The sequence below is a fragment of the Pezoporus occidentalis genome, unplaced genomic scaffold, assembly GCF_034315485.1.
Source record: "Pezoporus occidentalis ecotype Australia unplaced genomic scaffold, CSIRO_AGI_Poc_V1 ctg38, whole genome shotgun sequence".
In the NCBI taxonomy this organism is placed as follows: Eukaryota; Metazoa; Chordata; class Aves; order Psittaciformes; family Psittacidae; genus Pezoporus; species Pezoporus occidentalis.
The window spans coordinates 1,197,226-1,338,800 of NW_026915702.1; the positions used below are offsets into that span (position 1 = coordinate 1,197,226).

Genomic DNA, 141,575 nt, shown 5'->3' on the forward strand with positions numbered 1-141,575 from the left:
AGCTCCTAGGGCTCTTGCTGTTCTGTATCACCCCCTGGTAAATAGTACTGGGGTGGGGGAAAGGCCATACAGCTCCTGGAGTGAGAAACACGTACCTGGTGACCCAAAAGCTTGAAAAATGTTAGGAGAAGATCTGATAGTGGGGAAAGCAAACTCACATGTACTGAAAACCCTGGAAATTCTTTAAGTGAAGTGTATTATCTGTATTATGGTCATGGAAGAGAATGATTTTGGTTCAGGATCCACCTTGCTTCATTTGAGGGGTTTGGTTCAGGGTCCACCTTGCTTCATTTGAGGGGTTTGGTTCAGGGTCCACCTTGCTTCATCAGCACCAATCTCAGTATTCCCCTTCAGCAAGTGCCAGGGGACAAAAGACTGGCTGTGCTGATATACAGCACCCTCCTCTTGCCTTGCACCCATCGGGGTGGACATGGATACTCTGGAAGTGGATCCATTGCAGATGGATCTGTTTTGAACCCACCTGAATGCCCTGCTCTTCTGCACAGCACCATGGGCGCCTGTCTGAAAGTTTTGGGCTCTGATTTTGGCAGCAGGTAGATAAAAGTTCAGGTGTTTCTTTTACCTCTTAACTTTTAAATCACTTCAGTTCTTTACTGGATTTGACCAGGGATGCTTCTTGCTCTCAATTTCTAACTTACTAAAGGTAGATAATAGTACTTGTTTGTCTCATGGATGTTAAAACATTGTGAGTTGTATCACAGCACTGGAAGCCTGACAGGATCAAACTCTCAGATCAGGGAACTTCAGAAGCAGAGGAAGCACCCACAACCCTGGGTATCCATTTGAGCCTTACAGACCCATTGAGGATGTCAGGCTGGATCTGTGTCACAAAACAAGCTTTCCCATGGGATTTCTGGTGCCTCCATTCAGTCTTGGGCCCAGCAGGACAACGGGCACAGGAGAAACTACTGAAATATTCAGATCCTTGGAAGAGGATCAATTTAAGTCTAGACATAAACAAAAGATTAGAGATTATCTTATTTCTTGTACAGCAAGTCCCCTCTAAGTACATTTCCCTTTACTAATCCTTAGGCTTCATAAAAATGCCTAATAAAAGGTGGTAAAACCCTCTAGGAGTTTCTTCTGTGTTACTCTCTAAACATAGCTTTGCATTTCTGAGTGTTTATATATTATCCCATGACTGGAGTAGATATCGTACTGCTTGGACATGTGATGTCCAAATGTTGATAAAGCCATTTCTCCATGACTGTATTAAACAAGGATGTTCAGGTGCTCTCAGCATGTCCAGAAGGTCATGGGCATTGATTACAAAAGGCTTTGTGGTCCACAGTGGCTGAGACTTCAGCAGCGGGCAGACACCAGGTACAGGGGCCTGAGCAGTATAGATGGCAGTGGGCACACACAGACAGGTTTGGTGGCTGTGAGAGGCAGCGCCAGACAGCCAAAGCAATAACTGCTTTCATGTGGGAACAGCATTCAGTGTTTAGATGGGAACAGCGTTTCAAAGTGATGCACAACTAAGACTTCAGGCAATATGACACATCTTTAATTACACAGGAAAGTGTCCTTGGAATTAAAATCATTATTTCAGCAAGTCAGTCAGTCAACAACCTACATTCAGTTCTTTCCAGGACTTCAGTTGGCCATGCCAGCATTTCTTCAGCTCTGTCTGAGATACTCGTGAGTTTATAGGGATGCAAAGAACAGCTTAAAGTCACTGTGCAGCACAGATGAACACCTGTGTGAAGAGGGGTTGTTCTGAAAATCAGGCGTCTGCTTGTATTATCTCTGAGGAGGGAGAACATTCAGTGATGCTTGCTGTGAGAGCCACAGAGAGAGGCTTTTTCAGTCAACAAGAAGAGATAAATTCTTCATTATAATTCCAAGAGAACTGATCAGGACAATGGCAATTAATCCATGAGTTTAAAGGAAAACATAAGAACTCTTCACAAGACCAGAATGTCCAAACTGAACTGGTGACATCTAAGAGGTGATAGCCATGAGCCCCAGCAGTTAGACCTGGGCCCAGCCTTATCACAGCTTGGGGCTGCCTTAAGCCCCATCATTCCAATTAACACTAAAGACACAATTCAAGGTTTCTCTCATTCAAGCAGATCTCCTTGCACCAATCACCCAAGCGTGCTGCCATATCTTTATGGGTGATGAGATGTTATAGCACAAGTGACAAGAGTCACCTTATTCTTCCTGAATTTGCTCATAAATTAACGATGAGCTGCAATGCACTGGCTTAATGCCTCAGCAAGCTGGACATGTTGAGTAAATGGAGAAGGTGAAGTTCAGCCAACTCTTGACCTGTCTTCAGCATTATTCCTTCAAGAGACATTTTTCCTTCACATGGTTGGTATTATACTCCCTTCTCAGCAGGAGACACAGGGTCAGATTTAGCTCAGGTGCCCTATGCTTACAGCAAGGACTAAGCCTAGCCGCTTATGTCACTGAGCAGGAACCAGTTTTACAGCATGTCATCCTGCTTTTGTGTTTCTGCGTTGTCCCTTCTTTCCTAACCACTGAGCCCCTACAGTAGCACTGACTCCCTAAACATCTCCCAAACTCATGTCTGCCTAATGGAGGTTGGCAATGCTCAGTATTCCCCAGCATCTACTCTTCCTCCTCCTGCCATAAGCCCCAGCCTGTTTCTGCTGCCTCTGTGCTTCCTGAAGAAGGAATATATTCATTGTACCAAAGTAGGTTGTAGATTAAATCTGAGAGGTTGATGATAAATAAAGCTTCACTGCCTTCAAGTTATGGAGGTCTGAAAGGGTGATCAGAGAAATTAAATCCAGTCTCTGGCTATCTCCTCTACCTCCCTTCAGGCTGCCCAAACTTCAGCTGAAAACCACCTGGGCTTCTGGCTTCCCCTACTTCACATATACTTTCTATATATACACACTATATATATGTTCTATGGAAAAAGGTGAGTAGAATGTAAAGAGAGTGTAACTAAACCATGAATAAGAGCTAGAAGCAACTTGGCACTACCTAGATGGAACTTAATAGAAGGGAGTTAAGAGAAGAGCAATGTGATGGCAGAGGGAGCAGCTCACGAGAGAAGGTTTAAAGAGCTCAACTGAACATGCAACAAGAAACCAGTAAGATAAGCAATAAGATAAGAGGCTCTGTGTTTATCTGAGAAGCATGAGGATTGAGGTTGAAAAAGAAGCTGATTATGGTAGACAAAGCATTCCCTAATAACTTCAAAGTTTCTTTCATCATCTGTTGTACCTGCTATTAGGCATCGCTGAGGGTAGCTGACTGGGTTACAGGAACCATTAGTCTCATACACTTACAGCAGAACCTGTCTTTCTAGTCACGAAAAATTTACACTTATTAGCAAAATAAATTATTTAATAGTAAACCAGTTTTAAAAATGCAAAGGAAACTCCTTCAGTTGTTTGGTTGGGGATTTTTTAACTCTTTTTCTGAAATTTCTTGGTGTTTTGACACTTTTAAGACATAATCACAATGTCTGATGTTTGAAGAATTCCAGCTAACTCCGCAGCTCAAGCATTCAAAAAAAATGCCCCTTTTTGTCAAAAAAACACCCCAACAAACCAAAACCAAACAAAATAAAAACCAACATTCCACTGGAAATCTGAATTCTGAAGGTCTTGAGCAGAACATGTTCAATAAGCTCCAAAATCTTGGTCTTGGGAGGCTGCAAAAACCTAATACCCAACAGGACTAACAATCAGCTGGAGGTAGATCCTGGTTGTAGCCCTATCTGTCTTCCCAGGAAAGGTGAAAATACTTATCCTATAAGGGATTCATGCTGGCCACTGAGTAGCTGGGTTAAAAACACAGGCAAAAAATAAACTCAGCTGGTGAGATTGCAGAAGGCTGGAAATGAAGGGCTAAACTAAAATCCTTTTCAATGGATTGTGTTATCCTACTGCAGAATTAAACACAGGACAATTCCCAAAGTTGGATGGATGCACACATAGAATCATAGAATCACAGAATGGTTTGGGTTGGAAAGGACCTTAAGATCAGCCACTTCCAACCCCCTGCAGTGGCACTCTTGAAGAAAGTCACTGTTCAGGTTTTCTAGTTTTGGCCATGTAAATTGTATTCATATCAAACCAAAGTCCTGGGAGCCAAAACCTTTTGTAAACCAAGACTTGATTCTGCTGCTGAAAGGGATACAACAAAGATGATGACATTTATTCAGACATTTCCTGCTGGGCATGAGTGGAAGCTGGGAAAATCTGAAGGCTGCTTAATAAATTAATTTTATTACAGCAAATGCTACCAGTTTCTGAGTTGGACTTAGAGCCTTGTTCTTATACCTGGAGTAACAGCAATGGAAATGAAACTTCTGTCTGAGCAGAAGTTGCCATAGAATCATAGAATAGTTACAGTAGGAAAGGACCTTAAGATCATTAATTTCCAACCCCCCTGCCATGGGCAGGGACACCTCACACTAAACCATGTTGCCCAAGGCTCTGTCCGACCTGGCCTTGAACACTGCCAGGGATGGAGCATTCACAACTTCCCTGGACAACCCATTCCAGTGCCTCACCACCCTTACAGTAAAGAACTTCTTCCTTATATCCAATCTAAACTTCCCCTGTTTAAGTTTTAACCCGTTACCCCTTGTCCTATCACTACAGTCCCTAATGAAAAGTCCCTCCCCAGCATCCCTATAGGCCCCTTCAGATACTGGAAGGCTGCTATGAGGTCTCCACGCAGCCTTCTCTTCTCCAGGCTGAACAGCCCCAACTTTCTCAGTTGTTTCAAGTTGCCCTTGAGACAGGAGGAGAATCTCTTCTGTTTGTAGTTTAAAAGATCCAATATTAAAATCATATTGCTGTTCTAAAATGTCCTTTCATACACTAACGACACTTGAAGCTTTTATCGACACTTGTGTAACCGATCAGCTTCATTTACTTTCTGCTCTTCTCTCAGTTACACAACCAGCCTTCCCAGCCTCAAACATTACAGCAATTTTCCATTTTTCACTCTCACCCACTGATGTTAACATGGTGTGACTGCAAGCGTTATGTAAAACAAAGGAGCAATGACAGGATACTTCCTCAGCTTCAGTGGTTTTACTTCATGGAAAGAATCCTTTTGAATTCCCAAATAAGCACTCTAGCCTCTGTGAAGCCCTTTTTAAATAACACAGACCTGCCCAATAGCCAATTTTTAGCAATCACCCCAAAAGACAGAAATAAAAGAAAGGGAACTATCTTGTTTGCAACTCGGAATCACAGAATGGTTTGGATTGGAAGGGACCTTTAAAGCTCATCCAGTTCCGACCCCCTGCCACAGACGGGGACACCTTCCACTAGAGCAGGTGGCTCCAAGCCCATGCCCAACCTGGCCTTGAACACTGCCAGGGATGGGGCAGCCACAGCTTCTCTGGGCACCCTGTGCCAGTGTCTCAGCACCCTCACAGGGAAGAACTTCTGCCTAAGATCTCATCTCAGTCTCCCCTCTGGCAGGTTAAAGCCATTCCCCTTGTCCTGTCCCTACAGGCCCTTGTCCAAAGCCCCTCTCCAGGTTTCCTGTAGCCCCTTTAGGCACTGGAGCTGCTCTAAGGTCTCTCCTTAAGGAGCCTTCTCTTCTTCAGGCTGAACCAGCCCAGCTCTCTCAGCCTGGCTCCAGAGCAGAGCTGCTCCAGCCCTTGGAGCATCTCCATGGCTTCCTCTGGACAGGCTCCAACCGGTCCATGTCTGTCTCATACTTAGTACCCGAGACCTGGACACAAGACTGCAGGTGGGGTCTCACAAGAGCAGAGTAGAGGGGGAGAATCCCCTCTCTTGACCTCCTGGACGCTCTTTAGCCTGGAAACATATCTTAGATTCAGCAAGCGCATCTCTGGACTCTCATGGCCAGATCCAGTGCCCTGGATCCATAGTCCCATCCCAGCCATTTGCTCTGCTGGCACAGGTTATCATATGGATGCAGCAAACTGCCAGATGCCCTTTTGGAAATGGGTGAGACAAAGGCCACTTTCCCAGTGGGGATTATCTCAAACAACTCTGATTCTTCCAGCTTCTGCATCACTGGCATTGGAAAGTGGGGGTCTCAGCCTTCCCTTTGCTGGTCTGTAGTTGTATTACTGCTCCCCAGTGAAACAGCCAGGCTCTGCTCTGGTATAAACTGAACTGCTGGCCAAGCCCAGACTGGGCGAATCATTCTCTGGCTGCCCCTTTCCTGCTCCGCTGGCTGAGCCAAGCCCCCTTCCAGTTGCACACCACAGATGGCTAATTAGGATCATGGAGAGAGGAAATCTGCTCTGTGGCCTTCTGTGCTGGGAATGCGCTCTTCGTTATGCAGATGAGATCCATCACTGTGTAATTTTGTCTCTACAGCATGAAATGCAGGCAAATGGAGGGAGCCCGCATGTTGCAGTGGGAGGACAGTATCCGAGGCTCTGGCACAGTCCTGCCCTCAGGGACCAGGAATATGGCCTCAGGTATGGATAAAGCAGAGAAATGGGGCATGCAAAAGAGGGAGCAATGTCTGGGAGAAGGAAAGCTGGGCTTCCAGGTTCTTTTAGTTCCCACTGATCTCTTCTTTGAACTCTCCAGGCATTCACCTAACCAATATCGTTAGTGCTATTTAACTTCAAGGCACCATCATTATCTCTCACCCTTAAAACTGCCTTTTTCTGTTTGAATATGACAACTACAATGCGACAACTAACTCTCAGTATAAACTCACCCAATTCCTTTGTCTCTGTGAGTCCTTAACTGACCAAGTCTCTGTGGCTAACAGAGTGATCTGCAGATTTGGGAGGAACTGTGCCAGGTACCCTGTGTCACATATGGGACACACAATCTCACTCTGAGACTTCTGATGCAGGGAGAAGTACTTATATTTCCTTCTCCCTTCACAGAGGCTTGAAAACACATCATCAGATACGGTTTCAGCCATATGTTGTTCTTCCTATTCTGTGTGCTCACTGAACAAAACCTGGTCTTCATCTCAGCACAGCAGTGATTTGAATTGACCAGAATCAATTTAAAAGGGCAGCACAGTGAGATATGTTAAAACTGCATAATTGCATTTTGGTTCATATTTCTCTGCAAACCTTTGGGTGTTCTGTAGAAACACTGCAAAAATGTTAATATTCCATTTACATGAAGAAAACCTCTTTTTTCTCTGAAATAAAGAAGTCATCTTTCTTGCTAAGAATGAAAAGAACCTACCAAAGCAATTACCATCTGACAAAATGATTACTTTGGTAAATGACCTTTCTTTTTTGGAAGCCTATTTTTAAAAGCTCTGACTAAAACCTGCACTTGTGATGGCCCTGAGCAGAGCTAAGTGATTAATTCAAACAGGGTCCTCAATCATTAGGCTACTTTCAATTTAATGTTGGCTATGTCTGCACACCACTTGGCTTTGTTTACTTTGCAGCATTCTTGCTTGATGCTTCAGAAAATGGATGGTCATGCCTATGGCCAAGATCCTATAGTTAATCAAGGAACAGGATCACAGGATTGCAGAAAGGTTGAGGTTGGAAGGGACCTCTGGAGGTCACCTCGTCCAACCCTCTGCTCAACCTACAGCCAGCTGCCCTGGACCATGTCCATACCGTATCTCCAAGGACGGAGACTCCAGAACCTCCCTGGGCAACCTGTGCCAGTGCTTGGTCACCCTGACAGTGACAAAGTGTTTCCTGATGTTCAGAGGGAACCTCCAGAGTTTCAGTTTGTGCCCACTTCAGGTTGGTCCTGTCACTGGGTACCACTGGAAAGTGCCTGGCTCCACCCCCTTTCTCCCTCCCTTCAGGTATCTATATACATCAACGAGACCCCCTGAGCCTTCTCTTCTCCTAGCTGCAGTACCAGCTCTCAGCGTTTCCTCATAGGAGAGATGCTCCAGATACTTGATCGTCATCATGGTCTTTCCCCGGACTCTCTCCAGTATGTCCATGTCTTTCTTCTACTGGAGAGCCTAGAGCCCAATGTCATGCTGCCTGCCTGCATATGCAATACAGGCAGTTTCTGACCAACAGGCTGAAATCCATGTGTGTGCTGATGCAGTGCACTTGCTTACTGTTTGCTTACAGTGCCTCAGCTAAACACAGATGGTAGGGTTTGCTACTGCCTCTGCACCAGGGCTCTGCAGGCATTTCACTGCCTCAGCTCCTTGCTGAACCACCACAGGCAACGATCCAAAGGCATGCCTGCAATATCCTTGTACCTCATTATCCAGAACTCCAGGCAGTGGGAATGGTGACCCTGCTACAGAAGTTTAAACTGAGGGCTGTCATTTTTACAGACATTGGGAAATGCTCCTAAGCACAGATGGCTCCTCACCATGATGCCACGAATCCTCTCTCAGCTGAGCCCGCAAGATGGTGTGTGATGGAGCTGCTGCCATTTAACCTCTGTACAGCTTCCACACTTCAGCTTTCATTTGTTTGATCGAGTCTTTAAACCTCTTTTCTTCTTCTTAGCCCCACAACAGGCACATACACAGCTCATTGGTGCAGCTTTCCATCACTTGACATGCCAGGGGTGGTTGTGCTGTCTGCCTCCAGCTGCCTGATTAAACAGGCAGGAATTCCCATCTCAGTGCCCACAGTGCATCTAACAGCTGCCCTGCTCTCAGGGACTGCTCTGATTTTAATGAATATGGTTTTAAATAGCCGCTTCCCCTTCACACCCACCCTTCGAGTTCATGGCAGTATAATCAGGTCACAATCAACCACAGCACAGGTGTGTTTGGCTCTACTTTCAAGAACAAGTACTTGGCAAGAACAACAGTCACAGGTGCATTCAAGGTGCTTCACACTGGGAAAATCTGGCCATTTAGTTCACATGCCTCAGATCTGTAACAGCCAAATTTAACGTGTGAGTGTTAAAACCTTACTGTAGGAAAATGTCTTCTGAGGACAGGAGGTAACAGCAATCCAGAGTGCGATTTAGGTGTGAAAGAGCTGAGTTGAGCAGTTGTAGGGCTGTTTAAGGCTGGATGAAGGAGTTGGTACTGCTGTGGTTGGAACTCCTGGTTCCCAAAGGCATGTGAAAATGCCAGAATTGCAGATTCCACTTCAAAAACACATCACTGAGCCGCTGGGCTTGTAAAAGAGCTTCTGAAGCCTTACCTTGGGAGTAATCAGTAATGCTATGGCTCTGAGCAGCTTCCAGCAGGGAGGAGACAGCAAGCACCCTTCGGCAGAGAGGGAACAAATCCTTCATTACCACACAGCAGCGTGCTATCAGAGCAGTGTTCCATACTGCACCCCTCTTCTGCTCTGCACCCACTGTAGCAGACACGGGATCACAGTATTGGTGTCCCACCAGATCTAGCTACATCGAGCATCCTGGGGAAAGGAGCAGCAGGGGCTGCTGGGCTCTGGAGGGGACCAATACAACACATCTCCTGTGCCCAAAGGCACCTCATCCTGCTGCTCTGACACTCCAGAGCTGATGTTGCACAAAGAAGACAGGCACAAGCAAAAACTGTTTAGAAGGTAAATTTTAGCAAATAGGAAAAGATGCCCAATTTGGCCAGCCTGAAAGCTGGTCAGTGCCCCCCTCCTCCAGGATGTTATTTCATCTGGGATAGCTACCGAGCTGCATTTTGAGAGCCATGGCAATTGCCCGAATGGCAGAAATCCCTCTGTAGAAGACTGAGGGGAAGCATTGTCCATGTTTCCAACATGGACCCAGATCTCTGCCCCAGCACTAACAGTGCTGTTGACTTCCAAGGAGTTCTTGGCTCCGTTCAGCACACAGACCACCTCCAGTGCCCCCTACAAGGCTTCACCTATATACACTGGCTATGAGCACTGAAAGGGAGGTCAGATCCCAGCCTGTGTCCTTTTGGCAGAACTCTCCCTTATGGCTCACTTGCCAGCAACAGTAACTGGTGTTTCACTACTTCCTTCTCCTCCACTAACTCTATTGTAGGCAGACAAAAGGCTTTCTCTTGGCATGTGATGTTGGGAGACAGAAGGCACCTCTTTTGCCAGAGCCTGTGAAACGGTGGTCTCAGCAGTAGGGAAAAAACAACTTTTCAGGCTGCTGAGTTTGCTGGCATCAGCAAATGTCGACTTACAGAACGAGACAGCTCCAGAGCGCTGTGGGCTGATGGCAGCTATTTCTGCATCAGTTGATTGGGTGCAGGAGTTCCACCTGGTACACACTCCCCTGTTTTGTCCAGAGGGAATATTTCCCTTCCTAATTGTACAACTGTTACTGAAGCATGTATGTGGCTTGAGTGCCCTTCCTGTAAATGATTTTGCACAGGAACCCCCACTGGCGGAAACTGTTTGGGCTCTGCTGAGCTCATTTGACTCATGGCAACTGCAGGTCTATCTTTATGTGCACACCTGGCTCCATGCTCACTTCACAGGCAAATAAGTCACAGCTGAGCAGACAACAGGTCTTGAACCAGGATCTGAACATCTGTATATATTTATATATAAGTATTTTTGTTACTGCTGAGCAATGCTTACACAGAGCCAAGGCCTCTTCTGCTGCTGTCCCTAGGAATGCAACACTCCTCTCCCTCGTACAAGAACTGTACCAGTGGGCAGATGGATTTAAGCCCTCCAATCAGCAAAGGATAAGCCAAGTGGTTTGTAATGAAAATAGAGTGCATTAGTGTAAAATGTATTGAGAGTCTTTATGGAGCACCTCTGATGTGAAGACTACTGCGTGGAAACCTCAGAGCAGCTTCCTGTGTCTGAAGGGGGGTACAAGGATGCTGGGGAGGGACTCTTCATCAGGGACTGTAGCGATAGGACAAGGGGTGATGTGTTCAAAGTTAAACAGGGGAAGTTCAGGTTAGATATAAGGAGGAAGTTCTTTGCTGTGAGGGTGGTGAGGCACTGACACAGGGTGCCCAGAGAAGTGGGGAATGCTCCATCCCTGGCAGTGTTGAAGGCCAGGTTGGAAGAGCCTTGGGCGACATGGTCTATTACGAGGTGTCCCTGCCCATGGCAGGGGGTTGGAACTGGATGAGCTAAAGATCCTTTCCAACCCAAACCATTTTGTGATTCTATGATTCTATGTGTTCATCAGAGCATTTCAACCACATTTGACAGATTAGCTTTAATGTAATCTCCACTTCCTTTTTTTAAAACAGATGTACCCAAATAACTTACAAATACACAATATATGTAGTTATCCATCTATCTGTCTACCTATGTTTGTGGCAGGAAATAGTGAAAATTCACTGCAAACCCAAATAAGACAGGCTCAATTCAGTGACCTCAACACATGTATCTAGAGCCATTTCAAGCTCTCTCAACTGAGACAGGCACCCACTACATGACAGAGGAGGCACATCCATTCAGCCCAGCTCAGCATCCCAAATGGCACTAGAGATGTATGCTCAGCCGAGCGATTCAAGTCCATGTTTTCTAGACAAGACAAGGCTGCCATGGTTTAGCTGTGAACTTTTAGGCATTTATTAATTTGTATCATATTAAAAGTTTGCTTTTCACCATTTTTTCCATTACATTTCAGCAACTGTGATCTGAGTCCTTTTTCTACTGGTGTTTGACATGTCACTGAGCTACAGGAATAATAGCATATTTTAAGGTCTTTCTATGCATGAACTAACTTCTTTCCTAAGTCCTTGTTTTATTTTGCTCCTCCAGCAAGTAGGAAGTAGGTCTTGTGTCTTCCAGAATGGGTCTAGTTGCCAGAGGAAGGTTTCTTCCTGCCATTAAGGGACCTGCTGCCAGTCTCAGGCTTGGGGACCAGCTCAGATCCTCCTGTCAAGGCTGAAGCTGTTCATTCAGGACTCAGTAGGTCATAACCTGTCCTGCTTCCTCCAACACCTTTCATGGTATGAGGTTGCCTGGACAGCGCAACACAGGCTGGGAGACAGCACACTCCTATCTGGTGGGGTTGGAAGGAATTCTGCTCACTCTCACAGGCACACAGGGTCTTTTTGAGGTAGAAACACAATGAACAAGCCCTCTGCTTTCTTTTTACGAGTTGTACCATGGCCATCTGCTGATCTTCCTGTCTCTTTATTTTCTGTACTTAAAACTAAGCTCACAGACTCTGTCAAATATTCCTTTAAATTAGCAGAATGTCCTGGGGTAGTAGGATTTTCTGTTTGTGCTGTTATCTATTGTATAAATCCCTGGGATTTAAAGAACACCAAAATAAGAATAAGAGAGTTGAGAGCTCAAATTCTATCGAAATCCTCTAAAAACTTCAGTTCAGTAGCGTAAAATGAGGTGGGAAAGCCCTTGGATATCTATAGATTTTGGCAAAGTATAATACACCATGGTGGGAAGAGATGTATTTAGAGTAGGTCTCTATAACTGCCTAAAAGGAGGTTGTAACGAGGTGGGGCTTGGTCTCTTCTCCCAAGTAAAAAGTGATAGGACAAGAGAAAATGGCCTCAAGCTGTGCCAGGTATTTAGACTGGGTATTAGGAAACACATCTTCACTAAAAGGATAGACAGACACTGGAACAGGCTTCCCAAAAACATACTGAAAAAAGCACAAACCCCATGATTGTTGCTAAACTTCAATTTTCTAATAGAACTCCATTGGGAATCACAGAATGGTTTGGATTGGAAGGGACCTTAAAGCTCATCCAGTTGGGAACCTAGTTGCTCATCCCATGGGCAGGAACACCTTCCACTAGAGCAGATTGCTCCAAGCCCCTGTGCTCAACCTGTCCTTGAACACTGCCAGCGATGGGGCAGCCACAGCTTCTCTGGGCACCCCATGCCAGTGCCTCAGCACTCTCATAGTGAAGTTCTTCCTAATGTCTAATCTGAATCTCCCCTCTGGCAGGTTAAAGCCATTCCCCTTGTCCTGTCACTGCAGGTCCTTGTAAAAAGCCTCTATCCAGGTTTCTTGTAGCTCCTTTAAGCACTGGAGCTGCTCTAAGTTCTTCCTGGAGCCTTCTATTCTCCAGGCTGAACCAGCTCTCTCAGCCTATCTCCACAGCAGAGCTACTACAGCCCTCGCAGCATCTTCATGACCTCCTCCAGACTCGCTTGAACAGGTCCACATCCTTCTCAAGTTGGGGGCCCCAGAGCTGGACACAGTCACATTTGGTCAGGAGACCTCAGCAACCATCAGCAGACTGCGAATGCATCACTGTAACCCCTCCCACTCCCAGCCTAAATCCTAGCAGAGCTTGGATGCATCTCTTGCAACGTGGCCAGAGAGATTTAAAGCTGCCCATATCGATACATCTTGTGCTTGTGAATTACAAATGCCACCAGTGTCAGGCAAGCTTAAAATCAATGGGGAACCTCATATCTGCTCCAGTTGGGTATTGATTTAACTGCATTGACTTAAATTCAAATACAGTAAATCAACACACCTTCCTAGCATTGACATAAAAACACAGGTTAAGGGTATTTCTATCAGTGTAGCTTGTCCTAAGAAAATGATTTTAGCAGGATTCATTTTTTTTGCCCAGGTTTCCCTCTGGATATGGTTGGATGGTCACAAGCAGGCAGGTGAGTTCCTAAAGATATATAAGAGGCAACAGCATCGCTGAAAGGAAGAAACCTCCAAGAGAGGCTGGAAAACTGGAATTACACATGGCTACGTAAAGCTCAGCTGTCCTGTCTGCATATCCCCTTGTGCATAAATAGGAATGTGAATTCTGTCAGTTTTTTCTGCCAAAACGAAGTAACTGAAGCCACTTGCAGCAGTCTGAGGTTAAATTAAACCATCGCTGGACCTGGAGAGGACTGGACTCTGTGCCAACCTGTAGTGGAAATTCCTTATTGGGTCTGAGACAAAGAATATGAATAAGAAAGTCAGAAGAGTGGATGCATACAAATGGCAGCAGGGCATAGGAAGAGGTAGGGTGTTTCCTAGCAACACCAGCTTGAGGCTGCTTAGTTTTGGTTAGCATTTTGTGACTAATAGCTGTGATTTTTATCTGTGCTGCTTCTCACTCGCCTACCTGTGCTGAAAGAGAGAGAAAAAGCAATAGAGAGCATAGGATAGGCTCCATCTGTGCTAGACCACATGTCTGAAGTGAGACCTCTGTGTGTGAGGGACCTGCCAGCACTCTGAAAGCCGATGGGCTGAGAGCGTCTCTTGAGATGCTCATTTCTGCCATGGGTGAAGAAGCTCAGACACGGACCTTGTGCTTCAAGCAGCTAAGCCAGAGCACATGAGTTTCTCCACTGTGTTTTGGCACTTCCTTCCTTCCCTATCTCCATTCCATGTGCTCCAGGAATAACCCATGATTAATTCTGCTCTCAGCGTCATCAGTGAGAGACCCTTGACTTCACTGGTAATAGAGCAGAGCCCTTTTATTTATTTATGGATTTTGTCTATGGCTTTATTTACACCATGTCCCCAAAGAATCATATAGGAAACCAGCTTCTGTGTGTATGTACAGGTCTTGGCATATCAGGACCTCTGTTCATCTATTGCAAGGTAAATAATTGATGATTTTATGTCTGTTGGTAACCTTTTGGAAAATGCCTTCTACTGCTTGGGTGCTACAAAAGCAACTCCTAATGAAAACTCCAGACATCCCTTTAGACTGTACTATGACCAATACGGGCTTGATGCCAGCATCAGCTAAAGGTCTGACCTGTGGTTTCTGCACAGACACCTCAGGACCATGCCTTTAATCAGGAGCTCAAGCTCTGCTTTCCCCGTACAGACCGTGCTCACTTCTCTCCAGCCTGTCAGTACTTCCAGAGCTCAGCCTCTCTCATCCTCCTGGAGAGTTCCATGTGTTTTAAGTCCAGTTTCCTTTCTGCAAGAGGAAAGAATGTGAGAGATGCTTTAGAGAGCACATAAGTTTTCACATTGTCCTTAACTCCTCTATGCTGCCAGAGAGGAAGAAATCCCACACTTCATGCATACGCTGTAACACAGGGGGTGATGGAGTCAGGGGGAGCAGCTGTGCCCCAAATAACATGGGTTTGCACTACTGTCCCTCCAGTGATCTGTTTGGAGAGGATTTAAAGCCAAGGAACAGGGCTTTGCCAGTCTATGGCATCTCTAGAGGTGATGGCACCAGCTCCTCTGTTTAATTCTTTCCCCACAGTTTGGGATCTTCACAGCCTTCCCCTCCCCAAGAGAGAGGCTGTAGAATAAATCTCAGTAGACACTAGAGAAATCAGGCAGGAGAATGAATTGCAAGTGCCCAGCCATGAGAAAAGCTCATGCCAGCCCTTGCACTTCACTAGGACAAGAAGCCACTGGAAATGAGGTTTCATTCAGTCCATGGGATCGTCTGTTTCTGTCCTACATTCAGTTTTTCTCTGCCATGAAAAACTGCTCGGGTAAGAGGAAAGCAAGCAGGGTTTTGACGTATAAAGAAAGCAGGACCTGATTAAGTGAAGAAGGAAAAGAGGCTGCATTTATCCAGGTTATTTAAGACTCGGCAGCCTTTGTTAACAGCTGCTCAACTTGAACAAGCAACCTCTCTCTGATGGAGTCAGCGCTGCTCCTCCTGCACTGCAGAGCTGGGAAGGTGCCATTGCAGCTGTGAGTCACCTGCACAGGCCTTCAGCAAAGAGGCTCTAGCTGGGAGGAAACCATCAGACCTAACACTCTACGTTCCTGGCCTAAGCTGTAAGTAGATGAGAAGAAAGAGTAAAGAATTATTTATTTCCCTTTCTGCTTAGGTTTAGAAAGGCTAAAGAACAGAAAGAGTCTGCGGGCAGGGACCCAGAGGAATGAACAAACATGACTAGACAATGAGACCGCAAAGGGCAGCAATTTGCTCTAAAACCTCACCCTACTCTATCTGAGCTCACCAAGATGGATATCTGCTGTCTTAAACTTTTTGCAGATGTATTGAGTTTGCATGGCAAGCTTTTGGTAGTGGGGGGTTACAAAGGTGGCTTCTGTTGGAAGATTCCCCTATGTCCAATAGAGCCAGCAGCTCCAAGATGGACCCACTGCTGGCCAAAGCTGAGTCCATCAGCAATGGTGGTGGTACCTCTGGGATAACATAGTAAAGAAAGGGGGGAAATGTACAGCTGCAGCTGGAAAAGGATTGAGAATATGTGAGAGAAACAGCTCTCCAGACCCCAAGGTCCATGCAGAAAGAGGGTAGGAGGTGCTCCTGGCATTGGAGCAGAGATTCCCCTGCAGCTGGTAGTGGAGACCATGGCGAGCCAAGATATGCCCTGCAGCCCATGGAGGTCCATGTGGAGCAGATCTCCACCTGCAGCCCATGGAGGAACCCACGCCAGAGCAGGGGGATGCTCAAAGGAGGTGTGAGTTTGTGGGAAACACTCACTGGAGCAGCTCATGAAGAACTGCAGTCCCTGGGAAGGCCTCGCGTTGGAGATGTCCATGGAGAACTGTCTGCCATGGGAGGACACCACACTGCAGTAGTGTTCTTAAGATTTAGTTTTATTTCTCTTTACCCTACTCTGATTTGATAGGCAATAAATTAAACTGATCTCCTCAAGTTGAGTCTGGTTTGCCCCCCTTCATGGTAAATTACCTTGACCCACAAGCCTTTTGCTGTATTTTCTCTCCCCGGTCCTCCTGCTGAGGAGAGCAGAGACAGAGCAGCTTTGGGGGGCACTTGGCCTTGACCCAGGGTCAATGCACCACAACAGATCTTTATCAGAGGCACGTGGGCACCCACCATGCAATGATTTTTATGGGTATGTTACTGGCAGCTCCACAGTAACAGAACTGAAAAACACAGGACAGGGAGTTAATGCCAAGACAAAAGACAGGGGATGCTACAACGTGGGGAATGCTTTCACACTCCTAGAAGCCCATGGAAATAGAAGGCACTCAAAAATCAGGGATGATGACTGCCATAAGCCACTTGCCAAGATCATGGCACTCCTTCCATGGGATAAAACACATGGTAAAGTGGAGGGCAGAGCAGTGCCAGATCTGCTCATAAAGGATGTTGATAATGTGCACATAATGGATTTTCAAGGTGATATTGGATAATATTATTACAATTTGGCAACATTTTGTTTAATTTTGTACCTATAATAAATCCTAAAGGTATTGTGTCACTCTGCCACATGAGAAAACATAACAAATGTACAATTAACTGAATTAATGAGTAAGGTGATACACCAATGAAGCACTCCTCTTCATGGTAGAATGCATCCCATACTTTTACAACCTATGGGAGGCAAACCGATCACTTGTGGCAGTAAATCAAGGAGTCATAGAATCACAGAATACCAGATTGGAAAGGACCTCAAGGATCATCTGGTCCAACCCTTCTTGGCAAAGCATGACCTAGATGTCCAAGCACCCTTCCCAGCCAAATCTTGGAAGTGTCCAACACTGCGGCATCCAACACTTCCCTGGGGAGATTATACCAATATCTTCTTCCACCTCTACCCATCTAATCTGCTCCACCAGGAGCCACAGTGAATAAACCCTCTTCAACACAGGGGGAGGAAGCTGCACCTTGCCTGGCCAGACTGATGCACTGTTTCTCTGCACCCCAAGGAATTCTTGATGGTTTGGCTCTTCCTTCACTTTCCACTTCTATTATGACTGTAAGTTCTTTGAGTAGATCTTGTCTTTTTGCTCTGTGGTTGAACAGCACTCCGAGGAATAACCTCTGGGCATGAGAACAGGCCGGGAAAATCCCCAAATGATAACCTGGGAAAATCCAGAGCTGAAAATGCAGTGTGTGCCTTTCTTCAAAGGGCAGGCCTGTGGAAGAGATTGGTGCTGCAGATATGTCTGCTGAGGATGTCCTAAAACTGCTTCTCAGTGCAGTGACACTTGTCCCTTCTGCGTTATCAGAAAGCACCTTGCCTTCTGTAGCAGCTCTTCTGCAAACACCTTGGGATTCTCCTCCCACTTCCCAAGAAGTGAGGAGTCCTTGCAGCATGACTGGTTAATATCAGAGCGTGGAGAGACTTTACAACATGATGTAATGTGTCCCAAGTGCTTAGGCCCCAGGTCTGTGCTGGACAAGAAGTCCTTCAGTCTCTGTAAACACATGTAGCTTTCCAAAGGAGTGACAGCTTTTCTTGTAGAGGCAGCTCTCTGGAGCTGCTTCCTTTGAAGCAAAATTCGATCGACACCAGTGAACAGGGAGGATGATGGTAGCTCCTCATTCTGGAAAGTCAGACATCCCAATCTAGTTGGCCTACTTGTATGCCTACCCAATGTAATTTCCTTTCAACTCCATTGTAACACTGGTGGCAAAGGCATAAAGTATGGCTGTTGAGTCCCACCACTGCTGGGCGGATTTCTCCTTCTCATTAGAGTGTCTTTTTTTTCTCCACCTTCCTAATCACACTTGGACATTCATGAGGGAGAGCATGCAATTGGGGAACTGGTGAGGAAGCACTGAGCAGCCAGGTGGTCTGAGCACAGAGGTGTATCAGAGCTGGGTAGCTACCAAGGAAGTTTTGCTTTGTGGCCCTGTTTTCTTCCCTTTTGTGAATTGCCTTGGGTAGACTCCACTGATCATAGAGCTTTTTATCTTCATTAAAATAGTAATCGACAACAGTATTGGTCAGTATCTACCTTGATACGAGGCACTGGAACAGATTGCCCAGGGAAGTTATGAATGTTCCATCCCGGGTGTCGTGGTTTAAACCCAGTCAGGCAACTTGTTCACTCCCCCCCCGGCTTCTTTCCCTCCCCCTACTCCCGGAGGGACGGAGAGGAGAATCGAAAAGAATGCAAGTCCCACGGGTTGAGATAAGAACAGTTTAGTAACTAAGGTATAACACAAATCACTACTGCTACCACCAATGATAATAATGATAAAGGAAATAACAAGGGAAGAGAATACAACACCTCAGCACCAGCTGACCAATAACTCGCCCCCCAAGCCCGACCAAGCTCCGACCGATACCTCCTCCAACCCTGCAGTCCCCCAGCCCTTCCGGCTAACTCCCAGTTACATCCTGGGCATGACGTGCTATGGTATGGAATACCTCTTTGGTCAGTTTGGGTCAGGTGTCCTGTCTCTGCTTCCTCCTGGCCTCCCCTCCTCCCTGGCAGAGCATGAGGCTCACAAAGTCCTTGGCCAAACCAAAACATCGCTATCAGCTCTGTTCCCAGGCCGAAAGTCAAAACACTGCACTGCACCAGCTACCAAGAAGGAGAAACATGACTGCTACTGCTGAACCCAGGACACCGGGCGGTGTTCAAGGCCAGGATGGACAGAGCCTTGGGTGACATGGTTTAGTGTGAGGTGTTGGAACTTGATCTTAAGGTTCTTTCCAGCCCTAACTATTCTATGATTCTGCGATCACACAATACAAAATATTGTGTGCCTGCAATATTCGTGAAGCCCTGAAGTTGTCACCAAGGAAGAACAGTGCAGCTGCTGGCACCACATCCTCCCTCCTCTCACCCCTGGAAAGGTGGAAGGGGACTTCAGTGCATCTATTCGGTCATCTGCTGATGAGCTGCCAACAGCTATGTTAATTTTCCTCTGTTGTAATAGGCCGTTTAGGGCCCCAGCCAATGACCAGGGAAGCTGCTGGAAAGAGTCCCATTGATTTCAGTGGCTATTCAACAGCTTGCAGCCATATACGCTGAAAATTAAACACAGCTCCTCCAAACTCACTTCACACAGGCCACAGGCCTGCCCTCTGTTACTCATAATTATCATTATTATTGTCATTACTGGATTGGAATTAATGTCCATGAGCACAAATGGACAGAGATTTTTATTGAACACAAATTGTGCCATTTAACTGGGACTTGCTCAGAACTTGAAACAAAGGAGAACGGTTCCAGATGCTGTTCTTTTCCCTCTGCACCCCACAGCTGCTGACCAGTTTATGGGGTCCGCAGCAAAATCTGAATTTAAGTGAATTGTAAAATCTGTCCAAAGATTCTTTACATACTGCAACAAGCACATAAAAACCTTAAGCTGACCAGCAGAAACTAATAAAGCTGCCAAAGGAATGTTAACAAGTTATAGTTTGGACAGTGATCTTTTAACACTCAAAACCAAAAATGTGACTGCTCTGTAGTTTAAAAAGAACTCTGATTTCATCTTTCATCTTTATAGATAATGGTGGGTTTGTGGGAAAGGAAATTGTTCTATCAGCTCTGCATGTATCCCATTAACACTTCCTTAACAAAAGGAGCTCAGAATCTATCGCCACTTTGATCTCAGTCCTATAAAGCTAATCTTAGCCTTGGTTTTAACATGGACATTTAATTGTGTTTAATCACCTTCTGAGAAAATCAATTTAATTGACATGATACTGACCAGGACTGGTCAGCAGAGATAAGGAAGAGCTATGCTCCAGCTACTCCATCCTATCGCACACACCTCTAAGTAGGCAACTAGTTAATGTGATTATCCTCATAACACTCTTGGGAGCAAAGGAAAATGTTACTCTTGCTTATTGGGGATGGCAAACTCAAGAAACAGTAAAAAGACTTCCTCAACATCACACAGTAAATCTCCAGCAGTGCATAGAAGGAACATCTTGTTTCAAGCTGGTACCCTCATGCCTAAATCATAGAATCATAGAATGGTTAAGGTTGGAAAGGACCTCTACGCCTAAAATTTAAGACATCTATTACTACCTAACCTGATGCTGATCACAACTTGGTTTGGTAGTTGTCTCTCCTCAAACTGCTAGTATAAACACCACTCAGTTCTGTATTGAACTCTTGCCCTGCAGAGTATAAACTGCACTCCGGTGTTCAATGAACACAAGGTTTTCCACCCAGAGCACAAACATGAATTTCAGGCATATTTTATCATGGAGTTTGCCTGGAAAGCTCTAGGATTGCCTCACAGCACCCTTTGTAGTTCATGTCATAACATAGGTCTGTATTATTAACCATAACATTTTGTATTTCCAGAGCATCCTCCACCCAAGGATCTCAGTACAGTTCCCATCTATTATTAAAACCTTTCAACTTTCCTGCAAAATGAATTTGACATCATTTAGGAGATGGAAAAACTGGGACATGGAGAGGAAAAGGGCCAAAAATGTAAAACAAAGTAATTTGAAGATTTTCATATTATTTTCCTTTGGGGAAAAAAAAAAAAAAAGATGTTTGTATGTGTAAAGTTCTCAGACTTGACAAGAATAATAAAGTTATTCATCCAGCTGTGACCACCAGAGATGTGCCTAGAGATGACAGAGCCTGATACAGTCTACTGCAGTTCTCAAAACATCAATGAGAATATCACGCATTTCTTGATTTATTAGCTCAGACTGCCCATAGAACTATCTGTGGTATGTTTTGTTCTTACTGTAAAGACCATTATATATGTTTGATTTTCACAATAGACAACAAAGCCTTGTCAAAGATGACGTGTGCTGGTTCTCTGTTCTAGCTATGAAGGAGGTTTGCTATGTTTCATTAGCTTTTAGCGCCTCCTTACTCCTGTCAGGAATAATCTGCAATGGGCTGAATGGCAGCAAAGAAGAACCAAACTGGATCCGCTTGGATGAGGTTCGTATCGTCAGTGACACATTGCTGTTAGAGAAAGCTGGGTTCCCTGGCTAACTCCCTTGGGATACTTCAGCATAGGGCAGCAGCTCCTCCAGTGAACACTGATCAATGTCCCAGGGACAGGCTGGAGGTTTGGTTGTTTGGGGTTGTAAGAAATCCAGACTTTCTGATTCAAGTTTGTGAGGTGGAGTGCAATAAAGAATGCTTTATTTAGCAGGCACTCAAAGGTTCATAAGGAAAAGAGAAAGGAAATTAACATTCTGTATGTACAAGCAAAACCAAATAGATGCTTAATATACTTTATGTCTTCCAAGGGTTTTTTATAAAACGATTGGATGTTCTCTAATAAGCACTCTGGTGTAAGTAAAAAAAAGAAATCTGGCTTCAACTTCCCTGCAAACCTCCCGAGCTGCCAAACAGACTAAATGCTTCGCCTGAGTTGTAGCGCTGCAATTACATGCTGCATTTATGCCACCTACAGGCACTCCAGATTTCCAACAGTTCTGCCTGTCAGGCTTGCTGTGTGTTTCTTTTGTGGACTGCTTCGAGAAGACTCCATAGCAGTGAGCCCTGACCCATGCAAACATCCTGGTATTAAAAACTAACACAAGTCTTTAATTAATCTGATCAGCTGAATTTGCCTCCCCACATCATTTAGGTACTGAAATTACGAAGTAATGACAATACTGACATCAACTTATCAAGTACCTTTTGCAGCAGGTGGCAAGTGTTAGAGAAAACCTAGGAATCACATCCAGCAAGTCTGGGGGCAATACACAGACAAACCCCCCAGCAGTGGGCACTCCTGTGTACAAAATAAGCAATGCAATGAGTAATTATGGTGTCGTCACTTTAAGGGACTTAGGCAATGAGTTTGAAGCATTTTTCTTTTTTTTTTTTAATGCAAAAAAAAAACCCTTATATATGCTTTTATGAAGGCAAGTGATGCTACAGAAGTTTTCCAACATAGACATCAGCATCTCCTCAGGGACTGTAGTGACAGGACAAGGGGTAATGGGTTTAAACTTAAACAGGAGAAGTTTAGATTGGATATAAGGAGGAAGTTCTTTACTGTAAGGGTGGTGAGGCACTGGAATGGGTTGCCCAGGGAAGCTGTGAATGCTCCATCCCTGGCGGTGTTCAAGGCCAGGTTGGACAGAGCCTTGGGTGACATGGTTTAGTGTGAGGTGTCCCTGCCCATGGCAGGGGGTTGGAACTGGATGATCTTAAGGTCCTTTCCAACCCAAACCAGCCTGTGATTCTATAGTTCTATTTTCAAAGCTGGGGAAGTGCCCCATGGGGGACCACTGTCCAGGTCCCTTCGCTGCTGGGGTCCTCCACAGCTCTGCTGAGTATTGACTCCACTGACTCCGTACACATCCCCAGGCTGGAGACAATGACAGGTCTGGTCTTGCTGCTATCATCTCAGACTCCTCAAAGCTTAATTTCCTAAGATTTAAGTCAGAACACACACAGGATAATGAAAAGAAGTTCTCTCATCCTTCTTTCCTCACCCCAGGAAACATTTTAGAGTATATACTACTCTAAAACAGCAAACAGACTGTTGTTCAATACAGGTACTTGCTTCTACTTTAAATATGATGCTATTTAAAGTTATGTTTAAAGGTGTTATTGCCCTTCTGTTGTAATCGCTGTGATATCCCTACAGTCAGCAGCTACAGCGCTGGGGGATCCATATCTGTATTCAGACTTCTCAGGGTGCCTGCAAGCAGCTCTTGGTACAGAATGAGCTTGTGCAAGCTCAATTGTACCAGGTCTGATGTTGGCTGCCCTGGTTTTAATGGCTGAGATGTGCCACAAATGACTAGAGAAGGGGCAGCTGTGATGCTGTGAAGATTTGCGCCATTGCTTTGTCAGCTGGGAACAATGCTAAGATGTTTCAGCAGAGCATATGGCTAACCCAGAGGTGAGTGTTGCAGGGGGGAGTATGGCAGGATTGTTTGATGAAGAGCTGGGCTTGTTCAGCCTGGAGACAAGAAGGCTCCAGGGAGACCTTAGAGCAGCCCCCAGTTCCTAAAGGGGGCCTGCAAGACATCTGGAGGGGTACTTTTTACAAGGGCCTGTAGGGACAGTATAAGGGGGAATAGTTTTAAGCCAAAAGATGGTAGATTTAGATTGAGTATTTGGAAGAAGCTTTTCCCTGTGAGGGTGCTGAGGCGCTGGCACAGGGTGCCCAGAGAGGCTGTGGCTGCCCCATCCCTGGCAGTGTTCAAGGCCAGGTTGGACAGGGCTTGGAGCAACCTGCTCTAGTGGAAGGTGCCCCTGCTTGTGGCAGGGGGTTGGGACTGGATGAGCTTTAAGGTCCCTTCCAACCCAAACCAATCTGGGACAAGTTAAAACTTTACTTTGGAATGACGCAGTGAGGTGGTATTGTAGGGTGTTTGGATTCCCTGTAGAAGTGAGAGGCAAACAAGCACCACACGTGCAGCACCACTGTCATCTTTACCATGAGAGGCCATGAATACAAGGTGACCAGCTCCCCATTAAGGCACAGAGAGCTGCTGTGCACCCATGACATGACACGAAATCTGAGGAGCCCAGATGGGCAGGATGAAGTTAATTCTGTATGGATGATGTTAAATTCCCCCAGGATTGATTAAATTTCCTTCTTTTCTATTTACATGGTCGCCGTGTGCTTCATTGCCCAGAGCTGAATCATAAGAGATGCTACAGACATAAAACATACATCCCCAGCACAGGCTCCATTTGCCATTCTCCATCTTAACCCATTTCCTATGCCCAACTAGCCAAGGACATCCAGCCAGCGCCAGCAGGACTAAGGCAGTGATCATTCCCTGCACTGGGCACTGGTGAGGCTGCACCTTGAACCCTGTGTTCTGCTCAGGGCCCCTCACTACAAGAGAGACATTGAGGTGCTGGAGCGGGGCCAGAGAAGGGCAACGGAGTTGGTGCAGGGCCTGGAGCACAAGTGTGATGGGGAACGGCTGAGGGACCTGGGGGGTTCAGTCTAGAGAAGAGAAGGCTCGGGGGGGACCTCATCGCTCCCTACAACTGCCTGACAGGAGGATGGAGCCAGGAGGGGCTGGGCTCTTCTTCCGAGTAACAAGGGATGGGACAAAAGGCGACGACCCCGACCCCGACCCCGACCCCGACCCCGACCCCGACCCCGGTCCCGGTCCCGGTCCCGGCCCCTGCCCCTGCCCCTGCCCCTGCCCCTGCCCCTGCCCCTGCCCCTGCCCCTGCCCCTGCCCCTGCCGCGGCCATCCACCCCCTCGGAGTCTCCCCCATTGCCATGCATGATGACGCCCCCCCCAATTTTTCTCATTGGCTGTTCCGTCCCGATGACGACACTTCTAAGCGCTCCTCTCCGTGATTGGTTGAGGATTGAGCGCGGCGCGGGCTTTGATTGGAGGCGAGGGAGAAGAGGGGAGTGGATTGGTTGGGCGCGCGGTGCACTGTGGGGCGGCCGGTTGTGGGGAGAGGGAGGTGCTCATGGCGGCCATTGGCGTACACCTGGGCGCCACCTGTGCCTGTGCTGCCGTATACAAGGTGAGGGGACCCGGGGGGAGCAGGTGGTCTGCGGTCACTTTTAGTTCTTTGGGGCGCTGCTGGCTCATGGGTGGTGCCTGTGTCCGCAGGATGGTCGCGCCGACGTGGTTGCCAACGACGCCGGGGACAGGGTCACTCCTGCGGTGGTTGCGTTCTCGGAGAGCGAGGAGGTGAGGCTTTCCTTGTGTGTGGTGGGTTGGGGAGGGAGAGGGGGAGCTCGGTGCTGCCTGGTGCTCACTTCTGTTTTCCCTTCTTTTCCATGCAGGTTGTTGGCTTAGCTGCAAAGCAAAGTAGAATAAGAAATATTTCAAACACTGTAGTGAAAGTGAAGCAGATCCTGGGGCGGAGGTAAGAGAACGGGTGTGAAAGGGAAGGTGATAACGGTGGCTTTCCCTGTTAAAGCTGGTCTGTGAAATGTAGTCTCAGCACTGGTGTTGAAGGCATCTTATTCTGGTGTGTGAGTAATAACAGGAGGGTAAGTCATATCTTGAAGATTTCTTATATTATGAACTTCTCATCCTATATTTCACTATAGGAGTACAGAGATGTAGGATTTTGTGTCTGAATTTGCAAAAATAAAAGGGTGAAATTTAGTAATGAGTTGCATATGTTCTTTTGATATACACTTAAGTTTCTTAACTAAACCGCCTTGTTCTTACTTGCGTGATTTCCTGTGGCTAAAACCCATTGCAGTTTTACTCGCATGAAACTTTGTATTGCTTTTATTACAACTGTGAAACACACTGATGTAATGCCTGTTGTGATTCTTCAGTTAGTGGAGCTGTGACAGTTTGTGCTCGCAGGTACGGTGATACTGGAACGGAGCCTGTTGATTCAGGTCTAACATCAGAAACATGACAAAACTCGGTGATAACCTGGCTGTGTGGTAGAGCCCATTCACTGAAAGGAGTTGAGAAGATGATGTTCATTCTGATGTATTTCTTAGCACTTTCTGTATGTGTAACTTCATACAGGTCATAGATGATTAAGGATGGTCAGTTTATTGCTGTGACGTTATTTCAGGGAAGGCAACAAAAGTGCCACTAAAGCGATTGTTTGGGATAGCAGCTTAGAACAATGTGTTGGAGTTTGTTTTTCCTTTTCACTATTTTTTCCGTCATTGGTTTGGGGAAAGGAGTTTAAAAGATACCAGCAGTCAGAACTGTTAGTTTTTCTTCTCATACATGAATGTGTTCATACACTGAAAATGGGAATTTTGTTTGAAGTAGATCTTCATCTGCTGTAGATGTTACAAAGAACATCAGCAAGATGAATTACCCTTGAGCATATGATTGATTTTGTTATTTTCAATTTGTTTGAACAGCTCTGGTGATCCACAGGCAGAGAAATACATTGCAGAAAGCAAATGTTCAGTGAGTATGATCTATTTTTTCTGTTTTTCCCAGAATAACTTGTATCATCTAATACTTCTAGTGTTGTTATTCGTGCCGTGCCATGCCATGTTTGCGTTCTGCAGTGAGGTTCATTTTCTGATACATAGGATATTCGTCTTTATAAAATGGAGAACTTAGCCATGGTCTGAGATCTGCCACTATAACCTAGTCCAACAGAAAAAATAGAGCTCTCTTTGCCATTCCCAAAAGAGACAATTCTTAGTATATCTGGGTAGTAGCATTGTGGTGCTTCTTAGCAGGCAAGTACATTTTGTTCTAAATGTTGGCTTTGTACTGAGGAAAACTTAATAGGAAAAGGAAGTCTGGGGTCAAATGTAGTTCATATGAATGTCACTGTCATGTGTGGTGGGTAAGGCAGTTTATTTTGTGCATCATTGATAGCATCTTGGAAGCATTTATTCTGTCATCCTAGAGTTTGAACACGGTATTTACACAGAACAGAAGCTAAATTAAACATTACTTTTTGTTGGAAAGCAGGTTATGTGTCTAACAAAGGTTTGTTGGTTTTGCTTACAGGTAATTGAGAAGAATGGAAAACTTCAATATGAAATAGATAATAAATTTATTACCCCAGAAGATGTGGCAAAATTAATTTTCAGTAAAATGAAAGGTAAGTATAAGTAAAATCATAACATGTTTTAGTTAAAGCTGTCCTCATATTTTTAAGATGTGGTATACTGTTTCTTTTGCTTTTAATCAATATGTTCTGCCTGTGTTTATAAACAGAAACTGCTCAGTCTGCACTGGGCTCAGATGTGAATGACGTTGTTATCACCGTACCGTTTGATTTTGGAGAGAATCAGAAGAATGCCCTTGGGTAAGGGGATTAAGATTTTCCTGTTATTTAATATGCCTAAAGCAGACCAGCCGGCAGCTCAGCAGTGGGAATTATCCTTCTGGACTCCTGTCAAAACATTGGGATATTATTTGAATTGGGAAAATTTGAAAACAGGAGATTAAATCCTGACTTTAGAAACTTTTCAAGGAATTCACTGTTGTAATGAAAATGAGATTCTGAGTCAGCTGAAGTGAAAGGGAATATTGGTATCATCCAGGATAGAATGTCATTTCAGATATGGATTTTCAGTGTCTCCTGGGATATGCAAATTGTTTCTGAGCCGCCTTCCATAATTTTCCATCCCTTCATAGAACACCAAACCAAGTGGTGTTCCATGGCTGTTGAGGACTGTTTTGTCAGAGAGTAGACAACTGAATACACAACTAGTATCCCACTTGGAAGCTCTGTTTGGAAGAAGTTCTGCTGTAAAAGTCCCTCCATATGAAAACATAAGTAGACTTGCTTAACTGTCAGGAGGTATTTAAAATGTGTTTGAATTTGGTCATAAAACCTTGGTGAGCTAGGAGTTTGCAGGATGTATAATGAAACTTATGAAACATCCTGTTGCTTTGGTGTACAAGTTTAAAAATAGCTTCAAAATGGAGAAGAAAACTTGCAAGAAAACATGTAAGGAAAATGTTACAAGTGAGGTGTGGTGACTTGATTTGGAAGTAAAACCAATTTTCATAGCATGATACCTGTTGAAATAATGTTCCAGGAACTTTTAGAACAACATCTAAAGATAAGTTACCAAGTTTGATTGAGGGTGGGTTTTCTCATCCTGTAGTTGAGCAGGGTTGCTGTTTATATGGGGTAGGTAGACTGATACATCAGTGTTTCCTTTGACGATGAGCATGCAGCAGATCCAGCTACCTGAAGAACATGGTAGCAACTGAACATCTTGATACCTTTCTTTTCCAGTCACTTAGCTTTGTTAATACCATGCTGTAAACAAGGTCTGAATCAGTGACATATGTAGTTAGATGAAAACTTAATACCATGCATGACTATAGCGGAATCATTAAAATAAAATGAACTGTTCCCTTATCACAGGGAAGCAGCTGCAGCTGCTGGATTTAACATTATGAGATTAATTCATGAGCCATCTGCAGCTCTTCTGGCTTACGGAATTGGCCAAGATTCACCCACTGGGAAAAGGTAAAATCCTGGTATTTTACTTCTTAGATTTAAGCAGCTGTACTTAAGTCCTGAGAAATCTCAAATGAGGGAATGCAGTGCTGCCTTAGGAGTCAACACACAATTAATGATTAGAGGCTTGGTTTTCTCTTCTCTCAGTAAAGCCAATAACAATTTAGAACCTGTAAATCCAGAGTGGTTTAAATACCTTTGTTTTGGATTTTATTTTGTCTTTAAAGATTTGTCCCCAGATTCTGTCTTGCTCTTTAATGAGCTGATTGGCTTGAAGAAAAATCCATCCCGTCTTAAACAGATTTGGGCATAGCTGGTTTTTAAGTGAGGGAAATGGGGTCATTTACATACACTAGCAGAAATGAAGTGTTGTTCCTGGGTTCAGAGGTTCATTGGATTTCCTTTATGAATATTTAGATAATTCACATAATTTTCAAATACCAAAGACTGCTGTCAGTTCAAACAGATGGGTTTTGTCTTGGTATTTTTTTTACCCTTCTCATACAATTCTTGCCTATAACCTTGAATGTAATGTTCAATTCTCAATTGTATTACAGGAAAAATGTTGACTGCTCTAGCTGTTTTTCAGGGAACATTGTCAAGTAGTCTGTAGTACTAAGATGCATTAAATACAAACACCCCAAGTCAAAGTCACTTGACAAAACTGGTTAAAACCTGCAATACATGATATGTCAGTAATGTTTTTAGACAGTGTATCAAAGTTAATATAATTTTTGATGGCTTATTAATGCTAATTTCTTTTTTTTTTTTTTAATGGCAGCAATGTGTTGGTTTATAAACTTGGTGGAACATCACTTTCTATCACAGTCATAGAAGTGAACAGTGGGATATATCGTGTGCTTGCTACGAACACAGATGATACCATTGGTGGCGTGTGCTTTACAGAAGCTCTAGCACAACACTTAGCTTCTGAATTTCAGAGGTAGGTACCGAGTACCAAGCATGTTGCTGTTAGTACAGGAACTTCATTATCTCATGCTAGCTTTAAAAAAGATGGTGTCAGATGTAGCAGGTTGTCTGTGAGTGAAGTGGCTCAAAGATATTAGAGGAACAGTCAATTGTTGGGGACCAAGGAGGAAGACTGGGAAATACTTGGGTTTGGGTTGGTGTTGCCTGAAGTTGGTGTTGAACTATAAGGGCTCAGCTAGGAACCACTCTGTTTCAAGTGATGTATGTGACTGCAGGCTGCTTATGTCCTTTCAGTCACAAGCTTTTGGGATGGCAGGCAGTTCACCTGTGTGGGTTTTGTTTGGTTTTCTTGTTGGCTTGGGGGACTGTGAAGGGGCTTAGGTTCTCAGACTGAAGTCTGTGTGGCACATCATCCTGTGATGAACATATATGAACAGATGCATTACCATTAACTTCAGTGAGCTTGAGGTGGTCAGTTGCATTAATTCCACAGGAAGAGACTGTTTGCATGAAACATACTACTTTGTGAAGTGCCTCATTTTTAGTGTTTTATTTCTTCTTATCTGTGGTTAAAATGGGTTAACTTGCAGCCCTTGTCTAGCTTTTCTTTACAGTTATGGGATTTGTTCAGCTGAGAATCTGTTCGAAAAGACTCTCATCTGTCTGAGCAACACTAAAGCCCAAGGTCAGGGTGTCTCTGCACAGAGTTCTTTGGTTGAAATTGAAAGGCACTATTTTTTGTGACCTTTAAATAGTGGCATTGTAAATAATACTAGCTTGTCTACAGAAAAACAAGTTCAATAGCTTTAACCTGGTTTTCCTTTCAGAAAGTTAGCCGGATCACAGAAATTCCTGCATTTCTAAACTAATATCTCTTCTTTTTTTGTAATCTAGGTCTTGTAAACATGATATTAGAGGAAATCCCAGAGCCATGATGAAGTTAATGAACAGTGCTGATATTGCAAAACACTCTTTGTCAACCCTGGGAAGTGCAAACTGTTTTGTGGATTCATTGTATGATGGATTGGATTTTGATTGTAACGTGTCCAGGTAAAGCGAATTTTGAAGCTGTTGCCTTAATATAAATTGAATGTTGTGGTTTAACCAGGACAACTATGCTTGAAATCCTTCTAGGTGGTATCTAGTATATTCAACAGGATTTTGTTTTGGTGGCATTAATTTTAGAAATGAGATAGAAGACCAACTTGCTTTCTTTCAGCTTTGTTTCATGTTGATGGTTCTGTAGTGGTTAGGGTAGTAACGCTAACAATATTGCCATAACGGTTAGAAAGTAAAGTACAAAAAGGCACAAGGAGGCCTTTGGGGTCTGGATGTTGATGAAAGGGAAGTAGATACTGTCATTACTCAAGGTAGTTCCACCCCCTGACTGGTTTTGTTATCATAGAATGGTTTGGGTTGGAAAGGACCTTAAGATCATCTGTTTCCAACCCCCTGCCATGGGCAGGGACGCCTCACACTAGACCTATGTCACACAAGGCTCTGTCCAGCCTGGCCTTGAACACTCTTGCTGTTGGGTTTTCCTTCAAGAAGTCCAAAAGCCTTCCCTGTTAATCTAAGTGAGCTCCAGAGTGACAGGAGTCACGGGTGTTTTGATGTTGCCTCTTTTTGGCAGCTCGAGTAAAAGATGTTCTGTGTCTTTTTGCTCATACTGCTGTGTCCTCTGAGCTTCTTCTCTCTTGAGATGATCTCTCATTGAGTGAGATGTTCAGCTAATTTTGATTGCTCTTCCAGCCAGCAGCAGCTTTGGCAAAATAAACCACTGTTCAATTCCAGAAGTGTGCATCCACTGCTGCAGCAGTTGGAGCTGGTAAAATAAGGCATAGTGTATTTACAAGTGTGAGAAGCAATACTGTGTAACTTGTTTTGGCTCAGTGTTGGGCGAGGATGCCAGTCCTGTGGATTGGAATTTGACTGTTATTTTCACGCAGGGTAAAACTTCCTTGTCAGGCTTGAAAGAGCCTGAAACAAGCACGAATTTGCTTTTCAAGTTGCTTGAGTGCAAATCAGGACATGGCTCGATTTGCCTCTGGAAATTCAAAAGGCACATTTGCATTTTTGTGTCTCCATTTTAAAGGGAACAGAAGTAGTTCCAGGATTGTTGCTTTTTTTTCAGATGTGGATCAAGACAACAGTACTGGGTTTTGTCAAGACAACAGTATTGGGTTTTCTTTACAGTACACTGAAGAAGAATAAATGTTCCGTTAGGTGTTAATAGTGGAATCAATAGCTCAGATATTTTCACAACAAAAATCACTTTGTCAAGATTAATAATTGGGAAATGGGGATTTAAAAAACAAACAAAAAAAAACAAAACAAAAACCCCAACTCTTTAGTACCAGATATAACTAGAAAATCAAAGTATATTCTATGTATTAATCATAGAATGGTTTGTGGTGGAAGGGACCTTAAAAGTCATCTACTTACAGCCCCCTGCCACAGGCAGGGACACCTTCCACTAGAGCAGGTAGCTCCAAGCCCCATCTAATCTGGCCTGGAATACTGCCAGGGATGGATCATTTACCACCTCTTTGGCCAACCTGTTCAGTGCCTCACCACTCTCAGTAAAGAACTTCTTCCTTGTATCTAATCTGAACTTCCCCTGTTTCAGTTTAAACCCATCACCTCTTGTCCTGTTGCTAAAGTCCCTGATGAAGATATATTCTTTCATTTCAGGTATTTGTCTTTAATGGATGAGATGACACTGACTTACTGTTTTTATTTTTCTTCATTGTAGGGCCAGGTTTGAACTTATCTGTTCTCCACTTTTTAGTAAATGTGTAGAAGCAATTAAAAAGCTCTTGCAGCAAGTTGGATTTACAGCAGATGATATTAATAAGGTAATAATAGAAATCACTTGGCTGTAGTATGCTTTATAACTCCACAAGAAGAATATTTATGGGGGCCTGTTTTCTTTGCAGACAGAGATTATTTCATTACATACTTAAGCATTTTTTGCTTAGATCCAACAAAGTATATAGACTCAAGATCTTTAGAACTCCTCTCTTTGCTTTGATTATAGGTGCCTGAAGCTAAGTTTAAGGTAGAGTCAGAGTCATAGAATCAGAGAATGGTTTGGGTTGGAAGGGGCCTTAAAGCTCATCTGGTTCCCAACCCCTGTCATGGGCAGGGACATCTTCCGCTAGAGCGGGTTGCTCCAAGCCCCTATGTCCAACCTGGCCCTGAACACTGCCAGGGATGGGGCAGCCACAGCTTCTCTGGGCACCCTGTGCCAGCGTCTCAGCACCCTCACAGGAAAGAATTTGTTCCAAATATCCAATCTAAATCTACCATCTTTCACTTTTTAGCTTCTCTCCAGATTTCTTGCAGCCCCTTTAGGCACTGGAGCTGCTCTAAGGTCTCCACGTAAGGAGCCTTCTCCAGGCTGAAGAACTCTCTCAGCCTGGCTCCAGAGCAGAGCTGCTCCAGACCTTGCAGCATCTCCATGGCCTCCTCTGGCCTCAATCCAACAGCTCCACATCCTTATGTTGGTGGCCCCAGAGCTGGATGCCTGTAGGAGGAGGCTTGGTGGAGACTATTGTTGCTTACAGCTACAAAGTAGGAAGGTGTACACAAGACACAAACTGACTTACGTGACAGATGGGTGAGTGGCAAGCAGCCCAAGTGACAACACAGGAAAATTTTGGATACCTAGAAGAGAATTTGTAGTGTAAGGGTAATCAGGCACTGAAATAAAGGCCTTCAGAGTCTCTGGAGTCTGTATCCATGGAGGTATGGTCCTGAGCAGGCTCTAGTAACTGCTCTTGGTCTGGACAGAAGGTTGGACTAGATGACTTCTAGAGGTCCCTCCCAGCTTAATGTTATTTTGTGATTAACTCCTTAAGTTTTAAAAATGGAGCTTACTTCAGTAAGCTGATGCTTACTGTAAGCAACACTTTTTTCAAGACACCATTCAAACTTGCAAGCTCTTTCTTTTCATTTCAAATACAGAAGTAACAGAAGTCAGGCAAAGATGGCATCAGTTTTATTTCTAACACCTGCAGATGGTAAAATACCCCAGAGCTGTTTGCATTTCTGTATTGCAAGTTATGATCTGTCTCTTATCTGTCAGAAGAAAGACTTGAAATGATTAAGGTATGTTTTCCAGGTAGTCCTGTGTGGTGGGTCTGCTCGAATCCCAAAGCTACAGCAGCTGATCAAAGACATTTTCCCAACTGTAGAATTACTGAATTCAATTCCTCCAGATGAAGTTATTCCTATTGGCGCAGCCACAGAGGCAGGAATCCTGCTAGGGAAAGAGAATCCTTTGTTAGAAGAAGAAGCACTTATTGAGTGTTCTGCCAGAGATATTCTTCTTAAGGTAAGGCTAAAATGATTTATCATAGAAAGCTTTACTGCTGCAGTGAACGTAGAGCACTACTTACGCATGACTGATGTTAGAAGAACAGTATTGTTTTGTTATTAATAATTCTACAGATTTGCTGGAGATCAGCAGTGAGTCATAATTTCTGTTTATTGACCAAAAATTGACAGGAAAAGCTGCCTGATTTTAAGGGGACATAGATTTGAGTCTTTGCTGTATTGTAATAGCTGGGCTTTTACATTTATTTATGTCAGTTGCATTTCTTTATGTCAATTTTCTTTACTTGCTGTGATGATAAATGTGGTAGAGAGAACCAACCTGCCATTTCTTCTCTCATGGAGCACTGTTGTAACACCTCCAACTCAGTCAAGTACTTAAAAAAAGGCATGAATTATCTTTGTTTTCTTTTTTAAAGGGAGTGGACGAGTCAGGGGCTGACAAATTCACAGTGCTGTTTCCATCAGGGACACCACTGCCAGCTCGAAGGCAGCACACCCTACATGCTCCTGGAAACAGTTCCTCTGTGTGCCTTGAACTGTACGAGTCACTGGGGAAAAGCCCCCTGGGTAAAGAAGGTAAATTTGCACAGGTGAGTATATGCATGTTCACATGCAACTTTAGTATCAACCACTTTGAAATCAAGTAGATCTGAAAAGAACCTGAACCTTACCACATCCCTACCGAAGCTTCTGGTTACAAAATTAGAATGAGACGTGTCTCATTGGAAATGGTCTTTAAGCATTCTTATGTAAAGGTGTTATGAAATATTGAAGCTCTTTCCAACAACATTGAAGCTTCCCTTTTGCAGTTCTGAATGTCTGTGTTTGATGTTTAGCACCACTGTAGTAAGCTCACCTGGGATGACTGATTGTAACCAGTCATTCCAGTAGCACACTAGAAGTTCAGTAGCATTCTAGAAATACAGCTGCTGGAGGTGATGATTTAGCAGGTGTCTGTACTGCTGGTCACTTCATCCTTTCAATCCAGTCTTCATCCTTCCAGTCTTCCTAGATTGGACAAGATCTTGGTATTAAAGACTACATTTGATATTTTTTTTTTTTATTTTTTTTTTTCCCTACAATGGTAAGATGATTAAATCCTCACCCAGTATAAAGATAATTACACAGGAGACAACCCGTTGGGAGAATATGGTTTGTTTGAAATGGTGACAATGGGCTCACCTTGGCTTCAGGACCCTTAAAGCAGTGAGGAGGTTGCAGATGGGGCTGAAATGGATGGAATACTTGAGAAAATTGTTATTCCACCTCAGTCCTGGCCAAAGATCTTCAAGGGGGTAGGGAAAGGATGTTCCCTAATAACTACAGAACTGATCCTAAGTAAAAGAACATGCTCAGCTTGTGATGTAGTCTGTGGGAGTTGCAGGTTGTATTTCCAGTTGTATTCCAGTTATCCTGGTGATAGATCCTGAAAGAAGTCCGCTGAAATAGTAGTGGAAGTAGCTAAAAATAGAGATTTGCACTACAGATGAACATAGTCCAGCAGGGCATGCTTTGATGTTGAATTACTAGTATGAGTACTAGTATTGATTACCTTGGCTATTGTGTGATTTCCATTAAATTGCTGTGCAAGGATTGAGTTAAATTCTAATCAAGTTCTTTTTTGGTTTGTTTTTAAATAGATTGTACTCCAGGATTTGGATAAAAAGGAGGATGGCCTACATGATATACTGACTGTCCTCACTATGAAAAGGTACCCTAAACATTTGTTGTTCTGCTGCTTAACTTGCTGTTTCATACTTGTGACAAGCAGTCTTTTCTCCTGTTACAAAGTGCTTAATTTTGTGTTGAGATTTCAGGATCTCATTGCTTACAGTGTCCTGTGTCTTAGCGGGGTAAATTTTGCAGGTACTTTCTGCACATTCATTGGCGGATTCCTGAAGAGATAAAACTTAACACAATTTTAAGGCTGATCTTAGTAGCTTTTGAGGTGTGGATCAGTTTAACCGTGCTTGAGAGCAGTCATGATCTCAAATTCCCTGTGGAAGGGGGACAGGTAGTTCTGAATGCCCACACGCTGAGATAAAAGTGAAGTAGAATCTGTGTTAGTTGTTAATGGATCCACAAAGGACCTCTCATGCAGCACTCATCTGTGATGAGAACCTGTGGCTCTGTCCTTTCATAGGCAGGGTTGTTAAGCGTGAGAAACAATGCTACAGGAAATCAGGCATCATAAATCTTACTTTTTACAGAATTAGCTGTATATTACAGGGAAAATACGAAGTATTTCATGTCAGGGTGGGATAACATTAAAGTTCAGAAAAATTTCTTCAGGCCTTAATGGGACTGCTTGTACTCATTTGAAATAGTCTAAATAGTTTATATGGATACCAGAAAGTGGAATTTGGAGTACTCAGAGCATGTTTGCCTTCTAAGGACTGCCCTGAAGTTTATATTGCTTTTGTAAATCACATGAAAGTTGTCTGGATGTTGCTAAAAAACTAAATCCCTACTTTCTATTTGAGTTCATAACACTTAATTTCCATATGGTAACTATCAGGTGTATTAATGCTCTATTGAAGGACTTCACCTAAAATACCTTGTTGGTCATGCAGAGATCTGCACTTAGCATTGGTAAGAACAACACCTTACGGATTGTATGTGCAACTGTGTAGTGCAGGAAACCTCCATTATTTTAAATGGGGGTGTTAGTATTTGTTAGTATTTAGTTTTTAGGTTTTAGTAATATTTAAATGAAAAAGATGGAAAAGTTCACTAGAACACATCTATTTCTATCTAAGTATGATGTGTGATGTCTAGATGAAGTAGGATTCAGTGTTGTCTCTAGTTCTTGGATTTTGAAAACAAACGTTTTCCCTGTGAAGTTGACCCTTGGTATGTAAAGACTACTGCATCTTAAAAGTCAAGTTCTGGTGCTTTGTGAAGATGTGCTTATCTGTTGATTGTTGCTACAGTTCTCAAGATGAATATTTTGAATGATAATGTTGCATATTCTATTTACAAACCTGTGCTAAATAAACTTGGTTACAATATTTAAGCGTGTTTCCAAATCTGTCTTCTGTGCCGATGTTGGAACATGCTTTAATGGAGGGCAAGAACTGCACATCTAAGTACTCAATAAACTCAATTCAATTTATTGAAACATGTTCTTCTCTGGATATTCTGAAAAATAATTGTTCTTCCTTCTGCCTGTAGGAAAACTGTTGTTTATCTTCTCTGGAACACGCAGTAACATACTATGTGTTGTGTTGGGGTAGACCTAAACATACCTTTCTCTTTTATCTAGGGATGGCTCCTTACATGTTACCTGCATGGATCAAGGTACTGGAAAGTGTGAAATTATCACTGTTGAAGTGGCAGCATAGTCTTTTTGGGAAAGAAGTTGATTTTTTGTCTTTTGTTGGCTGTTCTGCCAAACCACTGACCCCAAGATGTCATTCATGAGTCTTACAGGACTGTAATAAACTGAAATAGTAATTTGCTACAATGTCTGTTTGGAGTGGAAAGTGTGGTGCAAACTGTTAACCAAGACATGCAGACAGTGAGCATTGAATTACAGCACCCAGTTTCAAAAAGGCAGAGGGCAAATCCTTGTGCTTGTTACCAAACCACAGGTAAGTTACATAGTCTAAAGATTTTTTTTTTTCTTGGACTAATTGGGTCATGTACCTGTTGAACCAGAATACCTGTGACTTTAACAGCACAGCATTGAAGCGCTGAGAGCTGGGCTGGGGAGAATGCACTGTAGCTGTACCAAATGCTACTGACATCCTGTGTAGTTTTGATGCTGGCCTCTTGAGCGGGATGTGGGGTTTTTGTTTTGTTTGTATTTCTGGAATTACTGTAAGATGCTTTCGTGGTGTGACCTGGACAATGTGTGTAAGGGTTATATGTGCTTATTTATGTTACTAATAAAATACATTTTCTTATGCAGCTCCTGGCATCCTCCATTCTGTATGGTGCTGTTCTAGTCCATATGCTGCATATATTGGTTTGGATATAAGTTGGCAGCTTTTCTAATTTTAGGTAGGAGGGTTATAAGGAGATGGAGCAGGCAAGTGAAGTTACGGGAATCGAGGGTCTCAGCCTAATGTGCAGTCAATGGGCAATAGCTCAGCCCTGAAAGTGGGATGTTAGAAGGGCAGGGACCTGCACAAGAGAGTCCAGAGGAGGCCATAAAGATGCTGCAAGGGCTGAAGCAGCTCTGCTCTGGAGCCAGGCTGAGAGAGCTGGGCTGGTTCAGCCTGGAGAAGAGAAGGCTCCTTAAGGGGAGACCTTAGAGCAGCTCCAGTGCCTAAAGGGGCTACAGGAAACCTGGAGAGGGGCTTTGGACAAGGGCCTGCAGGGACAGGACAAGGGGAATGGCTTTAACCTCCCAGAGGGGAGACTGAGATGAGCTCTTAGGCAGAAGTTCTTCCCTGTGGGTGCTGAGGCGCTAGCACAGGATGCCCAGAGAAGCTGTGGCTGCCCCATCCCTGGCAGTGTTCAAGGCTAGGTTGGATGCAGGGGCTTGGAGCAACCTGCTCTAGTGGAAGGTGTCCCTGCCTATGGCAGGAGGCTGGTGCTGATTCGGAGAGAACTCCAGGAACTCGCCAACAAAGTTTAAGTTGACAAGCAGGTATTCTTTATTGCGGCGCTGGGAGATCACAGGGGATAGCTCCTCTAAGCATGTCTCCCCCAGGCATCAACCAGACTGCAATTATATTGTCCTTAAACATACATATTCATTAGATCACATACATCATACTTCTTAGACAATGCCTCCTGTATGCATACAAAAATGGGGTAGTGGGCTTTTGGACACCCGGTGGTTATTTCTTCATCACTTTGTTTTAGGATCATTGTCATATCAGTAACCACCAGGTCTTTCTGGCAGAGCTTATCTTAGCAACAATAGAGAAAACAAAATTACTAACAAAGCCTAACGTTCTTGAGGTTACTTATTTACAACCCTGTTCTTCAATCAACCCCATTTTTCAATCAACCCCACTCGTCAGTGCTTTAAGATCTCTTCCAACCCAAGCCAGTCCATGATTCTACATTATCTTGTATAAAACTCAGACGCATAACACAGCAAAGGACGCCTGTCTGGAGCTGAAGAGACTAATGTTCAATTATCTGTTTCTCTACAGCCTTCCTAAACTGTCTTATATTTGCAGAACGTGTATTTCAATATTCTTCAACAGATGCTGCATAGCATAGATCTAACCTTACTGCAGATGCCTATACTGCATGTCTTACGAGGCTGGGCATGGAGATTGAACGTGTGAGGCTTCCCAAAGCAGAGGCAGTGCTGGGAAGGTCCTCCCTCCTTTACCCTACGGCCTTTGATGTCTGCACAGTAAGCGGATACCTCACTCGTTCCTGTGTGAAAACAAAGGGCTCCTGTGACCCCCCAGAGCCGTCCTCCGCGCCGCTCCGCGAGCCCTCTGATACCGTTGCCGCCAACGCCTTTTGCGTGACCCGGGGGGCGGAGCCGCGCAGGCGCGCAGACGCTCTCTGCCCCCTTCCGGAGCGGGGCGGAGCGGCGGGGGTGTCCTTCCCTCCCCCTCCGCAGGATGGAGGGCTGGCGAGGAGGTGAGGGAGCGGCGGTGTGCGCGGGGGGCGGCCCGGCCCGACCCGGCCCGGCCGGTCCGGTGTGACTGCCTCCCGCTTTCCTTCCCTCGGTGCTGGGCGGGGAGGTCTCTCCTTCTCTGTCGGTTGGTGGGGGCCTGCTGCAGGTTCCCCTCCCCTTTCACCCAGCTCGGGACCATTGCCGCTTCCCTCCCTTTCCCCGTCCCGCTCTTAGCCACCCGGCCGCGCCTTCGGGGGACTCTACCCTGAGGGAAGGCCGGGGGGCGCCTGAGGTAAATATGGGGGGCGGGAGGACGGGAGAGGCGTTAGGGCCGCGGGAGAGGCGTTAGGGCCGCGGGAGAGGCGCCCGGCGCCCCCTGAACCCGGAGGTGAGCGGCGGGGGGCGGGGCGCTGAGGCGGGAAAGCCCCGGGGTGGAAGTCACGGCGCTGCCGCACCGCAGCTCCCGGGTCCCGTTCCGCTCTTCCCTCCCCCTTCCGTCCGTTCCCTCCCAGCGCTGTTCTCCGGGCTCTGGCCGGGAGCTGGCACGATCTCCGTCGCGTCCCTTTAAACCCGCCGAGCTGACCAGGCAGCCGGATCCTTCTGGAAGAGCGCTGTGGATCCCTTCTTTTCCTCGTCCGGTCACCATGGTTGCATCGCAAGTGCTTGATTCCACTTGAGTAACTGCAGATATTTGGCGGGTTTACTGAAGAATGTGGCCATAGTTCAGTTACGGGATGCTGTAATGGCAGGGAAGTGGTTTCTTAGTGCAGCTTTCACCCATGGAAGTCTGTGCCTTCCAAAATGTTTGTTGTTCTTTGTAAATGTAAGTACTGAACAGAATGAAGGTGCAGGGAGGGAGCCGCTGACATGCTCTTCTTCACCCGTTAGAGAAGGGCTGAGTTTGACGCTGTAGTTGTACAAGAGACTCGCGCTATCGCCAGTGACAATGTGGGGGCTCTGGGGTAAGGCGTAATGATTTCGATTCAGCCGAGACATTAAATAGGATTCTCTACCAATTTTCTTATTGTAGCTTGGTATGTGCCATGTCTAGCTTCACTTGAGACCCTCCAAGAATTATGTAGGAAGGAAAATCTCACATGTAAATCCATTGGAATCACCAACAGGAGTCTAAAGAGTTATGAGGTGGAATATTTGTGTGACTACAAGGTAGAAGAGGTAAGAGAAACACAGACCGATTTGATCACTCTTTCAGCTGGAATTCAGAAGCGAGCCGAAGGTAGTTTTGCTCTTAACATAAAGCTGCAGGCTTGTGAGGACAAGGCTTTTGCTGACGTTGAATTGAAGTATCAAACTTTGAACTGTAAACAGAAAGTGGTACAACTGCTGCTCTGGGCATGTTGAGGAAAAGGACTTTGTGTTTTCTGAACCTACAGAGATGTTAGAGTATGAAATGCTTCACCTTTGCATATCTAGAAGTTAAGCAAGATGCTGATGGTTTTAGGTTGTAGCTTGGTATGTATCAAGATGCTTCTTTATTTGCAGGTAACACACTGTTTTCCTCCCTTGCCTGTTGTAGTGTGTTTAATGAGGAGTTAGGGCCATGTGCTGCAACTGGATTCCTATGGCTTCATCTTGCCAGTGAAATTCAGTCTCAGGATTTGGCCTTGTAACAGTTATTTAGCCTGCTTTAAAACAAGTATTAAATGTATTATATACACAATATTATGTGTTTTGAACAGATTACTCTTTTGGGAGGACAGTTAATATGGCAAGGAGTGATTTTAGAGATTTTTTTCTAAGTTTACAATTATTTCTGTGTGTGATACCACTATGTCCTACTTGTGCATATGAGTTATACAACTAAGTTGGCATAACTGCCTTAACAAATGAGCTTCCTCCAGGTATGCTGTTTGCAGTCAGAGTTCATCTCAGCTGTTTATTTCTTTCCCCTTAGAGATGATACGTAAAGTGTCCAAAGTTGTGCTATAAGTTAATGTGCAAATAGAAAAGTTGATTTTCTTTTCTTTTTCTCCCCAAATCTAATTGCTATGGGGACATCAAGGCCTTCTGCACTGCATGCTGCTGCTTAACTCCAGAGCTCTTGTGTTTGTGTACTCTCTGATGCTGGATTGTGGCAAAATGAAATGTGGCTAAACCTGTATCTGTTTCTGTATTTCAAGGGCACAGAATACTATCTTGTGAAATGGAAAGGATGGCCAGAATCTTCAAATACATGGGAACCTCAGAAAAATCTGAAATGCTCATTGCTTTTACAGAACTTTCTTAGTGACAAGAATGAATACTTGTCTCGGGTGAGAGAAGGCAAAGCACTGAAAGTGAGAAACCATGTTAAAGCTTTGAATCCTGCGGTCGCAGATTACATTGTAAAGAAGGCTAAGCAAAGAATAGCACTTCAGAGGTGGAAAGAAGAACTCAACAGGAAAAAGAATCATAAAGCAATGATCCTGGTAGAAAATACTGTGGATCTCGAAGGCCCTCCTTTAGACTTCTACTACATTAATGAGTATAAACCTGCTCCAGGAATAAATGTGATAAATGGAATAACGACTGGCTGTGAATGCACTGACTGCCCCGCTGAGAAGTGCTGTCCAAAAGAGGCTGGATTTATTTTGGCTTACAATAAACAAAAGAAGTTGAAAATCCAGCCTGGCTTGCCCATCTATGAATGCAATTCCTTTTGTAGGTGTGGGCCCGACTGCCCTAATAGGATAGTACAGAAAGGTACACCTTATTCTCTTTGCATCTTCAGAACTAGCAATGGCCGTGGTTGGGGAGTAAAAACCCTCCAGAAAATTAAAACCAACAGTTTTGTGATGGAGTATGTTGGAGAGGTATGTATTTATCTCATCTAGATGAGTTATTTACAGTAAAGGAAATGTTGGGAAAAAATCTTGATGAGCTTTCTCTCAGTTTTAACACTTCTTGACTTCTACTATATGATAGGTAAGTCTACTTTTAGGTAGAGAAATAGAGTAAGTAGGCATTCAAGATGACTGTCCAGAGTGTTCCTCCGTTCCAGAGCAGCTGTAAAAGGTTCAGTGTAAAGAGAATACTTACCCCATATATGACTACAGAATTATTTTAGGCACATGTTCTAATAGTATTTCTAAAAACAAGTCCTCTTCTTTCACAGTAGTCATAGTCTTTATCCTTCCCTGATCATCCTTATTACTGTAGTTTTTGCTGTCCTCGGGCACCATCATTGCCATACTCCCCACCCAGTGTGTCGGTCCCTTCCTGTTTTGTCTGAACTTTTAAGGTAGTATATACAAACATACTGCTTTTGATGAGCAACAAGAATAAGACTTGTAGTGTGGACATCGCTTGTTTACTCAATATCCTCCTAGTTCAAACAGAACTGTAATGTTATAAAAGACTGATCTCAAGTTACTCTTGAGATTCTGTACTGCCTTACGTTCATCTGGTCCAACCTCTGCTCAGCTTCAGGGCTCCTTGCAGCCTCTCTGATCCAGTCTGGTGGGATTTCTGCCACAGATTTGCTTTGCTACCAGGTTGACTCAGGAATTCCTTCTGTCCCTTCATATAAATGTTCGTGGTGTTAAACTGGCCTCCCTCCTCCCCCAGATCTCACTTCTCATGTTCATACCTTGCAAAGATGCAAGAGGTCAGAGTATCTCTGAGGGCTTAGTGCAGAAAGATGGTATAATTTTGGTGCTTAAAGGAAAGTGTGTATTTACGCTTTCACCTAAATTTACTTACTCCCTACTTCTAAATTCTCAAATCTGATCTGTCAGAAAGATTTTTGGGGGGATTTTTGTCCAATTCCACCACATTTTGTATCTGTCTGGCTGCCAAATTGCAGTTTCTTTGCTGAACAACAGTGCATGTCGCTTCACGACACAATGAATGTAACAGGTTGTAGATGAAGTTTTTTAAGTTGTTGCTTTTTCAGAGGTGACTAGTTCTCTGGGGATTTTGTGGATTTCCACCTTGTGTTAGTCTGATAGCATAGCTTCAGCTTTGTCTGTCAGAATTGCCATGAACAGGATCTTTCATTGCAGCCAAAAATAGCAGAAAGATGCTTCTAGGGAGGGAGGAGATGAAAAGTGGGCTGTAAATGTGACTGGGTTAAAGACAGATACATGTTGGTCTTTGTTCAAAGGGAGAAAGTTAAAGCTTTATTTTACATGAAGCAAACAAGGCTTTCTGGGTCTAATGGCAAAATTGTACTTACAGAAACTTCCAAGCAAAAAAAAAAAAAATAGGTTACATCTGTCATCATCAAAACTCTGAATAGAAGGTGCTGGTATCTTTTTCTCCCTAGACAAGGTAGTGCTTTGCATCAGCTGGAGATAAATTACATCCAGAGGAGCCTCAGTCATGGATCAGTTTAGCTGCATGTGTGTATTCTTTATTTGTAGAATAGTTCGGGATGGTAAGGGACCAACCCCCCTGCAATGAGGGGCATCTTCACTGAGATCAGGTTGGAGATAGAATTCTGTTTCAGCATCAAAAAGTGACTGTGGAATTCTTTTACCAAGTAAAAACTTTTCTAACTTGACTGTGATACTTGTTTTAATTTAGTAATAGTTAATAATATGATGCAGGTTTTGGTTTTTGTCTCTTTTTTTTCTTTTTAAGGTGATTACAAGTGAGGAAGCAGAGAGACGAGGCCAGCTGTATGACAACCAGGGAAATACATACTTGTTTGATTTGGACTATGACTCAGATGAATTTACAGTAGATGCAGCTCGCTATGGAAATGTGTCCCACTTTGTGAATCACAGCGTAAGACCATGTTTTGTATACTAAGAATCTGGTGAATTACCCTGATTGTGCCAGAAATATCTTCTCCTGCTTTAAGCATATTCTTACCATAGGCACAGTGTTTCTGAAGTAGTTTGTTTCATACCAGCACAGTCTGGTCAGGTAGGTGACATGATAAATAGAAAGGAATATTTAGCCTTAGAGGGCAGTAAGACTACCGACAAAAGTCTGGGAATGAGATGCTGCTTGAAGAGGGCACCTGGTAGGACAGGGGTTGTCACTGAAGACAACCAAAATGGGGTTGGTCTGGCTGTGTTTTCTTCCAAGTAACTAAAAGAACTTAATAAAAGTACTTAATAGAAGAATCAAAGATGCTAGGAATGGATGCATTATTCTGTAGCAGGGAGGAGAAGGGGGTTATGCTGAATTTCATCCTTCAGATATTGGTAGAGGAGGAAAAAGAAAATTCATATGCTTTCATAATCAGGCATTAGAACAGGCTTCCCAGGGAAGGGGTGGAATAACCATTCCTGGAGGTGTTCAGAAAGCCATGTAGATGAGGCCCTTAGTGACATGGTTTAGTGGTGTACTTGGCAGTGTGGAGGTAATGGTTGGACTTGATGATCTTAAAGGTCCTTTCCAACTTAGTGATTCTATGATTCATTGATATTTCTTCTCTGTAGGTACCTTTTTTCCACCTAGATCTAAACTTGCCAGAGAACTCTAAAGTAAATTTTAAACAGGGCATTTTTGTAGCGTTTTATTTTGTGTTTAACTGAAGTACCTAAAGCAAGAAGGCTCAGCTGCATTTGTAAAGATACCTGAACTGAAAAATGTATTATTTCTCACCAGTATAATGTTTGTGAGCTATGCAGTCAATGTTCTACAAATACAGTAAATTCACGTCTTCAAAACTGTGAGCTAATGGTGTTTGTATTTTATGCAGGGAATTGCCAGGGAGAAGGGTGAAGAAAAGTTTTAGGTACAGACAGTTGCTTGTCACTTTTGGAAATGGGAGTGAAGTGTTCTCAGTCTAATTGTAAAATGTCATACTTCACTTCTGATTCTTTAATGTGAGGTATATTTTACTGTTAAAGAAGCATGCAGGGTTTAACAGACTGTCTCAGTGACTACTGATTTCTGACACTTACTCCAGAGAAAATGATGAAGTGGTTTCTAGTTCCTGCTTAGTGTCCTTTATCCTTCTCTTGCCATGTAGCCCATGGCACATAATTCAGAAGCCAAGCAATTGAAGGTAGAAATTCATGCATGAAAATATTATTTATGGCCTGGAAGCAATGTTTAAAGCGAAATACAGATGGGGAGTGTGTGGTGCTTGAAACAAGAGGTTGGGTTTTCTGCCAACTTTAATCCTTTTTATGGGTTTTGTGGGTAAATACTGATCTCTAAATGGAGCTTTAATTGTTTTCTTTGTCACCGTTTTTATTTTTTGTCATCTTTTGAAGGTATCTTCATTTGGGCTTTTTTTAATAAGCTGTTGCATGTAGTCTACATGCTGTGTAAGGGCCTTCTTGAAAGGATTTGCCTCTCAGCTGTGAGTGTTCTCCTTAAATGCTATTTCAAGAATGTGATTTGTTGATTTCAGAACATAACTTACTTCAGACTTCTGTTGCTGAGAGCAGAACAAGTCCTTACTTTCCCGTGACCATGGTTTACTTAAGCACTTGATTGAAACCCGATCTGTGTTTTTCCTAACAGAAACCACATTAATTTTTGCCTTACAGTGTGACCCAAACCTTCAAGTCTTCAATGTGTTCATCGATAACCTCGACTTGCGTCTTCCTCGAATAGCACTGTTTTCTACACGAACTATCAAGGCTGGAGAAGAGTTAACCTTTGACTACCAGATGAAAGGTCTGCAGGCTTTAATGCTGTTCTTGCAGGAGGTTTGGAGCAGTGGTGGCCTTTGTTGCAGCTTGACTGATGATAGTATTTTAGTGCATCTCCCTAAGATTGTAGAGCAGCCATCATATGTCATTGTATGTAGATTGTCTGCATACAGTCTGACATGCAGACAAGATTGTACCCAGGAGCTTTAGCTTTTGGCTCCTTCAGCACTGCTAGCTCACAGCAAGGGGCTGTGGTCAGGATGTCTGCCAAGGCAAATTATAGGAATGCTCAAAGCAATGGTTAGGCTACCATTAAAAAACGCTTTCCTTTATTTACATTGATATTTCACTTAAACTATTAAATAATCTGCTAGTTACAGAGACAGTAGGAACAGCTGGGTTGTCTAAGGCACCATTCTCTCTGGATTCTGGTGTCTGTAGGCCTGGGCTGGGGATGTAGGTCTTATGATGCAGTTCAGGCTGGAAGAAGTACAGTCCGAAGCTGACTTCAGTCTGTCTTTCAGAACTTCCTGACTTGTGTTTATCTGTGTTGCAGGTTCAATAGATCTGACTTCAGACTCTGCTGATGGTCTTAGCCCATCCAGAAAGAGGATCAGAACTGTGTGTAAATGTGGAGCTGTGTGTTGTAGAGGATATCTCAACTGAGTTCGGGTATCCAAAGTCACAGATACTTTGTTCTTTTTACAATGTGTTCTAAGAAGACTCTTCTTTCACACATATATTCAAGTATTCTTACATCCAGTGTAAATAAGTACAGTGAATGAAAGGCATTATGTTTGTAATTGAAATGTCATTGGCCAAAAAGAGATGCAGTGTTTCAGGCAAATAGAAAACTGATAATGGGGATTAAAATTTGACTTTTCTAGCACTGCTCTTTAGGAAGCAGGAACATGTGTGCTGAGAAACCTCTTGAAAATATACCTTGATTGGAATACTAGAGTGTGAGCTCACAGCTGTAGGCCAATGGGGAGCTGATGTCAGCAGGATGAAGTGACATTACTGTGAGAAGTCTGGAGACATTTGACTTGAATCGTAACTCATAGCTGACACTTGTTTTGCTGCTTTTGTTGCATAAGGAAAAGCTTCATGAGATCAGCAATAACATTTGTTGTACTGACATGGAGGATTAAGGGCAGCAGCCATCAGACTGTGTCTGAGTGAAGCTTCACAGGAGCACAAACTGTAAAGTGCCATTGAACTCAGTGCAAGTCAGGCGGTTGGTCTGAGCAGATTCCAGATATAAGATGAAGGTCCTGAATGTTTTTTAGGTGACATTCTGTTATTTAGAATTTTTACACGTAGGAGTTTCTTCAGTTGTTACATTCTGATGTTTAGGTAGGATGCTGTAGGAGCTCTGCAGTTCTACAGGGAGTTTGTGAGCACTGGACTATGGGTAGTAACACAAGCTGGCTGTTAGCAGTCCTTGTCGAAACAAATTACTGGCTATGGTTTGGCAATAGATAACACAATAGGGAGAGAAACCCATTGCCTAACAAAGCTGATGTGCTCAGTTATCCCTTAGGTGCACAAATACCCTGGGAGCTGATTTGTATCCACAACTGGTTTTGATTAAATTTTTACATACTGTGACTATTTTTTATCTAGTGACAGACTTCTAAGATACTAGGCCTGTATTTGTTGCAAAAATGTTAACTTCAGTGAAGTTAGACTAGGGGTGAGTTTACCCATTTTCTGTAGACATTTGTAAGATGTTCTTGAATGTAAAGGCTGAGAAATGTACTGTTCTTCAGCTATATGAGTTGTATGGGGTTTTTTTCCTGATCATCTTAAAGTTGTCTCGATCTATTCATAATGTATGCAAAGTTTTGTTTGGCTTCATGAACACAAAGAGCAGTTGAGGTAGGTTATGAGGGCAGTTAAAGCCAGGGATGATCTAAGTGCTTTATTCTCATGGATTAAAAGCTTGTCAAACTTGCACATTGCTTACAAATCATGTTGATAGTGTAAGGGAGAATAACGTTGCTCCATCAATGGATGCTATGTATCATAGGTCAGCTCATCACCTTTATAAGGTGCATGGCTGTTGGCTCAGGTGAATGAAGTCAAGTACCCAGCATAGAACTGTTTACTTCATTTGTTAGAAAATGCCTTAAATGCCTCATTAGTTACTAGCACTCCAAAACAAAAAGCACGTTGGTTGTTCACTAAGAAGCACAGTTGATCCGGCTCTTTGGCAGACAGTGGAATTTTATACACTACTGGCCAAAGTTAGCTTTGGTTGGGGTGAAGAGTGTGGGCCACTGAAGTGCTGTGTCAGCACTGTCTCACAAAGAGATGTGTGTTGAAATAGAAACTTTATCTGTTTAATGACTAGGAGAAATTTGGCTTAGAAATGAGAAGGATTTGATGGCACCAGGCTCACCTGTATCCACGCACTTGGATCAGTGCTGAACGCAGTCAGTTTTTATCATGCCACATCCCTAACCATTTCATTTTATATATATATATATATATATATATATATATATATAAAGTTTAAGTGAAATGTGGAGCTTTAATGTCAGCAAACTCGAGATGATCTTATATCATTTGGAGTTGTTACTGTTTTCTCTTGCATGTAGCCCAGTGGAGTGACGCATTCCACATGGATGGAGTCTGCAGTCTCCAGCTCCTTAATCCGCTGCTGTCTGCAGCCTTCCCTGTTGGAACAGGATGGAGATAAACTTCGTAGTAGTTGTACATGAGTTCAGTGGCTGCCTTGTCCAAGGAAAGTGCGTTACCATCAGCGCTGGATTATTGCTGCTGTTCCCTGAGGTTCTGTTACCTCTTGTGTGATAAATAAAAGCTTCTTAATTTATATCCAGGAGGTAACAGCAGTTTGTATTTATTTGCAGTAAGACCACATACCCAGTTTCCAGTTTAGAGCCTTGAACAGTATTTTGTACTCAGATATTCCCAGAGCATTCAGATTGCGATCAGTGAATGAGCTTAACAGGACACTGTGTCGCTTTTAAAATTCCTCCTACTGTTGTTAGGAGTTTTGGGGGGGGGGGGGGAATTGCCAAATTGGAAAAGAAGAAAAAGCTATTTTCAGTTTTTTAAGGAGCTTAAACCAGCTGAGCTTCTGTTCTTGTTCTGCTTTGTGGTCTGCAAGCATCAGCAGGGCTACCAGCTCAGGTGTGTAGATGTACCTCTTGGAGGCTGGTCACCTGTGAGCTCACCTCTCACTGCTCTTCTGTTGGCTTTCATTTTAATTTTGGTGGGGTTTTGGTAGCAAATCTAAAGCTGCCAGATCACCATAAGAAAAGCTCTTGTCTATTTATTTAATCTCAAAAGTTAAGTCAATCTTTTGGTTCTTTCTAATGTATGGTTTAGGACTGTGTGCATTAGAATATGCAGTTTGTAAGCTCAGGAACATTTTCTTTTCAGGATGTGTAATCTCTAGTATTGCTATCTTCCTTTAGGTTTTGATAAAATAAATTAAATTTAGTTTTTCTCTTGTTGTTGTCATTCTTAACCACAAAAAAAAAGAATAATCTTAACCTGCCACAATGAGCTGGAGCAGCAGGATTTAAGACTACAACCTCTTAATTCCTGTACCCAAGTCATCTAGCACTGTAAGGACTGTAGAAGAGCAATGGTGAGGAAGTGATGTGTTTCCTATTCAGTTTATGGCAGGTAAGAACTGGTATAAATTTACACAATTGACTTGTTATTCTACATTTAAGCACACTGTAAATGCAGCCCTGAACTTCCATACAGAGAGAAGCCAGTGGAAGAAGTTCTGCTCTGTAGGACTTTATTCCTGGAGGTTATTATAACAGCAGGTTCACTCACTTAACCTTGATAATAAAAATGATTGATAGACTGTTTGGAAATGAATGTTAACAAATCCCAGGATGGAGTGGGTGATGGGCCAGTGGAGAAGCACGTGGACTGGAATGTCCGTAAGACAATATAGACATGATAGCAATTTTTCTTGGGTTGCTTTTCCCCATATCAGAGCACTGCTGGTGAGACTGAAGACAGGGAAGAGCTGTCATACTAAAAGTCTGCTTAATTCTTTGGGACTTAAGACCACATGGATAGGAAACCTCATGGCTTTAATTTAGGTGACTTTTGCTGTTCTGGCACTGTTGTTGGGCCTGCAGTTTAACACAAACCTGAATGACATTTCCATTTCAGATGCTAAGAATTCCAGCAGAGTTGGTTACAATGGCACTCATGCATGGAGAGATTTGATTGTCTTGATTTAAAAACCAAACCTGAACATGTCTTAATTCAGTGAAATCAGCAGAATGTTGTAGAGGAGGTGAAATCTGGTGACACAAGAGCCTGAAGTAACCCAACAGCCTGGCCAGGATGACGGGTTACCTGCTATTGCTGTGGATTGGCCTTGGAGCAGGCTGCTGCCAGTGGCTGTGAAACCACCCAGGTTTATTTGTAAGTCATTCTGAACAATTCAGAACAACCTAACACATGGAGGAATGGTGGACAAGGTGTTTGCAATAAGTTAGGTTTAAACCAGTGTGTATCAGTCATCTCATTCAGGAGTTCAAGGGGATGACAAGGCTGCTCAGTGTAAACAAGACTGCTGGAAAAGAACTATTTGATTTATTAAAAAACCCACTTCTCAGTAATTCTGCTACGTTTTGCAACCAAGTTAAAAACAGTTGCAGTGAAAACTCAGATTAAATTACAAGTGCAACTATTGCATAGTTTGTATGGTCATACCTGAAAGATGATGTATTCCTACAGTTAAAAATGTGACATTTCATGAAAACCTGAGATCACTTCTATCTCAAAGGCAAACTCTTAGAGCTCATGATAAAGAGAAACACTGAACTTCATCCAGTGTTTAACCCTTAGTTTTGTCTGGTTCGTCTTTTGTCTGCTTGCAGCTCCCAAGAGCTGAAGCTCAGGAGATGGAAGGCTTTCTGGTTCCTCTTGGGAATACCACCTTCTCAGTAGTTCATGGAAGGAACAACAGAGTTACACAGGATGCAGCTTCTGAGTTCTGACAGTAAGAGATTCCTGAAAGCATTGCCTAAACCAGCACAGCTGCAGACAGTAACCAGTATGAAAAACAAGTCAGGGTTTAATAAACTTCAGCATTTGTTACCATGATGTGATCAGTTCCACATGTCTTCAGGAGACTCTCTTCTCACAGACTATGTTTTCACCTGCTGCCAGCTTCTTATACAAACAGCGCAGTTTTTCTGGCTGAGGCACTTCAGCATCAGGAGTCAAGGGAATTTCAAAGTCGGAGGAGCTCTGGGAGTCCCTCCTCAGCTCCAGATCCATTGTCCTGGAGTTGTCACTTACTTCCACCACCCCATCTCCAACATGAGTGGTGCTAGCATCTCCATCTTTCTCAGTGTCTTTGCTTTTCAAGTCACAGGCAACATCATGGGCACAAGATCTATTCTGACTCAGTGGCTTGCATGGGCTGTTGTCAAGTGAAGTGTATTTGGTGGTGTCCTGTGATACAGGAACTGTCCTGCTCCCACCTCTGCTCATGTCCAAGGCATTCCTCTCTTGGGTGGTAATGAGCACTGTGTCCATTTGGCTGTCCCAGCCCTGGCTGCCTTGCTCTGATATGTGTGTTGACTGGGAAGAGTTTTGGGAGGAGATGTGTGTTGAGTCACTGACACCATCTGAATCACTGAAGAGTGACTGGGAGCCACCGGCATCTGCTGAGGAGGGGAAGTTGTCCTCGACATCAGAGGTTTCTTCTGGTCTGTCACACTTAAAGAACATGTCCCAGCGAGGGACATCACTGCTGGACTCCTGTTGGTCACTGGTTACCCCATTGAAGTTTGATGTGGAAGTGGCATCTGGCTCCTGGGAAAGAACTTCAGCTGTACTGTTTTCAGATTCTTCATCATCTTCATCATCATCATTTGATTCCTCGCAGTCCATGAAGTCTACCTTGAGCGAGGTGTAAGTTGCAGTCGTTCTGTAACTTTCTGTGCTCTCATCGTTGTTTCCTCCAGTGTTTTCAGACCGTGCTGTGCTGGAGGGCCTGCTCTCTCCTCTCTGCTGTTTCAGAATCTTAGGCCTTGCAGCAGTTAGTTCTGAATCAAAGAGATCATCTTCATCTGCCAAGGAACAAACGGGAAGAAAAACACTAAAACTTTGTTGAGACCAGAGTTTTAACAAAAATTCATTTAGTATAAAGAGGAGAAAGTTATTTTCTTTGTCCCAGATAAAGACCCAGCAGGACATGACTGACAGTGTTTGCTTTGCCATGTCTTGCCCAGCACCTTAAGAGAAAGCTGCTCATTGCCAGCAGCAGCTCACATGTCACCCTGGCAGACACATTTATTCAGGCCTCTGATGTGTTTTGCCATGACAACATCACCCCTGCAGGGTGCTCAGTGCTTGGTGCTTCATCAATAGCCAGAGAACCCAGCAGACCCAAAGCTGCCTTCTGGTTCCCAAGTGACTTCTCCAGAGGCCATGTACAGCATCCACTGACCATCATAAGTTAAAAAAGCTACTAGGTGCTAAAAAGCAGTGTGAGAGAATGAGGAAGAGCAATTCCAGTGATACACCACTGTCTTCCATGACAAGTTGGAAGAAGCTTTACTAAGGCTGGTCTAGGACTGTGGATCTCTTTCAGCAAAAAAGGGGCTGTTGAGCATTAAGTACACCTTAGGATGGCAAACAAGTGTGTTTCTACACAGCTATGCCCTCTCTCACCCTCCTAAAACCTAGGTTAATTTATGTTTCTCCTTTCTAGCTTTACTCTGGACAGACCATGATGAACACCACAGCTTGTACCACCTCTGCTTAATTTCAGACTTTCATTTAAGGCACAGCAGCACCAGCAGAAGCTTTACCTGTATCAGATAAGTCTCTCTTGCAGGCTCTCTTCAGTGTTCCTAAGGGCTTGTAGCTGGGTTCTGCGTTTCTCCAGTATGACCTGCATAATGGCTTTAGCCTGAGGTGAACGAGAACAGCAATGAGATTCAGCAGATACTTTCAGGAGCAAAAGTTAAATCTTTAAACTTGATCTGAGTATCTCCTTTTTCATTAAGGAGGAAAAGGACCATCTTCATTTTGCTTCAAACTGAACAACACCACTGCTCCTCTGCTCTGTACGAGCGCTTTCTAAGCTGCCAACATGTAGCAGCACAAGAGAACAGGCATCTGTGACACCATACAGGGGACAGGAGTGCAAGACCCAAGAGAAACCCTCTTTAAAGGAAACTTCTGAAAAGTAGCAAGGACAAACAGAAACAGGTCACAGGATACGCTGAGATGAACGTGCATTCAGATTCCACCCAAATGCAGTTTAACAGCAGGAAAGCCTCTACATGGATATGAGTAGTGCATGGAACACAGACTCTCAGACTTAGCACAACATGCAAGTGTTCTTCACATAATATCTGAACTATCAGACAAGCAAAAGGCTCTGGCCTGCAGAAAAGGCTGGGACTCAGGAGAGCTGTCCTTACAAGAACAGAGATCAGTCACCTCTATCCAGCAGCCACTTGTCACTTACAGTTCCATAACTTTCTCTTCTGTCCCACCCACTGGCAGCACATTGGGATACACATTCACAGGCTGGATATAGCTCAGGAAATCCTTAATCTAAATTCCAGAAAAGAAGCAGAAGTTTAATAATTTAACATGTAACATCAACAGTTGTAATTGCACTTTATGGCAGCACGGATCAAAGCACACTCAAAACATGACCAACAAGTACATTGGTCATGTAAAGACCAATATGACCCATGAGCCAAACTCTATCCAAGCAGATAGCTCCATAACAAGAAGACAGGTCTGAAAGGAACATACATCATCAACAGCTACACAGACCATCACTATCTCTGAAAGAAAAGGCTGGACAGACCTGCTCCTAGGGAATGTGGTCCTTGCTGCTGGATCTTTTCAGGCCTGCATTTTTCTTACTGGATTTCAAGTCCCTACTTGTGTGGATCAGGTACTCTCTTCTTCAAAGACTTCTGGAAAAGTTTCCCTTCAGTTCGCTATAAAAGCTCATCATGACAAAACCCATCACTTTTTCTAAGCCTTACTCTGTTGTCTTCTAGGTTCTCTCCAGATAGCGAATTCCTTAAGGAATTGTGTCAGTTTTGGAGCACTCCCCATGAGCTGAGGCTTTATCAGTGCTGTGCACTGAAAACACTTGCAGGTTACACTCCTATCTATAGACAAGTAGGACTCATCTGGTTTTGCTCATGGAGGTAGGAGTTTGTTACAATACACTACCCCCATATGCTGCCATGTTGTATGTACTACAGGATCTTAAAACCAGCACTGCCTTTCTGGTTTCCAGGGCTCTGAATTATCTCCATTTTGGATGTGCAAGGCTTTGTGACAGATCAATTGTCCAGATTCAATTCAGCTTCTTAGGAGAGAGAAGTATTTTAAGAACTGGACCAAGTCAGGTCAAATGAATGTTTGATGCTGGAGAGGATGCTGCCATGACCAGTCTCCTTTTAGTGTTTAACACAGAAAGAGGACTAACAGGGGCAACTATGATGTCAGAAAATGTGTGGGCAGGGAAAAGAAGGAAAAAGCATCCAAAACTGAGTCACAGCAGATAAACAATGTATTGTAAAGCAAAATTCCAAGCTTCAAGCATTGCATAGTTATGCAATAATCTATCATAGAAAGAGTTAAAACAGTTGTAGCAGTAACCTATACTTCAAGAGAGAAAAAAAAAAAAACATAGGCTTATAATCATGCCCTACCTCATCCTGTTCTTCTGCAGCTATACTGAAACAAACTTGTGTCTTCAGTATACAGAACTTCCTATCCCCTTATGTCTCATGACTGAAAAGATGCTTTGTTGTTGATGTCATGTCATCTACTCCAAAACAATCCAAACTCCTTGAATTGTTTTAACCAGTGTGTACTCAACACAACAAATATACAAACCTCACTGTATGAAGAGTGAAAAGAGAAACAAGCTCTGTAGGTACTCTCCCCAGTCCTAAAAAACAGAGGAGGCACAAAAATTAGGTGACTGCTCTTCACCCTCAGTCAACAGGCAAACATTACCTACTCTTATAAAGTCATTTTTAGATTCAGTTACACAAGCCTCTGGCAATATATGCACCTGAAACAACAGGTTTCTCTATGGCCCAAATGCTCACCTCACTATTACACTGGTTTTCTTGATCCTTTCTCCAAACCACATAGTGGAGGGTTTGATGACGATTAAGTGCAAGGGGGTTCCATTTTGGCATGTCATCCCACAAGGCAGCCTATTCCATCGAAAGCAGTCATCATCCTGTAGAATGCCATACTAGATTAAGTGTAATCCTACATTTTTCCTCCAGAAATTGAAGAAATTTAGTATCCAGCCAGACCAAATTTGCATCTCACTTCCAACTCCTTTGAAACACTGCTGTTGCATCGTACTTCAACAGCTGGAATCAGAGCACCCCTTGGGAAAAGGACCTGGGGTTGTTGCTCAATGAGAAACTCAAAATGAGCCAGCAGTGTGTGCTTCAGTCCAGAAACCAATGGTATCCTGGGCTGCATCCCCAGCAGCATGAGCAGCAGGTCAAGGGAGGGGATTCTCCCCCATCTGCTGTGCTCTGGTGAGACCCATCCTGCAGTCCTGATCCAGCTCTGGGGCAAAACCACAAGAGGGACGTGGAGCTGCTGGAGCAAGTCCAGAGGAGGCCATGGAGATGCTCTGAGGGCTGGAGCAGCTCTGCTCTGGAGCCAGGCTGAGAGAGCTGGGTTGGTTCAGCCTGGAGAAGAGAAGGCTCCTTAAGGGGAGATCTTAGAGTAGCTCCAGTGCCTAAAGGGGCTACAAGAAAGCTGGAGAGGGGCTTTTTACAATAGCCTGTAGGGACAGGACAAGGGAGAATGGCTTTAACCTGCCAGAGGGGAGATTGAGATTGGATATTAGGAAGAAATGCTTCCCTGTGAGGGTGCTGAGGCGCTGGCACAGCACGCCCAGAGAAGCTGTGGCTGCCTCATCCCTGGCAGTGCTCAAGGCCAGGCTGGACACAGGGGCTTGGAGCAACCTGCTCTAGTGGAAGGTGTCTCTGCCTGTGGCAGGGGTTGGAACTGGATGAGCTTTAAGGTCCCTACCAATCCAAACTATTCTGTGGTCCTAAAGTGCAGCCAACAAAGTAAATCAATCAGAAACACCAGTGCCCTAAAGTGCCATCTCTAGTTCTACCTGCATTCCTCCTAGCTGGAGCCTTCAGCTTGACAGCCATCCTGCAAAGGAAAGGCTGCACACTTCAAGCACATTACGTGGCTGCAGGAAGCACCATCTAAACTGCTTTTAATATATTTAAATGGGATCTAATCTGCCACTTGTCTTACTTCATTTAAAAATACAACTTTTAAGTTTCAAATACAATTCTAGCACCAGCTAATATATCCTCCCCCGCCTTTTTTAAAGTGCTTACTGTTCTTTACATTAAGCCACCACTAACTCTTCAAAAGCACCAAAACATCAGCACCCATGGCCTGTCTTTCACAGAAAAGGTAGCAGAGGATCTGTATAACAATACCCACCCGGGGATGTCGGCAGGCGTGAATCTGAGTGTGTTGATCTGTAGTAACGTGGTAGAGGATTTCTGGCATGTTTCTGAACATATCAAGTTTGTTCATGTGCACCTAGAGAAAGGCAGAGTTTACTCTTAGTTAGCTCAGTGTGTTTGCCAGGCTGCAGCTGGAGTAACTGTACAGAGGTGGTTCTGCTCCCAACAAATGATGGCAGGCATTTAAGCAACTACTACCTACTATAACATCCAAGCAGAGAGGTGTCAGCCCAAAGTAATTTGGACATCTAGACCAAGCAGAACATTTGTCCCCTCCTCAAGAGGGATGAATATGCATCAAAGTCAGAATATATCTGCCAACTATTAATGTCATATGTAAATGAGAAGGCTTTTATCATTCACAAGATAAAAGAGGGAGATAGAAACACTAAGCTTGAAAACTGGGAATTAACTTCTCCCTGGAGACTCCAGATGTTCCAGACTGAATCAAGCAGTTAACTCATTTTGAGCACAACTGTAGCTTATGTGAAGTTAACAAAAGTAGGAGCATCTTTCACAGGCAGCAGTCCTCTGAACAGCCACTTCCAGCTCACGACTGGCCACTGAAGATCTGTTCTAAAGCAACAATGATAGAAAAGTTACCTTGACCCCAAGTTCCTCACTGAGGTTTATGAATAAATATTCATATCCATAAGCAGCTTTGCAGTTCAGCCAAACAACATGGTTGCGAGTCAGGGAAATCCAGCTTCGCACTAACTCCAAGATCCCCTTTAAACATTCCTCCTGAAGGGTTTAAAAAAGGTTGTGAATCATCTTTGAAGATACTCTGGTGATGGAAAATAGCATTGCCTTGCAGGACTTGGCTATCAAAGGGATGGGTAATGAAATTAGCAGTTTTAAAGACCTTTCCTCTCACAGCTTATTTATACTTACCCGGCTTGGTATATGATAAAACTTGGGATCACAGAAAGTAGTGTCCAAATACACACTCTGGATGTCTTTTACTCTGAAAGAGAGAAATGCGATACCAGAGTGAGCGTTGTATCACAGGACTAAGACATACCACTTGCCTCCCTCTTCAAAAGGAGGCAATTCTTCCTCTTTGTTACAAAGAACAAGTCAAAAGGGGCTTGTAAGTGCACTGCAAATATATTAAATTGATAATTAAAAAAAATGAGGGAAAGCAAGTCCGTTATTCCTGAATAGTCCATGCCTGTGTGATCTTTTATTCTCCCTAAATCCCATTAATAGTTGAAGTCTCACCTGGTCCCTGAATGCAAAAGCTCCATCCTGGCTGCTTCTCCTTTGGCCAGCCTGAAATCCCCTGTGTACAGCACAGTGCCATTTTCACCTTCAAACAAAAACCTGCACACACAAACGCTCTGGTCAAACTCAACAACATAAGGCATGAAGTGCCACATGTTCATTTGTTACCTTGCTTAGGGCAGCCTACATGGCTCATGTGTGATACAACAGAAATACTGGGCTCAATTTGGTCCTAGAGTGATTTCAGATAAATCTAATCATTCAGACTCTGTGTCTGGGAAATAATCTGGAAAATAAGACCAAAGCCTCACAGATTCCATGAGGGCAACCCAGCTGCTTGTTGTAGCCAAAGGAATCTACCCCAGGGATCTGCATCAGGAAACCTAACACCTGCTTTTTAGGACAAATTTCTCAGCAGAGATATTTAGAGTATTGAAAGGACGTACATGACTGATCCTGGACAGTGCCCAGCTGGTAGGAGTGTCACCTCTACATCTTCTTTCTGGAACAGATGGATTGGCATTACTTTCACACTGTAATAAATACTATGAGTACTTTCACTGACACAGTGAAAGCAATGCATTACTGCCCACAGCTGCTTGTAGCACTGCTTTTGAATGAAGAGTCGAGTCTCTTCACATTCCAGCAACTCCTGAAGAGCAACAACCATCCTGTCGTGCCAGGAGAGATGACTGAGTATGGCATGATACTCATAAAAGCAAGACAGGAAAAAGACCTAACTCCTTGGTTCATGAATCACAGAACAGTTTGGGTTGGAAGGGATCTTTGAAAATCATCTAATCTGGCCCCCCTGAGATGAGCAAAGACATTTCCAGGTTGTTCAGAGAGCCATCGAACCTGACCTTGAACACTTCCAGTGACAGGGCATCTACCACCTCTCTGAGCAACCTGTGTCAGTGTTTCACCACCCTCCTCATAGAAACATATCTTCCTTTTCCCTAGTCTAGATCTCCCCTCTTTTAGGTTAAAGCCATTCCCCCTAGTCTACCACAACAAACTCTGTTAAAACAATTGTTCCCATCGTTTTTGTCAGCCCCTTTAGGCACTGGAGCTGCTCTAAGTTCTCCCATTAAGGAGCCTTCTCCAGGCTGAACCAGCCCAGCTCTCTCAGCCCAGCTCCAGAGCAGAGCTGCTCCAGCCCTCGCAGTAGCTTTGTGGCCTCCTCTGGACTCACTCCAACAGCTCCACATCCCTCTCATGCTGTTGTCCCCAGAGCTGGACACAGGACTGCAGAGGAATCTCATGGGAGAGGAGTAGAGGGGGAGAATCATCTCCCTCAACCTGCTGCTCATGCTGTTAGGGATGCAGCCCAGCACACAGCTGGCTTTCTGGGCTGTGAGTGCACATTGTCATACATGTCCAGCTTGTCATTCACCAGTATCATGGAGATATCTTAGGATACACTTTGCCCGGAGATGCTCTAGGAGACCTTTAAGTCCTGTGCTTAAAGCTTGTTAAAATAAGCCAGGAAATACAAAGTGAAAATATTACAAGAGTAATAGAATCATAGAATGGTTTGGGTTGGAAGGGACCTTAAAGCTCATCCAGTTCCAACCCCCTGCCATGGGCAGGGACACCTTCCACTAGGCCACATCACCAAAGGCTCTGTCAACCTGGCCTTGAACACTGCCAGGGATAACAATTACATTACAACAGGTAATTTGGTAATCACTAATACCCTGGGAAGGCACTACCCCAAGAAATGCTATGATAGTAAGAAGAAAGCAGGCAAGAAGAATTCATGAGGCTGCACATCTTGGAGAGAAGGGGAACATACACTTCAAAACAACTTGTCCATTTGGGATGTGACAGTGAGATCTGTTTCCAATGCTCATGTGAACAGTATTACTGCCCATTACAAATACATGAATCTGCTTTTTGTGTGACGTACCTCACCAGTTGCTTCATCTACCAAAGAAATCTGAGTTGGGGTTTCAACTTCCAGTGCAACCTGTAACAAAAGGGAAAAATTCATTACAGCATTTACTGAACATTTAGTTTCATGCTTATGGCTTTATAGTCATTATGTAGACATCTTTAGCATGCACTGCAGCTAAAGCTAAGCCTGTAAAATTGAGCACATTTTCCTGCAGTAAGTCATGAATATCCATTTCCAGTGGAAAACAGTAAGTTTCCTAAAAGTTTTCTAAAAATGAAATGAAGAAACCTCAGTCAAGGTGTGCAAGCTAAAATGTTAGTGTGTTGGACTTCTAACAGCAACAGCTCTCATTTCTTGTAAGCCTTATTTTTGGGTGACTACAAAACCCAGTCCCAGAGCTCACCGGCAGATCTCACCAGGACCCGTGTCTGTGCTGCAGCACTTCCCCTCACTGTTCCCTATCCCCAGAAGCAGAGCCCACAAATCACATGCAGCACGTATTCTGTGTTTGCATACGGGTGACTGATCTGTAGACCACAACTGATCCCCTGTTTTGCCATATCCTCTGCTGAGTCCTGCACCCTACGTGCTCTGTGGCCCTCTGCAACGTTAGTGCTGCTATGAAGGCTCCTCCCCCATCAGAAGCCAAAGTGAACGGAAAGTCTCCTGTCATTACCCTCCTTTGGTGTAACCTCTTGCCTGAGCAGTCTCTTCAGCACCTGGGGTTTCACTGCACTAGCTGGAGTCACAAAACACCAGACACCATGTTCCAAACTTCTGGGAAGCTCCACCAGATCCATTACAAAGGTGGTAACATTTGGCTTCTCCAGCAGAAACCACATCACCAATCAAACTCAGAGCTTGCTCCAAAGCAATTATGTGTCCCCAAAAATATTTTATCCTAAGAATGCAAGCCACTGGCAATACTTGATTTGTTTAAACATCAATACTGATTTTATTATCTACAGTTTCTGAAGCTGACTGAACTCCAGAGGCTGATCTAAATTCTGCATGCTCAGTATTGCTCAGCAATTCTCAAAGTTCTTACTGCAGTGAAACAATTGGCAAGTCTCCTTCAACCATCAAACATGCCCAAGAGATGCTCAGAGTCCTTTTTACAGAGCCCCAAATCATGTTCACTCCCTCCCTAAGTCATTAAATCTTTCAGTTTCTCAAGGTTCCATAATAGCAAGTTATTGCCTCCCTCTGCTTCACAATTATACTATGACCTACAACAGAAAACATATTTTTCTTACCCAGGCTTACCTCCCAGGTCCCACTCATATGAGTTTCTTTGGACATGGCCCTTAAGACCCAGACTTACAACCTATTCAAGGAAACTCCAAGCCATAACTCCCCCAAGAAAACAAGTTTCAGCTTGCCTGAAGTCCTTCTTGACCTTCCACTTGACTAGAAAACCCTCCTGTCCTTGCTTGGGGGATACAGCAAAATCCTTACATTATGTGATGATGTGAAAAGTGAGATGTGAAAAGAAACATGTTCAGTTTCAAAGCCCGCATCTGCAAAGGGAAGGAAATCACTACAAGTCACACCCAGAATGACCACTGAAGTTTGGCTTCAAACAGTGGAAATAGAAGAAACTAATCAAGTTCTTTAGTGATTTTACATCACTAAAACATTTTCATGTTTGAAATAGTCTATTTTCCAAAAATCAACAGGAAAATAATAGAACTAAAAGGTTATAAATAGTCCAAGTAATATGAGACTTTAAATGAAGCAAAAGAGAAATTAAGGACAGGAGCAAAGAGACATGAGCAAGATAAGAAAATGAGGGAGTGATATAAAGACCAATGGAAAACAGTTAAAGCTGAAGTTGAGAGAAAAGGATAAATTCTGTGAAGGGAAAATTAAGATTAAATAATAATCCAATAAACCAATCCCACATTGTATCAACACCAACATTTAGACATTCCTGAGGAGGGGAAGCTCCCTCTTTCCTAGAAGCACTCCTTAGAAAGCCTTCATTTAAAAACAAACAACAACTCACAATGTGATTCTCCCAAAATCTGTACTTCCAGTTAGTCAACAGCAATTCCTTGGTTACCGGGGAGCAGTACAATTTAACTTTCAAACTGCAAGGAGAGAAAAAAACACAGATGAGAGGGAACAATCTAACGACACATCAACACCTGGCACCTACAACATCAAACACAGTGCTCAGACAGTGGCCTCATCTAAAGAGACCTACAGATGTAAGCCTGCAAGAGCTGTTCTGTTCCAACCTGAAGTGGGATGGGGTTCCTCCACCTCACTGGTCTCCCCTGGAACAGGCATTTGGGACAGTTAGCATTCAGCAGAACACAGAAACTTCCTTTTGCACAGTGCATAAAGAGACCTGATGAGCAAAGACAGACTCTGCTTGCATTTGAAGATATGCAATATCTACACTAAGAAACCAAACAGTGCCTAAGAATTGGTCCACAACCTCTCTGGGCCCATTGCCATGTTTGACCATGCTCATGATGAAAACAAAAAGGTGTCTCTTCTGTTATACACTCCAAGAAGAGTATGGCTCCATCTTCTCTACCCCTGCCTGCACACACTGATTGTCTACTACTCTTACAGCTGAAGACACCTAGCTCTCAGCCCCTCCTCACACATCAAATGCTCCAGCCACAGATCAGTGTGGTGGACCTGCTCTAAAACATCAACGCTGTTTTTTTGTCCAGGACTGGACTCTTACTCTAAAGTCTCACAAGTGCTGACCAAAGGGGAATAACTGTCTTCCTCAAAACTGCTGGCTGTGTGCTTGCGCATACACTGCTGGTCTCCTCTGTGCACAGCACAAACATGGTGCTATCTCCACAGACTGACCCACTTCCAGAAAATAATAGCAGGGATCCTCATGAAGTTCAACATGACCCAGGGCAGTGACAGGTATCAACAGAGGCTGGGGGATGAATGGATTGAGAGCAACCCTGAGGAGAAGGACTTGGGAGTTCTGATGGATGAAAAATTAGGCATGAGGCAACAGCATGCATTTCCAGCCCAGAAAGCCAACTGTATCCTGGGCTGCATCTTCAGCAGCATGAGCAGCAGGTCAAGGGAAGGGATTCTCTCCCTCTGTTCCACTCGTGTGAGACCCACCCTGCAGTCCTGATCCAGCTCTGGGGGCAACAACACAAGAGGGATGTATGTGGAGCTGCTGGAGCAAGTCTAGAGGAGGCCATGGAGATGCTCTGAGGGCTGGAGCAGCTCTGCTCTGAGGGCTGGAGCAGCTCTGCTCTGGAGCCAGGCTGAGAGAGCTGGGCTGGTTCAGCCTGGAGAAGAGAAGGCTCCTTAAGGAGAGAGCTTAGAGCAGCTCCAGTGCCTAAAGGGGCTGCAGGAAACCTGGAGAGGGGCTTTGGACAAAGGCCTGTAGGGACAGGACAAGGGGAATGGCTTTAACCTGCCAGAGGGGAGATTGAGATTGGATATTAGGAAGAAATTCTTCCCTGTGAGGGTGCTGAGGCGTTGGCACAGGGTGCCCAGAGAAGCTGTGGCTGCTCCATCCCTGGCAGTGTTCAAGGCCAGGTTGGACACAGGGGCTTGGAGCAACCTGCTCTAGTGGAAGGTCCCTGCCCGTGACAGGGGGGTTGGAAATGGATGAGCTTTAAGGTCCCTTCAACAGAAACCACTCTGACTCCATGCCTTTATGATTCACAACAGTTCCCTTCTCTTATTTTGATCACATTTTGATTTCACCCACCCACCTCCCCTCAGGGTCTCACCCTGCCGGGCCGGGCCGGCAGCCACTGAGGCTGCGGCAGTGCAAGTCAGCCCTGCGGGTCCCGTCCTCCCCTCATCCCCCGGAGTCCCCCCGTACCTGCTCTCCATCCTCCTCCTCAGGGCGGGCGCCCGCAGCCCCTTCATGTGGTCTGTGGAGAGAGGGCACAGCCATCAGTACGTGTGCGGGAGGGGTGGGGGGTTGCCATGGTGACGGGCGATGCTCACCCTTGTGGCAGTGCGACAGGAAGTAGGCGCGCGCCAGCAGGTTGTCGTGATCGAAGCGGTCAATGGACACGGACGGGTACTCACGCACGCGACCCCCGAACCGGCTCATGGCGCCCAAACCCGCTTCCGCGTCGAAGCCCCGCCTCTCCCTGCCTCCAGCCAATCACGAAGAGGCTCCGCCTCCTGACAACCTATCAGAGAGCGCGGCGGGAGAGGAAGAGCCGGCTTCTTAAAGAGGCAACGGCGGGCGGTTGCTTGGCAACAGCGGGCGGCGGCGGCCGTTGGCGCTGTGAGGGGAGTGCGCCGCCATCGCGCTTCAGCGGCCGTTCCGCGCCGCCGGACTCGGGCATAGTCCCCGTTCTGCGGCTCTTACCCGAGGTGGGTCGGTTCCAGTCCTGGGCAGCCGGGGTGTGGAGTGGGGCTGTGGTCACCTGGTGACTCAGGCTTAGACATCTGGCTGAGCACCCTGGCAAGTGCAAGGAGCTCTCACGTAGTCTGTGGAAGTCATTGAAAACCTCTTATTGGTTCTTATAGGATCTCAGATAGGTATTGTGTGTGCTTACTTGTGTTAAGTGGTTGGAGAAGCACGGGCATCTCCTAGTGCATGGCATCTGCTTTGGGATGCCTGGGGCCTCTGCCTGGGCCCAGGGATGGAGCTGATGATTTCTTGTTTGCAGGCTCAACCCGTAACACAGCTGAGCATGTGTTACAGACAGGGCTGGTCACACAGGCTGTTGCAGATGAGGTGTTGCCTTCACCAGAAAGTACAGGACTCACATAAAACAAGGCATAAGACAAGTCCCTTCCTCCTCTTCAGCTGCTACCCATAAAAGTTCAGCAGTTCAGGTATACACACACCACTCAAGGTTCTCATGCAAGTGCATATTTGTGGATCCTCTGAGGACCAGCACACCTCCTCTGTCTGCCAAGCACCCCTCCACAGATCCTAGGCCCCCCAGCCTGGTTCCTGTGTTCCCTGCTTACCTGTTAGACCAGTTGATGATCACAACTGGATGATCAGTTGCACTCACGCATTCCTCACGTACTCCATGTTCACAAGTCCCTCTGGGTGTACCAGCATGGCTCTGCTGCTCACTTGATACCCTGGCCTGGACCTGAGGTTGCCCCTCCTCGCCAGCTAGTCCAGCTTAAAGTTTCCTAGCTAATATGGATATGCACCCCATGTGTACCTGGATTGGAGAAGATACAGATGATACACAGATAGACTCCACAAGTCATTAGAGTTGTAAAGTAGGTATGCTTTTATTCAGCGCTGAGGCACATGGGGATTGCTCCTCCAAAAGCATGCACACCTTTCCTTCGCCACTCAGTTCTTTTATATTACATATAATGATTACCTAAACATGAGATTGCTTCACGCCTAATACATATGCAAAACCTATTCCTGTCTAGTATTATAATTAGTTTTCTGGCATTTGTCCCATTGGTGCACCTGCGCAGTGCCTCCTGGTGGTGGTCGTTAGGGGGTCGTGAGGATGAAGGCCTGTAGTTCCTCTTCATCACCGCAAGTAACCTCTTGCTTTCACGCAGACTCAACAGGGTTTCAGCTCCTATCCAAACCTCATGTTCGGTACAAGCCGGTTTTATGTATCTTAGAGCAGAAACTTGTCAAGTTTGCAAATTTTGTTACTCTGGCTATCTTTTGTTCCTTTTTTTTCTAAAGATACTATTTAAACAAGAATGTCTTAAATGTTGAGTTATGAATCTTATCTACTACAATTCTGTCTAGCAGCTGTAACTCTTACAATTCTGCTTCACCGTTCTAGCAACTTTGACTCTGAGGGCTGCTTCACCAAGCACAGCAACTGCTTAAGCAAGCAGGCACAATGTTAACCCTTTATTTCCCAGTACACTCCTCCTCCCCAGCACAAGCTGTGATCCACAGTCATGCTTCTGTTCCTGGCATAGAGCCCCTCATTCAGCCAGCATTCCCTCAACAGCGGACTTGTTTAGGACACATACTGCTCCTGCTGCAGTAGCTGGAGTTGAAAACCCCTGCTCTCTCCAGCAGCTGACATCTCAAGATGTCATACCCAGGAGCTGGCACCAGTTTTTCACTTACACAGGTCACACTAGTAGCTGGTATTTAGTCCTTGCAGCACATATATGCTCATGGGACATAGAGCAAGATTACTCAGAGAGATAATTAAGAAAATATTTAATATGAAGATATAAGAAGGTAGGACAAACTGTAATGATCAGGTGCAGCCAGGCAAGTGTACTGACTGGCCCTCTTTTGTACTCCTTCCTGTCTATTGCCATCTTTGTTCCTCCCTGCTCCTCTCCCCCTGCTCATCCCTCCCTTTTTTATACAGCTCTTAACTATCGCTGCACCCCTCTGATTCTGGGCTTCCCCAGGTTTATAGTCTTACCAGTTGGAAAGTCCAGGCTGATCTTCCTGGGGGTGATGCTTGTGGTTTCTTGATAGCCCATTGGTTAGTGTGAGTGGTGAGCTTCGGGTTTGTTTTTTTTTTTTTATGGTCTCTATGTTTGTTTTTTCAGGTGTGTGTCTCTGTATACATTTTGGTTTGAGTTTCCCCTTTTCCCCTTGGTTTTCCAACTGATAAGGTCCCTGATCAGATAACCTTGCTGGAATAAACACTCTCACACTCCCACATCCCCCCATCAGTTACTGTGACTGACCTGGTTTGGTACTCATCACCACCTCCCTCATTTGCTGCTCAGGTTCGTGTCTCCGTATGTTCCTGTTTTATGGCTTCCTCCCTTTCTTATTATCCCTTGTTGCATTGAAAGAAGTCCTTGACCAGAAGCTCTTAAAGGAGCAGACACTTTCCTCCCACGTACCCTTACAACCTGTGTGAGCATTAAGGAAACTGCCATCTGCCAGGCAGGCTAATTAGGATTCCATGGAAATTATGCTGGGATTAGCATTAAAAGATGTTTTCCCAAAGCTAAAACAGAGGTGTATGAAATCTTAGTATTTCCCTTAAGGCAAACGTTGTCTTAGCAAAGTCCACTTCAACAATTCCCTTTCAATGGGTAGTGTTAGTATCATGCTGAATGTTTTCTTACCACTCTCTGGCATTCTTTCATTTGCCTGTATATGGCTGCTGCCTTTGCCACTTCCCTGAATTGCAGGGAAGGCTGTCTGGTATACAGCTTGTTTCCTTGTACAATGAAACCAGTTCTATACCTGGAACTCAAGACACACTACCATAGACAAACAGCTGCAGTTTTAAAGAGCTTAAATAGCAGACTGCAAATATCAGGATGGCACTTTTATTATCTGAAGTCACACTTTAAATGTGTGACCTTTGTGTATGTATATGTATGTGTGTGTATATATATATATATATATATATATATGTACTGAGCAGGAACACCTGTGAACAGACCATCTGAATTCATGGTGACCCAGGAAGGGCCACACATAGCTAGCTGTCTGGAAGAAGCACACTCATTACAAGAATTCAGCACATTCCATAAGGAACTACTTAACACTTATGTTACCATAAGACACTTAAATTCATTATAACTTAGCATTTATTAAGAACTAATTGCTCTTGCTAATAATATTGACTGGCTAAAGTCCCAGATTGACAGTACTTCTCATCAAACATCAAAGATCACATACAAGGCATGAAAAAATTCTGTAATGGATACAAAAGAGCCCTTTGCAGCAGGAGACAAAGAAAATTATATTGAGATAGATATCTCAAAGTCCATGCTATGGATTTAAAACAAGGATATCTGTTCATCATATTGATTTATATGTGACACCTCATAAATGGAGGGTAAACTTTTTTTTCTTTTTCTTTTTTATAGTAAATGGTTGCCTTCAATTACGAAGTGCTGCAGAGCCTGGTAAAAGAATGTTTGGAGTGCTGAGCTGCCCTGAAGTAGTTTAGTATTGCCAGAAAAGAGCCCTTGTGTGTTTTTTATTGATCTTTAAAAAAGTGTATGCAGTAAGTGATGAAAGGCCTTTTCTTTGTGTGCTAATGGTTCTCATACAGTTAGAAGACAGAGATGCAGGCATCTCCTATTTCTACAGTATGATTACAGTCATTCTTGATAGACTTTTCCCAATGATTTGTATGCTATGGTGAGATTTTTTATTCTCCTTTTCTGCCTTTCTAACAGACTAAGGGCATTTGTGTGTTTGACAGGATATCAGCATTCAGCTTCTTGAGCTTTCAGTTGATATAGGAACTTACTAAGTAAGAAAAAAAAACTGTGTGTGCAGGATTTGGAGGCAGCACCCTACCCCCAGGGAGTGAGACTCTGTTCATCCTCTCACTACAAAACCCATAAGCACATCCCTGGTGAGCTGTCACTGACTTTTCAATGTTTTCTTTTTATTTTTTGATCATTTTATTCCTTTTTATTGGTTTGTTGGTTTTTTTTTGTTTTTGATTTTTTTTGCAGTTTGACTTTCATCTTGTCCCAGTTCTGCTCTGTTGAGGTTTAGCAGTTGATGAACCTACATACTATTTCTCAGCAAATTGAAAAAGTGGGTTTTGCGTGAAGAGGGAGTCAGTGCCGATTTCATTGGAAAAGTGTAAAACAGGATGAATTTGGGGAGGTTCTGTGCCTTTCCCCCTTGTCCAGTTTATTTAGTAAGACTTCTGTGTTATCTCTGCTGTGGCCATGTGACTGGCACTGCATTTCTCCTTTCCCCTCCTCTCCCACCCTGAGTGTTTGCTATTCTTCAGGAACAGCCCAGCTCTTCATTTTGTAGTTCCCACTTTGATGTACCTTCATACTGAAGCAAGAAAAACCTGAAAAGCTGCCTGCCCCAAAGGGATAGCAACTGTGAAGCTGTGAATAATAATAATAAAAATATACTGTATTTTGTGTATTTTTAATTGATTAACACACACAAATACATTTTAGGTACATGAAGTCAAGCTGTATATAGTATTTAGATGAGTTGGGTTAGCTGGAGATCAAGTAGTGCATTTAATTTGATCCCAACTGCTTACAATGTGTTTTAACCTCAGACTTTGAGGGGAAGATAATATTGTCCTGTCTGTAATTCCTTTACTTAAAAATTTTTCTCTACCCACTCCTGTATGTCCCCAACAAAATCATTTGCTTCCATCGTCTCTAATTTGTAAACATCTGATTTCAGGAAAATGTCTGAAGTTCCTGGAGTCATTGCTAACGCTGACATTGAACCAAAATCTATACATCGTGCCGAGAAATGGTCGGGTGATGTAGAGAACTTATACAGATTCCAGCAAGCTGGATACAGAGATGAGATTGAGTATAAACAAGTGAAACAAGTAGATACGGTAAGATTTATAACTTTGCAAGGGTTATTTCTTTAAAATTCTGTGTCAATTAAATGATTAAATAAAGATGGAGGTGCTGAGTCTTTCCTGTCATTTAGGATTCCATTCATTCCTTTCATTCCTATCTTTTCTGATGCAGTTTTTTCTCCAAGGTTTGACTTAAATTCTTGAGCTATTATTTGCTGTGTAGAATAACTTATGTCACAGAAGTGAAACAGAAACATTGTGTGGCCTGTGCTTTTGTTCCCCTTCTCTTATGAATTTGGAAGCATTATCAATTTCTCTGAACAGATGTAGCTGCTATCTAAAAGAATAATTCAGTTTTGAGAAAAGGAGTGTAACAAAGTGAGTTATCTGTGAAGTTTCCCCATAACTCTGGCAGTAGAGCCGACAGGAAGCTCACTTGCTGTCCAGGGAGTCAGTCCTGTGCCATTGCTACCCACTGCAGTTTTACGGTTGCATTGTGTGGTGGCATAATCAGACTTTGTGCACACTCAAAACTTGGCTGCTATTGAAACCATCCACAAAAGAAATATTTGATGCCAACTGTAGTAAAGGGAGCTGTGACACAAGCTTTTATCAATGGAGAACATCAGTGCTCTGCTCACTACATTTGGTGACAATTCTCCCTAGCACTTCAAATGAACTAATGGATAATGGCTACTATAGATATTCAGTGGCTACTTGAGATTTAAAATAGCAACCAAGAGCTTAATATGGCAAACAACATATTTTCTTTATTGGAGCTCTGGAATTTATCTTCCAAAGCAGCATATGTAGTATGAAAAATCCACTTTTAGGAGACCTTAAAGTCACTAACATGTTACTCCTTATCCGGTTAACTGAAAACACAGCAAAAAATTGATGCGCATAATAAGATGCAGTTCTTTATTTGGTTGTGGGCTGGGATACCACTGTAAAGGCTGTGGTGTAAATTCCCTTAACTGTGCAAAAGGAAATACTGTAATTAGTGTCGTAGTATCAGTCTGTTTGAAGTTTATGGCAGGTCATAACCATAGACAATTAAACCCTGATGAAAGTTAAAGAACACCACTTAGCCAGTGTAAAATGAGCATGCATGCTGCTCAAAATTGCCAGGATCTGGTAGTTCTTCTCTTTCAACTTATGCATCTTGAAATGTCTTTGTTTACTCCACATTATGTTTCCATAATGCAGGTGTTACTAATGGTGCAATTATAATATAGATGGAATTAATATTGAGGCTGTTACATTTAGGTGGAGAATGCAAATAGCTTGGCTATATGCCTAAAGTAATAAGGTTAAGTGTTGAAACTACCACTTCTAGCACTCTACAATTAGAGAATGCTCTAGGATGACATCCTCTCATCAACTCTGCCTGGAAGAGAGATAAGATTCTCATTACCTGATTTTTAAGGTTCAGTTGGACCAGAAATAGTCATAGGTGTTCAAGCTGCAGACAGCTACTCAGCTGTTGAATGAACAAGCCTGTTGAATGCTCACGCCTTAAAGTTTCACACTGTGGAACACTGAAGAGCACCAGGATGGTTCTGGTTTCCTGCAGGACTGATCCTTCTATCTGTGAGACTAAGATACATATCACTCATTTTATTTGTATAAAACTGCTAAGGAAAAGCACATTTTTCATGGTCAGAAGGATCCCAAAGGAACCATTAAGTGTTTTCAGTCTTCCAGACGTGGAATCTTTCAGCCTCTCCGGTTACTGAATAACTGAATAGTACCAATGTTCTATTCCTAAAGGAGGTATTTTAAAAGCTTTGACTAGTATACTTATTTAAATTACTCTTATCAAATATTCTTAGATCCTTCTTTCTAGACATTTCTGAGCATATAATTCTTGATCATATAATTCTTAATCATATAATTCTGATCTATAATTCTATAATTCAGACCAGAAAACTAGTTTTGACATCTTGTTCTTCATCATCTTTTTAAAGTTAAGCAAATGAATAGCAAAGTAGTGGTTAGATGCAAATGGAATTATACCCTGTATCCCTTGCAATATAATGCACAAACATTTAATGTGAGCACGTTCTGGTGAATGTGTACCCTTTTCATTCTATTCTTAGGTAGAGTACTGGCCAGAAACTGGATTTGTTAAGAAACTTCAGAGAAGGGACAATACATTCTATTACTACAATAAGCAAAGAGAATGCGAAGACAAAGAAGTCAACAAAGTGAAAGTTTATGTGTATTAGTTTTGGGTTTGTTCTGATTTGCTTGTAGTTTTTGTGATAAATCTGCTTGTTAGAATCAGAAAGTGAATGAGATTAAACAATCTGATTTACCTGAAGTGTTGGTGTCATTCTTAGGTAGAAGAGGGAATACTGGAAATGCAGGAAAGCCTGGAACTTTAGACATAGGAATTTCATATTTTTTCCTGCTATAACCAAGTCTTCTTATCCCTCTTTTTTTCTAGTTGCAAATATTTTGACATAAAGGTAAAAAGCTGGTAAATGAGCATCATATATTTGGTTTAACTGCGTGTAAAGTCCATTTTAAGTACAGGCACCAATCTTCATTCAAAACAACATAATCTTACTGACAGTGGCTAATGTCAGCCATAGTCTCTTGGTATAGATGAGGGTTATGAGACTAGAAAGGACTGAAGCAAAGCCCAAATGCTAATTGAAGTTCCCTTGGAGAATAGGAATAACAAGGAAAGAGATTAGTGAAGGACACCAGACAATCAAGCAGCGAGGACCAAGGATGAGCTGCTGATTTAAGAACTGGCTATTGTGATAGAAACAGTCACAACGAAGATGTCTTTTCGAGCAATAGGTAAGGGATCCCCAAAGTATTTTTGTCATGTGAAAGTGCTAATTACTGGAGGAGGAAATATTAATTGACATGGTAGCTATACATTTTGGGGGGGGGGGGATTTACAGATGGTGGGAGCAGTGGGAGCAGTGGGATCAGACAGTGTAAAACTGCAAGGAGAACATGAAATCCATAGTGTGTAATATATAAGGTTAGATAACGTACACAGATGGTATGCGGAGAATTCACCTCTCTAACTTCAGAAGTCACATTGTGAACATCTACACCTCATCTTGTCTTTTGGAAAACCTTTTTTTCTGAATGGGGAAACACTGGCTCTGCTGGGCACAATTAATTTCTTCATTTCTTCTAAATGTGGGTGTGTAACATTTGCTTTGGAAACATTGCAGTGACATTAGCCCTGCAGAAGCTGTCTATGTGCGTGCTACGCTGAGACAGTGAACACAACGTACCCTACTTACCTTCACTCCTTAGGGTCAAAACTCTGGGTAACTGACCATCAGTAGTATGGGTGCAGTATTCAAAACATCTCATTGGTAATATGTGAGGATGATCTAGTCACTTTATTTAGACTGCCTGGAAAGTCTTCACTTAAATTTGTTTGAGCTCTGTTAGAGGAATGACTGAAAAGTACTCAGAAGCAACTGTGAAGCTTTTTTTTTATTCCAGGCAGGTTTTAATGGCATATAAATAGTGACTGCAATGACAGAAATAAAACATTGCTTCAATAAATGTCACATTACATTTTCATGATGATTTCTTATTTGGATTGCTCTTGAGGTGCTTTTTAAGAGAGGACTTTTTGCATACTTTGCCCATTAAATAGAGGGAACAGAACAATTATTGGGATAACCCATCTATTTTCTCACTTTTACAGAGCAGATTGTACTTTGTTAACTTCATAGATTCCTAAGAAAGAAACTTTCCAGTGGGCATGAAAAAAGGCCTTTAAGAAATTCGCAAGAATGGATGTGTTTTATACCCAACTCAATTGTACTGACAGAAATCACAGCTGTTGGCACACACACAGTAACTGAGGAGGTTAGGTACAGCCATTTTCTCAGTCTGTAGAAAAGACATAGTTGCACATTCAAGAACAGGAATTAAAACTGCAGGTAACTTGTTTACAGCTTAACTTTCTTTTACAGGAAGACTTTAAAATCCTGAAACAAATGTAAAAGATTAGTCTGGGCTTCCCTCATTTCACCTGACTGCGTCTCAGTGATTCTGCAATACTGCTGGATAATTTCTCTCTTGTATTATGTTTTAAAACAATAAGTCTACATTTCATAAAGCCCATGGAGATTTCATTTCAAAGCAGCAGCATGGAAATCCATGTTCCACTTCAGAAATGCTGATTCTCTGTGAGTTGGCAGATTCTTCTCACTTTAAGAGAGTGAATTACCTAGATTTTATTATTCGTATTTTTCAGCATTGTCACTGTCCTAAAAGCTTGAATCTGACTGTAATATTTAAAAGATTAATGGAGTGAAAAGGAAAAAAAAGCATCATGATTAGTGCTGGAGACCTGTTTACAGACACAGCCTTTGTCAGGACTAATGCTGTATTCTGGAGTTCACTCTATTAGCAAAACAGCAGGTTTTGTATTGGCAGTCACAGTTTTGGTCTGGAATTGTCCATTGACATTCAGTTTATATCTATATTTCACTCCAGTTCATGCTATATTTCAGGTTACTTAAAACCACTCCCTTTTTCTAAAGACTGCAACTGTGTAATGGCTTTAGCTACAAAGCCAAAGAGGTTCCTCTCTTTAAAGAGAAGCAGGTACAGGGGTTCTTGCCTGAGTTCAAGCTTGTTTGTGATCCCAAGATAAAATTAATGAAGTATAAGGATGTTTGCTTGAGTTAATTCTTAGAATCACAGAGTGGTTTGGGTTGGATCTACTTATTCTAATTCACTTAATGCCTTTGTAAAAGACAAGAATAAATGCTTTCTGTGTCAGTTGAAGCTCATAAAAGGAGGTAAAACAAACTTTTCCGAGACCTACTTTTCAGGCTTTGTGTTTGACAGCCCCAAGTGAAATGGCAAGGCTGCAACCTCTCTGAATTCACCCCCTTACGCTGTGGGAATAAAGGCCGCTTTAGTGTGTTCCAGGCAGATTTTCCACGTTTTCTGCCTTAACTCGAATTCATTATGGAGCAGTGTTTTCTGTAAGTGATAACTGTAGCTATCTGATTGTTTTGCAGCCACACAGATAGTTCAAGCATTTTAATTTTCACTGTGGTACCTCAGTTGTCTCTCCAACTCTGCAGACAGCTGGACCTCAGCCCTTTGGCTGGTTCACAAACACAGTGTCCTTGTTTTAAGGTGTTGAAAATGATTGAATGGCTTCAGACTCCCTAAAGACAATTTTCTAACTCACAAGTTCTTGGTGCCACTGTTCTCATGGTGTCTGATACAAGTGAAGTCTGACTGGAAACAGCTCAAATGGAATTGCCTTATGGTCTCTGCAGGATCTCTCATGTTAGCCCAGTCCCACTGGGTTTATATTTATTTGTAGGAGCTGCTTTCCTAGTATCCTGCCTGTGCTGCGCACCTCTTGACAAGCTGTAATTACTTAGTAAAACACATTTTCTTTCTTGTTGCAGTTGAGAATTTGCATTTACCTCAAGTCTGAAGCACAGCGTGCTCTCGAGCAGCGCTTGTGAGGGTGACTGGTGAATGTCTGCTGTCAGGAGAGTTCCAGGTTGGCACCAAAAAAACCCTGCAGTGTAACTTTGAAAAAACATCACCATTTGTATGGATACGCTGTTCAGCCAGTGTTTTACATGTCTCAATGCTGGGATTGTCCGACGCCCTGTACCCAGCTTTGGCTCAGACTTTGAGTCTTCTGCTCACCAGCTAGTGCAGCTTGATGTTTCCTAGCACATTGCATACACATGGGACTACATTCACTAAGGAAATACAAACACAGCCCAGTTGCTGTGGGTGCTGGCACTTACACCCTCAGATAGGCATATACATCACCATCCCTCTAGTGATGGCACACAGACGCGCAGTCCCTGTCACGCATGGCCTCTTCTTCAGGCTCACAGGATAGATAGTGAGATGACACTGAAGAGGTAGCTCAGAGTGGGGTTTAGCAAGAAGACAGCCCAGACTTGCAGGTGAACATCCTGCCTGACAGCCTGCTCATTTATATTTCAGCCCTCCAACCTTCCTCCTAGCTGTCTGCCCATACTCCTTCCACCCTGGTCCTTCTCCTAAACATCCCATTGTAAATTTTACTCAGTCCCCTAAGATCCTCACACTTCATATTCACACTAATTATGTTCTTATGAGCTACAAAATCCAGGCTGACCCTCTCCAAGGCCAGAGTAGTTCTTTTAATGGCCCATCACTCGGTGCCTGAGGAGCTCTGGCCTCTGGTGTTCTCTCTTTCATCACCTGCTCACTGATGTTTGAGTGTCTCTGTGTTTAATTTAGTGGTTTCCTCATTATTTGTTATTTTTATGATATTGGGTAATCCTCAACCAAATAACTTTCTGAACCAGATGCTCTCATATCTCACATGTTCCTGTGCCACCCTCCCTGAGGCAGGCACCGTGGCTTCAGTGTGAAGGATGATGCTGTGTGGAGGCACCTACACAGCAGGATCTCTGCAGTGCTGCTGCACCAAGTGTCCAGGCAGCTCTAAGGACATGGAGACAGAGGGAAAGGAATGCCTAAAAACAGGAATAGGAGGGGGATGGGGGAAAAAGGGCACAAATTCAGGGGGGGATAAGTGTATGTAAGAAGTCAGCCACAAATGCATCAACATTTTGCCAGTGATCTGGTACCCGCAGAAGCTTCCTCCCTTGCTGGCAGTGGCTCAGCTCTTGCTGGCTGGAGAAGCAGCACATGCTGCAGATGCTCATCCTGCCTTGGCAGGAACACCCGAATGCCTCAGCCAAGGGGAAGGTGTCCTGCTCGGGTGGGTAAGCTGTGTGGGTTTGCAAGAGGGATGGAGCAGATAGGAGGAGGACTGGACCTGGGGCAGGTTGTTTGCCCAGGGTGTGCAAAGGATGTGAGCTGTGCTGAAATGTAAAGGGGAGCATCCTTGTGCCAAATACATGTTTTTGAGGAACAGCCAGTGCTGGGATGTGAGTAGGGAAAGGCCAGCACATGGGCTGTGAGTGCTAGGAGCCAGGATGCTGTGCATGGAGAGATGGGCTGGAGCCAGGCATGTTTGATGTAGGGATGTGTTGTGCAGTGTTTCTGGAGGAAAGGACCTGCAGATCTGCCTCCTTCCATGGCTCTGCTCTCCAGAAGCTACTACAGAGAGCAGAACTCTTCCTCTATAGCCCTATTCTGCACCTGCAGTAGGAAGAGCTTCCAGCTCCCATCCTAACCTCCCTGAGGGATCCATCTTCATCTTGTTCAGCAGGAAGTTGAGTTGCAGCCCAGGGGATCCCTGCTTTTCTCCATCAACCCCTGAAAAAGGAGCAGGTCTGTGTACCAAGGGCTGAAAGTCACTCGTGTGAGGAGACGCTAATTAAAAACATGAAATATCTCTGTGGTACCCTATCCCTTACAGCTTTGGTCTCAACCAGTGAGGAAGATATACTTAGAACAATGAAGACAGAAATTTATTTTGAATGTCATTGGATTAATATTTTGTCAGAGCTGTATTTCAACACAGAAGAAAAATGTATGTATTTGAAGGATGAGTTCAGAAGAGGTGTTTAGATAAGATATTCATTGGATATTGCAAGCAGATTATTGAGAATGCAAGTCAAGAGAAATAGAAGAAGTCTAAAAGCTTAAGTATGCTGCAGACAGCAAGAAGACATTAAAATGCTGTTGAGTATCTAAGTTTAGGAACAGCTTAATTTTACCATTTGTATCTATCAGATAGGAAAAATCCCACAGCAAATGTTCGTAATTCCTTATTTACTATATCAGAGCACAGCAGCAGGATCCATCTACAGATGAGCTCATTCACCATCTGTAACTGAGGAGGATGTGCGGCACCACCTACTAAACTGCAAACACTTTCAGTTCAGAAGCCTGGCATCATGTACACTCCCAGTCTTTAGAGCCATAGCTCAGGACCCAGTACTGGCTGGTGATACTAGACTGGATAAGCAGCCTCTAATCAGGGATAAATTAATGAAGTGGTTACATGGGGACTCTTCCAATAAGGAAAGGTTATTGGGAGTATTTTCCTCTGTGCACAGCTGACCAGATGCATCTTGTCTGATATGAACTATGATCAGCAAGCCACAAGAAAGAGGAAGAAATAGGCATTATGGAGGTTTTGTTTCTGAAACATCTCATATTTTCCTCCCTGAGGACCAGCACAGTTCCTCACCACTATCATCAGTCTCAACCCATAGTTACCTAACTATGAGCAGTGTCTGTTGCTGTGAGGTCCCACCTCTGGTGGGAAGCAGCTCTCTCCCTCAGATCCATGAAATGTGTAAAATTCCATAAAATACCAGCTCTGCTGTGCAAGCAGGATTAAATTCCTATATTAGCTCACTCAGAGGCTGTACATGTGCAGGTCTTGCATTGCACAGCCCACGGTAAGGAGAAGGCTTGTGGCTGCTAACAGTGCCAGCTGGAAACAGCACAGGTGGCAGCAGGCTGGGTTTTGTGCAGGTGTTTTAGTCACCCTGAGGCTAACCACCAATTAATGCAGCCTGTGCCTTAGGGATCTGAGCTTTGGGAAGGAAGCCTCCTTCTCCTGGATGCACTTTGGGAAACACAAAAGTCACACAGACCCTTGCTGTGGTGGGATCGCCTCTCCTGGCACAGCAATGCATACTTGCTACAGACAGGGAATGTCTTTCACATCACCTCTGCAGAGATCATCACAAAGCGCCTTGTTTCAACGATGTGGCTGTGCCAAGGTGACCATATGTACATAGTGAAGAAGGAGATTTTTCTTTCCTGTTCATCCCACTGTGGAAAGCTTTAATGACAAGATAGAAAATGTGCAAAATCAGGAGGTTGTACTGCTGCTCTATGCCCTTTTGGCTTTAAACAGAGAGAGGGGAGATTGAGATGAGCTCTTAGGCAGAAGTTCTTCCCTGTGAGGGTGCTGAGGCGCTGGCACAGGGTGCCCATAGAAGCTGTGGCTGCCCCATCCCTGGCAGTGCTCAAGGCCAGGTTGGACACAGGGGCTTGGAGCAACCTGCTCTAGTGGAAGGTGTGACTGCCCATGGCAGGGGTTGGAACTGGATGAGCTTTTAAGGTCCCTTCAACCCCAACCAGTCTGGGATGCTATGATTTCCTCTTGAAAATACAGCCACAAACCAGATTTCCGTGTGATGTTAGTGCCACCCCCCCCACCACCACCCCCAGTTGACAGGGGATGCTGTTCACAGATATAGGAGGGGAGAGGCTGGTTTCACTGCTCAGGCTCCAAACAGAAGCCACCAGTGTCAGTTCGAGTGTCTTTGCTCTGCTCTTCGAAGAGGCCTTCTGAAGCAGGCCCACAGGTGCTGCCCGCTTACAGGCTGTCTCCAACCCGAAAGAAGAGCTGCATGTTGGTAAATCGCTTATATGCATATCAGAAGGGAAATTTTCACAATATATGTATATACATATAGATATAAATTAAGCATTTATCTAATTTAAGAGATATTTTCCCTAAACCAAAAAATCTTGAAAATGTTTTTCTCTAAATCTTCTGCTATCAAACACTGACTTTCAGGTGAGATTTTGGGGCATGAAGGAGCAGATGAGAAAGCTTCAGTGATACATGAAATAATGTAAAAGAGAGAGAACCCACAAAAGAATGGTTAGGGTCGGATCCTCCTGAAACTCAGACTGCTGGAAAACCCAAAGGAAAGCGAATACTGTAGTGAGTAATTCAGGCAGCACATCCCTGGCTGAGTGTTTCAGCTTCCTCATTTGTTCAGTCTCTCCCATGATCCCCAAGAGCTGACCATCAATGTGAACACAGTAAAACAAAATGGTTCTGCAGCACCATTTAGAGCCATCTGCCTTGTATTTCCTAACACGGAGGGCTGAGGCTCGCACTGAATCTGTGAGCTCCTGCCTCCCTCTGCTGACAGCATCCCACAAACCTCCCCTTGACTGCAAGTGATAAAAGGCTGGGATTGCTTTTCCTGTTCCTAATGTTCCTCCGCATGTCCCCAGCAATGAACAGAGCATCCCTGGAGCTGGTGGATATGTGCTGCCCACATCAGACTCAGCCCTGTGGTGTCGCATTGCCCCACATGGCATCTGCCCCTCAGGTCCCACGGGAGCTCTCCATTAACACCAAAGTGATCCAGAAACCCTTGTTTAAGGGAAAACCTCCAAAAGCTGGAAGGCAGAGCCTTAAAGATGGTTGCTATAAGCTGAGAGAAGCAAGCAAGGGCCTCTGGCTGGCTCCCTACATGGCAGCTGGTGAGCGGCAGAATATTTTTGTTGAATTTTGATTTTTTTACATGTGTTTCAGTTTGAACATGTCTGTAACACGTGGCACAGCCTTCAAATCATCCTTAGAGACAGCTACTAAGTAAAACTGACCATGGGAGCTGTGAAACATGAAGGGTTTAGGTTTCTCTTCTCTTTTCACATGCAATTTTCAGGAACCCCGTGTACTTGCAGCAGAGCACATCCCCTTTGTACATGCAAAGGCAAGAAAAGTCCAGTGTCAGCTTTGCAGGATTAAACTGGAATAAATCATGGCTCTTCCTCTGGGATGGAGGAGCAATGCTGGAAGTCCTCGAGCTGGTTTCCCTGTCATGGTCTGCAAGAGCCAGGTGACCCTTCCTATAGAGGGAGACAAACACAACTCTTGTGGGACAGCAGAGCGGGGTCTCAGTGTCATGAACATCCACTTTTTCCTCTCCCAGGGCATTTCCTTGGGTTGGGGGCTGACAGAGATGCGTTTAAAGTCCATTGTCGTGCAGAAGGTTTGTTAACCAGGACTTGCCAACCAGGTGAAAACAGTTCCTGGGTCCTCCAGGAATTCTGGCTTTCTTTGAAAGCCAAATCACATCCTTTCATAATAAAACATGCCAAATAGAACAGCCAAAGGGCCATTGCGGTGGGAACTGGAGGCTGATTTAATGGTGCAAAACCCAATTACCACCCTGTAATAACTAACGGCTCTGTTGGGAAGCTGAAACCACCACAGGGAAGAAGACAAGAGAGTGGTGGCTGCTGGAGCTGTGACCAGGATAAACAGCAACAGAAAGCCAGTGCTAACAAAGAGTTACAGGATACATTGGTGCATTGGGGAACAGGCAATCACTTGAAATGACACAGAGCATCAGCAAGCTGGATTTATGAGGAGCTGAAGACAGCGTTGCCTGCACAGATGAGTTACAGACTCCACCTTGGGCCTCCTACAGCCAGCTGATGGGGGACGGAGGCAGCAGCATCAGTTGCAATGATGTATAATTAGCTTTGGGATGTGTTACAGTTCTCATGTATGTGCTGAATTGAATCCTTGCCCAGAGAACCCTCATGATGGCCTTTAGGATAAATAAACTACCAGACAGGAGAGAGTTTTTTTATGAGTCTGTGGTGCTGGTGTTCTGAAAAGGCTCCAAAGCTCTCTGCAATTTATGGGCCAGATGCACTTCTTGGAAGCAATGCCAGGACTGTTTCTCAGAGCTGGAGCTCAGCTTGTAAACCTTGGAACTGCTCTCAGAGCTGTGACAAATGTGAAGCTCCATAAACAAGAACAAGGGAAAAGCACATTGTGTCCACCCTGAGCAGAACAAACCTCTGCAATGCACACACGAGATTCATGTGATTTCCTCTATTAAAAAGCAGGTCGGCTTTTATTTCCAACTTGATTTCACTGAAGATTTATATACCTCAAATTACAGAGGGAAGTGAGCCAGTGTTATGGGGCATCAACACTGTGGAAGTCATGGATGCACTTGTTTTGAACCGGGTATCAGCAGCTTGTCTTTATGCTCAGACAATACAACTTGATTCAATTTTTGCATCACCAAGCAAATGGAGCACACGTCCTTTCAACTGTCCAATTCCACAGGGTAGTAAAGAGGGAAGGGAGGATCCCCAAAGCAAGCACACCAAATGCACCCTATTCAACGGATGGAGTAGGATCTGCTGTCAAACTGATTTATCCCTGAGTTTGTGCTTGTGTAAAGAGGGCTTCAGGCTGAGAAGGATGTTTAGTTTCCAATTCCAATCCCCTTTCCCTACTTTATGCTATTTTTCACAAGTCAAAGAAACTCCATCTTTAAAGCAATGGGATTTTCTGCTCCCCACAACTCTGCCTGGAAGGATGTCCTAGAGCTGCTTCTACTGAAACCCCCCAGTCTGAACACCACACTGCAAGTGCATCCTTCACAGGCATTTGCTCTTGTGCCAACATAACCCAGTAGCTTAAACATTTACCTCCCTCTCTGCCATTTACTCCTCCCTGTGCTGCATGTAAAAACCACAGCGTCCCTTTTGCAGGGCTAACCAAGCCAAGCTTTTCAGTCCTCCCCTGGAAGACAGGCCCTTGTGCCTAGCACTGAGTTCCTCCCAATGCCTGTTTCAGAACAAAACAGCCGCTCCTGAGCTTGAGTGGCCAAATGGATGAGCCCATTCCAGGTGGGATCTCACTGGTACCTGTTGCCATGGCAGAAATCACTCCCTCATAACATCATAGAATGGTTTTGGTTGAAGGGACCTTAAAGATCATCCAGTTCCAATCCCCTGCCACAGGCAGGGACACCTTCCACTAGAGCAGGTTGCTCCAAGCCCCTGTGTCAAACCTGGCCTTGAACACTGCCAGGGATGGAGCAGCCACAGCTTCTCTGGGCACCCTGTGCCAGCACCTCAGCACCCTCACAGGGAAGAGCTTCTTCCCCATGTCCAATCAAACCCTCTTTCACTTTAAAATCATTGCCCCTTGCCCTGTTACTACAGTTGGCAAGTAAGGAGTAAGGAGGGGAGTAGTTGGAAGGGAGGTTTAGTAAGTTTGCATCCTAAAGAGGTTGAGTCAAGCACAACCCTCCTGCCTTGGCCAGAAATGTGAAAAGAATCTTGAAATGCCCTAAACAAGAGAGAAATGATTTTGTCTCATGGAACCCTCCTCCTGTAAACTGTGTTTCTCAGTGCCACCAGCTGACACCTTCACCTCATCTATTAACTGTTTATTGATGCCGCTTATGTCCACATAAGAGTTTGTGTTTTTCACCACAGTTCATATGTATTTTGGATTTGTTCTCAATGACGGGTAATTAGTGAACAGATGTTGGAAGAACACTGTGTCCCTGTCACACAGAGCTGTACCTCCAAGCATAGACACAGTCACAACGTGAGGAACTCCCACAGCCACTCCCTTCCAATGCCTCATTACATCACTGACCCTCAGCCTTTAATCCCATCAGAGCCAGGGGCTGCTCACGAATAAACCAGTGCTGAATCACGAGTGCACAAGCACCCATAAGGTCCCTATGTGTCAAGAGCACTTGGCTGTCAGGAAGCCACATGGGATTTGTGCTCCTGAGTGGCTCAAGATGACATGGAGAGCCTCTCCACTGAACCCTGAGACCCTCCAAACCAAACACTGAGCGTGGGAGCAAATGCTGGAGCGGCACGGGGGGACTTTGTGACTTCCCACCCGGTCCTTCAGCTCAGGATGGAGTCAAGCTCTTGAGGATCTTCCAGCATTGCTCCAGTTTAATACCTTCTACCACTGAAGTCAAAGTGGCACTTTGGTCTTCCAAGTGTGTTGACTGCCAGGGGATGAGTGGGGATGGAGTACACAGGATGTGCCCTGAGGCCAAGCACCTAAACCACTTCACATTCAAACCACTGAGAGGTTTTGTAAGGACAAGTGACTGTGTGGCCAGGATGGGAGTTCCATCCTGCCATGGGCAGAGCCCCATGGGGACCTGGGTGACAGGGGCAGCTGTATCTCAAAACAGGACAACTGTGGATACCTGTGACTGGTTTTCTCCTTTCCGGTCATTTTACCTGCAGGTCCAGCTTCTGCATCTTTTATACCCAGCAGGAAGGAAACCTCGCTGGTTGTGCCTACTGAATTACACTGATGTGCCAGGCTGGACGGGGCTTGGAGCAACCTGCTCCAGTGGAAGGTGTCCTTGTCCGTGGCAGAGGGCTTGGAACTAGATGAGCTTTAAGGCCCCTTTCAACCCAAACCAGGCTGGGATTCCATTTCATCTTCTGAACAAGGAGCGCCCTGCAGAGAGGTGTGAGTTAGGTGAGGACAGGGTCAGAGCAGGAACACCCTTGCACTGCTGTGGCCCAGCACAGGGACAGTTGCTCCCATGTACCCAGTTTATGGAGGGAACACCGAGCAAGTCCAGTTTCAGCTCTGCCACCAGTGACTGCTTGTAAAATAAAGTGAAAAAATTAGAGGGAAAAAAAAAGGGTAAATAAATAAATAAAGAAATAATCATTAAACCAAACTAAAATAAAAAATGTATTAATTTTTATTTTAAATTTAAAAACACAAAAAAGGGAAAAGTAAGAACAGAAGAGAGTAAAATAAAATAGAACAAAATAAAGTAGAATAAAAGAAAAATTAAATGAAATAGAATAGAATACAATAAATCAGAACAGAATACAGCACAATAAAATCTTAATTTCCCCGAGTATCACCCCCAATGGTGAGATTCGCTTAAATTACACAGCTCTTCTGAGCTACACCCCACCCCACCCCACCCCACCCCATCCTACCCTATCCTATCCTATCCTATCCTATCCTGTCCTGTCCCGTCCCGTTCCGCCCCGCCCCGTCCCGTCCCGTCCCGTCCCGTCCCGCCCCGTCCCGCCCCGCCCCGCCCCCAGGGCAGCAGTTCCCGCGGATAGCTCCGCGTGACCGCGCGTAAACCCCGCTCTCCCCGCCCCCGCCGCAGCTCTCCCCTCCCCTCCCCTCCCCTCCCGGCGGCGCGCGGGTCGGGGGCGTGTCCGTGCGCGGCGGGGACGCGCGGAGCGGCGCGGGGACGCGCGGAGGGCGTTGAGGCGCAGCATGAGGGAGCAACCGTCGCCGCGGCGGCATGGAGGGGTTCACCGGCCGCGGGTACGGCACGGACGGGCTCAACAACCGCCCGCTGTTCGGGGAGACCTCGGCCAGGGTGAGCGGCGAGCGCGGGCACGGCGGGGCCCACCGGGACACAGCGGGACCCCAGCACAGCCCCGGGACCCCCGGAGACAGCGCCGGGACTCCCAACACAGCCCCAGAACCCCCAATGAGAGCACCGGGACCCCCCAGACAGAGTCCCACAACCCCCAAGACAAGCCTCGGGACCCCAAACACAGCCCCAGCATCCCAAACACGGCCCCAGAACTACCAGTACAGCCCCGGGACCCCCAGATAGATCCCGGGACACTCCAATAGAGCCCTGGGATCCCAAACACAGCCCCAGGACCCTCCAATAGAGCCCCGGGACCCCAAACACAGCCCCGGGACCCCCAAAGGGAGCACCGGGACCCCCCAGACAGAGTCCCGCAACCCCCAAGACAAGCCTCGGGACCCCAGACACAGCCCCAGAACAACCAGTACAGCCCCAGGACCCCCAGATAGGTCCCGGGACACTCCAATAGAGCCCTGGGATCCCAAACACAGCCCCAGGACCCTCCAATAGAGCCCCGGGACCTCAAACACAGCCCCAGGACCCCCAGTACAGCCCCGGGACCCCCAAACAGAGCCCAGGGACTCCAACACATGGACCCTGGCAGATGTCTTTTTACAGACCTCCCCCCACAGCCCTGGTGAGGAGCAGGGCCTTGGGGTGCAGAGAGCGCCAGGTGTGGGGGACCCCCGGGAGGGGCTAGGGTCACCCCAGGCTGTGGCCCCCCCATAGCAGGGCTGGGGGCTGCAGCACCCTCGGTTGTGTGTGCCTGGGTCTGGGGCCATTGCTTTGATATGGGCATGGGGTGCAATGGGATGGGGGCTGTTTGGACTTTCCAAGTACTTGGAACTGCTGCTACAACGCTAATGTTTAGTAGAAATACAAGTACAGTGATTCCAGCTGAATTTAGGGGTGAAACAGGAATGGTGTGGGATGGGAGGAGGACAGGCAGGACATATGAGAGGATCAGTGGAGTGGGGATGGCTCTGATGGGGAGTGCTGGTGCTAAGACGACCTTTGCTGGAGCAGTGCCCTGTGCTGGGGCTGTGGTGGCTAGTTCTTGGTCAGGAATCTGGGGAAGTTTCCAGGGATGGGGACTTCAGGGACCGGGATGTGCCATTGGAGCTGGCAGTGATTCCAGCAGCAGAGACCCCAAACTCTCCAGCCCAGGTCAGGCCTTTGATCCCTGATCCCTGTCTCTATCAGCTCACAAAGTAAGTAATAAACATGGGGTGCAAATTCCAGATCCTAGGCTGGAATGGGGATCCGATGTCCTACATGTCATCCGCTCCTGCGGCTGCTTTTGGAACCCATTGCATAGGCCCAGTGGTGGCCATTCCTGTGTCCAGTGGACATGGGCTCACTGTGCTGGCTGGGGTGGTTTCATCCCAGACTCTCTTGGTTATAGATGGATACTGGTGATGTCCAGAGCTGGAAATGTTCCATCTCGGGAATGGCAACACTGAACTTTGCTGTGAAGCAGGAGCAGATTTGCTGGGAGAAGTGTGTCTGCCCATGACTGGCTCTGCTTATGCCTGCAGGCGATGGCTGGTGCTGGCACACCAGGACCCTCTGCTTGGGCTGGCCATGAGGCCACGGGGATGGGCAGGGGCAGTGTGTGTGCCCCAGGCACCCAAAGCAGGGGTCTTGCACCCTGGCTGGCATTTGGACATGGATGTAGAGATGGGGATGCCCTGTTCTTCCCACCCTGTGTCCTCCTGGTGTCCATGCTGGTGGCTTTGGGGCTATAGTGGGAGCTGTGCAGTAGCCCTGGCTTCCTTCCCTTGCCATGGTCCGGGTGCTTCACCCTCCCATACTGGCTGCTGAGGCACTGGGGACAAGCTGGTACCGAAGGAGTCTGGTGGGATGCAGGAGAGTAGCAGCAGCGCGGTGCTGATGGGTGCCAAGCACTGTGGATTCAGCTGTGGTTACAAGAGATGCAGCGCTGGCAGTAAGCAGGTATAAGGTGATGCAAAGCAAAGGCACAAGCAGTGTAAGGTGGCAGAGATGGAGCGTTGCAGATGCAGGACTTAGGAAAGGAGTTGGAAGCGGGAACTGCTTGGGCTCCTCTGTGATGGGAGCCTGTAAATGTAGGTGGGTGGGTGTTAATTGCTGTGGGTTGGATGCAGAAAGCAACGGGAAGAGGCTGAGCAGCTCGAGATGGGAATGAGGAGCCTTCGAGGGCACAGCAGCGTGGCCCTGAGCACAGCTCTTTGCACAGGGAGCATACGCTGTCTGCTCTTCCATGTCGTTTGGCATGGGATCACGGTGTTCCCTGTGGCTGGGATTGCTGCTGCCCATCTGCACTTGCTCAAGTAAGTCATAAAAATGGCTTCTCCATCATGCCTGCAGAGTACCACCAGGTACCTGCCCTCCAGAACCAGCCTGCACCCTTCACCAGGCTTCTGCCAGGGCCTTGTTCCCCACGGGAACAGTGCCCACAGGACACTAACCTGGAGGATGCAAGGTGCTGAGCTGGAATGGGGTGAAAAGCAACTCTGTTGCTCTGTCAAAGCCTGTACAGCGGGCACAGTGGTGCAGATACACCCTCAGTTTTCCTGTTGCAGCCATGACCCAGATCCCAAAGGATCCTGGCTTGTGCCCTCCTGCTTTGTGAGGATGCTTCCTGGCCTGCCTCCCTTTCCCAGAGGCAGCTGGAGGGAATCTCTGCCCCGGGACAAGCCTGATGCCTCCAGCCACTGCAACACCCTCCCTGGAGCAGGAGGAGAGGCAGAAAACCTCCCGTGTCGAAATGCAGCTTGTGCAATGCTGGAATTCATCGCCTGTGGGGAGCAGCTTTGTCCCAGCTGAACTGGGACCCCCATCAGCTGCAGGGCTGGGTCAGGAATCAGCATCCATGTGTGACCTGCGTCCTCACTTCTCCTGTGCATGCTGCTTTAGTCTTTTCTCTATAGCAGCTACCATAACACAAGAGATGGAGAACAAACCCTCCCTGGATGGGAGGACACTCAGCTCCTCACAGCCTGTTCCTGCTACCCACAAGTGTCTGCCTGGGCTGTCGGACACAGCATGGAGGTGAAAGGCTCCGTCATCCCCAATCCCTTTAGCTGCCTTGGCCTCTGCTTGTGTATTTTTAACCTTTTTGCTGTGCTAAGCTGCCTGGGGCTGAAGTGTCACTGGGCACTGAGGAATACAGCCACTGGCTGCTCTGCCAAGCCTGGGATTTCAGGATCAGTGGCTCTAATCCTTGGAGCCTGAAATACCTTCTTCTGCTGGTGGAACGTTGTAGTGACCACAGGTGTAAGCATGGGGAAGGGGATGCTCTGACCTGCAGGGGCTGGTTGCCACTGAGGGCATCTATTACTTGGTGGTGTGGGATAAAGGGTTGCTGTGCTGGGGGGATGCTCTCATTGAACACCACATAAAATAGGTCACCTCTGGGTCACCTCTGTGGTCACCTCTGGGTCCAAACCCCTCATTTTCTCTTGTCAGACCAGTCTCTGTCATGGTAAACAGGTTGAATTCTCCCCATATTAAAATTGTCACCATCCAAGTCTGTAGTTAATTAGGAGAAACTTAATCATGGCTGAGTGTCTGGTGGTGTATCCTGTCCATAGGTATGTGACCATGTGTCCATCCCTCTATGGCGACCTGGTTGTGATTCTGCTCGCTGGCTTAGCCGTAGTGGATGGTGACCCACTGCTGCTCTGCAGCTGGCTCCTTGGCTTTCCTGCCCCTTCCTCTGCTGTTCAAACACCATGGTACAAAGGGAGAAGGGACCCAGCTGCTCACCTCCTGCCACCCCTTGTGTTCCTGACATGCTGAACCAGAATGCAATCTCTGGGCCCCTTCCATAAAGCCGCCTTGCTGGGCTCCACTGGGTCTGCAGAGCAAACCCGCTGTCCTCTCCTGATACCAGAGTCGGTTTTGGGGGTAAGGACTCCTCCATGTCTAGATTTAGTGACATGGTTTAGTGGTGGCCTTGGCAGCCCTGGGGTGTTTGAGGATCTCAAAGGTCTTTTCCAGTCCCGTTGATTCTATGATTCTATGAATGTATTTCAGTTCAGGTGGAGGAGCTCAGCTGAGCTGTCGTGACACGCTCCCATGGAGGTAGGGTACTTGCATTCCCCTGGGTTTATTTCTCTTGGCTTGTTTTTGGGGTGGTGGGTACCTTGTACATGGCTCCACGGGGCTGTTGTGCTATTGCCAACACTGTGTATGCAGATACTGGTGAGGAAAAGGTGTTTGTGCCTGGCTGGTGAGGACCTCGCACAGGGGATGCTGGTGATGGAGTCACTGCTGCAGACACCACTGTACCCCCATGGCTTGGGGCTGTAGGAGCACAAATGGGCTGGTTTTATGCTGGGGTCTAACAGAAGAGGTTTTATAGGGTCTGCTGCTGGCTGTGGTCCTTTACTATGGGGATGAACACAGCATCTGCCTGTCACTGAACCGCAGGCTCAGGTACCTGAGCTCCACCGAGCCTTAGGTCAGGTCTGCAAGAACATCTCTGCTCTCTGCCTCATCCTCTTTGCTCTCTGCTTTCTTCTCCTGCCATGTGGTACTTCATAACCTGGGGCTTCTACAACTCTTCTTCCAAAATGCAGTGCTAGGAGGGAATATGGATGCAGGACCACAAGGAGGGAAACCTGGGCTGCCCTCCCTGCCGGCTGGGATGTCTTGGGCAAGATGCTGTCACTGCTTGAACTCTTTTCTCCCTTTCCTTTAACCATACCCAGCTAATGATATAACTAAAGATACAATCTCAGTATAATTAATTGAAATTCTGGGGGTTTATTCTCTGCACATCTTTCCTGCTGTAGCTGCTTTTCTAGTGTTTTATTTGGGGTGTTACACCTGAGTGTAACCCGCTCTGACTTTGGCCATAGATGTTTATCCTCAGAGCAACACCAAGAAGAAAGGGAGGAGGAGGTATCCCAGCAGGGGTGGGAATGTTCTCCTCTTGCATCAAGGCATTTTTTACTCCAGTGAATGCATCACTATGGGGTCCTGCCCTGGGCACTCACACAGCTGAGTGTCACTGCCAAACCTGATGCCATCTGGGGTGGGATCGTGATGCTGACACCGAGGGATACCTCTTCCCAAAAGGTTGTCTCTTCCTAGCCAAGTGTTCTATGCTCATGGAGAACCACAGAAAGAAGTAGGGGGGAATACATGTCCATCCTAGCAGGGCCCCCTGAGGTGTGTTCAGGTCTGGTGGTGTTGGGGGGGATGTTTGAGGTGCAGGGAACATTCCACCTCCTTGCCACAGCCCAAGAATTCCCACCTTAGACAATATCAAGCTATTAGTTCTGAGGCTAAAATAAGCTTTTTTGACAACCTCCATCTGTCCATTCCCACTTTTTAAGAAGGATTTGCATAACTGTAATTATTTGGATGCAGCAATGAATCCAGTTGCCAGTGAGCAAACCTGCTGCACAAGGACTTGGTCCCTACAATCTCCCTGAGCTCCATGGAGTCAGAGGGAGGGAAACCCTCCTGCGTGGCACAGCTGAGCAGGGAGCCTCAATGGTGCTGCTGGGTGTGCTGGGTTTCACATGGGTCCTGGCTGATGCTGTGCTCTCAGTGTGGTTGGTTACCAGTCTGTCCTATATGGGGGTTTTTGGCACGACAAGTGTAACCATCCTTTCTTCTCTTCAGGACAGAATCATCAATCTAGTTGTTGGCGGCTTAACGTCCTTGCTGCTTGTTGTGAGTATCCCCCATCCCATCCTGTGTTTCGTGCCTCCCTTAGGGGATGGGCTAAAACCCAGAGTTCCTCCCCAGAATGGGTGGTAACACTTCACTGACCCAACAGGCTGTAGTCTGGGGCCCAGGCTGTCCCTTTGAGGCACATCTGTATTTTGAAACTCTTTGATAACAGGAGAAGGACAGTACCTTACTTCAAGCCATGTTTTAAGATCTGTCTGCACAATAAAAGCCCCAAGTCCATGGGCAGATTGTCCTTCCCCAGCTGGATCTGAGGCTGGGCAAGTGCTTATGACCCAGCAGAACATGTTTACTTCTCTTTACTTCCTTCTGCTTGTAATTTATTGCCCTCTATTTATGGCTTATAGAATTTTTTCCAACTTGTCACACTCCTGAACTCTGCATTCCCCAAGCTTTAAAGACATTTAAAGACAAACCCAGGGCCATTGTGACTGGAGAGCACCAGTTCTGTGGTCCATGGTGGCACCATCGTTTGAGAGACGGCATGCCAGTGGAAAGCTTGGCTAAGCGATGCTCCTACATGGGCAGCATACACCCCCGTGCCTGCTGGCTTGCTGGGTGCTTGGAGGATGTATCCAGCAACAAGCCAGAGTAGCAAACCAAAGCTTTCAGTGTTGTTTTCCACCGCTCTGAAGTCTGTAGTTGTGCAAAGTGGTTTACCTCCCGAATTTTACATCTGCTTCCAGCTCTTCACGGGTGGGAGTTAAAAAGCAGGGAGGGAGGTAAGGATGCGAGCGCTGTGGTACACCAGCATCCTCACTGAGAGTCTTCATCTGTGTTTGCCTCCACACAGGTAACTCTAATCAGTGCTTTTGTCTTCCCGCAACTACCTCCAAAGCCTGTGAATGTATTTCTTGCTTTCTGCATCTCCTTGTGTTGCATCTCTGCTGGCATACTTGTGAGTACCACCAAGTTGGCTGTGTGAGCTTTTGAGTTGGTGAGAGGGGATGAATCTGAGTAAGATCTGCTCGATGTGGTGCCACCTTTTCCACACTCTCCTAGAAAGCCTTCCTGCCTCCATAAAACAAGCTGACAAAACTGTGGTAACAGTTTTGCATTGAGTGCAGAGTAAACGTGTGGACTAAGCCAACTTCTGCAGAGCAGCAGTGATGCAAGACTTGTCACCTCTGTGACAGTGCCATCTGTAGCTGCCAGTGGGTACATGAAGTAAGAAGCCAGGGAGCAGAGCAGTGGATTGGGAACAAAGGTGGATTATGCTGCAGAATACCCAGGGTGGAGCAAAACACTTGAACTTGAAGTGGTGGGGCCAGCCAGGCACTTGCAGAAGTCAGGCACAGGGCATGAGTTGCACTGGTAGGAAGCTACAGATGGTGGCTTTTCATCAGGGTGGTAGCAGAGGTTCCTCTACTCAGCAGTTGTGGCATCCCAAGAGAGTTGGTCCTAGGCGCTGGCAAAGGGAACTGGCAGGCCAGAGTTCATAGAACAGTGTGGGATGGAAGGGACCTTCAAAGACGTAGTCCAGCCCCCCTGCCATGGGCAGGGACATCAGTGGCTCCCTCTGCTGTAGCATTCACACTGGGAGCATTCTCCTCACCCTGCTGTGACCTAGAACAGTCACAGCCCCGAGCCTCTGCCCCTCATTGAAGGATAAGCTGGGAAGTTGCTCTGTGGTGCCTGGTAGGTGCTGGGTTCTGGTTCACTGTAGCCATGCCTCTGCCCAAGATAAGACAGTGCAGTGCAAAACCTGATGTTTGTCCTTATCCACCAGCGTGTAGCCAGTTTTGAGTGTTTTAAAAAAAACAACCTGCCCACCTGCAACAGAGCTGACAACACAACCCATGTCTTCATAGCTAACCTGGCACCCTGGTTTAGCAAAGAGCCTGTTTTGGGGAGAAACACCTTGCCAAATCCTTCTTTATGTGTTCCTCAAGCATGCTAAGAAAACAGGTGGTATTTTTTCATTTAATTGTTAAGAGAAGTAGCAGGATTCTACACCTGGTCCTCTCTAGGCAGGTGAAGCTCAGTTGTTTTAAAAGGCAAAGAAAGGTCTTTAAGTTGCCAGTTCAGTTACCACAGAAGGTTTCCTCAGGAGTACCTGGCCTTTTAAAGTAATACAGACTCCTCTCTTCTAGATCTACTGGTATCGACAAGGAGACCTGGAACCTAAATTCAGGAACCTGATATACTATATATTGTTTTCTATTGTCATGTTATGTATATGTGCCAACCTGTACTTCCATGAAGTGGGTAAATGATGGACATCGGGAAGCCCCAGCAGTGATGCTGGGGCCGTGTCAGACTGCTTTTAGCTTGGCTCTCAGCTCTGCTGGAGATGTTGAAGTGAGGACGATCAGCCTGAAAGGCAAGAAGTGGGTTGTGCAAGGATAAATCAGTACATGATTTTCATGTAAATGTATATGTAATGTCCCTCTTGGTCGGGAGAACTACTGCCGTAAGATGTGACATTCTGCTTTCTTTTGAAGAGCTCTTGTTGCGCTTGATGAACATTCCAGTTGTGCTGATGGTTCAGAATGGCACAAGCTTTTTCATTTTGGAAAAACAAAACCCCCTTCATTTTTTATGACTGTACAAACTGCAGCACTGCAGAGGATCTGTAGCAGTACAAATAAATGGCATCTTACAGTTCTGTAAGACAAATACTCTTTATTTCGTTGAAACTGAATATACAGTTATTTCTGTTCCCTAGGCAACCATTTGAAACTACAGCTTATTTTTCCTCATGTTAACAAAACCACAGACTGAAAAAAAAGACCCACTTTGGATTATGAAGAACTAATTACGGAAATAAATAAAATAATTTATACAGGAGTCTTTAGTTTCTGTAGCTTTTTCTCTCGATTCCCTAGCTAAAAGGCTGCTGCTCAGCCTAGTGTCTGTTTCAAAACCTTGAATTACTTGGCTTCCTCTGCCTTGGGGCCCTATGCCCAGCTCCTCACAGAGCTGTTTCTCCAAGACACCCTGACACCACCCCCCATCCACTAACTTGCTGCAGAGGTGACTGGTAGTGTCATGTAAACAGCGAGAGAGAAACTGTTCCAGCCTACTCACTACAACCTTCAAAGGAGTTACAAACTTGTGGGGGAGGCTGGTGGGTCCCGGTAGCTTCCCTTTCACACAGCCTTTCCTTTTGATTGAGCTTGCTGTAGTGATGAAGGAAAATTAAAAGCAAAGAAGAAGGAGATTTTTTACGAGTGGTCTTTCTGAGCTCTGCCTGTTGCCAGCAACGGGCTCCTCAGGAACAAGCAGACCTGGCAAGTCCCATAAGCTTCTGTGTCTTCTTCCTAAGCCGTAGGTGCACTGAGCCAGGTGAGATGGGAATACAAACCATTTTTCTTCATGATGCTGCCCATGCTCCCTGAAGTCTCTGATGGAATATATTTCTTCCTGAAATGTAACAGTCTCTCACTCCATGTATCACAAGAGTCAGTAAGTGCAGAAATCCTCACCCATTCTTCATGAAACGTGTGCAAACTAATTCTTGCTGCTGCACTGAGGCTACAGTCCACGATCTTTGACTTGCATCCAGTTTTCCAGATGTGCAGTCCAAGCACATCAGTAACGTGTCAGATCCGAACTGACCACGTGGATGCTAGCAGTGAGCACTGCAACAGAGGTTCTTTAGAACACTGAGACACCCTGGCTGAGACACAGTACACCAGGCTTCAGCTGGCTGCACTGTGACCCTTTACAAAGGAGGTAACCAGCCTGAGCAGAGAAAGTGCACTGTAGTCATTTCACACTGGAAGTTTCTGTTTAAGGACACAGACTGACTCCTTTCTTTGGAAATGCGGCACAGGGTTGTAACTGATTTCATGATGAAAACATGGTCAATAGAAAATGGACACCATTTCTGCCTCTCAGTGACAACTCACTAAATCTTCAACATCCTTTGAATTTTCTGAGTCAGGACTGCCCAGCGATGAGCCAATGATGTGGGACCCATCTCCGTGATGCTGCAGGATAGGATCTGTCAAGAGACACAGTACATCAGAACTACTTACTGTGCCATTATAACAAGATGTAAAATACACTTAGCAGACAGAATTGCCATCTGGAATTTTAAACAACTTTAAGCAATATTGCTCGCACTGGGCAGTTCTCAGTTTCCAGTGTCAAGGTAAGCTATGACTAATACAGATGCAAACGGAGTCACATTTGGTCCTATCAATCAGTGACTACTGTATCAGGCCTAGTGCTGATCCTCTGATGGCTCTACAAGGAGATCCCTCCTCTGGAAAGCAGTATTTATTAGGTGCAGCAGTGGGAGAATGTATCTGTGCTGCTTCCAAGCCTTAGACGACTCTTGGCACTGGGAAGCGTGCCACAAGCTGAGTGCTGTGCAAACACTCCCCCAGAGAGCCCAGCCCCTCACCATGAGAGGCATCAAGTGCATTTCTGATGCCTCTGGTTTTCTCTCAAATAAGAACTAAGTTTCATTCAAGCACCAGGCATGAAGAAATGCCACTAAAGAAGGAGTTACTTATTAGCCTGTATGCACTAATTTCAAGGCTCAAGAGTGATGGAAACAGTTCAGCAGCAGATGAAGCAGCTGCTGTTCCAATGCTTTTCTCACAGGGTTAAGTGGGACTTTCTTCCATTTCTCCTGCTACCAGCTGGGTAACCAACTTGCTTAGTTTCATAGCAATGACATGGAAAACTACTTAAGGGAAAGCAAGGATCTAGAAATGTTGTTTACAGGAACTCTCAAGTGCCATTTATGAATCCTACCTCTGGCATCGACCATCTGAAAGGAACTGTCGTACCTGTTAGAGTTGTCAGGGGCAAGACTGATTCACTGTCTATATCATCCGTTGTCTGGATAAAACCATGGGAAGAAGGAACAATAAGCACAGTCTCATCATCTATTGTAGGCTGATCAACTTGTTCTTCTATCGTTGGAGAATCCAGGTCCTGCACAACACAGAAGAAGAGGATGTGAGAGTGGTAGCATAAACAGAAAAACCTGCCTTGCTCAGCCACACTCCATAGTAAGCAATAGACTCCCTGGATGAATTCTCTCTCATTAAATTGAAGTATCAGTTTACCTCAGCATTTATAGAGCATGTTTCATCTAGTGCAGGCATCTAAAACAAGATGAGAGGAATTCGAACTTGTGAGCAGCACAAGCGCAGGAGAGACTGCAAGGTGGTGATGAAATGTTCCCTTTTAAGCCAAATGTTTTGTGTACAAAGAGGAATAACTAAACTTCTCCACTAATTGCTGCCTAGATGTTCTGAGATACGGAAGCATACCTTTATAGTACTTACCAGCTGCACAAACTCAGTAGCTTTATCTGAACTTAGTATTTAGTTTCACAACTTCTACATGTGTCAAGTTTTAACTACTGAACACCCAGCTCAAAAGACCCATTTTAATCGCTGGGTCTTGCCTGCCCTCTCACTTGCTGACTGCAGGTTGGCTCCAAACTTTTTTAGCTGAACTTCATGACATAGAAAAGTTGTTAACACGCAGATTTTTTCCAGGTACAAGTTGTCAATACCCCTGGTCTCTTCCAGTCCTGTAATAACTGCTCCTGCTGCCTCTTCCTGGGCTCTTGTAGTACTGCAATGGCAATAATACATCTGGCTTACTCACTGCCACGCCACGCTCCATCACAATCCTGGTTCTGCAAATGCAGTGAAGACATCCTAGACAGTACTGCCAGAATAAGCAGAGGTGTTTGGATTCCAGTTTTTGTGCATGACACGCTTAAGGTTTATGATCTTTAAGGTCCCTTCCAACTCTAACCATTCTATAATTCTATGAATCACTGATGTAGAATACTAGCAAATGTGCTGGCAGAATGGGGGTTACCTGGACTTACCACGCTCTTCAGAGGCAGCAGGAAATGTCTGGGAGAGGTTACAGCCCTCTCTGTTCAAGAAAATCCTTCCGTTCCTCCATCTCACAGGGTTTCTTTTAGGAAAACTTGTTCCCCTACATAGCTTCACAGTATTTTTATAAAGGCACCTGCCAAAAATCTCCTTCTCCAGTACTGCAGAAGGGGAGCTGACTACCTGTGCTGCAGCTCAGTGCACTCGACTTGGTCCTGATGTGCACCCATTCACACAAGGTGCTGTACACCTGACCTGCAGAAGCAGCTTTCTGCTGAGCACACTGCAGGACCTGGCCACGACAAGCAGTATGCTGCAAGGCTTGAAACTGGGAAGAGGAGGCGTGAAAAACTAAAGAAGCCATTGTGGCAAATGGGCACCTTTCCCAGCCCGAAATAAAACCCTGCAGCATGACTGCCTGCTTCCCACTGCCCACACCCACAGTGACAATACTGTCAAATGCATAAAAATAACACTGACTGAGAGAAAGCAACATGCAGCCATGTCTTCTAGGGTAACTTTTCACTCAGAGTTATTCATGGCCGGTTCACTGTTTCCTATAATTTAAACACACATCAAAGTTGAATCTGACTAGAAGTGTAAAGCAGATTAGAATTACAAACTCAGTTTGTTGTACTGTATAGCAAAAAGTTTAGTAGCTCTTTATATTCTGCTTGCCATAAGTGATTTCTACAAAGTGTAGTGGGAAGTAGGTTTATAGCAAAAATTTACTAATTCTACCTTGAGAGGCTGCAACTTTAAACTGAGAATAGAAAGCTGACAGGCTGCCCCAGCTGTTGAGAATCTCATCACAACTGTATCAACCATGAGACAAGAAAGAGGAAAGTGAAACAATAATCCCCAGCTTTGGATGTATTCAGGATTCAAATGCTTCTGCAGTAGCAGACTGGTGAGAGGTACACCTCTTTGTAAAGGCATAATGGATATGCAGTGTCTATAGAAACTGTTTCAAAGCAGCAGCCTAACAAAGGCAAAGCCTATCAACAATGGATTTTCAAGTCTGATAAAGCAGAACTACAGCAGCTATAGAGCACTGTGGTTTAGAGAACAGGATGGGGTATTTGGTTTTAACTCATCTTTTTTCACAGTCTAACCTGCTCAAGTTTCTAAGGAAAGTATCTTCCACCTACTAAAGAGAGTTTTCTTCTTTGTAGCATCTCTATTTTCCTTGACTTACTCATTATCATAGTTCCAGCAACTGAAAGACGGAGGAATTTAGTATAAACAATCCAAATACCTGAAATCAGTGGGATAAACTCATTTCTGCATCTCATGTGTGGGAGTGGAATAAAACTGAGGGCAGAAAGAGCTTAAATGCTTTGAATTCCAATTTAACAGATATTTTACTGGAGTTCGATGTTTTGTAGAAGTCCTCAGAAATGGAAACTGTGATGCATCTCTGTTACTAGTTTCACAGACCAAAACCTAAATATGCTACCTCACCTCCCTTGCTCAGCAGTCTATCTGCCTGTAAAATATGTGTTGGACAATTAATAGCCTAGTTTAAAACAGCAGAATCAAACAGTAATCAGATGAGGTTGCCAATAATATTCCTACTTTCCACATCAATATGCAAAAGTACCCTGAGTAGTGAAGCAACTCCATAGCTCTTGAGGTATTCCATGTTCCAGATGAAGTCAAATAAAAGCTTTAGTACCAAATTAAATGTCATTGCTTTCCCACCCATAACACGTTAATGAAGCTCAAGGATAGAGGGTCTGAACAAAACACTCAGAGAACCATGATGTACTTGAAATCACTGACAGATTTCATATAAATAGCTTAATGCAAAGGTTGAAGATACAATGAAATTATTATCCATGCAGAAATGGGGAAAACATCAAGTACCAGGCACTCCCTTACCTCAGTAACATAAGTGCTGGGTAAATCAGACTGTGTGTCCTCTTCCTGTTTCAGGCTGGCATCTGAAATCTCCTCTTCAGTTCTTACCATAACTCCATCCATCAGTTCACTACTATTCCTGCTGCTGAATTTGGAGGCCTCATCTTCATTGTAGGCTGACTGTTGGTCACTCAGCTTGGACTGATGGATGTCTTCTGGGAAGGTATTTGTTTCTAGGGTTGGAGGATCTGTCAGATGAGCCGACTGAATGTCTGAATCAACAGCAAGTTCTGCCTGAGTGACAGAGGAGGAGATATCTTCGGCAGCCACGGTACGGATTATGACACTTGGTGTGTGGCACTGCACTGTGACATTGTCGCTTGTATTTAGCAAATGCTCTGGCTGTAAGCAGTATTTGCAAAGAGACAAACAAAATCCACTGAGAATCAGAGACTTTCCTCCAAGTATTTTCAAATCTTAGACCAAATAAAAGCAAAAGGATTCAAAGAACTCAGTACTAAGTGTAATTTAGAGTTTCACATATATACTTTGCCTAGAAAGGTTGAACCAGATGACCCTTGAGGTTCCTTCCAACCTGGCATTCTAGAATTCTACAATATATATAGTATGTCACCCAGATCATCTCTTGACCTTCCCTGGCCTTAAATGATGAAATTCATAGACTGAATTTAGTGTCAACTGTTCCTTTAAGTCACAAATAAATAGGCAATATGAAAGAAGCAACTGTTCAGGTGAGGATCACTGCAGATTCAAAAGATCATTTTTTTCCCCTGAATTTTACATCATTTTTATTATTTTATCTTCAGTTTGCTTCCCTTTCTCTCCAAGAACAAATAACACTGTCACTACTGTACAAGTCTTGTGAACACCAACATTCATTTGCAAGTGTAACTGGAAGCTGTAACAGGAAACTAGTTTTGTTTCACTGGGGAGCAAGCCACTAGATTGAGACACCTTATTCAGCCACAGTAAGCATGAAGTTGCTCCCTAAGCTGTTTTGAAGCAACCTGAAGTTGCTTTTTACAAACAATACACAAAAGTTCTAACTCTGCAGTATTTTAAGCAAAATAACACTGTTACAACTTAAGAACTACTTTTTCAATTTCACATGCACACAGGGGCCTGCATTGTTCTGTTCCCCTCCCCACACTGCCCAGACTCCGGTCTTTTCCCTGCTCAAAATACGTACCGATAAGGCGTGAACTATGATCTGTTCTGGGGAGGCTGGAGCAGCAGCAGCTGTTAGGGTCATGGTAGGACTAGTCGTCAGTGTTAGGGGAAGGCCTTGGCTTGAGCTTGTCTGTAGTAAGTACGTACCTGGTGTGCCAGTCGGCTGCAGATGGAAAGACTACAGAAGACAATGCAAGTTTAATACACAAACACACTGCCTCCCTAGGCCATGCTCAGAGCATGCTTGCTTACACAAACTCGCTACCTGTAACTCTCCTGGAAACAAACAAATCCAATCCCTACTGTTGTACTGCACTGAGAAGTAGAAACTCATCTACAGGCTTCAGCTACCAAGAGAAGTATTAAGGAAAGGACCTTAAGATCAAGTTCCAACCCCCCTGCCATGGGCAGGGACACCTCACACTAAACCATGTCACCCAAGGCTCTGTCCAACCTGGCCTTGAACACAGCCAGGGATGGAGCATTTACCAGTTCTTTGGGCAACCTGTGCCAGTGCCTCATCACCCTCACAGTAAAGAATTTCTTCCTTATATCCAGTCTAAACTTCCCCTGTTTAAGTTTTGACCTGTTACCCCTTGTCCTACCACTACAGTGCCTAATGAAGAGTCTCTCCCCAACATCCTTACAGAGAACAACAACAAGCACAAAGGAAAACTTCACAGCAGTAAAGCATTAGGATTTAAAACATTTAACCCCACTTCATATTTTACTCCACAGCCCTAATGAACACCACTTTTAGACATACATTTTGCTCTGAACTTTTACCTTTTAGACCTTGTAACTTTCAACTTGAGAACTGTTTTTATTCTGGGGGGGAAATGCACAGTTCCGTAGCCTAAGAAGTAGCTGTGCCTAACTGAAAAAAGCACAGTAACAAATATCAGTTCTCTTGTTACTTACTGGAAGAATCTCAAAGGTCTGTAGTGTTCCGCTGTTTAGTGCTATTGTCTCAGAGTCAACAGTAGCAGCAGGGGAATCAGTTGAGGCTGCAAAATGAAGAATAGGAAGTATGTATGTCAACAGGTTTCAGCCTTGCAGAAAGCACAATGTACTATAATTGCTACATAGCAGGGTACTGTTAATTCCAGTAAGAGGAAAATGAAAACTGGCTGCAATCCTAATGACAAGGTTCTTTGATTGGTACCCAAGATACAATACTATTTAAAGAGGGCATTCTAAATCCAAAAGAGCAAAAGGAAGAAGGTATGGTTTTAGTGCACAGGGATAAAGGCAAGACAAATAGTTATCTTATGTGATCTAATTACTTTTGTAATGAGATTTATAAGAGGTTTTGGTGCAATGACATCCTTTGGATTATGTATTCCTTGTTTTAAACTGATGTCAGGGTCTTTCTGTATTTTTAACCTTTTCTGCCCTCCACAGTTAAGTCCACCACTGCTGAAACATCAGATGCTTTTCAAGATATCTGCCACCCTGTGTGTTATGATTGCAGTGTACAGAAGCTGTCAGTATTCTTACTACAAGTGTGTAATTATTTATGCAATTAGATCCATTAATTCTAAAAGTAACAAAAAAGAAGCACTAAAACCAGTTTTGATATCAGATATTTCAAGATCATCACGTCCGAACAGCTTGTACCCACAGATTTATACTACATCAAAAAAACTATTCAGAACCATAATTATGGTTAAAAATCTCACAAGTTTTGGGATGCTGGAGGCAGAGTAATATTTTGCCTGGGACTAATTTCATAAATACATAAAAAAAAGGGCAAGAGATCTACATAACAACAACATTGCTCCAAGCACGGGAAACCTGGCCATCTCAGACTCTGTGGCTTCAAAATAGGATAATTTTGGTCTCTTAAGAAGATACAAGCTCCAATTTTGAAGCTTTTATTGTTGTAGTGGCATGTTCAAGGTTTCCTGCTGCAGATTTCCTGGTACCTAGTAGCAGACAGCTGTAAGGTGTGGCCTGTCTGTTACCTAGGCAGTTATGTTCATAAAGCTTACAGGAATTACCCCTTTGAAACCCTGAGCCTTCTATCAAATGCAGCTGAAAGTGGCTAACAGGTTCAGCTCTCCCAGTTCTGGGGAAGACAAAATACAGAATTCACTTTGATTACATGAACAGAAATTCTTCAGGAAAGCTGACTGAAATGGGGAAAAGGCTTGTGAGGCAGACAGGGGCAAGCGGCATCACAGAATAACCATTACAGGATTCAATTACAAAGGACTAAAGGTTACACAACACCAGCACATCTTGCCTGCTCACCAAAACACAACAGCTTTGGCCAAGCTGGGTTGGAAGTCTGAGACCACTGATGCATTACGATAGGTAAAAAGTTCCTGGCTTGGTGTTGTGTGTCATTCTAATTACAAAATAGATCAGATAAAATGAAGCTGACACTTAGTAAGTAGATTTAGGTAGACTAATGTAATGAAATTATAAAGAGAAATTACCAAATGCCTATCAAGTCACTGAAGAGTCAGTTCTTAACCTGATGAACTAATTTTGCAGTCAGCAAGACTGAAGCACTAAGTTTTCCTAATGAACTTCATAAATGACAAACAATGCAAACCAGTACACAACGGCTGCCCATGGGGTGACTCAACTAGAGGGACTAGAGTCACTAAGTAAGATTAGTTACAAGAATAAGCAGTAAACACTACAATCAGAATAGACCTGGTAATAAATGTTCGATAATGAGCAAAGTTCATCCTTAAGAGCACAGGAAGCACCAATTTACAACACAATAAAGTGGTCAGAGGGGATTATCAGTGTGACTCAGCAGCTAACACCTTCCAGAGTGACTGTGCCTGGAAATAACTCCGTAATTAAGAGCAGGACTAGAAAAAAACCATTATATGCCTTCCCCTGAGTGTCCTTCATCAAAACTTAGGGACAGCAGTGTATGTATTTTACAAAAAGAGATCTTGTACAATGATATTCACTGTTCTGTACAAGAGCTACCAGAAGAAACTTAAGGAATAACCCTTATTCCTTAAAAATAGATACATGCTGCATCTTCATTAAGAGGCTTATGTACTGAAGCCTTTCCAAAGAACAGGTCATACGGCAAGCTCTTGTGTGCATGCAGACAGACAGACAGCTACAGCCCTATGTGCAGGTGCTCCAATTGCAGCGTTTTGGTACTACTGTCACAGGAACAACTACACTTGCCTAACAAAGTTATAAACAGGCAAATGGAATCCAGAAATCCTTAATGTGAAGTTATGGCAACACCAAAGAAGAATGAACAGAATTCTTTAAGACATGCCCACTCCTCCTTCACCATCTTAACATAAGAAAGCTGTAGGTTTCATTAGAGGACACTCATTTGTTTCAGCTACTTACAGACATGGGTAATCTGGACTGGAATCTGCAAAGCTGCCATAGGGCTCGGTGCATTGCCTGTGTTCTCCTCTAAGCGAGCCACCCGAATCTGCACGTGCTGCACCCCCGAACTGGGACTGGTGTTTGGTAATCCACTTCCAGATTTGTTCTCCAAAAGCTGGTGCCCAGGGTTGTTTTTTTGGTTCTCATGGAGCTGTTTAAGACCCTTTATCAGCACTGAGAGAAAGAATACTCATGCTAAAGCACACTGAAGAGGCACTCTTGAAATGCTGCATGTGAGATTTACAATGAAACAAGTAACCAAAATCCTTCTGAATCACGGAATGGTTTGGCTTGGAAAGGACCTTAAGATCATCCAGTTCCAACCCCTGCCATAGGCATGGAAGCCTCACACTAGATCATGTCACTCAAGGCTCTGTCCAACCTGGCCATGAATTTGGAACCTTACAGAGATATATCAACTAGAAATGCACCACATACATAAACCACATTTACAATCAACTACTGGAGTGAACTTGATTTTCTCAAGGAACCTAGACATTTTAGGATGCTTGGGAAAAAAATGAAAAGCTCCTAAAATTTTGTAGCTCTCCAAAAGCATGCATGGTATATCCCCAAGCTACAATCAAGTGTCACTAGTCGTGTAATGCTGCTACCAGAAATAAACCCTCCAATCTTACAAAACATGGAAGCGAATTTGCTCAAGACGTGTCACTGATAAGAGGGAGCAAGTGGTTAACCTACATCTCTTCATCAGTACACGAAGTAGCCCACTGCTACAGTAAACCCACCCACCTTTCTTCCCTGTGATCACTTCAGTTCCACTGAGAGACCAGTTGACTTACATAAGGTTACAAAGGCTGAAGCCTCTGTTTTCCTAGCATTCAACAGAGCAAAGTGCTTAAACATCTCCCACTCTTGACAGCATGACATTTTGTCTGGGAAAAGAGAGTGGAGCCTGTTGATTCAGTGGCATATTTATATTATGTTATTAATTATTTGGTACAACTGCTTATTAACGTACAGTAAGCGTAACAGGGCCACCCTCTTGACTGTAGCCTCCAGACACAACCAATACATAATCACAGCAATGACCACAGCAAAAGTATCCATTAAATTAAACCTTTAATTATAACATGATTAATCTCACTGATTTTTTTTTTCCTCTCCCCAAGTCAAAATAAAGGAGGACTCAAGGTCATGGAGACTGAAATACCCTTTGGCCAAGCACTAGTTTCTCCAACCAAGAATGAGAAAATGCTATGAGAGGTGTATATTCTCAATTCCTCCCCTCCTCCTCACTGCACAGATGGTAGTAAATTTACCTTCTGTCTACAGCAAAGGTTCAGTACCTCACACAGACTACATTTAAACATTTTAAAGGCAACAGATCTAACCTGAGGTGATACTGTTAGGCTGCAGATACATATCCTCTTCCACCTGAAGAGGTCACTGCCCTCCATAAAAAGATCCTCATCATCAGCTGAGATCTGCCAGCTGAGCTGCTTACATACACGCTTTCACTTAAACCCAAGTGAGGTTAAGTTGGTGTACAACTAAAGAGTACATTTTACATCAGCTTGGCTTGTTTCAACTGAAACACTTAATGACTGCAATCCAATCAGCAGATCCAAGGGGCCCGTAACTTTCAGCAAAGGAGCAATGTGCTCTTTGGCCAGCAATGCTGTAAGTAGACAACAAAATGCAGGCTTATTCCTTTGCCATTTGTGAAAGGAGCTTTCAGAAGAGAAGTGTGCAAGTAGTACATTACCAGGGAATGAAACATCTTTGTGGTTTGCAATCTGTCTTTTAATGGTCCACCATTTACTCCGAAGCCACTGTGGTGAGCGGACACTACTCCATCCTTCAGCTAGTAAATCCCAATTGATGTCATTTTCATCAGACACTTCAAGTTCCGCTATCCTGGCAGGATACAGAAAATATTTACCTGTTAGAAACTACCCTCCAGCCTGGAAGGGGTGTTGCACATCTCTGGTCTCGTCACACGTAACAGCAGCAAAATGGCATGCTAGTGAATAGTCCAACAGAGCTCATGAATCGACACAGGCTTCCAAGGCTCCACGCTGCCAGAGGTCAAGCAGAATCATAAACAACAGAAGATGGACTAGACCTGTTACATGATCCAGCCTATCTCCTTGCCATGCAGGATTATTCTCCCTATTTACATAGACATTAGGACTTTGATCAGATTATTGTGAAGCATTCCAAATGGTGGTACTTGCATCTTTTCTCTTTGGAAAGCCATTCCCCAAACACATCTTCAAGGCAGGAAACACTTCCTGAGATTCATTATGAACTTTCACTTACTTAATTTCATGTTATGATATTTACTTTTATTTTCTCATCCATCCTTAACATAGATTTTTGCCTCCTCTCAGATGCTTCTTTGCCAAAGCAAATGAAGCTAACTACAGTATAGAACAGTTCCTCCTAAGTCAATCCCATCGGACTCTCTAGGTAAGGGACAGTCTTCACATAATTTTGGCACATGTTATTCACACACTGGATTCTACCAGAATCTGTCTGAATACTACACATACCTCTGGGCTGCCTCCACCTCATCTGTATGTGGAACATATGAACAAGAGATGAACAGTGACAGAGGAAAAGATTTTTTTGCAAGTCAGGAAAAGTTCTCTTCACAAACCAAGCAATAGCACTCAAAACTTCCAGACTTAAAAAAAACAAAAGGGGGGGGGGGGCAGAAGAAACAAGCTACCAAAACCAGCCCTGCAGGATGAGTTAAGGATTCATGGACAGACCAAATCAGATACCATTTGTACACAAATACTAAGAATTCTAAGCAGCGCATTCTGAAATGTGGAATCAGATTCCTCATCTGGAGTTCACATCAAACAGCCTCAGTAAATCAGTGAAAACTGCTTTGTAAATAATGCTTAGATTCCCTGGATGCCTTGTTTATTTATTCTCACCCAAAACTATCAACCCATAAAAAATCCACTGGCTAAAAAAGCCTGAGTGAAAGGCACTCAAAATGGTAGGAGGACTGGAGAGAGCAAAAGATTTCCAAATTGCTTTCAGGTTGCCAGTTCAAATGTAATCAAACATGTTGATATTCAATTAGCATTTGGTGGCCTACATGAAATTAATTTGCAGTCTCAGTTCAGTTCTTTGTAGACAAGATTTCCACATCAGAGAAACCACTATTACACTTGACCCTTGCTGGTCATCTTAGCAGAGAGGCCAAGGACTGAACGGGCAGGTAGACTGAACTACCCTCCAGTTAAGAGTTAAAGCGCACTGGTGGGGCAATGTGTGGGAAGCTTGCACGGTTGCTGCCTGTGCTGTACCTTTTCTGTGGAATAAAGAAGACTTAAGTCTCCAGGGTTTTCAATCTGACACCTTTCACAAACACTAACATTCACTAAAAAAACAACAAAAAAATTATGTTCGATAATTAATCTCTGGGAACTGTAAACACAGCAGTGATTTTTGGTGGGTTCTAGAGCTTTTAGTACCTAAGAAACCAGCAAAATGGACCCCAAGGGAATCCTGCTAGTGTCATGTGTTACAAACCTTTAAAAGTAACTAAATTAACAAACCTCAAGATGAGATTTATTTCATCTTCCTTGGTCCACTCAGTACCCCCACTTTGTTTCCAGTTGAGATAGTTGAGCCATTTAGAGCGGCACTGCTTTTCAGAGCGTGTCCCGACCCGTTCTGCCACAGCAGCCCATGACACACCCTGTGTGACAATGTCACCTGGTTCTGTGCTTGTCAGCTCGTGCACTACTTCTGCTAGTCTTTTTTCTTCCTTCTCTGTCCACTTTCCTGAAAGAGAAAAGCAGCAGATGCCTTGTTGCCTTGTTCTGATCCATAACATACCAACAGACTTTTATCTTCAGCACCTAACACCTTATTTCAGATTGATTTGTGAAGAAAATGTAACTGTTCTTACTAACCAACAGTATAAATCAATTCTTTGTTAGCAAATGCGTAATTGCATCGTTTCATTGTTTTGCTGCCAAGTTCCTTTCCCTTCCTCTCCCAGATGAAAGAAACCACAAACAACTTACCAAGATACTGATCCAAGCAAACTGGTCCAAGCTATGTGAACTGTGTATTAGTTAAGTAAATTAACCATGCAACGATTTACCATCCAGTAATTACATGAGATCTGACTAAAATTTCCTTCCATTTGGATATATACACTACAAAATAAACAGCACTTTACTCCTAAAGTGAATCTGTCTCTTAATTGACACCAAATATACAGTGGATGTTTATAATCATCAAACACAAGGGAAAGTACTTTCTAATCTACCTCAATAAAATATGCTCTGGTGGCATAAAGGTATGATGGATAATGGATTGCAAAAATAAACTGAGTGTTCTGATCTTTAAGAAGTGAAACTGGAGAAACCTATAGCAAATATGTACTAAACATGTCCCTAGATTTCACACTCTAAGTTCCTCAGTTCAGAGTGACAACACTGACAAAGGTGACAAGTTTTAACTGGAGTGTCCATTATTGACACCAGCATTTACCTCACCTGTGTTGCACGTATCCTTCATCAATCTACATCGATCTTTTACAGATGAAGCACTTCTCCCCAGTGCAGCTCCTATTGTGGCCCAATCGTTTCCATGCTTTACTCTTAGCCTAAACAGACACATGCTCATTAAAAACCAAATAAATGTGCAGTTTACAGGCTTAAAGACAGAATGGGGAGTCACTCTGATATAATTCAATGCCAGTATTAATGTTTTCTATCATCACTGCTAATTTTTATGTCTTTCTAGAAGCCTTTTGGGCCAGCTAAGCCACATGATACTCATAAAATGCTTAATATCTGTCTTGCAGGAATGTTCTGAGGTTTAATTACAGTATGAATGCTTAGATAAACAGCCAACATCCATTCTACACATGTTCCTCAAGGATTTTCAGGTGGAACAGAGATCACTTGAGAATCCTAAATAATGCCTGATGAAAATCCAGGCATCCTACAGTTTAAATGAAGTAAACCACTGCATAATCATGTTCATCATTTTAACTGTTATTTCCCTCCCGCAGATGACAACAGGCTGCTTAACATGATGAGCCATGACTACTTCTGACACATCTGGAACTGCTGGCAGCTTGCAAATGACAAACAAACTACATTGATCCAAACATATCCAGCAATGAAATGAAATACATTCCCTTCCTCATTTCAGTCCAACCTGGTTTCTTCAAACTGCTCAACCCTAGAAAGCTGTAAGAGCAGATGAAATCTGCAGCCCCTCCTTGATTTATCAGGTTCACAGCCAAAATCAAAGAGCCTTAATGACAATTTATGTATCTCTAATACTTCATAGGGCAAATCTTACCCTTGACCTGCCACTTTCTTTAAAAATAACCTTTGCATTTTCATTTCTCCTCTGATTAATTCAGTGGCTGCTATTTTCTGATAGAGTTGGAACAGTCACATTTACTTGTAAATTAACCACTTTTCAGTGATTTCATGTAACAAAACCTGTAGAAACTGCTCAAGCTACTAAATACAAACAAGGTATACAAACAAGGTAGCCTGACCTTGATAATAAAAAAAACTTACTCTTTAAGCTTTTCTATTTCCTCAGGAGTATACCTAAACAACAGGCAAATAAAAAGACATGATTTTAAACATAAAGCATACAGCAGAAATATTTTTGTTTTACTAATCACACATTTAGTTGCAAGAGATTAAGGAATTTCAGCTATAAGGAACAATCTGACTGAAAGAACATGAAGAATAAATGCCATTTTCCACATTGGTGCATTTCTAAGGTGATCTGCTCAGACATTCCTTATTTGTCAGCAAAATTCCTCATTCTTGGTGATCTTACTACTAAGAACAAAATCAGAATTCTGCATATTAGTGTCTCAAGTAAACAGCTGTTTTTTCCCCCACCGTTCTCAGTTCACAATCACCCTAAAGCTGTCCATTAAGAACTGAGGTGGTATTTTTCATTTTCAACTACCTTTAAAACTAAAATCTAACATCCTTTTCAGTACTTCTGAATGGCTCCACAACCACTTATGTGCACTGCTTCACAGGTGGCAAACTAAGAGCACCCGGACGAAGATCAACTACCTCAAGATCGCAGTTCTAGAAAGAAACACCTCAGCAGATCCATGCTTGTGTGAAAGTCTTCTAATCTTATCAGAATCCTCTCTACATCTTTTAATTTGCGAATGCCATCAATTTAACACAATTATTGTCAAGGTTGATCTACCAGAATTCAGCAGAGGTGACTTATGATTAAGAAGAGTTAGGTCTGTTTGCCTACAATCTTGTGTGCTCAAATATAACATGTCAAACATTAAATATGTGACCCTCCTCATACCAATAAAACCATGCAGCATTAGAGGTTTTCATACTTTCCAACATGATTTCTGTCATCATACATGCGAAGAACTCTTCTATAGACAGCAAAGAGAGGCCGATTCAGACCCCAAGCTATTGTCCTGTAGAAATCTTTTCTTTCATCTTTTGACATTTCAAATATAATTTCGGTGGCATCTTTTATTCCACGAGCCTAGAAGAAAGCATTAAAAAAAACAAACAGAAATCACAAACAAAACACCTTAGATAAAGTTTCCTAGAAATCAAGAAGCAGAACACGTATACGTGTATATCAAATGATGCAACTTTCTCTGTATCACAAATACTACAGTCCAAAAGCTAAACTGAGTATGAATTAGCTATCTCAAGTACAAACCCCTGAATACAAGGTTTGGGGTTTTACTCATCACAATGGAGTTCAGGCAGACAGAGAAGCTCTGACTTTAATCCACATTTAAACTGTGGATTTAAAAACTGGTCAAGTAATTCAGGTCAAAAACTGAATTATCAATTATCATTTAGAACATCATGGAAAATAAACTGTGGTGGAATTAGCCTGGGGTCATAAAAGGGAAGGTTGTCAAATTATGCTATATCAGTTTATTACATAATTTATTTCTTATCTGAAATAAATTGTTTTTTAACTGTTTTTCTTGTTCTGACGGAAACTCAAAGTAAGCTTGATAAGTATAGAGGAGGGAAGTATAAAAGGAGAGCTTTGGTTTAATTTCATCTTCAACTAAAAATCACTGTATTTCATTTATTTGAAGCAATGCAAGAAAGCAGGTAAATGGGAAAATAATGAACACAATAAGCAATAGGTAACTCTAAAAAGTTATTTGGCTAGCTTAAAAAAGTCCCTAGATTTAAAAAATAGTATTACTTATTAATAATATTTTAAATATAATATATAAACATATTAATATAATACAGAATTACATTAAAATACTATTTTTAAAATATATTAAAGTACTATTTGCGGCAGAAATTCTAATACACATGCAGGCAGACACACATTCTACAGCTAATACTGAGGTTTTTATACCAGTAAAGACTAAATACAGGGCTTTTTCTGACCCACAAATGAATGATGGTGAACCAGTAATATCCAGCCTATATATATTCAGCTTTAAGGACTCGGCTCAACTATTCTCAGCTGTAAGCCTAACACAAATATGACCTACGGGTAATTATCACTGTCAGCATGCTAACTGCAGGCCTATTTTTACACTGAACTCTGACACCGATATATTAAGGGGAAGAAAGCAGATCCTGACATTCTATTAGTGTAGTAAACAAATACAGATATGGCATCAAAGAAGTCTGCAAGTTGTATTTAATGCTTTGTAAGGAAAATTATCTCTACCCCTAGCACAGTATTTTATCTGTTTTCACCAAAGGTTTCATGAATCATGTATATTCAGAGAGAGGGATTAAGGCACTTGAGCATCCTGACAGGGAATTCTAAAATGGATTATATTCAGTACACAAATTAAAAGCAATGTTACACTCACTAGTCTTAAATCCTGTGTATGGATACAATTTTCTTACGTATTTCAAACGGGTAACGACCATTTCTACTACAAACGGCTCAGCATTACTTATTGCATATTCTGGGAAGTCCTAAAGAAAGCTGGTTTCTAGCAGGAGCTGCATCACCATGCCAACCAGCCGATAACATACTCTAACACATACCTTTAAATAACGCTCAATGTTACTCATCAAAATATCTATTTCTTCTTTGGACCACATCCCTTGCTTCCACTTATGGCCTGAAAATAGAAATGAACAACTAATTACTGAAGTCAAAGTCAGCAAAACAGCAAGAACAGAAGGATCAGAACACGACCCTCATTACTGCAATTAACAAAGAAAAGAGTAATTTTAGCTACTTAAACTAACTAGAATGTCAAACAGACATTATTTCAGAACTGACAAACAATCCCTAGTAACTGTCAACTAAGTTTAAATGCGAGTCAAACCCCTCTTCAAACACATGCATTTTTAGAAAGCCAGAACATCAATTCCTCTGTGCTGTGAAGTCACATTTTCAGTCTCTCTCTCCAGCCACAAGTAGCAAACTTCTGTCTTTAAACTGACACCTGTACTTTCCATGCACTCAAATGATTCCAGAAGCTGGCATTTAAATTTGTCACTCTTAATGTTACTTGAGGACTTAGCAACAACATGGTGTTCTTATACGCCTTACCACTTCTCAACATCTGTGTGTAGCGCTACCTACTGTGAGTGCTTTACATGGAGATAAATGCTCTACCTAGTTTATTCTGACAAGATGGTCCCTATCTGTCTCATTTTTTATTTTGTACTGGGAATAACACCAGTGGTTACAGTTAAGACAAAGAATCATGGTAACTGTTTTATCTCTGCCTATGCCCTTAGTAACTACAATGCCAGTTAAGCTTTCAAAGCAAACCCGATGGACTTTATTATTCAGAGAGAAATTTTGAAACCCGAGGTCTATCAATAAAACATTAAAACATTTCTACCCTAAATTTATACTTTTTTCCTTTATACTTTTTAAATCTCTTTTTTCTCCTCATACCGTACTTGATATTAATGGTCACTTATAATTAAGATAATGGTGGTGACCCAGTTTACATACTGGTGTGTACTGGCTACCCGCCTATCACTGCTCAGAAAAATCAGGGTACTTCCTTCTCAGCCTGCTAATTACCAGAGCTGAGAGGCAGAACACACCAAGAGCCTGTTTACTCAAATGCAATTATAATGGAAAGTCCAGGCATTCTTACTAATTTTGTTGGAAGTGATGAGAGAAAACTCTTTCCTGTGTGCCTGATGGCTTCGATCTCTTCTTCCAAAGATACAGGGACAGAACAATAATCTACTGCTGTTGCCAATTCACACATCCATCCAAGCACCTGAACTGACCTAAAGGGACACGGGTAATCTTTCCAGGGAATAACCTGTAATACCCAGCTATCTTAGGAAAGGGTATATATTTTGCACTTCATGTGTTTGCATATGCAATGCAGAGATTATTATAACCTGGCCACAGGTCTTGAAAGAAAACATTATCAGGTGGAGACTGCTATAAAATGATGAGCTCAGGCAACACATGTCAAACTCCCAGCTATTGTAAAGGAGGACACATACTGGGATTCCTCCACAGCTGTGACAAAACATGGAGACCCCAAGAACAGTTCAGCTAGTATGGACTCTCAGATATTTTTCTTGTTGTATTTTATTGGCGATGTCTTCCTTAAATTATTAATCTCTTAATTAGAATCACCATATTTAGTGCCCTTGTTAATTCATAACTGTAAATGCCACCTGTGATATATGGCATGTTATATGCCTGTGAAACAGTTAAAAATGCAGTCTCTAATATATTTAACAAGACCTATCAAACCTGAGGCCATCATGTCAAATGAAAACACTTACTCATTTCTCTGACAAATCATTAGAACATCCTCCTCCAGTCACAGCTGAGAATGTGCTGCTCCCAAAGTTCTTTACCATCCACTACTGAAAAGATCATAAGCCCTGTGCTGCTTGTCACCCTAGAGCACAGGAACTGTAGCATGATGATTTTCCACTACTTCCACCAAGCTGCATCAGTGCTGTAATGCAAAGCGATCTCTTTGCTATCTCATCTCTGCCCCAGTCATTGGACTGAACACTGAATACCTCTGAAGCTCTATAAATGTAATAAATGAGGATAGAGAAAAGAGGGAGCAATTATTTGTTAGCTGTTATAAGCAACTGTTGGTGCACACTTGGGATAAGGGAGTGGTCAGTGACAAGAATCACTTGGCTCCCTTTCTCTGATTTTTCTATATCCAACACCCAGGTTCCCTGTGCCTCACACTCATTTTTTCATTTACTCCGCAGTACAATCAGCCCTCTGGAGCTGAATTTGCTGGGTAGAAGATCATTTGCTTCTGTGAGAGAAAACCATTACTTTTTCTCCTAAATTCTTTTAGTAAACAAGGGAGTTGCTTTGGACTGACTGAAAAGGTTTAGATTCCCCCCGCCCGAAAGAGGAAAAGTCAGGTTAAGAAACATAGTAAAGACTGAGGAATCTGGAGAGGCAACATGTCTTCATTTGACACTAAGTTGTTTCTTTAAGTTTAGAAAGGTACTTCCCCTGGGGGAAAGAAAAAAAAGCTCTGAAGTTCAGCAACTGTCAGATAATTGCAGAGATATGTTTTTAAAAGGGAGGAATGCCAATGGGTTGGCAGTTTTAGGAGTAGCAGAGATTATTTCAGTAGACCTTGGTCTGCATGATCCCTCTATTTCTGAAGCAACTCCGTGCCAGAAACTGTTTCTCACATGAACTACAACACACAGCCCAAATAATAAACCCTCCTTGAGTGAAGATGTATTCACCTGAGCACAGATTCTTTTCCTGGTGTAACCCACTTTTCTGACTACAGTTTCCTACCTCCTAACCAGGCAGAAGTGCCAATGGAGCAAGCACAACTGTCTTCGCCAACTGCACCAACACGTTATAGAATGAATCACAGCCTGCTCTGGGTTGGAAAGGACCTTAAAGCTCATTCAGTTCCAGCCCCCTGCCACAGGCAGTGACACCTTCCACTAGAGCAGGCTGCTCCAAGCCCCTGTGTCCAACCGGGCCTTGAACACTGCCACGGATGGGGCAGTCACAGCTTCTCTGGGCATCCTGTGCCAGTGCCTCAGCACCCTCACAGGGAAGAACTTTTGCCTAAGAGATCATCTCAATCTCCCCTCTGTCAGTTTAAAGCCATTCCCCCTTGTCCTATCACTACATGCTCTTACAAAAAGTTCCTCTTCAGATTTCTTGCAGGCCCCCTTTAGGGATTAGAAGATTGTTAGAAGGTTTCCCCTGAGTCTTCTCTTCTTCCATCTACAGAAGTTCTCAACCATGGCCACTAGAATCCCTGTCACCCCTGCAAGTATGACCCCACTTTATCTCCAAGTGTTCCAACTTCCTTCTTACATACAAGTGTAAAAGCAATTTTAAGAATCAGTCTACTCAAATACCTCCACAAAAATAGCCATACCAGAGATTATGTTATATAACCTGAAAATGTTACGTGATATTTGGAGTAAGTTACCTTTTCACAGTGTGGGAGAACTGCATTCGACCTACCTTTATTTGTTAGAGAATCCTTATCCTCTTTGGTTGTGAACCAGGCTTGACTAACAGCTGACACTTCTTCATTGCCCATTGGGGAGATTTCATCCAGCTGTTCATTCTGAAGAATCTTGAAAAGACCAACATGAAATCATCCACTAAGATCTCCAGTTCTATCACCCGTCATTTAGAATGGTGGCATAACTCAAAGGCAAATGAAACCAGCACACCTCATTGGCGTGCTGACTGCTCAGAAAGCACCACTTTTTAGATATGGCATGAGAAATACATTCACCGCTCAAACACCAGAGCGAGATTTAGCATTTTAACATACAGATATTGTGAGAATTAATTTGGTGACATTATTCACCCTGTTTAGTGTACAGTGAATAGGATGAGTATCACTGGCTTTAGTGGAAAGAGGACTATGTCCAGCATCTCCAATCTAGAACCTTCAGACATGGTACATTCACAGTCAGAACTCTTTGTGTCGCTGACAAGACAAAGCATATTTAGGCCTGTTATAAGGCATAATGACAGAAATAACATATAAACTTGTCTTCCATGCAGATCATAGAGCATAAAATTATCAGTGGAGGGTTACACCTATTACTGTTTACTGTACTGCTCTTTGGGCAGTAAGGCACATTGCAAATAATCTTCTTCAATCACATTCCCATGGAACAGCGTTTTACAACAAGATGCATGCTCAAATACATTAGTTTCATGCTAAATGTTATTAATTTAATAAGCCCTCTCTGTTATTTGTTTCCCTTTTGTTTCAATTTAAAATTAAGCTGTACATCAAATAGGTCGATTCTGAAGTTTTACTGTACCTGAATCTGAGTAACAGTTCCTTCATTAATGTCATCTTCAGCTACCTCAGTGGTAGCAGTCATGGTCACCTCGAAGCTCTGATCATTTTCTGAAACTTCAAAATTGGTAAGTCAGTTGAATGACTTTTATAAATTGCTACTTTTGCACTGAATGAGAGAGGCTTTATTCAGTATTTATTTAATAACACAGTAAAATTATCAAAATTATTATCAGCTGTTCCTCTTAATAAATTTAAATAAGGGTTTTGAAACCTTCAGTTTTACACTACAATTAAGACTTACTGTGAAACATGTAAATCAAAGGTGTTTGATTTGATTCAAACATTTGGAACAGAATTAATGCTTCCTTTTCAGCCCTATCTTTAGTGTTACCCAATTACTAAAGGGCAATGTTCAAATCTTTCAGCTGCATTCTTTTTCCCCAATTTTCCTTCCACAACGTGATAATGCCTTTACTTTTAAGGAGTTTCTACTAAGGTCCACCAAATAAACAGCCACTCTAGGTATTGTAAATTGGTATTTTAACTTGCCAGATATGGTTTTGCCTTCCTTGGCAGATTATACTGAACTATCTAATATTTAATCAATACACAGCTTAGCTTTTGTACAACAATCTCTACCATATAACTTCATATTACAAAACATGGAAATACTAACTGTACTGTTTGATCATTAAAACAAAACTGATCCCTTTTGCAGGAGAGCATCTAGTTTGCTGTTCATTCACTTCAACTCATTCAATGCACTGTGCCTGCAGGCCTCTCTCTGTAAGGCAGGCTTAGTTTACCAGTACTGTACAGATAATGATTGCTGCATAATCATCCAAGGCTCTGACATATAGAGACAATACCTAAGTATATGAAAAAAAATTCAAAATAAAATATGCAAAATATTCTATTGTGATCCGAAGAGGCCACTTTTAACCTTCACCAACAGAAACACATGCTACAGGAGTACATAAAAGACTTACTTGGAACTGCAACAACAGAAATGCATGGGGTGGAATCATCAAGGCTTTGATCATCCTCTGATAAGCAAAGCCTTTTGTGCGGAGGTTCAGTGCTGTCTTCAGAGTCTACTTCATCAGCTTGTAACAACAAAAACACACATGGGTTACTTTCTGTTAATGAAGTGTAGCTTTGGAAAGAGTTCTACTAACAAAGTGGACCAAACCAAAAGGTAGAAGCAAATGCAATAGGTTGGTTTGGTGTTTTACTACTGCCCAGAAACTTAGTGTAAGTTTACAGGAAACAACAGTTCACATGCTTTCTTCAACATGCATTTTTTGTGAGGTTCTCTTTGTAAATTCTGTCCATAGTCCACCACACACAAACCAGTACCTGACATCTACAGAAATCTGGGTACATGCTTGGTTGTAAGAACCCACTTCCACTGAGGTAAGCCAGAACAGATACATCCTTGTTGGGCACACACATACATAATTCTGTGATTTACACCTATTTTGATACTTTATCCTTTTTAAAACAAATGAGAACTAACTGCAGCAGAATAATCTAAATCCAAGTAGCTCACAGAATTTGGAGACAGCTAAATATGATGGTTGGATCAATGGAAAAAGAAGGAAAAACATTATGCAATACAATTCTATACCATTTTGAGGGCAATGAAGTATAAGGTTCCCTTCAGTGTCCTGAGTCAAAGTCACAGAGTTCACGGTTTCTACTGTCACTGTGTCAGACTCTTCTTCAACTGTGCTCATACTCAAACCTGAAAGAGCAACACACACATTATTTTTCTGCAGTCAGCCTCCCCCTTTGACCATAACACTGCTTCCTTTACCTCAACCAGCAGCAGGACGCACAGAGTGATAAAAGTCTGTCCTTTCACATGAGAAACTCCATGGTTTAAGACGTTCACGTGCCTTTACCTTTCCTACATACTTACACACTGCAAAGGGTAACATCAGACAGCCTCAGAGCTACTTTTCCACTAAAAATTATACCTAAATTCCCTATTCAGGACTATTTGCAATCTATTTGTTTTAACGCAAACATAGGCTATTGCTTTTCCAGCATTTCTAAATTCTCCACATCTGATTCTTTTTGTCTCACTAATATTTGTTCCACAGCTCATTTTACTATTATATAACCTGAGAAATATTTTGTAGTGTCATACTACTCATAGCTGCACTATTCATAGATTGCTAAATTTCTTCCATGCATATAGCCAAATGTGGAGCTAGTATTTTTTCTTTAGCATTGAAACAACACGAGCAACAGAAAAAACTGAGTGCAAGCAATCACCAGTGTAAAAAATACCTCAGAAAATAAGTTATCCAGGATAAGCAGCATACACTGAAGTCAGTAAACAGGGGCAATACAAAGTGCTTCTGATAATCTCATTTCCACTTAAAAGCAAGATGAAGAAACGCAAAGCCTGTAAGAACTTCAGCGTAAATGAAGCACTAACTTGAGATAAAACTAAAGAAAACCCCACAAGGAAGTTCTAATCCACCAAATACAGAAATTGACATTTTCTGCTGAAGAAGCAAATGAAATCACATCTAAAATATCCAGAAGCTTTGCAATGATTTCGCCAGCTTTGAGCACCTGGGTTCAGGGACTGTCCTGGGCAGAGACTTCCAAACAGAAAATACTCATTTTCCCTTGAAGTGCCAAGTCTCTTTAATATGTTTTCTTTAATATGTTAACAACTGAAAAAAAAGTCTTTTAACTTTTATTATGAAGCCAAAATAGTGTTATCAACATTTTTAACTTATGCTGTTCAAAAACCATTGACTATAGCTAAAACAAATCGTAATTACATTACAAAGCTTCCATGTAAAAGGCAGGGACACCCATATATCCATCCATAAATGGGGTTTACAACCTGGATTTTAAATCCCTTGTGTTAATAATACTGCTTGAGCAGGAAATTATTTAACTTTTAATCAGAAAATGTGTTCTTTGGTACTGACAATTCCCAAGAGGAGTGTTTTCTTGGAAGGATAAAACTACTGCCAATCTTTCAATAAAATTACTTATCGCCTCTCAAGCTTGGTGAAGGTTTGGCACATCTTTAAGCACATGTAGTGACTGATTCCTAGAATGAAGTGATGTTACCCTTCTGAACACATAAAAAAATTCAGATACCATTGACATTTTACAAACTTACTTTCACATCTACCATCAGCAACAGCTCCTTTGCCACACAGAAGTGTAGGAGGCAGTAACTTCTTCAGGATTCATCTGCTTCTGAGTTGTACAGCCCCTGTTCTACCCTTTACTAGAACTGATGTTTGCTGCATGGCTATAGTACTGCCTCTGAGAACCAAGAAAGCCATCCTTAACTATAAAATCTGAAGACAGAAATCCAAAGTGTTACAGATAAATTAGCAGACTATAACTATTTCAACTCAGTTTCGAGTTATTCATTTAGCTTTTTTTGGAAGAGAACAAATCGGATCATTCTGGAGGGCCAAAAGAAATAGACTGTTTTTTACATGTTTGTAATGTACTTTCGGAGTAACTTGTGCTACAGGCAATGCTTTAGTAAAAAATCCCAAAGTTCCTGAAATGGCATGGAGGATTCTTCTTTAGTTTTAAATTAACAGAGTGTGGTAACTCTATTTTTCTGGAAAGCCTGCACTTTTTTCTGAAATAAGCTGAAAGCACATATTTTACTTTTTGCCAATATAAAAGCTTGAAAGACATGAGATTTACTTTTATAAAACATGTTATGTCAAACATGTACTTCACCTAAAACTGATCTAGAAGCAATGGAAAGTACAGCACTATCCAGAGCAGAAGATACAGAAGATCATTCCTTCTTTTTATTAAAAGAATGCTGAAAACTGAATACAGAGATAGCAGAGCTGGGTCATTCTTCCACCAATTACTCAAGACTTGCTGAGAATCAAAGAATATGTTTATAGGATTAAGCTCCCAAATCACAATTAGAGAGTAATTAGGGTTGTCTGTCTGCATTCTCTCCCTTGCTGATTTGCCATGTTAGAAAAGGACACAGCATCAAAGGGGACCTGGCATTTCCATCACAGGTGGGGAAGAAGATACACCACAATCAGCAGCTAGTGCTGACACTTCCATACAATCAGAGCTGTTAACAGAAGGAAACAGACAATAGGCTGAGACACCACATCTAACAGCAGCACTGACACTCCTGATCGAGTTAGATGCCTACACCCATCATCTTGAGCTCCCAGGTACTCCTTATACAGCACAGAAACTGTGGACAGCACGTTGTTCAAAGAACTGTGACCTCCTCAGAAGCATTCCTTGATGTAATTCCTGGACTGAATAGGGTTTTAGAACTTTCTGCTAATCTCCTAAGAACAATATATCCCAACAGTAAGTGCAGGCTCTCCTGAAAATCACAATATTCTGTGTTAGATAGTTGAGATTTAGCACATCTCAAGTTTTCTGAGTAAAGGTAATAATAATATAGGCAATATTATACTTAATAATCATAACCAAGCCTTGATAAAAACTCAGGCCAATCCTTAGCCAAACCCTTGATTTGAGTGGAAAATTCTCCAGCATCCATTATTGGATATGGACTTGGACCTCAACTGAAAACTGCAAAGAACACAAGGAGTCAAGTCAAAGTCAAATGAGTATTTTCACCATTAATTTTTATTCATTAGACTACACAAATAGAAGAAACCCAAAGGAAATGAACAAATGTGCTCTTTCAAGATACATTTACACCAGGACAGCTAACTCTTGAAGACATGAATTAGTAACTGAAAGGTAAGAAACTGGAGCAACTGCAGTGGTTTTTCTTTGTGAATAGGAAATCTCCAGATAACTTCACCAAGCTGGCTTTTGAAAATGCATTGCTCTCTATTTGAAACAAAAAGCTTGTTTTCATTTTAAATGTGGGACCCAAGATCTTTAATCCTTGATCCAAATACATTCTTCACAGAGATACTGATCTACCACTAATATTTTATGTTCCGAAGGAAGGTGGGAAGGGAACACCGTTGGATGTACATATACTACCAATATGGATGTGTATTATGAAATGCAGTGAAGATATCATCACCTTAAATTTTTAAGATAGCACCTCAGAAATCGAATAAGCATTTTTTGCCTTGTTAGATTTTTTGGGGGTCTATTTACCAAACCTAACGTTTTTAAGAGTTGCACTGCAATTTTAAACGGGTTTCAACACACATCCAAACAGAAAGGATACCTATAAGAATCATTTAATACAGAATTCCAATACAAATTTTCCACTAAAACCATGTAACACAGCAGCTCTTACTTATTTGGGAAGCATGCAGCAGACTTGGGCAGGAAAAAGCCCACAAAGCTGATTTTATACCAAGTTACAAAACATTTTAATGCAAAATTCCTGTACTCTAAATCACCTTCATTAGGCAGATGGGTTTGATCATTCTGTGTGCTCTAAAAATTAAACACTTCTAAGAAATAGTGTTTTTACCCTTGCAGACAGAATTCTGTCACTATGGCTCATTAACTGAATGTTATGCCTAATCTTCAATGGACTCTTGTAAATCTTACATGAAGCTATACTCAAGGATCTGTTCTCTGCACTGGGCAAAACGTAAAAGTTTATTCCACTAAATCCTACAAAAAGCAGAAGTTGAAATGTATTAAGGGAGGTTTCCAGCTCTTGAGGTATTTAATTGGAACAATCACATGGAATGCACTGGGATTTCAAGGTGTTCATTCAAGAGTAACAGAGGAAACAATGTAATTACAGGACCTCATATTTAAGGAAACCTGAATGTTTATTCCATATCAAGTCAATACTTCCAATACATAATCAGTTTTACTATTCAACCAGGGCCAATTGTCTTGTCCTGTTATTCAACAAAAGCCCTTTTCTCCACACTGCTCAGATTTAAAATTCCACCAGACAGAAATGATCTTTAACAGCTGCAGTAAGACACATAAGAAGGACCAAAGAGATCAGGGATCAAACATAAGGATGCAAGACCCGAGTTGGGAGACATAAACAGATTTATTAAACTGTATTAGCATGAGATTACAGCTCTTCAGGAACAGTTACATTCTACTCATCAGTTATGTCAGTTTATTTATTCCATCACAGAAACGGAATATATGAGAGGCAATGGGACAAACTGTTTTCATTTGCACAGGTCAAATTTTGGCAGAAGTTCCAGCCTATCCATTGATATTTTCATAAAAAGCACTCAGCATGCTTCAAATCTCACACAGGGAAAGAAAAAAGAAAGACAAAACCCCAAAGTTGTAGCTCTTTCAAAACACAGAAAGTTGCAAGTTTTCAGTTACAGAAAATGACTCTCAGGCACCAAGTTATGACTATGGATAAATATCTTGATAAGTGTAATACAACTAATATTCTTTCTCATTCCTGTAGATCGAGTTTCATTCTAAGCATTCAACTTCTTCACCTTTATATAAACAGGCAGAAATTCAGCATGCAATAAAACATTAAAAGTTGATTGTTATCCTAAGATTGATAAGCAAAGCCAAAACTCTGTTGCTTTCTGATGGACAGATGAGCACACAATTTATGCTCCTAACTTATGTACTATTAGAGTATGTAAAATACAGACATGGAGGTCTTTGTCTCCTATAAACCAGCTTTTAGAATTTTGAGTGGTTCAGACAAAACCCAGTATTTTTTAGGCATTCTAATTAAGGAGTTTTAATGCTCAGCCTTTCTGGTAAGTGACAAAGCATCACCTAGAAAGTTTCAATAAGTGTCAGTAAAACAAGCATGAAATTGTCATTATTATATTCATGTGGCTTGGTGGAAATGAGAATCTGAATCCCACTTCAAAGCCTACACCTCCTGCCTTTGCAAAGGGATTTCAACTATGCTGTCAAGAAGCCAACGTACATCTCTGGCCAGAGCAATGCTGGCAAAAGCAAAGCGTTTTCTAGATTACTTCCAACACTTTAGTTACAACGCCAGGTGGGGCTGATCAATGGTGACTGTGAATAAATAAATACAAATACTACCTGTCAGCTGAAGAGGTAACCGGTAGAAGTGTAATACACTGCACTGTGCCCAACCAAGAATAGAGAGACCTCAGAAAAGAGCAAAAAAAAAGGAGGAAAAAAAAAGGAGGAAAAAAAAGGCTTGTCTAACCTGAATCCTTTATTTCGGCAAAACAGAGTGTAACTCTAGAGCAAAAAAAGCCTGGTAGTGCTTCTAAATGAAACCCCTAATCTTGGCAGAGTTACACACTTCAGACTCGGCTTAAAAATAACGCCCCAAGCAACCTCCCATCACAGCTCTCACAGGAAAGGAAAGATTATGAAACAGAACAGATAAAAAGAGCCACAAGCTTCGGATACCCCAACCACAAAGCCAGCCAGGGGAAATCGGGAGATTTAAAACACGTCCGTGCAGGTGGCCTTTTATCACAGCAATGAAGGCAAAGGAGTTTAAAGCAGAAATAGCAAAAGTAACAACCAAAACCCCGCCGCCCTCCCCAGGGAGCCAAGGTTTGGTAATGTCTCGGTTTTCCTCTATTCTGCCGTCCATCCGCCCCCTTCCACTTTTCCTCCTGCGCAGCGTTCCCGATGCCTGGCAGCGCCCCGGGAGGGCGGGGAACAACGGCCCGCGGCCCAGCGGAGACGCCGGCGGGTCGCAGCCGTGCGGCCTGCCCTGCCCCAGGCCAGGGCACTGCCCCCAGGGCGGGGCGGCGGCTCCGCACCTCAGGGCCCGCCTCAGCCCCCCGCTGTCCCCCGGCCGCCAGCGCCGCCATTTGGTCCCGGACTGGCGCCGCCGACGCCATTTTCCCGTTCTCTCGGCGGGCAGCGGCGCTGGCTGAGACCGCCACCAGAAATGCTGTTAGCACGGCCCGGCCCGGCCCGGCCCGGCTCGGCCCAGCCCGACCGCGGCTGAAGCGCGGGGCCGGACATGGCCGCCGCCGCCCCCTTTTCCCGGTCCCCTCATCCCGCCGCGCTCCGCCGCTGGCCGGCCGCTCCCGGCCGTGTCATCCCGCAGGCTCCCGCGCACTTACTTCCTGTTTTGGGTCCGGGCACTTGAGAAACCAGGATGGAGACTCCAAGTACCAGGATGGAGGCGCCGAGCGGCAGCGAGCGGCGAGGGGGGAGGCGGAGGCAGCGGCGGGGCACGGCTCAGCCAGCCCGCAAGCCCGCCGGAAGGGCCCGCCGCCCGCCCAGCCCGGCGCTTCCGCCCTGCCGCGGCGCTACGAAGCGCACGGCGCTGGGGCCTTGGCGGCGGCGGCAGCACCACAAAGCGCACAGCGCCTGCCTGTCCTCGCTGTGGGGGAGGTAGGTGGGAGAGGTGACCCACTCCTCCCCACGAGGCGCTAAGGGGAGAGGAGCGGTGCGGCCGCGCTTCATCACGGGTCGGGGCGCGTTTACCGCATGTCTAACGGCCTGAGGAAAAACAAGTCAGGGGAATATTAGAAAAAAAAAAAAAAGCCGTATTCGCAGCCCAGGAAGCCAACCGTATCCTGGGCTCTGTCAAAAGGAGCACCAGCGCCAGCAGGTCGAAGGAGGTGATCCTGCCCCTCTACTCTGCTCCTGTGAGACCTCACTGTGTGCAGTTCTGGTGTCCTTAATGTAAGAACATGGAACTGTTGGAACATGTCCAGAGGAGGCCACGAGGATGATCAGGGGCTGGAGCACCTCCCGTATGAAGACAGGCTGAGGAAGTTGGGGTGTACAGCCTGGAGAAGAGAAGGCTGCGTGGAGACCTCATAGCAGCCATCCAGTATATGAAGGGGGGCTATAGGGATGCTGGAGAAGGACTCTTCATCAGGGACTGTAGTGATAAGAGGAGGAGGAATGGCTTTAAATGGACAGAGGGGAGATACAGATTAGATATTAGGCAGAAGTTCTTCCCTGTAAGGGTGCTGAGGCCCAGAGGGTGCCCAGAGAAGCTGTGGCTGCCCCATCCCTGGCAGTGTTCAAGGCCAGGTTGGACACAGGGGCTTGGAGCAACCTGCTCTAGTGTGAGGTATCCCTGCCTGTGGCAGGGGTTGGGACTGGATGATCTTATGGTCCTTTCCAACCCAAACCATTCTATGGTTCTATGATAAAGCTGAGAATAAACAAGTGTTTAGCACTGTGTGGCTTGTGGTGCTTGCTCTGTCACGAACTGGGTGCCTGCAGCTGCCCTGACTCTTGGCAAAAAAATGTCCCCCACTGTGTGCTGTCACAACAAGCCCGGAAGATAAGGGCAAGGTGGCAGCAGCATCCCCTGCCTGCAGTGTTACGTGTAAAAACTTCATCACGCTTTAACCATGAGGCCACCTTTATGGCCACTTCTCTTGAGCAGTGGATCTCCAGTCATGTCCTCCCCCAGACCCTGGGAGCTTTAAAATGTGTCCTTGTTCCATGTAAGAGCTTTTATGCCAGCTTTCCCCACAGGCTGTAGGGATTCCGAAGCCTTGGGAGAGGCTTGAAGAGTCTGTTTGCCAGGCAGGGTTGACTTGTCCTAAACATCTGGTGCTATTTTTATTACCTAAAACTCCCAAAACACCCAACATGCCTGCAGGGGACTGGTCAGTGTGACTGGGGAGCCCTGGGAAGCTGCAACAGCAACTGGAGGGAAGCAAGGCAGAAGAGATGCCCCATCTAGTCTAGGATATCATAGATTGAGCTAGATAGGCATGGTGGGGCAATTGCATCTTGCATGTAAGGTTTCAGGTCACTGTGTTTGCCCTGAGCATTCTACAGCTTTGAGGTACTGGGGTGGACAGCGTCCTCTGCATGGCTCTTGCCAGGGAGCTTCTGTGGAAGGCGGAGCAGCAAAGCTAAGTTGTGCTGTCTCTTATTCTAGAGTAAAACATAGTAATGAAGAAAAGGGGGGGATTTGCACTTGTAAAACAAAGGCTTGTAGCTGGGATATGGAAACAGAGGGGCTAAGACTCAGAATTGTAATGGGGAGACAGGACAGAGTAGGGAGGAGATACTGCACATGAAATTACAGTGGTGAAAGAATGGAGATGGAATCCATGGCTGGGACAAGAAGGCAGCTGAGATAAGGAGCTGGAAGGAGGATTTATAGCATCTGATTTGTTCAAAGCACAGTTAGATTAACTTGTGTCCGTGTACTTGGTCTTTCTGGACATCAACCCTCAGGGATCTCAAGTTCCACATGCAGTAGTTCACTTCCGGGGAGTAGTTTGGTTTAAGTATCCAGTGCCCTTAGGCACTCCTTGGCCGAGGTATGGATGCAGTTTGCTGTTGGACTCACCAGCTCATGATCTCTTGCAGCTCCCAGACTTTTTTCCCTACTATTTTCAGCATGTGAAGCACTGACCTTATATTTGCCACCTTTGAAGCACATCTCTGCTTTCTTTGTTTTCAAGGTGGCTATGAGCTTGCTTTAAAAATAACAGGGTATCACTTTCTTGAGCTGTACCAAAATGCATCATCAGGAGGCTGAGTTCAGACTGTACAGAAAGCAATAATTTTGACATTACGTATAAGTCCTTACCACATGAAAATGTCTGGAAAGTCCTCATGTAGTAAGCAGCAAACACAATAAGGACTGCTTCCATGCTGTACTTGTTCTCCCCATACATTGTACCCTCAGTTACTAGCATTTTTCATTCTGGGTATAAAGTCTTTCTCCTTATCCTCCTTTTATCTTACTTATCTGCATGTACCTTGAATAAAACAGTATTTTAACTGCAAAATCTGTACTTCCTTTTACATTGTGGTGTTGTTTTGATGATGTGTTGTGAGATGTGAAGCTGATAAGCTGTTGCTGCTGCTGGATCACATGGCAGCACTTTGTGGATGGGGGCACCAGGAGTTGTGTGCCATTGTCCTGTGTTCTGGTCAGATCTGCAAGACTTTTTTGCAGTTTTAGGATTATGACCTCTGTTTGTGCCACATTCCCTGTTTTTGCAACGGGAATAATGTCACTTTCCTCACAGGTACATGATATAACCACATTCAGGAACATTTACTTTATGTCAAGTTCAAGGTACATACAGATAAAACAGTGACTGGAGTTCTCTGGTGTTTCATGAACAAGATGAAATCTTACTCTGTATCGGACTCGTGTTCTGTGGAGCAAGTGAGATTCGTACGTCCTGTCTCGTGTTAAAGGAAAAATTACACGCATATATACCTCTGTAAGTTGATGAAAGAATCAGAGTTTGCTATGGACCTAACCATTCCTTTTTTAAAGTAGCAGCTGGGTTTTTAGCCATCCATAGGGTTTTCTTCAAGAGGATCTCTGTTCCTGGGTAGCCACCAGGTGTCTCCACTGCAGCGTGCTCTGGATCCTGCAGTTGCATCCCGGAACTTTTCGCCCTTTGCTGGGATGAATTTAAAGCTGAATTAGCATTGCTCAGCACGACAGCACACTCACTCCTCATCGGGCATTAGCGGAAAAGTGAGACTGTGGCACTGCTTGATGAGAAGATGTAAGATGGAGGTTCATCAACATGCTGATGACTCACTGTAAATTGTGAAGGCAAAGCATGAATTTAATAACCCTAAACCTGATTACATGGCAGGTGACAGAAAGTAAAGAAGACTGAAAGTTTGGCATAGATCCTGTTTATTAATAGCAGAAGAAACTTATTCTGCAAGATTAAAAATGCAAAATGGAGAAGTTAGAGAAGGCCTTTAACTGGGAGGTGGGCAGGCTGGATGATGACAGGATGACAAGTGTGACTGGCCTTAGCAGCTTGCTTTTGAGCTGACCGAAAAGAGTTAGTATGGTGTAAATATGAACTAAGTGACAGAGAGGAGTAGTAATCAATATAGGAAGCCATGGAACAGATTTTGATGTAGGTGGAAGAGAAAATTGTAAATCTTGATTATATGATCAAATCCATGGGCTAAGGTATGAACATGTTGCTTACTGCCTTCTGTGTCTCAGGTTAGGGAGACGGAGACATCCATGGTGGTGTGCAGCTAAGGGCTGGAGGATGGGAAAGGCTGGTGGAGCATTTGCAGGGAGGGATGGATAGCACAGATGACACATGGATGTCCTCAGCTCCTCATGATAACATGGTGTAAGGAGGGTGCTTCCTTGGCATGGAGCATCTCCTTGGCTCTCTTTACCTGCATTTCTTACTTTTGCAGCAGCCTTGCTTTCTCAGATTTGCCTGAGCAGGGACCCTGCACACTCCCCTGGCCAGCTGTTGTTTTGGCCCAAAATGGCTCATTTTCAGGGGTTTCAGAGCTGGCCCAGTGCAGGCCATATCTTCTGATGCAGGGTACCTGCAGACCCTGGCTGCTCAAACCAGGTCCCATTGGGCCTCCTGCTTCTGAGGCAAGACAGCTTTACACTCCCTGTGGTGCAGAAACGATGGGGATCTCAAGAATCAGAAGGAGCTTTGGTGCTCACCAGGGAGTGGTCCTTTTGCTTTATCTTAGTATGTAAGGTGTGCCTTGCTTAATACAGTCTGGTGCACTGGTCCTAGTTCAGATCCTGGACTGGGTTACTGTTCTTGTCTTAACCACTGATTCAACCCACCAGACATCCACTACTGTAACTCCATCCATTCCCAGTTGCACTGACAGGCACTGGGTCCTGAGCAGCAGTTCAGGATTCACATTCCAAAAATGCATCTTCATGTCAGTCATAAATTATGTTTTGCTCCAAGCAAAAGGCTACTTCACAGAGAAGAGCTGGACTCTCTTGTGGATTATCCCTTGACTAAGCCTTTGTACATGGGTTTTTCCCTTCTTTCCTGAGAACTGTATTTTGTTGTTGCAGGCATGGATATGTTACCCTCTAGGGCAGGGTATTTTAGAGTCATAGAATTACAGAATCAACCAGGTTGGAAAAGACCTTTAAGATCGTCAAGTGCAACCATTACCCCAGGACTGCCAAGACCAGTGGAGGTAGTAGTTGGCACAAGCTGGAGGAAACAAACCCAGAGACAAAAATACCACTCCTCACTGCACTGTGCTGCAAACAGTCTGATTCCTGTTTGTTTATGGGACTGTTGATGTTTAAGTAGATTTCTATCTGTATAGATATGTATCTAATCACATATGGGCATAGCAAATATATTCATTATTTATATCAAAATGTATTTTTTATATAAACAATCTAGTATTTATATCATAGTTGTTTATTCATTATTCATTCATAATTTGGTAGGTGCTGGTTATGGAGGACTGCTCAGGTTCTGAGGAGCTGCCGTGAGAGAGATGCCAGCAAAAGAGTAACAGAGCATGGTGTGATCTTGTGTGGCTTCTCTGCTGCAGAGGGAATCTCCTGTAAGAAACATTATTGCCCTGGGGGCTAGGAATAGTCCTGTAGAGATCAGTCACTCATTTTGAGATCTTGTGTTTGGTGACAGTCAATCACATGTATTTCCTCACTTGCACCTGAGTGAGGCTGAAATGGAGTGACCTGCCTTGAAAGCCTCTGATGATACATTTTGAATGTCTGCTGTGTCCCTTACCCTCTGTCAGAGTCCTGGAAAACACTGGAGAATGTCAGTGTATTCAGGAGCCTAGATACACAATCTGTAGAGCTGGGAAAGAGGGCATTTTCCTTTCTTTTTACTTGAAATCTCTACTGAGACACTTAAATTATGATCACAGCCTACACTGCATGGGCAAGCACACTGACCCCCTGGGTTGCCATCTAGAGGTGCCAAGCTCTCCCCACAGACTGGGGCCATAGCAGTAGTGATCCCACTGAACCTAACCCAAGACTAGCAGTGTTTGTGTTGATACAGCTAAATATAAAGAAGGAAAAGGAACAGAGTCCCAGAGAGTGAGAGGCAGGCAAGCTGCCATCGAGGTCTACATGGGTCTGAGCAGCAGCATTGGCGTGATGCATTCTTCTTACTGTGAGTACAGCAGGAAGGGAGCTGTACAATTCACAGTATCCATAAAAGAGTTGGTGGCTGGAGGGGATATCCGGGAGAACAGGAAGGAGGAACTGGTTTCTGTAAGGTGTATGGACAGTCAAAGAGGAGAAGGAACAAGGTTTCACAGAATCCCTGGTGGAAGGGAAGGGAGAGAAAAGGACAGAGCAGATGGGAGGAGCAGATGGATCCCAGCTGGGAAGTGACTTATTGTGTACCACCGAAATCGAAGGTGCTGATGGCAGGAGGAGGCATGAGGAGAGGGTGGCAAAATTCAGTTCTTGTTGCAGGGGGGAAGGACAAAGTGGACAAATGCTTTGCTGAGCATCGTACACAGATTGTGTGTAGGGCCTATGGATGGGCAGGGGAGCTCAGCTGCGTAGGGTAGCACGGGGGACAAGCACTGGTTCCTTGGCCTGTGTCACCCATGAAATTCCAGTAATGGGGGTGTATGGTCATGGTCTTGAACTCTTTGAGGAGCTGTGGGAGGAAAGTGATGGATACCACACTGGAAAAACGTGTCCTGTTTGGAGCTGCAGGCCGATTTAGCTTTCATATAGGCTCAGCTTTTTGGCAGTGTTTGCCAAATGCTGGTTACCGTGAAAGCAATGACAAAGTTCTGCGTTTGAAGGGGACAAAGTATTTTTTTTAGGCAAAATGTACCATTTATCGTGTAATTCTACCCTCTGCTGGCAGATGGTGCTGCAATACATGCAGCAGCTGGGAGCCAGCTTCACCTCAGAGAGGATGTGAGCCAGCAGCATCTACTTTGTGTTTTCATTCTGGTTGGTTCCTATATTTGTTTTACTATGAAATAATTTATTCTCCTCTTTTTTTTTTTTTTTTGTTCTGCTTCCAACTTCGACTGTCTAAGCAGGTCAGCCAGTTTTATTTTTGTCTCTTTGGATTAGCACAGAGCTGGCAGGCAGAACTCAATTCCAAACCCAAATCTTTCCTTTGGAAGAAAAGCTATGCATGGCATTATTGCCCTCAATGTAGCATTTTCTTGTGCTCACAAAACCTGCCTTTTGGGCCCATCCTGGTCTTGCAGCCTCCCTTTAATAGTTATATGGAGTTTCTATAAATAGATAAACCAGAGACACAACCTAAACAACGTCTGAGAGTCACTTCTGACCCAGTTTTTAATGTTTCTTCTTATCTCACTTGATATTGTGGACCATTTCTGATTGTTTTTCTTGCAAAGTACAGTGTAATTAAAAGTTTCTCTCAGTAGTTTCTTTCTGGCAAAAAACCCCACCAACACAAGCCATTTTCTGTTGAAAAGAAACCCCCAAAAAGTATATTTGGAGGAAGGAGTGAAGGTGGGGTCAACCTATTTAATCTGCAAATTTAAAGGTCTAAAAAGATGTTGAAAAATCAGTAATAAATCTCATCTGCTTTCTAGAACTGCTGTCCAAGAGGTGCTTAAACTCTTCAGACATCTCCTTGCTTTGCTTGAAGGGACCCTGCACCCTTGTTCTTGTAGAGTAGGTGAAAATGCTACAGCTGAAGACCAGGATCACCAAGCAGAAGAAAGATCCTATTCCAGCAGCCAGCACACGTGGAGCCACACAAGGATTTCCGTCACTAGCCTCAGGTTCCTCCAGTAAGGGTAAAAGCGCTGCACACTCCAGGGAGTTGGGTGTGAGACCCCCTTTTTGTCCTCTCCACATGAGCATCAGGATTCTTACTCCAGGCTTGTTGTCAGGCTCTGTGTGAGAAGGGAGGGAGCAGATGCTCCTGCCTTTGGCTCCCATGCAAAGAGAAGTGAGCCCTGGTGCTCCTCTCAAGCTCTTCCCTTTCCATAAGTAAACAGTCCATTAGGAACATGTCCTGAGGTGATGGCCAATGGATGGGTCCTTTTAGAATGCAGGTGTTTAGCATTTCATTGTGGATACCTCAAACTCAAGAAGAGGCAGAGACTAATTTAGGCAGACAAAATCATCCTCCTGAAATCTCCAGGGGCACTTTTCTGTCTCCTCCAACATCTAAAGAAACATTTGCATTTACATCAGAAGCACCATGGAGAGGCCTCTAATATTTAGGTGTATGTGGGCCTCAGGTAGTAGTTTTCAAACTCAGCACTTAATAACTAACATGAGTAATGTCAGTCCAGTCCTGCGTGACCGAGTTCTCCAGGTACATTCATCTTGCTAATTGCAATTCCACCTGAAGTCACAAAGAATCAGGAGCCTCAGTGCAAGTAAGTACCCAAGGGCCAGTGCCCAGTCTCAGTGGTGCTCATGTCCCTCATCTTGGGCTCTCTCCTGTTCAGAGCAAGGCTTAGACATGCAGAGTGGATTTCTATGCCTATACGCTGATACACTGATGTCAGGGAGACTAAGCGCAAGTGCAAGAAGTTGTTCTGCAAAATTCATTGCAGGGTAGGACTTGAAACCTGACCCACACCTGGTCTAGTTTTTTACTATCACAGATGTGGAAAAACTGGTGAGCAATCAAATCTTCAGGAGCAATCGAAGCAGTAAATGACATTTGGCAGCTTACATGACAGTGGCCAGGATAACACTATCCATTTCCAAATGTGACAGAGTGATAAGTTTCTGGACCTTGAACAGGCCTTTGTTTCCATGTGAATTAGCAGAAATATGTTTCATATTCTAATCTGATTTTCTAAGCTAGAGAAGAAGTGACTAAATGAGGTGGTAATTCTACCTGGCAGCTGTCAGACGACTTTTTACCATCTAGAAAGAAAATGGAAGAACATAGGTTCTGAACTCCTGCTACTCAAGTTAGAGGATGAAAGAAATAGAAGGGGTTTAAGTTGGAAATGAGATCATGCGTTATGCCCTTTGGACAGCGTGTAATCTGGCTAATGGCATCACAGAGCTATATAAATAACTTCATTAAAGTGAACTTGTTTCAAATGAGCTAAATAAATCAGACTCATTTGTCAAAGAGCTGGGATGAAATAATCAGGTTAATTTAAAGCTGCTCACTGCGGGGACAGTCCGTGAATGTGTTCCACCAGGGAAACTGCCATCAGCAGCTTCAGACACCAATGGAAGTCCTGAGTTCAGCATTTAAATGCAGACTTGGTCTTCCACATCTGCACTTTCAGAAGCCCCTTTCTTGTGTCTGTAGCACAGATTCCAGAATTCCATGGCTGAAGGTATATGTTCCAGGGCATTTAAAGGATTGTTCAAGACCCAACAGATCTAAATGCTTTGCTGGTGGCTGTGAGCTGTCCACACTCTGGCTCTGAATGAAAGGTGAAATGAATTTCCTGGAAATTTACTTGCTTTTGGTACCTATCCCTGCCTTGGTGGGAGGACTACATGATGCAACAGGTCTATACTCCAAACTTAATTCAATGCTCTGCCTAAATTTTCCCTTACTTTATGAAGCCCTTTGCTTTAGCAATTTCTGCAGAAGTCAGTAGGACAAATCCAGTTCTTCCATCTACAGATGTGCTCCTCAGTGGTTCCAACAACTCTTCCTTCCTAGGGATGAATAATTTCCTGCTGTAAACCCACTCCACTGCACAGTTGAGCTGTGCAGATTTAGACTGCAAACCTCAGTTTTCAGTCTGTGCTCCAATGTAACAAGAACTGCCCATGTGTCATGATCATGCATTGTACATCCCGTCTTTACGATATGACCAGTTTTGCTCTTTGTTGTATGTTGGATACTGTTTTTTTCTGTAGTGAAGGGAAAGGATGAGAACATGGATCTCATGGAAAATGAGTTTACAGTCAGCATTTACAGACAGCCACATTTCAAACAAAAGAGTGAGAAACTGATTCTTTGGGTTTGTGTCTTCCAAGATCAGAGTTTGGGGTATGGCACGCTGTGCTTTTAACCAGAGAATCTGTCCTGAAGTGTCCGTAGCTGACAGCTATGGATTTATCAAGCCTTGGGTTTATCAAATGAGAAACTGCACTGTGAATTTAACTTTCAGCAATAAAAAGCCTTTCAGCTGTTTAATAAATCTTAATCCTGCCCTTTGGTTGCACTCCAGCAATGATCCCCCAGCTCAGGTAAAGGCTTGTGCAAATGACTTCAGGCTGCAAGAGAAATTCCTTGTTCCCAGAGTGCTGATTTATCCAGCTTGGTTGCTGATAGCAACACGTGGGCTATTCTAGCCATGTAAGATGAAAACAACTTTAGGGAGACCTTAGAGCAGCCTTCCGGTACCTCTGGGGGGCTTACAAGAAAGCTGGAGAGGGACTTTTTACAAGGGCATGTAGTGATAGCCCAAGGGGGAGTGGCTTTAAACTGAAAGAGGAGAGATTCAGATTAGATCTTAGGCAGAAGTTCTTCCCTGTGAGGGTGCTGAGGTGCTGGCACAGGGTGCCCAGAGAAGCTGTGGCTGCCCCATCCCTGGCAGTGTTCAAGGCCAGGTTGGACAGGGCTTGGAGAAACCTGCTCTAGTGGAAGGTGTCCCTGCCCATGGCAGGGGGAATGGAACTGGATGAGCTTTAAACTCCCTTCCAACACAAACCAGTCTGGGATTCTGTGATTCTATGATCTGTTCATCAAAGGCATGAGGGGTACTGCAGTCTCATGCTGTCCTTCTATCTCTATCAGCTGGGTGACACACTGATCAAGAACTGTCCTAATCACAGCTTCTCCTCTAGTTTCCAGCCTGGTCTCTAGCTGTAGATGGGGACATAGCTGTGTTTTCTTGTGCTTCCCTCTGGTCCTATAGGGTTTGGGTTGATGTTTTTTAAACAGTGATGCATGGTTTTAGTATTTGGGAACTTGTGGTTATGATGAAAGCTGTGCAGTCACCACAGACCTCTCAATGGAGTCAGATCAGGAGCAAGTGCTGGGCAGAAGTTAAAATGCCTTCCCAGAGTCTGTGGTACATGGGAGCACTGCAGAAATCCTCAGCTAAGAGCTGCAGGATTCAGCTAACAGACATCTCAAGCTAATAAATCCTAGCCTTTATTATCCAGATTTTTCTATTTCCTGAGAGTCCCTTTTCCCCCTCAGGTCCAAGTTACAGGGAAGCTTTCTCCTCTGATAGGCATTAACAAGCATACCAGCTCACTGAGGAACAGCTACAGTGTTCATGCAAATCACATTGATACCATATAGCTACCATATGTGTGAGGCCAGAGGTTCTGCTGCTGCGGTACATGTGATGTGATGCAGAATGATGTGCTAATCTGTTAGTAAATGTCAGCATGCTGTCTGCAGTGGAGATCACATCCAAGCAGGAAACGTTGCTTCAAGTATGAGAACGATTTGTGTTGTTAGAGTTTCTTCATTATGATAATTTTGATAGTGACATTTTCTTTCCATTTGACTAAACCACATGATTCTCTTACTTTGATGAGCAGAAAGAAGTGATCCTCTTTGGGGCTTGAATGCATCTGGAAGATCTTGTCATTACGTGGGGGTTCTTTATTTATGCCAGGTGGGTCATGTCCTGCTGTAAATCTGGATTTATCCCACCTGGCTGAGATTTGTTAGGTGCTGTCCAATGTTTTATAACAGATTTTCAGTTTAAACTGGTGCAGTTGGCCTGGAGGCTCACTCTTCCTACTGAAGTGAGCAAGATTTATGTTTCAGATATCAGTCTTATTCCTTCACCTCATTTATAGAAGCTTTCTAACCATCTTGAGCCAACCAGAATTAAATCACCAAATATTACACTTGTGAACATATGGCCGCTTTCCTGTCTTGCAGCAGGGACTGCTATAGTGCAGCCTGCATCCTGGTTCCTATTATGATTTTTCATCTGCTCACCTCCATTTAAGAGGAATTTGTTCTCAAATTAAATCAGCACAAATCTTTAGCTGGGGTTGCTGGCAGGGCAACTTTCAGTGCAACTCGTTATCTAGGACACAGGAGAAGGAGGTGCTGGTGAAGGCAGAGGTCACTCAGTGCCGATAAGGAATTTGGAATGGGCATTTCAGCTAGAAGCAGAATCTGTGTTTCCTCTCTTACTAAATCCAAAATGTGTCTGAAACTCCAACCCACAACTTCTCAAACACTGATAACAAGGCAAAGTTACTGGCAGAAAATGAGGCATTATATCATAAAACCCCCAGCTTTAGCCATCAATCTGACAAACAGTGAAAGGATAGCTGGCCTGCCTCTAACAGGTGATTATGAGTTATCTGTGTAGGAGATTCTTTTTTATCTGTGCAGCTGATGAAGGATGTCACCAGTGATAGAAAAATCAGGGGAAAAAAGGCATCTCTGCTTATGGGGCTGACAGGAAGAAGAAGGAATTCCAAAATCACTTTTCCCTCCCCTCAAATGAATGATATGCCAATTAAAATATCCTTCCATCCGTCAGCTAGTTTGGTTAGAGAGTCTAAAGTCCTCAATGTTAAGATCGTAGTCTTGAGATCCACTTCTCACATGTTCTCCCCTTTTAGACAACGTGAGCATTTGGATGAGCAGGAGGAAATGTGTGTTCAGCATCTGCAGGATCTTCACCTTTATCAGGGTACCTGCTGGCAAAAATACCAGCCCTCGGGATCCCAAGCATGTAAATACTTAAGTATATCCTTGATTTCAGTCATGACTGGTTCTATGAATTTACATCAGGAACATACATGTTGGGAGCCAGTGCTGTGTAGTGTTTTTAACCATTATTTGGGTATTTAGGTCCTTTTTTTCAGCATGGCTGAAATTCAGGGAGTCACAGGGTTTATAAAGCCTGAATTTGAACTCCTTGTGCAAGTATTGCAGATCCCTTTTAGACCTTACTTTGCAAATACCCTGCTGAGAAGCATTGCCAGCTATGGCAAACAGAAACACTTGCATATATATAATATCAGAAATGGTGACAGCTGTGGCAAACAAACAGCACTAGGATTTGAAACCCTAGCAACTCCTAATTCTTTTGGGGAAAAAAAACACACCAGTTCTGGTTACATATATGAAAAAATCTTGATAAATAACCTAATAGAATGCATGGTTGAAACAATAGCAGTTGTAACATCAGCCCTGCCAGGTATTTCACAGCATCTCAGCCCTCTTGAAAAGAGAGCTTTTAATAATTCAGTTATCCCTGTAGTGCGTATTAGGCATCGCATGCAGTTGTGAGGAGTAAATGGAAAAATACAGAAAAAAGCCCCACAGAGGTACACTTCAATTGACAGCAAATATTGAAGTTTTAAATTCATTAAAAGAACATGTAAATACCACTGATAAATATGCAGTAATGAGGCTGAAACCAGTGATTTTGAGGGGGTTTGGTTTTGGGTTTCTTTGCATCTTTGCTTTTCGATGCTGTGTCTTTCATCTCAGCGCTGTTTGCTGCCCCCTGCGGCAGCAGCTGTGAGTCAGGTCAGCTCTCTTTCAGGTCTGATGCAGGATGCTGCACACCGAGTCCTAGCTTTTTCCTTTGTCTTTCCCTTTCTAATGATTTGACCATAGAAGCCCTTCTAATTGACACAAGAGAGGATCTAGCCTTTTATATCCTGCTCTCTCAGGCTGCTGGAATTGTCTGTGTCATCTGTTCATTGACACAGTTCATTGCTAAGAGCAAGACTCCAGCATTAAAAAGTAGGTTTCAGTGCAGCTTTCCAGTGTGCTTCAAACTCATCTCTGAATATTTCCTAAATGTGAAGCTGGTTGTACCTGAAGCCAAGGCAGAAGGACAGCAAAGGCCACTTGTAGTGATTATATCTACATCCAGCCTTCTCCCAGTTTTTGTAGCATTCAGATGAAGGGACTTAGATGTGCCCCCCCCCCCCCGGCAGAATTCAGTAGGATAAGGTATTTTCCCTGAGTGCCATGAGAAATTGTGTGAAGTCCCTCTTGCTCTGTGACCTTTGTGGAGTCTGCCTGTCAAGTTCAGTCTCTTCTGTGTAGCTGTCTTTTAACCTCACAGTGTGTAAGGTTACGATGTGCGTTATGTGCATGAAGAGCTGAGATGTGCATATAGCACTGAAGAAGTGACAAAAGCATGGTATACTTTCCCTGAAATTATTTCTGTGCATCTTCATTACATTGGTTAGTCTCAAAAAATTGAAAAGGGAATTAACTTCTCAGTAAATTAACATAAATATCCATTTTGTGCTTTGGCAATAGCAAAAGATGAACCAAGCTTAGCCCAAAAGGAAAAAAACCCTGAAAGAGCATTTCACCAACAGCCCAGCAGCATATATGAGAGTCAGACATATTAATTTAGGAGTTTCTTTCATTTCTGTTTGCTCATTTCAGGTGATCATTACCTTTTGATTTGAACAGCTCTCTACAAAGTCATTTTATTCTGCATCTGTATATAGGAAATCATGACTACTGCAAATCTATGGAAAGGAGTGTGGTATAGACAAAGAGCCACACACAGAGCAGGGAGCCAGGGGTTCTGTCTCTTCACTTTACTTCTGCATTGATGCTTTAAACCCTAAACAAAAATATCCTTTTGTAGAAAATGTATTAGTGTTTTCCTTTCTCTAAGAAGGAAAAGTCTGAGCTGTCCTTTTAAAATGCATTACCCTCCGGGCCATCATCTGTAACACAGCCTTCCCATGGTGTGACATATCTCAGTTTGGGCTGCTATACAGGTATTCACAGTTCCATAACATGATTATAGCACAGTTTAGTTCCACTCAAAGGTTCAAGACCAGTTTTAAATGCCAGCCCAAGCACTGTCGTATTCTAGTGTGGTTTAGCACCTCTTTCCCTCTCTCTCATCATTGTGAGCCTGACAGGTTTTCCATTTTTGAGATCAGGAGAACACAATTTAATCATTCAAAATACTATGAAGTCTGATTAACATTAATGCAGTACATAATTAGCAAACATTTTTAATTATTTCTTTCTTGAATTTGAAATTGTCCCCTTAATTTTGCCTTCTAACATGGCCATTTAGATAGCCATTGCCAGTTTGAGATAATTTTCAGAACTGCATGATACATACACCTCAGCGCAGCCTTCCATTATGAAGGGGGCCTACAAGTATGCTGGAGACTGACTCTTCATCAGGGACTGTAGTGATAGGACAAGGGATAACAGATTTAAACTTAAACAGGGGAATTTCAGTTTAGATATAAGGAAGAATTTCTTTACTGTGATTGTGGTGAGGCACTGGAATGGGTTGCCCAAGGAGGTTGTGAATGCTCCATCCCTGGCAGTGTTCAAGGCCAAGTCGGACAGAGCCTTGGGTGACATGGTCTAGTGTGAGGTGTCCCTGCGCGTGGCAGGGGAGTTGGAACTGGATGATCTTAAGGTCCTTTCCAACCCAAACCATTCTGTGATTCTATGATATGTGGATTACTCTGTAGAGGATGTATGGCTGTTCCACCATTTTGCCATCACGATTTGGGAACCACAATCCTCATTAGAGCATGGGAAGCTGGAGGAGAGCTTTTCTGTACCTGCCTCTGTCTTTGCCTCTGAGTTCCAGAAGTAAAATTTCTCTGTGGCAGAAACGGGACAAAACTGATAGATTAAGGACTCAGTGTGTGACAGCATCAGGCTTGAATCCTGACCCAGACCCCAGCTTCCCTCCTGAATACCTCAGGCACTGCTTCCTGGAGCGGATTTTAGTTTCTCCTGTGAGGTTTTACACTTTGTCTAACCAATTAAATAACCTTTGGGTCAGTCAGAGATTGCTCTACTTGTTTCACAACTGAGCTTGCTCTGTGGTGTAGAAAGGAAGCTGACAATAGACCCCAAATGTCAAATGGTGGAAAAAATATTTCCTGGCCATCTGTGTTGAGGTTACAGCATTGGCAAACAAAGAAATAAATAATGGGATAACTTGTTTATAGAGCTATTAGGACAATTATGAGATTTTTCTTGTGATAAGCATGAAATGGGATTATTTTTACTTATCTGAGAGCTAATGCTTCTCATAGGAGCCAAGAGTCTGGATCAGCATTGACATCCATGTGGCTCAGCATCCTGCCCCGTGTGTGTCTGCCTGCACAGCTGCATTCAAAACTTCACATGAGCAGACAGGGGAGAAACCAGCTCCAGCAATGACCTCACCAACCCTGACCTTCTCTGGGCTTTGACCTGCTATGAATGAACATCCTCCCTATCTGCTGAATCTCTTCCCTAAACATCAGTGCTTGGATACCAGTGTGAGTCCTGTGTGTTTCCAGGAGCTCTGCGCATGTTAGTGATTAAAGGTGAAATATTATTCATTATTGTTACAACTGTGTCCATAGATCCAAAGTGTCACAGCCAAGACCAGAACCCATTTGTGTGACCCACCACACAAAGAAAGAATAGAAAGATGGTTTTGCTTCTAACAATTTACAGTCTGTGTATCAGAGGAGAGATGGCACACAGATGCAAATCAACAGTCTGAGGAATGCTATGAAACAGGGAGTTTGGTCAGCAGGATCAGCAGCACTTTTAGTCTACCAGCTGCCTTTTCATTGCTGGTTTGTTTGGGGCACCACTCCTGTACATGCTGGGAATTGAGGGACTGCTGGGGTGAGGAAGACCTGTCTGCATTACTCACAGAATCAAATGTTTTTTTTTTATGGACCAAGCTTTCAGTTCTTTTTTTGTTGTTTTGAACCAAACTGTGTTGTTAAAAAGCTCCATTTGACCTTTGCTCTCACTTTATTAGCATCCACAGTTCCAGCCCGTTGTTTATGACCCTTACCTGAAATTCATATTTGTTGAGCCAGCTGCTGTTTGTTTTGGCTCTTGTTTGATCTTTTTCTGTTATAACTGCAATGGAGGTTTTAGTGACTTCCCTTTTCCATAATGCTTGGAAAGAGGGTCAGAGAGAAAGAGTTTCTTGACTTACAAAATAGATGTAGGCAAACGGTCACTATAGCATACAGTATCCAGTGTGCTGAAAACAACCTTTGCTGGCAGGTTTCTTGTTCTCCCCATCAAACCATTTGTTCCCAAGGGGTGAATACTGTGCTGAGTATCATCTCCTGCTCAATGGAGTTTATGAATCAGATTTTGAAGCCTCATGTGCTTGTTGTTAGCAGTATCATTCTCCATCCGCACTGACTTTAAGCAGTGCTACAAAGTCAGGTTTTAGCTACAAGCATCTGTTGTTGCCTCTAACTCGTCTCTTCCACAGCACAAACCTCTGAATCCCACTTAGTAATTTCTGCAAGGAGTGGAAAATTCTGTTTCAGCTGTAGCAGACCCTTCAGAATAATACCTGGCCATGATTTAAAGATTACTGGTAGTATACAACCCACACATGTTGTTCCATGACTCATCTTTCCTGTCACCTTGCTGTGCCTTATTTTTAATGTGGAATTATTTAGCATCAGCTTCCAGCTGGAGCTGATTCTCATGATGTCTTTTTTCTTTTTGTAGTAATGAACCACCTAGAATCCAAAATATGTTTCTCATAGAGGCTGTGAACAAGGTACCTATGAACAAAGCACCTTTTAACCTTCTTTGAATGAATGGAGGAAAAGGAGTCTCTTTTCCCCCTTTCTGCGAGCCAAGTTTTCCAGACTTAGATTAATTATGTCTGATGATTTTCAGTTGCAGATAGGATTGGGTGTTTTAGGTGTCTTCATTTTTATTCCACTATTTCACAACCTCAGAAAATACCTGTCTACGGCTGACCTGACAGTCACACCCTATAAATATACTGTGGAAAGATACAGACCATTACATGTACATCTTCTATAGCCATGAAGAATCAGGGCACCCAGCACTGCAGCTCCCATGCATTGAATGAAATGTTTATTATCTTGATTAAGGGAGTAATCTCCATGTTGAATGAGAATTAACTTGGAAGAGCTGTGATTTCAGGAGCTGCAGAAAGCCACTCCTTTTTTCATTAGAGCTCTGTTAATTGTATATGGAGAAATCAATTTAAACAAGAATAACCTTTCTGGAATGTAATTGCATGTTTCCATTTTCTTTGACAAATCCAAAGAGACCTGCAGGATCTCTTTTTTGCTCCAAGCAGCCCAAGGTTTGAATTAGGACATGTTAAGTCAATACATTTGTCAAGTGAACAAATAGTTAACAACTAAATAGTTCAATGTGCTGTCAGTGTAGGCTTTCAGGAAAGTATTAAATAGTCAAGAAGAAAAAAAAAAAGGGTGAAACAAGCAGCCACAAAGCCTCTTTAGTGCTTTGTCTATACCCTGCTAATTTCTGCCCTGACAATCCTTCATGCACAGTTGCCTCTGTTTGCTTTACCAGTCATAGGCAATCCTGACCCAACCTAGTCCTGCCTGCAGGCTGAAAGACAGGGGTTCAGTTTCCATTTCCAGGGTATATGTCCAGCAAGGGAATTCTATTGAAAATGCTGTCTTTTCCTGTGAATTTGAAGCAAAGATGGTCATGAGCTCATGCAGCCACCTTTGTGGTAATGCATCATCTTCCTTCAACTTTCAAGCTTCTAGGCACTAAAAACCTTTCTCCTATCCAACAATACCTCTGCGTGCTGATGAGAACTAATGACATGATGCCCCCTTCCCTTCCCTTCCCTTCCCTTCCCTTCCCTTCCCTTCCCTTCCCTTCCCTTCCCTTCCCTTCCCTTCCCTTCCCTTCCCTTCCCTTCCCTTCCCTTCCCTTCCCTTCCCTTCCCTTCCCTTCCCTTCCCTTCCCTTCCCTTCCCTTCCCTTCCCTTCCCTTCCCTTCCCTTCCCTTCCCTTCCCGTCCCTTCCCTTCCCTTCCCTTCCCTTCCCTTCCCTTCCCTTCCCTTCCCTTCCCCATACAGAAAGCAGCGGTTGGTGCTGCTACAGAATGAGCTAATTTCTCTTTTAGGGAGTTAATTACATATTAACTGCATCTTCAGCCTCTGGGACTGATACTTACACAAACCAGCTCTGCAGAGACAATAAGAGGCATCATAACAGTATGGAGCTTGGGGAAACTCTCCTGCTCAATTAGTGTTGATGTGACCCAGGCTTAATTTGTGTGAGCTGTGCTGTGGCTGCAGGCTGGGTCAGGCAGGCTATAAGAGCAGCAGAGCTGGGCTCAGAGGTAGAGAAATTGGGTCAGTCCACTGCAGATGTGCAAATCTTTTTGGGAAAATGGCTGCATTGCCACTCTATTGCTGGGGCACAAAATAGCTTCATTCTCTGGCAAGCCCTGAAGTGAATACTCACTTGTAGTTCAGGTGTTTATATCTTATTTACAGTAGAATCATAGAATCACAGAATCACAGAATCAGCTCGGTTGGAAAAGACCTTTAAGATCAAGTCCAACCATTATTAGCAGCTTGGAAGGAAATAAAGAGAGGAACGAGGGGGAGGGAAATAAAGGCAAAGAAAAAAAGCAGGTTTATATTTGAACCTGGTCTTTAAGTACAGCCCATCTGGACAATGAAAAACCCCTGACATACCTGAAGGGACAGTACTGGCTAAGTGGAATAAGTCTTGCTCACTACTTGTGTTTAAGTTTCATGGATGTTTTAATGCCATTGGTGTTGTTTTCTGGGGTCCAAACAGTAATAAAATCTCTGTATCTAGCCTTCGGGAAATTGCTGACAGGAAAAAACTGTGATACTTAAGCTCTGTAAAAGGAGATCTAATCTTTAAAAATTAGACCCAAATAGAAGTGCATGTGCTTGTTTTACCATTGCATTATCTTTACGAGGAGCTTTCCAATATACTAGATGCAATTACACTTAAGTAAGACTACACAGGAATGGGTGATGGTTCTTTGGATGGTTGCACCAGAGGGTCATTTTCAGTGTTGTGCATCTCCACTAACTTCAGCAGGACTGCAGCGGAGCTGGCATTGAGGAAACTGTAGAATACCTATGGAGCCAGAATCCCATTGGAGACCTCATCTGCAAAGGACTGAATCACATAACTCTACATCGAGTAGAGATAGGCAGAATCACTTTCGGAACAGATGCTCCCTCTACACAAATCAGCTTTCATACTGAAGAGAGATTTCATGTCTGGTGTACAGCTATTTCAAGCCTGGTGTTCAGCTTTGTGCTTTATTCCCAAAGGAGAAAATGGCTCAGGCTTTATTTTGCCGAATGGGAGAACACTTGCACAGCCAGGAGTATCAGGATGACACATGAAAAAGCCAGAGATGAGAATTCAGCTCTGCCTGTTTCCAGACTTCTCTTGCCTGTATTTCGGTGGACATCCAAAAGGAAAGATGAAATGAGGAACTGAAGAGGGAGTTCCCCTATAACCTTTTCTGTCTCTCCTATCAAAGCTTTCACCTCCGTCTTAGCAATATGCTTTGCATACTTGTGTTGCTGTACTTGGCAGTTTCAACAAGTGCCTTAAAGATGTGTGACCATTAAAATGAAAAAGGAACTGGTTATTTCTGTGCAAACTTTGCCAGAAGTTTAGCATCCTGCAAATTGTAATTGCAAACCATCACCATGAATATTCATCTATGAAAAAAACAAGGTGATGTGAATGATTTATTAGATTCTAGGCAGAGTTGGAAGTGATTTTGCAGCCAGCACAAATG

The 141,575-nt window shown here is 43.8% G+C and overlaps 6 protein-coding genes across 14 annotated transcripts; 4 read left to right on the top strand and 2 right to left on the bottom strand.

The window, feature by feature from the left end:
• Window positions 1–24,695: 24,695 nt before the first annotated feature.
• Window positions 24,696–36,981, top strand: HSPA14 (heat shock protein family A (Hsp70) member 14). Of its 2 annotated transcripts, XM_062631890.1 has the most exons (14): window positions 24,696–24,842; window positions 24,932–25,012; window positions 25,108–25,190; window positions 26,167–26,215; window positions 26,774–26,867; window positions 26,984–27,074; window positions 28,149–28,253; window positions 29,026–29,187; window positions 30,069–30,224; window positions 31,930–32,032; window positions 33,301–33,513; window positions 33,932–34,105; window positions 35,156–35,226; window positions 36,781–36,981. In XM_062631890.1, the coding sequence occupies exons 1-14, from the start codon at window positions 24,786–24,788 to the stop codon at window positions 36,857–36,859; spliced, it is 1,518 nt and encodes a 505-aa protein (XP_062487874.1). In that variant the 5' UTR covers window positions 24,696–24,785; the 3' UTR covers window positions 36,860–36,981. The 2 variants fall into 2 exon arrangements, with proteins under 2 accessions (XP_062487874.1, XP_062487875.1); XM_062631891.1 differs by lacking the exon at window positions 35,156–35,226.
• A 1,989-nt stretch (window positions 36,982–38,970) lies between these two features.
• SUV39H2 (SUV39H2 histone lysine methyltransferase) lies at window positions 38,971–49,085 on the top strand. Of its 3 annotated transcripts, XM_062631919.1 has the most exons (7): window positions 39,502–39,871; window positions 40,079–40,224; window positions 41,190–41,861; window positions 43,633–43,779; window positions 45,504–45,633; window positions 46,165–46,280; window positions 48,212–49,085. In XM_062631919.1, exons 1-6 carry the CDS (start codon window positions 39,850–39,852, stop codon window positions 46,272–46,274), a joined length of 1,227 nt encoding a protein of 408 aa, XP_062487903.1. In that variant the 5' UTR covers window positions 39,502–39,849; the 3' UTR covers window positions 46,275–46,280; window positions 48,212–49,085. The 3 variants fall into 3 exon arrangements, with proteins under 3 accessions (XP_062487904.1, XP_062487903.1, XP_062487902.1); XM_062631920.1 differs by lacking the exon at window positions 39,502–39,871 and adding an exon at window positions 38,971–39,071 and having other exon boundaries at window positions 46,165–49,085; XM_062631918.1 differs by having other exon boundaries at window positions 46,165–49,085.
• Window positions 48,639–63,549, bottom strand: DCLRE1C (DNA cross-link repair 1C). 2 transcript variants are annotated; one of them, XM_062631909.1, is made up of 15 exons: window positions 63,213–63,281; window positions 63,085–63,136; window positions 61,502–61,614; window positions 61,267–61,351; window positions 59,271–59,330; window positions 57,805–57,860; window positions 57,356–57,457; window positions 57,026–57,098; window positions 56,735–56,875; window positions 56,106–56,207; window positions 54,719–54,855; window positions 54,501–54,555; window positions 53,101–53,189; window positions 52,436–52,536; window positions 48,639–51,691 (listed from the first exon to the last, which is right to left on the bottom strand). In XM_062631909.1, coding segments are annotated over exons 6-15 (1,755 nt in total). In that variant the 5' UTR covers window positions 57,807–57,860; window positions 59,271–59,330; window positions 61,267–61,351; window positions 61,502–61,614; window positions 63,085–63,136; window positions 63,213–63,281; the 3' UTR covers window positions 48,639–50,738. The 2 variants fall into 2 exon arrangements, with proteins under 2 accessions (XP_062487893.1, XP_062487892.1); XM_062631908.1 differs by lacking the exon at window positions 61,502–61,614 and having other exon boundaries at window positions 63,213–63,549.
• A 1,869-nt stretch (window positions 63,550–65,418) lies between these two features.
• Window positions 65,419–70,781, top strand: MEIG1 (meiosis/spermiogenesis associated 1). The gene is made up of 3 exons (XM_062631939.1): window positions 65,419–65,918; window positions 68,326–68,488; window positions 70,558–70,781. The coding sequence occupies exons 2-3, from the start codon at window positions 68,330–68,332 to the stop codon at window positions 70,684–70,686; spliced, it is 288 nt and encodes a 95-aa protein (XP_062487923.1). The 5' UTR covers window positions 65,419–65,918; window positions 68,326–68,329; the 3' UTR covers window positions 70,687–70,781.
• A 12,349-nt stretch (window positions 70,782–83,130) lies between these two features.
• Window positions 83,131–91,779, top strand: TMEM243 (transmembrane protein 243). Of its 2 annotated transcripts, none has more exons than XM_062631896.1 (4): window positions 83,131–83,301; window positions 88,921–88,971; window positions 89,783–89,887; window positions 91,083–91,779. In XM_062631896.1, exons 1-4 carry the CDS (start codon window positions 83,224–83,226, stop codon window positions 91,203–91,205), a joined length of 357 nt encoding a protein of 118 aa, XP_062487880.1. In that variant the 5' UTR covers window positions 83,131–83,223; the 3' UTR covers window positions 91,206–91,779. The 2 variants fall into 2 exon arrangements, with proteins under 2 accessions (XP_062487880.1, XP_062487881.1); XM_062631897.1 differs by lacking the exon at window positions 83,131–83,301 and adding an exon at window positions 88,418–88,461.
• On the bottom strand, window positions 91,595–121,634 carry DMTF1 (cyclin D binding myb like transcription factor 1). 4 transcript variants are annotated; one of them, XM_062631893.1, is made up of 17 exons: window positions 121,455–121,625; window positions 115,097–115,213; window positions 114,456–114,572; window positions 113,486–113,580; window positions 112,665–112,779; window positions 109,244–109,320; window positions 107,584–107,741; window positions 106,778–106,810; window positions 105,734–105,843; window positions 104,783–105,011; window positions 102,970–103,121; window positions 101,199–101,414; window positions 98,781–98,866; window positions 97,879–98,037; window positions 96,690–97,070; window positions 93,735–93,882; window positions 91,595–92,938 (listed from the first exon to the last, which is right to left on the bottom strand). In XM_062631893.1, the coding sequence occupies exons 2-17, from the start codon at window positions 115,203–115,205 to the stop codon at window positions 92,829–92,831; spliced, it is 2,295 nt and encodes a 764-aa protein (XP_062487877.1). In that variant the 5' UTR covers window positions 115,206–115,213; window positions 121,455–121,625; the 3' UTR covers window positions 91,595–92,828. The 4 variants fall into 4 exon arrangements, with proteins under 4 accessions (XP_062487877.1, XP_062487876.1, XP_062487879.1 ...); XM_062631892.1 differs by having other exon boundaries at window positions 114,456–114,575; XM_062631895.1 differs by lacking the exon at window positions 115,097–115,213 and having other exon boundaries at window positions 121,455–121,554.
• Between the last annotated feature and the right edge of the window lie 19,941 nt (window positions 121,635–141,575).

What these genes read in the sequence shown, in the direction of transcription:
- DMTF1 (XM_062631892.1), bottom strand. Translation starts at nt 115,205, where the DNA reads ATGAGCACAGTTGAAGAAGAGTCTGACACAGTGACAGTAGAAACCGTG. An exon ending in ACTTCATTGCCCTCAAAATG is followed by an intron (nt 114,576 to 115,096) that starts GTATAGAATTGT and finishes TTTTGTTGTTAC; the next exon opens with AAGCTGATGAAGTAGACTCT. An exon ending in GACAGAAATCATGTTGGAAA is followed by an intron (nt 106,811 to 107,583) that starts GTATGAAAACCT and finishes CCTGTTGTTTAG; the next exon opens with GTATACTCCTGAGGAAATAG.
- SUV39H2 (XM_062631918.1), top strand. Translation starts at nt 39,850, where the DNA reads ATGTTTGTTGTTCTTTGTAAAT. An exon ending in CCCACTTTGTGAATCACAGC is followed by an intron (nt 43,780 to 45,503) that starts GTAAGACCATGT and finishes TTTGCCTTACAG; the next exon opens with TGTGACCCAAACCTTCAAGT. An exon ending in CTTTGACTACCAGATGAAAG is followed by an intron (nt 45,634 to 46,164) that starts GTCTGCAGGCTT and finishes TCTGTGTTGCAG; the next exon opens with GTTCAATAGATCTGACTTCA.
- DCLRE1C (XM_062631908.1), bottom strand. Translation starts at nt 63,321, where the DNA reads ATGAGCCGGTTCGGGGGTCGCGTGCGTGAGTACCCGTCCGTGTCCATT. An exon ending in TTTATCATATACCAAGCCGG is followed by an intron (nt 56,876 to 57,025) that starts GTAAGTATAAAT and finishes TAAACCCTTCAG; the next exon opens with GAGGAATGTTTAAAGGGGAT. An exon ending in GAGAGACTTATCTGATACAG is followed by an intron (nt 51,692 to 52,435) that starts GTAAAGCTTCTG and finishes GTTCCTTGGCAG; the next exon opens with ATGAAGATGATCTCTTTGAT.
- TMEM243 (XM_062631896.1), top strand. Translation starts at nt 83,224, where the DNA reads ATGGAGGGGTTCACCGGCCGCGGGTACGGCACGGACGGGCTCAACAAC. An exon ending in TCGGGGAGACCTCGGCCAGG is followed by an intron (nt 83,302 to 88,920) that starts GTGAGCGGCGAG and finishes TCTTCTCTTCAG; the next exon opens with GACAGAATCATCAATCTAGT. An exon ending in TAACGTCCTTGCTGCTTGTT is followed by an intron (nt 88,972 to 89,782) that starts GTGAGTATCCCC and finishes GCCTCCACACAG; the next exon opens with GTAACTCTAATCAGTGCTTT.
- HSPA14 (XM_062631890.1), top strand. Translation starts at nt 24,786, where the DNA reads ATGGCGGCCATTGGCGTACACCTGGGCGCCACCTGTGCCTGTGCTGCC. An exon ending in CCTGTGCTGCCGTATACAAG is followed by an intron (nt 24,843 to 24,931) that starts GTGAGGGGACCC and finishes CTGTGTCCGCAG; the next exon opens with GATGGTCGCGCCGACGTGGT. An exon ending in TTGCAGAAAGCAAATGTTCA is followed by an intron (nt 26,216 to 26,773) that starts GTGAGTATGATC and finishes TTTTGCTTACAG; the next exon opens with GTAATTGAGAAGAATGGAAA.
- MEIG1 (XM_062631939.1), top strand. Translation starts at nt 68,330, where the DNA reads ATGTCTGAAGTTCCTGGAGTCATTGCTAACGCTGACATTGAACCAAAA. An exon ending in AAGTGAAACAAGTAGATACG is followed by an intron (nt 68,489 to 70,557) that starts GTAAGATTTATA and finishes TTCTATTCTTAG; the next exon opens with GTAGAGTACTGGCCAGAAAC.